Source organism: Phoca vitulina, unplaced genomic scaffold (assembly GCF_004348235.1).
Source record: "Phoca vitulina isolate PV1807 unplaced genomic scaffold, GSC_HSeal_1.0 scaffold69, whole genome shotgun sequence".
NCBI classification, from domain to species: Eukaryota; Metazoa; Chordata; class Mammalia; order Carnivora; family Phocidae; genus Phoca; species Phoca vitulina.
In genome coordinates this window covers 5,128,478-5,250,852 of record NW_022589772.1, presented here as the reverse complement: position 1 = coordinate 5,250,852, position 122,375 = coordinate 5,128,478, and the positions used below count along the sequence as shown (strand labels likewise).

The following is a 122,375-nucleotide window of genomic DNA, read 5'->3' as shown; positions in this document are numbered from 1 at the left end:
GGGGGGGGTGGTGTGTGCCAGGGATTTCAGGGAGGGCCTCGGAGCTGGAAGATGATCTGGGAACATTTAGTTTAGGAATCACTGGAATCGAGACCCAGACCAAATGAGAAATTGGTTCCCACAGTGAGTAGGCATAGCTTGACATAAAATTAGATGCTAATAGAAAAATCAAGACCAGTTGTGTCAACTACCATGTGTTTGTTTTAAATTTTGGCTTTGTTTTGGGGCAATAATGCTCCAGTGGCTCTTTATTCATCCAGCATTATGCTGAATAGCCGTGATGGGCTTGCTAATTTCCCACTGCTTCCTAACACCAACAGTCGCGACCCCTCAGCTGATTTTTCCAAATTGTGCCTGGCACACACCGTGACCGTATATGACTCTATTTGCGTTATTCTTCCCTGCAAACTTTTAACCCTTCCGTGTTATCCAAATGTTACTCATCCTCCAAGGTCTAGACTCTCTTGTTCATTTATCTATTCATGAAATCTTTTTTTTTTAATTGAGACATAATTGACATATTAGTTTCAGGTATACAACGTAATGATTCAGTATTTGTATATATTGTGAAATGATCACACTAGGTCTAGTGAACATACATCACCATACGCAGTTACAGATTTTTTTTTTCTCGGGACGAGAACTTTTGAGATCTACACCCTTAGCAACTTTCGAATATGCATTGCAGTACTATTAACTATAGCCACCATGCTGGACGTGACATCCCCATGACTTATTTAGTTTATAGCTGGAAGTTTGTATGCTTCGACCCCCTTTACCCATTTCAACCACCACCCAGCCCTCTCCAGCAACCGCCAATCTGTTCTTTGAATCTATGAGCTTTTTTTTTTTTTTTTTAGCTTCTACATATAGGTGAGATCATATGATATTTGTCTTTCTCTCTCTGGACATTTCCCTTAACACAATGCCCTCAAGATTCATCCATATTTTCACAGATGGCAACATTTCCTTCTTTTTATAGCTGAATAATATTCCTCTGTGTGTGTGTGTGTGTGTGTGTGTGTGTGTGTACTTCCTGTATTTTCTTTATTCATTCGTCCATTGATGGATGCTTAGGTTGTTTCTATATCTTGGCTATCGTAAATAATGCCGCAATGAACACGGGGGTGCAGATCTCTTTTTGAGTTAGTGTCTTATTTCCTTCAGATAAATACCCAGAAGGGGAATTGCTGGATCGTATGGTAGCTCTATTTTTTACCTTTTTGAGGAAACTCCATACTGTTTGCCACGGTGGCTGTACCCATTTATAGCGGTGTACAAGAGTCCCCTTTTCTCCACATCCTCGCCAACACTTTTTGATACTAGCCATTCAGACAGGTTCGTGATGGCGATATCTCTTCGTGGATCTGACTTGCTTGAAATATTTTTTTCTGAGAACACACTGCATGCCAGGACAGAGACAGGCCCTGGGGATAGAGCAGTGAATGAGACAGACACTGTCTACCTTCCCAGACCCGACAGTCTGCCTGGGACTACAAGCTCAGTGAAGACAAAGCATCGTGGCCACGTGTTACCAATGCTTTCCAAGACGGGGGATATGTCTAGAAGCGTATTTCCAATAGTTTTCACCACATCACACACACAGATAACATCTGTGATGCCCTGGGATGAATGAGTAAGAAAGCAACCTGCCAGGGAGCCCTGGCCTCCCCAAGGGCAGAGGGTATTAATATCTCAGCACACGTGGAATCTTGGGGTGATCTCTGGTCTAGGATCTCAAGGTATGAGATCGCTGTCGCTCTCACCCCACTTTGTCCTCGCAGGCCGATGGGCACAGAAGGGATTCTGCTACAGATGAATGCACACTCTTTGTTATTAACTAGAAGCTGGTAGGAGTCACTCGTGCCTCTTCAGCATTAGGCTCAGACTGGGGGCTCCGAGGAAGACTTCCCAGACGACTGAAGCCTAAAGGGATCTCTGCCTTCTCCAAATTCCTACGTACTTAGAGTCTTCAGCTCACAGTTCAGCTTCTAATGCAGCCCTATAGTCTGATACTGAGTGCTGACAACGTAAGACCTTTTGTTTCCCCTAGAGCACCTAGCCATACAAACAGGAGAGAGCTCAGGAGTACTTCCCAGATTTTTTTTTAAGATTTTATTTATTTATTTGAGAGAGAACGAGAGAGTGAGAGAGAGAAAACACGAACGCGGTGAGGGGCAGAGGGAGAAGCAGACTCCCTGCTGAGCAGGGAGCCCGATGCGGGGCTCGATCCCAGGACCCCGGGATCATGACCTGAGCCGAAGGCAGATGCTTAATGCCTGAGCCACCCAGGCGCCCCTCTGGAGTCCTTCTTAAGTGTCATGTTTTAAGACAAATTTCACTGGCACTGAAGAGGGCCTGAAAACAGAAATGGCTTTACTCTCTAAGAAGAGTCCAGCGCCCAACCCACCTTTAAAAACTTTACAGAGACAAAGTTACAAAGTTGTAAGAGGATAAAGTCCTATAGCCTTCCTCCTGGAGACAGGATGCTGAATCCCCACAGCTCCGGGCCAGTTTGGAGTTTTTCTTCTCTGAGCAAAACCAAAGGCCAACCAAGATATCCCACAACCCTGGGAGATAGGGTCGAGAGAGCTCTTGTTTATATCATAAGCACAGGGGAAGAATTCACAAGCAAAGAGAGCCCAAGGGACCTCTTGCAGAGAAAGCAAAGGCTCTTGCTGAAATGAAACAGGAGACCCCATGTCCTTTCTCCTTCACTCGGACCCCCTGAGGGAGGTTAATGCTCTCGCCATCAGGATTCCTGATGGCTAATGAAATGCAGATCTGGATTAGAAACAATGTGACCCGAGGAAGGCTGAGGATCAAACTGAACAGAGCTTTGACTCATCTCAAGTCGTTCACGCTTCCAACAGTCACTGGGCAGAAAGACTTCCCTGGACCTCCTTCTCTGGCCCTGTCCCTCACCCACTCTTGGGGAGCTAAGTTACTACTCGTTACTACTCGTTACTACTCTCCTGTGAGGATATGTGCAGTTCACCATCCCAAATTGAATGTGGGCGTTGGAGTGCCCTAAGGAATGTGGAAGTTACAGCTAAGGTAGGGCTGTTGGCCATGAAGAAGAAAATATATTTGGACATGTCCATAATAGGAATGTGTGTATATGTACATGTATATGTATATGTGTGTATATCCGATCCTGAGCTTCCTATAACTCCTGGGCTGGCCAAGAGCCAGGCACAAGAACAAATACCTGACTTCGAAAGACTTGTTTTCAGATTTCTGCTGCAAAAGTCACTCTGGGGAGATACAAGATACGGGAGTCTCTTGACCTTTTTTGTTTGACTGATTTCTTACAACCCCAAGGCAAAAATATAAATTAGGTAAAGTTGATGTTTAGCACTTCCAAGTGGCCCCACCACTAGAGCCTATTTCTGATTCTTGATACCCTTAGGAATGCCTCCCGAGAAACATCCTGGTTTTAGATATCATTCTCTCAGAACCTCTCAGGCTTTCAAGCGTCAAAGGAAATAGTCGGCCAAAGCAAAAGAAAAATCAACCTCGTACAAATAAGAGAGGGTTATGGGAGCCAATAGGTAACCAGGAGTCTCCTTCCTTGGTAACCTAGGAAGACCATCCTCTCCTCTGTGAATTACTTTGAGGTTTAGTCCTAAAAAGAGGTGCTTTTGTAGGGCCTGGGTGGCTCGGTCAGTTAAGCATCTGCCTTCCGCTCAGGTCATGATCCCGTAGTCCCAGGATCGAACCTCACATCGGGCTCCCTGCTGGACAGGGAGCCTGCTTCTCCCTCTGCCCCTCACCCTGCTCATGCTCACTTTCAATCTCTCTCTCCCTCAAATAAATAAATAAAATCTTTTTAAAAATTAAAAATAAAAATAAATAAAAAGAGGTGCTTTTTGTTTGTTTGGGTTTTTGTTGTCATTAGTGTTCATCTTCCCACGTGATTCTTGAAGTGCAGCCAGGGTGAAGAGCCACTTGAAGGGATGAGCTTGCCATACTAGGGAACACGGAAGTGAAAGAGAAGGGGAGAGTCCTGCTGGAGAAATAAGGTAAGACAGGTAAAGAGAGATCTTTTGGATCCAGGGACTTGAATACCAAGCTGACATTTGTGATTTGAGTAAGAATAGCATCAGCAAGGTGGTATTTTAGCAAGGTAAGTTTGGCGGGTTTTTTTTTTTTTTTAGATTTTTATTTATTTATCAGGGAGAGAGCACAAGCAGGGAGAACAGCAGAGGAATAGGGAGAAGCAGAGACCCCACTGAGCAGGGAGCCCGATGCGGAGCTCGATCCCAGGACCCTGAGATCATGACCTGAGCCAAAGGTAGACGCTTAACCGACTGAGCCACCCAGGCATCCCAGTTTGGCAGGTTTATATATGAGAAGGAGTAGACCGGCAGTGATGGAAGGAGTAGACTTGCCAAGAAACTGGTTAGGAGGTTGCGGTGTGTAGTTCTAGGGGAAAAGGACTGAGGGTCTGATCTAGGGTGGTAATAGCGGGAAGCGAATAAGAGATGAACTGTAGGTATGTGAAGATGCCATGTCTCTCACAAACTAAGCCCAGCTGAAACAAGGGGGGGCCAACATTGAAATATACTCATCTGCGTTTGAGTGTTTTAAGTTCACTGGAGTGGTCTTGTCCCCTTGCTTCACAGCCACCCAGGCCTGCTCGTTTCCAGTCGGGCCCACAAAGATGCTCCCCATTACCTGAGTCTCGGGCTCTCCTGCACCCTTACCTAAACATACTTGTTCCAAAGACTGATCCTTCTGAGGATTATAGCACATTCTGGACAGAATATGATGAACCTAATTGGTTCATCTTTTTCACCCACAACATACCCAAATATATCCATCCTTCAACCTCTTCACTATACTACCCATCTTACCTGCCCATGCCAGGCATGCTTGACCCTACTCAGGATGCTCCTAAGAAAAAGATATAGGACAGGGGCACCTGGGTGGCTCGGTCGGTTCAGCGTCTGACTCTTGGTTTCGGCTCAGGTTGTGATCTCAGGGTCCTGAGATCAAGCCCTGCATCTAGTCCCCCATTGGGCTCTGCACTCAGTGTGGAGTCTGCTTAAGACTCTCTCTCCCTTGGGGCGCCTGAGTGGCTCAGTTGGTTAAGCGTCTGCCTTCGGCTCAGGTCATGATCCCAGAGTCCTGGGATCAAGTCCTGCATTGGGCTCTCTTAGTGGAGAGTCTGCTTCTCCCTCTGCCTCTGCCTCTTCCCCCACTTGTTCTCTCTCTCTCTCTCTCTGTCAAATAAATAAAATCTTTAAAAAAAAAAAAAAACAAACTTCTCTCTCCCCCTGCCCCTCCCCCACCTAAAATAAATAAATCTTTTAATAAAAAGGGGAGGTAAAGAGGCTGGAGCCCAAATCAGGACTGGTTGAAAGCTGTTGTTACGGACTAACCGTCTGTGTCCTCCTTGTGAATTTTTTTTTAAAGATTGTATTCATTTATTTATATGAGAGAGAGAGTGAGAGAGAACATGAGCCGGGGTGGGGGGGAGGGGCAGAAGGAGAGGGAGAAGCCGACTCTCCCCCCTGAGCAGGGAGCCTGATGCGGGGCTCGATCCCAGGACCCTGGGATCATGACCTGAGCCGAAGGCAGACGCTTCACTGACTGAGCCTCCCAGGTGCCCCTGAAGCAGCTGTTTTTAGGAACCCCCCCCACCACCACCACTATGGATCCATTAACCACTTGGCTCACCCATACCTGCTGGAGTGATGACTGCCCCTCATGTCACCACAGCAGAACACTGAAGCAGAAAGAACAGGGGACACTGGGCACAGCACAGGGGTACTGTGTAGAAAACAGGGTAATGAAGCAACTGTATGCGTGATGAATGTAGAAACGACCACCCCCACCCCCACCTTCTTGTTCGTGTTCCCCCAGAACACTCCATACAAGAAATTGGCAGAGACTTCTCGGAGTAAGACTGGCCCTAGAAGGAAACTCCACAGACACGGCTGTGGGGTTTGCCAAATGGCCCAGCCAAAATCACCTTATTGCAAAACTCTTTAAGTAAGCTCCGACCACACTCTTGGACCTTCCAGTCAGCTTTCTAGTACTTTCTTCTTAAATGAGCAGGCAAGGATTACCAAACCTTTAAAGAATGGAGACAAAAGCAAGCAGAAAAAAAAAAAAAAAGCAAATTGAGGAAATTGGCTTTGCAGAGGAAAGAAAGCTTAAAAAGAAAAACTTACAAACTACCGCTCAACAACAGAAAGCTTAAAAAAGGAACATACAGAAAACAAACAAACAAACAAACAAAAAAACCCAGCTCTTCGAAATTGTAAACATGATGGCAGAAATAAAAAATTCAGGAGTTGAAATAGCCAGTAGAGGAAATCTCCCAGAAGATAGAATTTTTTAAAAGATGAAAAATGGGAACAAAAAGAATATTAAAGGATCGGCCCAAGTGATTCATCATTTGGATAATGGAAGTGAGAGAGAGAGAGAACAAAGAAGACAGAAAGAAATCAAATAATTCAAGAAAATTTCCCAGAACAGATGAACATGGGTTTCTGGGTTGAAATGGCCTAGCACAATGGATGAAAACATACCCACCCCAAAGCACATCGTCGTGAGATTTCAGAGAACAGAGAGATCTTTATGAGCTTCGGAGAGGAAAATCAAGTCTTATAGAAGGGATGGGAGAAATCAGAATGGCTTTGAACTGCCCAAACTAACACTGGAAGCTTAATCATGTCAGTGGAATAATGCTTTCAGCATGGAGGGGAAATTTTCCATCTAGAATTCTACACCCGAGCAAATGATCAATTAAAGGTCTCACACGTGCCTCCCATATATCCCTTCTCAGTAAGCTGTGGTAGGATGCGTTCCATCAGTGAGGGAATGATCCAAGTAGGAAAGAGACATGGGATACAGGAAACAGGAAGTGCAACACAGGATAAAGGGGAAAGGGATTCTCAGGATGAGAGTGAAGTTAGAGTCTAACATAATGGAGGGATAATCCTACGGTTAAGGAAGGTGAATGATCTAGCTTGAGATTGATCAGAAGGCTCTAGGAGATATTTCTTGCAGAGATGAAGAATTGTTTGAATTCTTACTATCTGCAAATCTTGAAAGGAGGTATGGACTACTGGTGGAGGGTCTGGGGTTAAATACATACATAGAAAACTAAGCGGGGCACCTGGGTGGCTCAGTTGGTTAAGCATCTGCCTTCGGCTCAGGTCATGATCTCAGGGTCCTGGGATCGAGCCCCTCGTCGGGCTCTCTACTTAGTGGGCAGTCTGCTTCTCCTTCTCCCTCTGCCCCTCTCCCACTCGTGCTCTCTCTCAGATAAATGAATAAACTCTTTAAAAGAACAACCTGTTTTTTTCCAAACTGTGGCTTGCAAATTCCCTGGAGGTGTGCTAACAGGAGGATGAAATTAAAGATTCAGTTCTTCAGTCACACTAACCATCCTTCAAATTCTCAACAGCCACATGTTGGCTAGTGACTACTGGGAGGGTAAGGAGACATCCAGGACATTTCCAAATTCACAGAAAGCTCTACTGGATGGCACTCATTTGCGGGGCCGTGAAATCAATTGGGAGGGTCACAACCAGCATTTCAATAAATGAACTAGATATAGAAAGCCGGTGAGCATCTCATAGTGGGTTTTTTTTCACATAAACAGGGTCACAGAATACTGTGTTCCATCCACGTCAGCGTGTGGGCACAGCATCGTGAGTCACAGTAAAAAAAAAAAAAATTTGAAAGCACTTCTTTAAATTATGTGGGCAAAACCCTGATTTTTTTTTTAAAGAGAGAGAACAAGAGAGTGGCAGACTCCTTATAGCCAGGAGAATCGTCACTTCTTGTGATGGCATCATCCACAGCCTCATATCCTTCTAGGAAACTTCGGGACCTAGGGTGGCATTAACAAACCACCTTGGGACGGTGCAGTCACGATGGAAAGCTAGACGTGCTCAACCCTGTAAGCAACATTACAGTGCACTCCCTATTCTGTCGTTCGCCTTTCCCTTTTTGCAAAGGGTATCTTCTTTGAAGTTCGGTCTTTTTATTTCTTTCTTTAATATAGGAAGAAGAAACTGAGGCTAGGAGGGTATCATGAGATTTGTCCAGGGTTACAAAGCTAGTGATAGAATGAGCCAGGCCTCCTCACCTCTATACCCAGAACCCTCCACAGTCTTCAGGGATCAGCAAGCCTTAAAGCCTCAAAGCCCTCAGTATGCTAAGCAGTACTTGAAACCACTTCGCTGATGACGATCATCTGGCTCCACTAATGACGTCGTCGGCTAACATAGGCTTACCCTGACCCAAACACTTTACATGGACTAATGCGTTTTAATCCTCGTGACCACCCGGTGGGGTCGATCCTAAGATCAATCAACCCCATTCGTTCAGATGGAAAAATGCAGTGGACGGGTGTTCATGAACTTGCTCACAGTCATACAGCGAGTGAGGGGCAGAGCCAGGAAATAGACTGAGGCAGTCCGGTTCCTGGGCTCTAACACTATTTAATATACACCCATATAGAACTCAGATAAATGGACTTCTCCCTAAATTTTCGGTAGCCTAAAGGTGACAGTTTCCATTTAGTAGCACCTCCTAATGATCCACACAACAGGACTGTGTTTTATTCCACAGTATCAGTGTCGCAAAGGAGTTCTATCAACGTAACAGCTTCGGGCTCAAATGCTCCAAACTAATGGATGGGATGTATACAGGCCAGGTTAACTGCTTAGTGCAATTCCATTAAACCTACAGATGAGTACTTTTAAAATATGTGTTTAAAAGTCTGGCTAAGGGGCGCCTGGGTGGCTCAGTCAAACATCTGCCTTTGGACTCAGGTCATGAGCTCAGGGTCCTGGGATTGAGCCCAGCATCCCTGCTCAGCGGGGAGTCTGCTTCTCCCTCTTCCTCTCCTGCTCCCCCTGGCTCGTGCTCTCACACGCGCTCTCTCAAATAAATAAAATCTTCAAAAATAAATAAATAAAATTCTGGCTAAGTAGGGGTGACTGGCTGGCTCCATTGGAGGAGCGTGCGACTCTTGATCAGAGGTTGTGAGTTTGAGCCCCATTTGTTGGGTGTAGCGCTTACTTAAATAACTAAACTTTAAAAATCACCTAATTTAAAATGAATAAAGAAATAAAGTCTGGCTAGTAGTCTTCAAACCTGCAGGTTTTATGTTGGTGCATCAATTAGGCAAAAATTCAGCTTGATAACATGGGTGGATTTATTTCTTAAGATTCGAGTGCAAACTTAAAAACAAGAACAAACCAAGCTTTTCATTAGGAATAAACACAAAAATTGAAGTAACAATCCCACGATCATGCATTTTAACAGATAGTACAAAATATGAATACATTCTAATTTGTAACTACATTTGAAAATTAAAAGATTCCTCTGGAGTTCCAAATACCACACAATCATTAACCTGTTCTTGTCTTGTCACTTCAGAGACATTTGTCATGTGCTATCAGGAAAACATAGGCAAGGATCATTATTAATCAGTCTTTATGCCCGAAAGAAACATTACGCTGCGTAACTTCTGACTCTTTGAATCATTCCCCTGTATCTCAGTTCTGGAAAGCTATACAATTACACCTCTGCTCTGGGGGAAAAAAAAAAGAAGAAGCAATGCAAGTATCAAGGAGGCAAGATACTTTCATGTCAGTAAAGCAAAAGTCACAAGTGTTTGACTTAGAAATGTATAGAATTGTAGTAAATTTTTTAAGTACAACTTCATTTGATGGCTGACATGTCATAACAACAGTGAACAATTTAAACAGGTATAAAAATGTAGGATTAAAATCTTTAGGCTCAAACACTTAAAAAGTCACTATGAATATGGAAAGATCGGTTTACATAACCATGTACTTTTTTTTTTCCAATGAAAAATCAGGGGGTAGTGGCATCTCCCTGGTCCCTTAACAATATTTGGATTTTCGCAAAGAATTAGCAGCACCCAACTTTGTTAATTCCATGTTTCTAAAGGACTTATACAACAGATTAGTTGGCAGTGTTCTAGCTTTCAGGAGATGGGAACGGGCGGGCATGCAAACATTGGAGTATGCATGCATTCACATATTTAAAATCACCATTCCAAATGGGAAAACAATTCACATATTGAAAGAAATCTAAGGAAATCGTCCTTGAAGGATCAAGTGGGCCAGAACAGTAGAAGCTGAATAGTAGTCTACTTGATGACAGTGGTTTTTCACTCTTCAAAGGCAAGCTGGGAAGAATGAGAATACTCACATACACATAACTTCAGAGAGAACCTGCCTCGAATTTGACATTGCAGAACACTGAACAGAAATCTTTACAAAAACCTTCATTCTTGCTTATAACAACACCGGATTATTTTTTTCCTTTTCATCACCATATACATAACATTTAAATATTTTCATTATAAATATCTTAGAGCAAAAAGAATGTATTTTGTTGCAGTGGTGGCCCACATCTGTACAAAGCAATGTAAGCAACATATATATATATGTGTATATATATATATATATAAAATGATTAAGAAAAAAGTGCAAAGAATAACAGTATTAAGAATTTTTGCTTTTTACAGTAACTATGGTTCAAGTGTGAAAACCTGTCAGATATAGAATCCCAGATTTTAATGAAAGATTCAAAAAGAAGCCCACATGCCAAATTACTGCACAAGTATTATCAGTCCCTTACTGTCTTCCCTTCGCCCAAATCGAGCATTTCCAGTTTCTAAACTCTTCCCACAATTAGGAAAATAGTGTTAACAGTGTGTTCTTTCCCCTTCAATTCCCCAAACTCATCCAAGTTTGGTCATTACTCAGAGATTCAAACAAGATATTGGGGAAGTCAGTCATAACCCGCTTTGCTCAAATTAAAGCTAAATGAAAGGCTTTCCGAAATAAACTACAGATCAAGAATCAAATCAGCAACAGCAAACAGACCTTCAGTTCCAAGTGTAATTTAATACGAGGACATTTTTAAAATCAATCCCTGTTATCAAAGGTAAATTCAGAATTGAAATCCTTTCCCAGGCTCGGTGCTATGCAAGGGTCAGAATTCTAAACACTTAGGATGTGGTCACCTTTCCGAACAGAGAAAATGCTTCCTGTTAAAATTGGATTCACTTTCTATCGTCTTACTCTTGGTCTCAGCCTTTTCTTTTGAACAGACAGACAATTTTTGGCAGTCTTTAAAATGTACTTTACCCTTAATCATTCAAATAATTAGTTACTGATTTTAAGACCTCCAAGTTTCGGTGCTTGCAGTTCAATTTCCCTTTAAAAATATATTACTATATATTTTTGGTGTGTTTAATGTTGTTGTATTCAGACTTCGGGCACTGTAATTATTCACAGTATTACAGTGATTCTATGTCTATCCTATGCCGACAATTATGAATCCTAAAATGGTTTCCAAGGTACTACTATTTGGCTCTATTACATTACGATTGAATTTTGCCTTCCAGATAAATGGTTGGAAGAGAATTTTAAAGCCCTGCAGAACTTCTGCTTTGAGTAGTGTTAATACATATCTTTTTTGTCATGCTTGATATTTTAAGCTTCTTCTGAACTAGGAAGACAATAGACATTAGAAGATGCAAACTGTCGCAAACTACATTCTACTCCAACTCCAATTTATTTTCTTCCACATTAAATATTTTCCTTTAAGAAAACAAGCGTATCCTAGGCTACTTTTTAAAAATGGAATTTTTGCTCTAAAATGAATAACACAGCTAAAGGGAAACAACTTTTCAATTTCAGCGGCACGAGAACTAGGCAAAACTAAGTTAAAGTAGACTCGACGACGATTTTAATCACTTTTGGTTTTTTGTTTTTTTTTTAATTACCGTGTCTTTAGAATGATAGACCCCTTACATTCTAACAGCTCAACAAGGCTTAAAACTCTAGAACTGAAAACCCCCCAGGCCACCTCCTACATCCTATTTGCCCCCGTACATTCGCTCAATGTCTTTGAGGTAATGGTTCTTCAGCTCCTTCCTCTTCAGTTTGAAAGCATCAGTGACCAAACCGGTTTCAGGCGTCCATGGCTCTGGACTTAGGCGAACCTTGATTGGAATTTCAAATCGCTCCAATTTCACTGAAATGAGAAGGGGGGCAGGGAGGAGAGAGGGAGGGACAGGGGAGAGGGGAGGGGCTGGTTAATTAAGGGTACCAGAACCTTACAATTTCAATTTCGTTGTAGAGTTCTTGAAGTGTACATAAATCGTTTCAGCTGCATGTAACTTTAGCCCACACAGTTTTTTGTTTTTGTTTTTGTTTTTGTTTTATCCTACCGTATGTGCAGACACCCTCCTCTTTCGAGTCCTCCTATTGGTCGTTTCTTCTGTCTGGGCTGGTCTTCCCTGTGGTAGCCTCATGGCTCATGTCCTTAGTCCATCCAGGTGTCTGCTCAAATGCCTCTCCTCGGAGAAGGCCTTCCAGACCCTTCGGAACAGGAGTCCCTGTGTCCTCTTTGCCTCTCTATCCTCTGGCATCACACTTTCTTCAAAATGCTTCTCACCACCCAGCAGGTCACATATCCCTCCATGCAAGCAGGGGTCTTTTGTTCTCTGCCATCAAGAGCCCTCAATAAATGTGTACATATATATTCATTCATTCCGCAGAAAACTACATCTCTAGACAACTATTCTTCAGGAGCTTTATTCGACACTCAAAGAAGAATCAAAAGGGGGATGGTGAATTTCACACCTCAACGGGATAAGGATCAGAGACAGTACGTACTGCATCTGAGTTTAACAACTCAGCATGTGCAGAGAGGTAAGAAAATAAGGCCACGGAATCAATCAATAGAGCACTCCGTAATTTTAAATTCAATTATATTCCCTCAAGCTACTTACTATTAATACAAGCTCATCCTTAAAATCCTGAAGGACCCTTAACAGCAATGTCAGTCTACAGATGAGCTTTATTTTACATGCAATGAGGTGAAGGAGCACGCACCTGCGTGTGTGCAATCTACCGCTGAGCAGCCCAGGTGACTTTACAAACAACTGGGTTTCCGGGACAGGCACCAAAACCTCAAATTCATGGAAGTTTCTGACCTAATACTGGTCTAGAGGTTTAGGAAAGCTTGCTTCGATTACTGAATTTCTCATTAAAATGAGAGAAAAGTAGAAAGCTAAGTGTGGAAAAATAATCTCTCAAATTATGTAGAATCAAATTCCTAAAAGTAGTCCCTGACCAGGCAGTAAAAAAACATGAAACTTGCTCAAATTCACCACGTCTACTCTGTTGACACATCACAGCTCAGTTATGGGGTCCGAGGGGTCCGAAATAAGGCCATCTGCTCCCCAAGGTCACATTTGGTTCTCAAGGAAACACTTACATTCTCAAGTATAGATTTGGCTCCAGAACCTTTTATTTCATATTACTTTCCTTATTTACATAGGCCCTATTCATAAAAGTCACTATATTTCATTTTTATTAACTAAATTCCTATTCAAAGGGGGGGAAAAGGCTACATGAGAGATTTCATTTTGGGAACTCCTAAATATTATCGAGTACCAGAAGCTTGAGAGAACAATGGGCGATCGCCCAGTTTCTTATTAACAGCATACACTGCCAGCAAGTGAGAAGGAGTGGGGGCGGGGGGGGAGGGAGAAATAACAGTGTTTCACACACAGCATTTTATTGGAATTACGTACATTATGAAATATAGCCTGCAGGTGGCAGCAAATGTCGACATTTCAAGCCATTGGTACTTAACAAATCACCACAAAACTACTAATTTGTATTCTTCTCTTTTAAATGAGACTTTATTATTGTTTGAGAGAGAAAGAGAGAGACAGCGTGCAACGAGTGGGCAGGGGGAAGGGAGGGCCAGAGAGAGAGATTGAAAGAGGGAGGGAGAGGGAGAGAGAGAATCTCAAGCAGGCTCCAGGCCTAGCATAGAGCCCAACCTGGGGCTGGATCCCACGACCCTGAGATCATGACCTGAGCCAAATTAAGAGTGCGACGCTTACCTGACTGAGCTACCCAGGCGCCCCTATTACTTTGTATTCTTATGATAGACACTACCTATACCTGAAACCATGCCCATAAGGGTTAATGAGGTTGAAACTAACAGGAAATTTCAAGCTTGTTTTTCAGAGACATGTTTCTCCCTAATCAGCTACTATTTCTTTCCAGACCCCACTAACGAATGCACTAGCCAACTCTGCAGAGGCATAAACTGAAGGTCACGGGTATGGTTCCAGCCTATGAGCAAGCAAGGCTCTGCATTCCTTCCCTGAGATGAGCCCAAGACCCCATCCAGTTTATACTGGTTCACGGAGCTTGCACCCAGCCCCTCACCTTGTCCTAAGATGACCTCCTGAAGGCAGGAGCCAAATTTGTCTCATTTTAATGTTAAGTCTCTACCCCAACAACACAGGATGCAGGTTACAAATGTTTGCTCAAAGTGTATGTTCGATTTAACAATCGTTAAGTTTCCAGTGCCTGGGTAGCATAGTCCGTTAAGCTTCGGGCTCTTGGTTTCTTTTCAGGTCATGATCTCAGGGTTGTGAGATCCAGCCCCACCTCCGGCTCCCTGCTCAGCATGGAGTCTGCTTAAGACTCCTCTCCCTCTATCCCTCCCGCCCACACACTTGCTCTCAAATAAATAATTTTAAAAAAAGAGAGAGAGAGTCATAAGTTTCCCTGCCCTTTTCATCAATATGTATGTAATCCCAACCCCTATAAATGTAAAAAACAAAACAAAACAAAACAAAAAAACCTTGTCCTCTCCTGAACGAGTAGTAAAGGAACATGAAACTTGCTCAAATTAACCACTTCTACCTGCTGAAACATTACAGCTCTGTTACGGGGAGGCTTCTGGAACTATGAAATCACTATATTGTACCCTAGAAACTAACATAACGCTGTATGTTAACTACACTGGCATTAAAATAAAATTGAAAAAATAAAAATAAAAAAAACCGTTGTGAATGTTAGATGCTACTTCTAATTAACTGGTTTGTTTGTTTGTTTGTTTTTGAGTGTTTGTTGTTTGCCTATAAAACTCGGCTGGGTACTGAATTCTCCTGCTCTCCCTGGGTATCTGGCTATGAATCTTCGAACCAAGGCTTCCAACTTTCTCCCAGTCCCTGGACTTGAAATCATTTAAAATGAAAACCGCCCTTTTCCTAAAGCCCTACAAACTGACGCCAGGCTACTTGAAGTGAACTTCAGCAAAACTGCCACAGCAGCTCACCTTTAGACACTCTTCTTGCCTGTTGCTGTGTGGGCCGCTCAGATAGATCCCCAGAGAGATCGGAACCACAAGCCAGGAAAATCTGTCTGGGGACCACCACCTGCCCTCCCTCCAGCTAGAGGTGCTTCACGCCTGACATCTAGAATCTCACTGGCAGCACTCAAGACTTTGGGTTTATAATTTGCCCCAATGGAGGTTTTTCTTTTGTTTCCATAGAAATGTCACTCGTTAATTCCTTGATTGCTTGCACAATATAGGCCTAAGCCTGACAGCCCCCTGCGCCACCGCCTCCGGAAACGGGACAGCGGTTTAACTGAACTGACTTTCTCTCAAGACTAAGACTGGCGCCTGAGACACACAGCACACTTCTTCCCTAAGGTCCAGAACAGAACAGCTGAACTCCAGCTACAAGGGAACAGTGCTGACCTGGGGGATGTTTTTCTAAGAAAAATCTTGGTCAAAAGAGAGATCTTCCCACTACTTCTAACCAGCCCTGGGGGAGCCATGTCTTGGCAGTTGGAAGATAAATCTACTGATTTAAAAATTTGGTCCCCCTTTCTCTAGTCACAATCCCAAGGAATCCAGTCATTGCACTAACCCCCTTAAACCTTTTTATCAAACAAAAAGGGAATCAACACCAGATGGGAGTTAACGTGCCTGGTTAGCAGGAGGATAGAATTTGATGTTTGTTGAGAACATTTTTACCCTGGTGGGGAATCGGGGCTCATGAACACACGATGAAGAATCTATCACCTTACGGGTGTTCGCCAACAAAGTTGCCCAACAAAAAGAAAATAGATTCATTAGCCACAGTAGCATTTGATCATCACATTGCTCTGGACTATAATATCCTTGTAAAACAGGCTAGGATAGGTGCCATTTCTAACCAACTTGCAGTGTTGATATAATCCTTCTAAGTAAAACTCATTTAGATAAAATCAGAGAGCATGCCACCTGGCTGCAGTGAATTTCCCCAGAGGTGTGTGGACAAATTGACTGGTTTATTGGACACTTCCTGGATCCCTGAAGGTATGAGGTCAATGTTACAGGGACTACTAAGATTTGGGTTATCTCTACATTATTTAGATATGTAATAATCAAATAGGCTTTCCAATACTGTTCTGAAACAATCAAAAAAGGAGCTAATATTTTGGTCATGCCAAATGCCCATTAAGCCAAGTAGCAGGGAATTTTCTAACAAAATATGAATTTGCTTCATTCCTCAAATCCAGACAGGGTGCCCTTTTCCAGCAGGAAGTAGCCAGAGTGGTCACTGTCCCAATTCCTTCAAGATCGAGGAATGACTATAAAGCAAGGGAAAGCGAAACCATGCCCATAAGGTCAATGAGGTTGAAACTAACAGGAAATTTCAAGCTTGTTTTTCAGAGACCTATTTCTCCTGAATCAGCTACTGTTTCTTTCCAGACCCCACTAACGAATCCACTAAGCCCCCTCTGCAGAGGCATAAACTGAAGGTCACAGGTATGGTTCCAGCCTATGAACAAGCAAGGCTCTACACTCCTTCCCTGAGATAAGGAGCCCAAGACCCCATCCAGTTTATACTGGTTCACGGAGCTGGCTCCTAGCCCTTCACCTTGTCCTAAGATGACCTCCTGAAGGCAGGAGCCAAATTAGTCTCATTTTAATGTTAAGTCTCTACCCCCAAGTGAAATGGGATTTGCTCAATGTGCAAGCTCCATCTGTCCTCATTAAGAGTCATAAATTTCCCCGCCCTTTTCCTCAATATGTATGTATTCCTAACCACTATGATTATTTGAGAAAACAAAAAACAAAGAAAAAACCCCATCCTCTTCCCCCTTTGGGGAGGTGGATTTGAGGCTTGCCCTCCTGTCTCCTTGTTTGGCTGCCTCCAAAATAAACCCTCTCTTTGTTGCATACTCCAGGTCTCAGGGATTGACTTTGTTGTGTGATAGCACCCAAAGTTGGGTCTGGTTACGTACCTCACACTTCTGTTTAAAATATGAAGAGGCCATCTATAAAAGATGCATGATTTCAGGAAGATTTAGCTGAACACAATCAAGACTATTTTATACTTTTTGCATTCAGTCTCTGAAATTGTCATTAGAAGCAAAAGTTTGGCCAGATAAATATTTTGTGGCACAGGAAAACTAGGATTTATACACTGAAGCTCATGATTATTGTATATTATCGAAATCATTAATTGTTTGATTTCATGCCTCAGTCTCAGAAAGTTATGAGGACCCAGCAGGTCCTAGAATTTTATTCCATTTTTCACCTGATTGTGATCTAGGTTGACTTTCCACATTATTGCTTTTACATAGTGAAATGTACGATGACAAATTATTTAAGTTGCATTTTCCCCATTAGTACATTCAGAGAGTGATGAAGAATAACAGCCTATTAGCTAAAATACTTTTTGAAATACTACATTAAAAAATTAGGATCTGTATCAAAGAAAATTCTGGTAGCCCGATGACAGTAATATAGAAAGTATGGTATATCAATAATACTATAACTGACAAAGCCATCTTAAAGAAAAAAACATTAAGCCCCTATTTTTATGGTAACAAAGTAACTTAATTTTGAATCTGATTATGTTAATAGGCCATCTGTTATTTAAAACTTTATAGTGTCCAGAGTTAACTCTAAGAATGTTCTTCTTGGGGGCACCTGGGTGGCTCGGTTGGTTAAGCATCTGCCTTCAGCTCAGGTCATGATCTCAGGTTCCTGGTATGGAGCCCGGCATCAGGCTCCCTGCTCAGCAGGGAATCTGCTTCTCCTTCTCCCTCTGCCCCTCCCCCTGCTTGTGCGTGCTCTCTCTCTCTCTTCCTCTCTCTCTCTTCCTCTCTCTCTCTTTCTCTCAAATAAATAACTAAAATCTTAAAAAAAGAACGTTCTTCTTGGGGAAAAATAGTTTTGTAACTTCAACCTGGTAGCTAATATTACAAACTAATAAGTGGAACCTAAATAGTTAATTTAAAAGAATAAATTATAGTAGCCTAGTTAGGGAAACAGGGGTGCTTGTATATCTCTGATAAAAGCATAAACTAGTCTACAGTTTTTCTGGGGGACAAGGAAGTTATATGGCAACAGAGCGGAAAAAAGCCTTTAGAATATACATTTTCTTTGACTCGGAAATTCAATTTCCAGGGATTCATACTCAAAAAATAATTAAGTAAATAACTGAGTATACATGATATGTGTTATATTTGTTTACAGTGTGTGTGGGGGGGAGAGGAACTCACCTTAAAAGTCCAACAAAGACTTAAGTGGATACTCATATACTAGAATACTATTTACTGATTAAAAATGACAATGCAATTCTGTATCTACTGATTTAGATACATGTCACGGACGCTGACAGGTTAGGTATGTATACCAGAAACAATGTAACATCACCACCCAAAGATAACTACGAGAAAGCAATTTTTTTTACTCCCTCCTTTATCATTTTCTGCACTAATATTTTACAATAAATATACATAACCTGATCAGGAAAATGATGCTTTCATTTTTTAGGAGGGGAAGCAACAAGGTTAAAACTGGGTAAATAGCTTCCTATTAAACAGGAAGAGTTCACAGTTTCTCTCTGTTCCCTTGGAAAATAATTTAAACAGTTTTAAATAATTTTTAAAATTAAAAACCACAAGGAAACAGCTGAAATGAGAGAAAGAGGACACTGGGTGAGAGTTCAACAAAATTTTGGAAGACCCAAAGCAAACAGACTAGTGGTAACTGATGGAGAGTTGAGGGAGCTAAAAGCTAACTGCCAAAAAAATATAAAAATAAAAAAATAATCAAAAAAATAAAGACATAAAAGCTAACTGCCAACAGAGGACACCAGTGAGAGACAAATGGACCTCCTGAGCCAATGCCTCTGAAGACAGAGATGAGGGATACACTGAAAAAAGAGTGCTGGCCCTCAGTCTGTTTTCAGAGGACAGTTCTTCTCCCTCATCTTGCCTTCCCCAAGCAGGCCCGCAACAGGTTTGCTTTTTGGAAAGGCTGAACTAGAGAGACTCTGGACTCCAAGGACACTAGATACGACAGAAGGAGGGAGTAGAGCTGAAAACAAAAGGATGCTGTGAGGGTAAGAGCCACCCACCTCACCCCCAACCCCTTTCCAATTTCCTCTTTTTGGGTCCCCGAATAGGCAGTCAGGCTACTATCCTCCAGGCAAGAGACTCAAGAAGTCTTTTTCGCAGAAATGGGTTGATTTAAGATACTAACTTTGAATAACCAGTCAGTGAAGCCCAGTAAGCTTTCCAAACAGTATTTTAGTGCCTCGTTCTCAAATATGAATGGACAGACAGGGATCCACAGGTACAGGAGAGGATATGACCAAAGCAAGCAGAAAGGGGAACTTGGAGGAAATGAACAATAACACGAGAAGAATACGTCAGAAAAGGAATCCCTTGAACATCCTCGGGGAGTAAGTGACAACACACTGAGTGCATTCATGAAAGAGCAACAGGATGTTATTAAAAGAGCATGGAGAAAAGAGGAAAGAGCTCTTGAAAATTAAAATTCTGATATTGGAAGTTGGAAATTCAATAGACAGAGAGATGATAAAGTGGAGGGACCCCACCAGAATGTAAAACAAAAAGGATGAGATAGAAAACAGAAGGGAAAAAAAAGATACTAAAACTAGAGGATGAAAGCAGGAGGTCCAACAGCCATATAAAAGTCGTCCCAGATAAAGACACAAACACAGAACTTGGGGGAGAAAAACTATAAAAAGAGCGAGCAAGCAAACAAAAAAAGATAAATGGATATTTCCCATAAGTAAAGGGCAGAGATCTATAGATTGAAAGGGCCCACACCAAGTTACTATATGCAATGAAAAACGATAAGAGATGCACACCAGGGCACCTCATCATGAACTATCAGAACAAAGATGGACCATTCCAAACAGAGGCTGACCAGTTAGCTGGGATGTTGTAACATGCAATAAAGAACTAGGTAAGTTATTCTACTATATGACATTTAAGGATCTTTCCAACATACAAATACGTATGTATATATTAAAATATATAATGTGTATATATAACATGCATAACTTATATATATATATATAATTTTTTTCAAGATATAGGTTTTAAAAACCCTGTATTTTATTATGAAAACAAAATAATTAGATAGACATCTCAAAGAGCCTAATGCACAAGACATCATTAAATGACTTCTAGGGACTTCAACAGACAAGCAATTTCTTACTTACTGGCATTGGCAGCTTCTCTAATTTCTTTCAGTATTTCAGCTTCCATGGCAGGGTTATTGCAGATATCAACCCAAGATCCTTCCACTCCTTTCTGTTGTGCCAAAAGTGTCAACCTTTTCTGATTAGGAACCACAAAACTAATCACATAGGACTGATCACTAGAAAATTAGAAAATAACACAAAATGGAAATTAAAACATTGAGAACAATTGTAAGTTATTGACTGGAACAGTACACATAATTCCAAATACATATTTCTTTTAAGTGTTACAGTTTCATTAAGACGTAATAAAACCCAGGGCTCCTAGGTCAGTTAAGCAGTTAAGCATCTGCCTTCAGCTCAGGTCATGATCCCAGGGTCCTAGGATCTGAGCCCCACGTTGGGCTCTCTGCTCAGCAAGAGCCTGCTTCTCCCTCTCCCTGCCGCTCCCCCTGCTTATACTCTCTCTCTGTCAAATAAATAAAATCTTTTATAAAAAGAAGTAATAAAACCCATAGTACTGGCATAAAGACAGACATTTAACCAATGGACTAGAACAGAAAGCCCAGAAATAAACCCCTGCACATATGGTCAATTGATCTTCAATAAGGGTGCCATCATCCCTCAATGGGGAAAGGACAGTCTCTTCAACAAATGGGTGTTCAGAGAATTGGATATCCATTTGCAAAGGAATGAAGTTGGACCCTTAGCCCATACTACACACAAAAAGTAACTCAAAATAGATCAAGGACCTAAACATGTAAGAGGTAAAATATGTCTACAAGAAAATACAGGGGAAAGGATTCATGACACTGGATTTGACAATGCTTTCTCAGATATGACACCAAAAGCAGAGGCAACAAAAGAAAAAACTGATAAATGGGAGTACAACAAAAATTTTAAATTTCAGCATACCAAAGGACATAGTCAACAGTGTGAAAAGTCAATCTATGGAGCTGTAGAAAATATTGGTTAGATATCTGATAAGAAGTTAATATCCAGAATATATAAAGAACTCCTATAACTCAATAGCAAAAAATAAAACCCAATTAAAAAATGGCCAAAGACCTAAAACTTGTAAAACTCCTAAAAGAGTATGGGGTAAGCTCCTTGACATCAGTCTTGAAAATGTGTATTGTTGGATTTTGTACCAAAAACAAAGGCAACGAAAGCAAAAATAAATAAGTGGCACTATATCAAACTAAAAAGCTCTGCACAACAAAGGAAACCATTAACAAAATGAAAAGGCAACCTACAGGGGTGACTGGGTGGCTCAGTCAGTTGAGCATCTGACTCCTGATTTTGGCTCAGGTCATGATCTCAGGGTCACGGGATCGAGCCCCACATCGAGCCCCACATTGGGTTCCATGCTCAGTGGGGAGTCTGCTTGAGATTCTCTCTTTCCCTCCCCCCTCCCAAATAAATCAATCAATCTTAGAAAAAAAAAAAAGGAAATGCAACCTACAGAATAGGAGAAAATATGTGAAAATCATTTATCTGGTAAGGGATTAATATTAAAAACTCATAAAGAAGTCCTACAACTCAAGAGACAAAAAATCCAATTAAAAAATGGGCAGAGAAAGAGAAAAAACATTTTTCCAAAGAAGACATACAAATGGCCAGCAGGCACATGAAAAGGTGCTCAACATCACTCATCATCAGAGAAATAAATGCAAATCAAAACCACAATAAGATATCATCTCACACCTGTTAGAATGGCTATCATCAAACAGACAAGAGATGACAAGTGCTGGCGAGGATGTGGAGAGAAGGAACATGGCACACTGTTGGCAGGAATGTAAATTGGTGCAGCTGCTATAGAAAACAGTGTGGCTGTTCCTCAAAAAATTAAAAACAGAATTACTGTATGATCTAGCAATTCAATTGCTTGGACAAAGAAATATAAATCCAAAGGATATGAAAAGATATTGAAGGGATATCTGCCTTCCCATGTTCATTGCAGCATTAGTCACAAAAGCCAAGATAAAGAAACAACCTGTGCTCATCAATGGATGAATAAAGAACACGTGGTATGGAAATATCATTCAGCTATGAGAAAGAAACTTCTGCCATTTGTGACAACATGGATGAACCCTGAGGGCATTATACTAAGTGAAATAAACCAGACAGAGGAAGACAAATACTGCATGGTATCACTTACATGTGGAATCTTAAAAAAAAAAGAAAAGTCAAACTCATAGAAACAGAATAGAAAAGTGGTTGCCAGGGGCTGGGGGAAACAGGAACAGGTTGGTAAAAGGGTACAAACTTTCAGCTAGAAGATAAATAGGGTTTGAGGGTCTAATGTAAAACATGGTGACTACAGTGGATAACACTATATTGTATAACTGAAAAGAGGAGAGAACAAATTTTTAATGAGCAAAGGACTTGACATTTCTCTAGCAGTCATACACAAATAGCCAACAAGCATATGAAAAAATGCTCCATATCACTAATCATTAGCGGGGAGATATCCCTTCATACCCATTATAATGACTCCTATCAAAAAAATAGAAACAAATGTTGGTGAGGATGTGGAGAAATGTGAACGCTTGTGCAGCGTTGGTAGGAATGTAAAAATGGTGGTGTTGCTGCCGTGGTAAACAGTACGGCAGTTCCTCAAAATATAAATATAGAACTACCATAAGACCTGGCAATCCCACGTCTGGATATATATCCAAAAGAACTGAGAGTAGGATCTTGAAGAGATATTTGTATAACCATGTTCATAGCAGTAGTATTCACAGTAGTCAAGACGTAGAAGCCACCAAAGTTGTCCATTGATGGATGAATAGATACACAAAATATGGTCTATATACCCAATGGAACATTTTTTTAAAGACTTTATTCATTTGAGAAAGATGAAAGGGAGAGGGAGAGAGAGAGAGAGAGAGAGAGAGAGAGAGAGAGAGACCGAGACCATGAGCCGAGGGAGGGGCAGAGGAAGAGGGAGAAGCAGACTCCCTCCTGAGCAGGGAGCCCAACATGGGGCTCAATCCCAGGACCCTGAGATCATGACCTGAGCCAAAGGCAGACTCGTAACCGACTGAGCCACCCAGATGCCCCCATCCAGTGGAACATTACTACGCCTGAAAAAGGAAGGGAAATTCTGACACCTGCTACAATATAGATGAACCCTGAGGACATTATGCTGAGTGAAGGAAGACAGTCACAAAAAGACAAATACTGTATGATTCTACTTATATGAGGTATCTAGACTAGTCAAATTCACAGAAGCAGGAAGGAGAATGGTGGGGGCCAGGGACTGGGGCCAGGGAAAATGGGGAGTTGTTTAATAGCTAGAGAGTTTCGATTTTGCAAGAGAAAAAGTTCCGGAGACTGACTGCACAATGATGTGAATATACATAACACTAGTCAACTATACACTTAGAAATGGTTAAGATGGTAACTTTTATGTTCTGTGGGGTTTTTTTTTTATAATTACATTTTTAAAGGGTGTGATAAAGCCCCTAAAAATAAACCCTATTAACACATAAAGGAAATGGTCCAATCTCTAAGGTTTTTGATTTAGAAAACTTGTACTAGCTGTGTGAACTTCTTAGGAAAATTAACAACTTAGTGGTTAAGGATGTTAAATGAAGTAAGTTTTGTGGCACAGCTAAGTATTAAGCAAGGCGTAGTAGGTGTCGAAGAATTACTTAAAATGTCTCAATCATCTCGAATGATCTTCAAGCTGGTTAACTTTCAGAAACGTGTAACACTCCCCAGTGCTGATGAAATGTTGGTGTTTCCCTTATGATTATAGATGATCAAAATGATTTCCAGTTGTCCTTTTACTGTAAGTACAAGGAAGCACAAATGCAACTTTTAAAATTACCTTTTGGCAAACGCACAGATGTTGTCTATAAGTGGACAGTTCTTGAGTGCTGCTTCTACTTTCCCCAGAGATACATATTCTCCTGCTTGTAATTTCACCAGATCTTTCTTACGATCTGTAAGATGAAGAATGAGGAATGTTAAGTCACCCACAGTCCACTTTCTTAGGGTATGCACAATTCTGATTTTCTTTCACTCTCACTGCCTTCATCTTGATTGACCAAGAGACTTCTTTGAAAATCTTCTTATATATAATGCTTGCCCATACACGTCAGTTAAAAAGAAGACACCATGGGGCGCCTGGGTGGCTCAGTTGGTTAAGCGACTGCCTTCGGCTCAGGTCATGATCCTGGAGTCCCTGGATCGAGTCCCGCATCAGGCTCCCTGCTCGGCAGGGAGCCTGCTTCTCCCTCGGACCCTCCCCCCTCTCATGTGCTCTCTCTCTCTCTCTCATTCTGTCTCAAATAAATAAATAAAATCTTTAAAAAAAAAAAAAAAAAAAGAAGACACCATGCTGAAGAGGTACTGGCTAAAATGCTAGACCCCATACAGAATGCTTCGGTATCTTATTATAATCTTAACCACCATAATAAAGTGAATAGAAGGAACAGGATCTCAGAGCATTCGATTTGAATGGCAGCTCTGCCCATTACAAGCCACGTGAGCCTGGGCATGTCGGCTGACCTCTCCAACCCTCAGTTTTATCAGAGATACTGATACAAGCATGTAGCACAACGTCTGGCATAGGGAACGTGGTTAATAAATGTGAATTCCCCATTTTCCATATTTGACTTCATCTTGTTAAAATGACAGTGCTCCTGGCACTGGACGGCCTGGCTTGAGTAATCACCGGTTGCCTTACAACATTCGTACGCGTGCCGGCTTGCCTGCCTCTAGCCTGGGAACCCACTCTACATGCCCACAGAAACCACCTTTGATTCCAGTGCAAATAAGGATCAAGAAAAAAAGGCAGGGGAGGGAGGGAGTTGGTTCTAGATTGAGCCATGCTCACTGGGGCTTTCCCCAGCAGAGCTAACTTCTAGATGAAGAACCACTTTTCCCAGGAAATCTCTAACTATATGCAGGGACAGATTTAATGGACCACAAGAGATATGACTGAGGAAATTTTACGGCTTGAAAAGAACCTGACTAGGACCCTACAGACTGGTCCTTCCCAACTAGTTAGGCAAATTTTCATTTTAGGTTCTGCCTGCCTCAAGTGAATAGCATAAGGGCTCTCTTGGAGCTAAAAGTCTCTTGCAGGAGGCTCACTGAGGGCAGTGTCAAACCAACTGACATTCGCAGAAGAATGCATTGCTGTTGAGGATTTATAATTTTCTACGGTTCGAGGATAGCTGGAGCTATAGAAATAGCCACTAGGGAAAGTAAGGTGTCCACACTGCTTCCTGAGTGGGGAGGTCAATGGTGAGGGATTCTATCCTGTGGTGTCCTATGATACTCTAGGTAGGGTATGTTACAGTAGATGGCCATACAGTACCATGTGTAGTTGACCAAAAAAATACCTCTTTGAGCAAGCTTTGTTTTCTCCCAAAAAGAGAATACACTGACCTATAATCTGTAAACATCCATCAGGATGAAATTCTCCAATGTCACCAGTGCAAAACCACCTTTGGCCATTTTCATCCACAGAATAATCCTCTGCCGTTTTCTCTTCATTTTTAAAATACCCCATGGAGATATTCTGTCCACCAATTACAATTTCGCCTCTGGGGTTTGGCTTGTCATGAATTGTATAACCACCTGGAAGTCATTAAATGAAATTAGTTACTGTTCTAACACAGAATGTACTTGTATTCATTCTTAAAACTCCTATACTAATATGTTTCTGTGGATCAAATGTTATGTCACTTTATGGGAGAATATTAGTTTATATTTATTCACATTGATGTGAGGATCATGAGTCACTGTAATTTCAGAAGTACCAAGGAAGGCTCAATGATAATCACCAACCACCAACTATGCCAAACTTTCCCAATGACCAAAAAATTTCACACTTAGAAATGGGCTTCATAGAGCTCTGTTAAGACTAAAGTACCCGCAAGAAGGGTAACATTTGAAGGTGTTATAAGTAAATTACCAATATGATGATATCCATGCATTTCAGATTTTTTTCTAAAGAGGTTTTATTTTTTATTTATTTTAAAATTTTATTTAAATTTTTTATTATTATGTTAATCACCATACATTACATCATTAGTATTTGAAGTAGTGTTCCATGATTCATTGTTTGCGTACAACACCCAGTGCTCCATGCAGAATGTGCCCTCTTTAATACCCATCACCAGGCTAACCCAACCTCCTACCCCCCTCCCCTCTAGAACCTTCAGTTTGTTTTTCAGAATCCATCGTCTCTCAATTTTTGTTAGTAACATACAGTGCAGTATTGGTTTCAGGAGAATTTTGTGATTCATCACTTACATACAACACCCAGTGCTCATCACAACAAGTGCCCTCTTTAATACCCATCACCCAACTAGCCCATCCCCCACCCACTTCCCTCTATCAACCCTGTTTGTTCTCTATCGTTAAGAGTCTCTTTTGGTTTGTTTCTCTCTCTCCTTTTTTTTAAAGATTTTATTTCTTTATTTTAGACGAAGAGAGAGCGAGAGAGAGCGAGAGAGAGAGAGAGAGAAAGAGAGCACGAGTGTGGTGGGGGAGGAGGGAGAAGCAGGCTCCCCACTGAGCAGGGAGCCCTGCATGGGGCTTGATCCCAGGACCCTGGGGTCATGACCTGAGCTGGAGGCAGACGCTTAACTGACTGAGCCACCCAGGCACCTCTCTCTCTCTCTTAAGGTTTTAATACAAGAGAGCAGGTAGGAAGTGCCTACCAAAGGCAACACCACTAAGTGAGAGGGAAAGGGAGGTTAGGAGAAACAGGAAGGAAACTTTATTTTCTTAACTTGGCCTATGACCAGTCATGACTTCAAAAGTTAGAACACGAAATAACTGACAATAACTCTGAAATATCTTACCACTACTCATTATCTATTCATTGTTAAAAAAATCTTACTTTAAGGGAAATAGACAAAAATCTGAATTCATAACCTGAGATGTTGATTGGATTTTATGTCCTAAAAGAATTAAAGCTGCTCTTAAAATTCTTAACCTAGTCAGTATTTGAATTGGACGAAACCCACTGTACGTAAAACATTAAGATCATTCCTATTTCAGAAAGCAAAGGTTCCTTCATAGCAAGGAAAGCTCCAAATACATTTGCAAAAATGGACCTACTCCCCCAAATGGACATTAAGGCACAAGACCAGAAAATCAGAGAAAAAAAATTAGAGGCAAAATTCGCCTTACCAAGTTGTAGTGATACACCTTGTTTCTCTGATTTCATTGCCTCATAAATAACCCATCTAATAAAAAAATAGTGATGCTGAGACTCAATACAGCCAGACCCATATTCCCTATATTCTCTTCAGATTTCCATCCTAGAATTGGAACGGCATGACCATGGGAGGACTTATTCCCAAGATGCAAAACTCTTGGGAATGCAACTGGATTTTAAATGTGGTTTTTAAAAAGAAGTGGCCATTTGCTCACGGAGCACCGACAATAATGCACATCATAAGAAAGTCACAGGAGAGAAACAATTTTAGGGACTTCAAGTTTATGTGAGATAAAGCCCATTCATTTTCTTGGGTTTGAACAACCTAGGGGAATTGTCCTAGAAGGTAACTAACTGGTCCTTTAAATTTCCAGTCTATGGCTCCATCCCAAGGTGAATACTCCCTTTTAAAATTGTAAGCCTTTTAATTACTTTTGCTCTATCTGGCAAGGCCAAGCTGTTAATTATTTTGCAGTTAATGCACATATTTAGTATTTTTCACAATTTCATCAGGAAGACTGGTTTACTTTTGCCTTCAGCTGATTTATAAAAAGGATTATCGCCAATATCTGTAAGGTGCAAGCTTCCTTTTGTAGTCACATATAAAAATAAAATTACACAAATAGCTGGAGAATTGAGTCTCAACTGTGAAAACGTTTGCTGGGGTCAAGAGCTAAGGGATTGGTGTGTGTGTGTGTGTGTGTGTGTGTGTGTGTGTGTGTGATGAATCACTCTATCCCCTAAAAATCTGGGGTTTCATTTTCCAGCCCCAACCCTCCTCACTAGCAAAGTGGAGCTTCAAAAGATAGGATATGGCTCCTTCTCCAAACCCAGGGAATGGCCCACTAAGAATGTTTTTCCTCTTCACCATCAAGTATTCTCAAGCTCAGAATCACCATGCCTTGATTCTAGAGATTTTCTTTTCCTCTTCGGAACCTAAAGATGTTACTGAGGAGAAAGCAAGCACAGGGAACGAGCAACAGCAAAGATTCACTCGCTACCACAGACAACCTAACCCTTCAAAGACTGGGTATCTTGAGGCTCAAGGTGGTTTTCAGCACATCTAGAACCAGTAGAGCTTGTCATCAAATTCTTACCTTCCTGCCAGTCTTTTAGCTTAATTTCACAGCAAATGAGAGGGGCACCCACTCTGCCAGTAGTATAGTCAGTAACTACGAGGGAAAAAGCAACAAAGATATTAGCATACCACATTTCAGACCCGCGTGAGACCAGGAATACTGGAGTCCGAGCCGGAGTCTCACAGATGACAAGAGAGAGGCCATGATGAGTGCAGTGCAAAGCGTGGTCAGGGTTTCAATATTTCAACTTCATTTCGACAGTGCAATCAATTCCAGTGTTGTCACATCATTTTTGCTTCTCACAGGCTATGTTTCAGATAATTAAGTACAAACACCTCTGGTAAAAGAGGAGAGCTGGCTCCGCCATTATCTACCTCAGATTCCAGTAAGACAGATTTGGAGCGGAATTCCTTCTCTACCACTCACTGTGGCTGTGTGACTCGGACAAATTACTTAGCCCCGTGAAGCCTCCATTTCCTCACCTATTACATGGGGATAGTAAGAAAACCTCCTTCTTAACCGGAATATGTTGTCAGGATTAAATGAGATGATGCGTGGAAGGGGCTTAACACTTCCGGGCACAAACTAAGCTTTTGATAAACATTAGCTGCCGTTACCAACCATGATGAGGATGATGACGATGATGATATTCTCCTTTTGTAATAGGGAAGTACTGCTCTCCATAGCAGTACTTCCCGTGATCAAGTATTTATAGATAGCCAATAATGTACCTAGCATTATATTAAACACTGAAAAGAGAAAACACATAAAGGATAAGGAGACTGTGCCCTCAGTGAGCTTACTAACAAACTACCTGGGCCAAACTGCATATGAAACAATTTAGAGCACATTTAAATACTCAACTGCACGGTACCAGAAGTGAGCACAACGGTACCTCAGAGACTAGAAAGATCAATGTAAAATTGGGAAAGCCTTAATTGAAGAGTTGGGCATGAAAAGGCAGCTGTGACCAGTTAGCCGAAAGGGCATTCCAAGAGAAGGGAACAGAAAATACAGAGAGGTGAGAGCAAGAAAGGCCATATGAGAAAGAGTGAGAAGACGGGCTTGTCTGGAGAGCAGAGCCAGGTACGTGGAGATGTGGGAAATCATGGAAAACAACGATGGGTACAATGGCACGAGATCGAAGATGTCTGGGGAGTTTGGTTCGCTGAGAATGAGGCGGTGTTTGAGGCAGAGGTGTCTACCACAGGTGCACAGGATCAACCCGAAGTGCTATCCTAGAGGCAGGCACAGCGGTGGAAAGGCTGTTCGCCTCGGAGCAGTGCGAAGGAATAAAAGGCTGGATGTCAAAGGTGGCATGCAGGGGAGGGAGCAATCCAACGAGGAAGTGGGAAGACCCGATCAAAGTTCAAGATATTTACTTAGATGACTTCAAAGCAAATGCCCCGAATGACTTTAAGGATGGTAACACCACTGTCGCAAACAATTTGTGAGGTGCAGAGATGGTCTGGGATGCTGGCACCGATTTTGGACACAGTAAGTTGAAGTGAAAGTGGGATGATCCAAAAAAATCTTACTATACCCAGCGTTTCCCACCCCAGGATGATTCTGCCCCTCGGGGGATATCTGGTAATGTTTCCAGTCGTTCCACTGCCACAACTGGGAGGAGTGAATTCCTCCTGGCATCCATCCATCCGGCTGCTAAACACCTTATAATGCACAGGAGAGCCCGAGCAATAAAGAACTATCTGGTTCAAACTTTCAGTGGTGCCAAAGTTGATAAACACTGCCCTAGGATGATGAAAATTAACAGAAGGAGAACAAACAAGAAGTCAGAGCAGGAAGATACATTCAAGAGGGAGCATAAAAATGATACTTTATTCCAAGAGGGCAGTTCTCCGAGGAAGTAATCATTTAGGGAGAGGAGATTAAAGGCCCACGGTGACAGAATCCTGAGGACTGACAAAATGGCATAAATATTTACAAGGCTTAAAAATAAAGAGCACACAAGATAGTTCAATTAGAAGTTACTAAAACTATTCAGGTTTGCCCTGAATCTGATATTACTCACGAGGTATAAAAATACCGTGGTTCCTAAAGCTAATGCAAATGCAAACTAACGTTGAATTATTTGCCACGTTACCAACACTTACCTTCCGTAACTGTCCCAGCACCGCACGATTCTGTGAGTCCATAACCCTGACCCACTGGGCAGCAGAAGCAGACATTCATGAATCGGTGTGTCTGCGGGGACAGTGGTGCTCCACCAGACAGCATCATGCGGACACTGCCTCCCAGCAAAGCCTTCACCTTCTTAAACAATAACCTTGAAAAAATGGAAAAGGGGGGGATCATTTTAATACATGCATACATTATTCTTGGTGACATCCTAATTTATAAGCTCTGAGCAAGACTGCTCAACTTTGGCTGGACACCTAAGTTTGAGAACCATGGTGGTAATTAATGAGAGGTTAACAAAGTGACGACTAATAGTGCTTTGACAAAAACGCCAGATGGTAGCTACACTTGTGGTGAGCGCAGCATAACGTACAGAGGGGTCGAATCACTATGTGATACGCCTGAAACTAAGGGAACGTTATGTGTCCACTGTACTTTAATTTTCAAAAATGCCAGAAAAACTCTTAAAAATGCAAAAAGAAGAGTGCAGTGTCCGGAAATTGCTTTGACATACAGTAAATGAAAGAAAATGATGTCGTCAAAGGAAAATAAATTACAGCTCTCTTTAGAACATTTAGTTATTGACTTATCTCTCTCTTAATGAAAAATGCTTTCCCATCTCCACCTCCCCCAGCACCACATTTTAAATAGCTGTTATATTCATATGCTTATTATACTGTTTTATGAAGACAATAAATTAGAAACCTTCATGCAGAATAAAATCTTGAGTATCACTTTCAGTTGGACATGGCCCTTTTTAGACTCAAATGTCTTGATTTGAAAGTCTAGTTTTTCTTCACAAGACCAAATTTTATAATTGAATCTTAAATATTTACTCGACTATTAAAATTTGTTAAATTGCCACGATCGGAGCTCGGGGTCCTCTGTGTTGGCTGTGTAAGCAATGAGGGTTAGAAGTGAGTAAAAGAGAAACGCAACCTTATGATGATGGCAGCGATGCTCACACTAAATTAACTTGCCAGTTACTTATTCAGCTTCAGATGTAAACACACAAGATCTAAAGGCTCACACTATAGAGTCTATGACATGTACTTACAGATTGCAAAGTGGTGCATCATATCCCTTTTTGATCTGTTCCAATTTGTAATCATACCCTATCTTGAACAGCGTTTTCTGAATATAATTCATCTCTTGGACTTTGCTCATAACATTCTTATAAATTCTATCCATGATTTCCTAAAAGGTAAGCAAAATAGTCAATAATCTGAAAAGAATTACACCAACACTGAGACAGTCTTTAGTTGAAGATACCTTGTTTACAACATCTTAGGTAAAAGTCTTCAGTATAATGGATATTTTTATTATATAATTAATTTCACTGAATTTACCTGTTCGCGATTTCAAAAAGACTAGGGACAAGTATAGGGGTTTTTCAGTTCTATACACTAAGTTTACTTAAAATTTCTTTAAAAATGCTAACTAGAGTGTAAATAATTCATTCACCTCCCACATAAAAACCTTTTTTAATTCTTTTCTTTCAAATATATTCACTTATTTTCAAATAGCACCAGAACACCCAACTATGTTGAATCTAATCCTGGTGTTTTTGTCACTACTACCTTGTGACTCTTAGAGCATGGCAGAGAGATTTACAGAGCTTATTAAAAGAGTTTACTTACACAGTTTTCTAGAGTTTTATGTCCCTATAATTTAGGTATTTTGATTCCCTGTCAATAGAACCTAAGATAACAAAAAAGAATAGGATTCTTGCTCACAGCTCCTTGGAAAATTAAAAGTAGGACTAGGTTTGGGATACAGTGACTCCCAAGATAACATATAAAAAACAAAACAGGGGCGCCTGGGTGGCTCAGTCGTTAAGCGTCTGCCTTCGGCTCAGGTCACGATCCCAGGGTCCTGGGATCGAGCCCCGCATCGGGCTCCCTGCTCGGCGGGAAGCCTGCTTCTCCCTCTCCCACTCCCCCTGCTTGTGTTCCCTCTCTCGCTGTGTCTCTCTCTCTCAAATAAATAAAATCTTAAAAAAAAAAAAAAAACAGACAAGCAAAAAAGCCCAGACTATCACTAAATGTTTTCTTGAAATGACTTAGCACAAATTAATAAGAATTGTTGCACAAAGCACACCTATTTATAAATACCTGGTTTTAAATATTTAAAGTAGCAATTAGTATAAATTCAGTTGTGCTACAATGAATGACTTTAGGAATGGCTCTTTTGATATCAGAATAGAGCCATTCACAAATGAAGACAACAAAACCATCTCTTGCATTATGCTACATGAAATAAGGCAGACGGAAAAAGACAAATACCATATGATCTCACTTATATGTGGAATCTAAAAGAGCCAAACTCAGCAACAGAGAGTAGACTGGTGGTTGCCAGAAGCTAGGGGTGGGGGAAATAGAGAGATGTTGGTCCAAGGGTACAACGTTATAGGTAGAAGATGAGTTAAGTCTTGGGGATGTAATGTACGGCACAGCATGGTGACTATAGCTAACAAGACTGTACTGTATATTCGAAAGTTGTTAAAAGAGTAGGTCTTCAATGTTCTCATCACACACACACACATATACACACACGGTAACTATGTGAGGTGATGGGTGTGTTAAGTAACATTATTACAGTAATCATTTCACAATATATACGTATATCAAATCATCACATTATACACCCTGAACTGACACAATGTTCCGTCAATTGTATCTCAACAAAGCTGGGGGGGGGGGTGCAGAGCACAGCACAGTATTCAAGCATGGTATAGCATTGTTCTGTCCATTTCCCCAGATGGAATCATTATTATAGAACTGAAATATTTGTCTAGATCTGTGACTGAGAAATTCCAAAAGTTCCCTTAAAGGACTTTAACATCCTGTAACCATCCCTCTTAAAAAAAGTGAATGGGATGTTGGGTGGGAAAAAAAACATATGGGAGTGAGACAGATGTGTGAGAACTGCCTCCACTGCTCCTTCCAGGAGATACGAGTCATAGGCACAGAAAGACCTCAATGAGGAAGGAACACAAACAATACAGTTGCAACAAGTTGGCAGGATTTACTATTAGCACATTAAGCCACCCTTTAGTTCAACCTAATAATTACATGATGTTCAACTGAGTCACTGCTTACAAGAAGAATTTATTCTAAATTCTCTCTGTGAATATATGATTTTTTTTTTTAAGATTTTATTTATTTATTTGACAGAGAGAGACACAGCGAGAGAGAGAACACAAGCAGGGGAAGAGGGAGAGGGAGAAGCAGGCTTCCCGTGGAGCAGGGAGCCCGATGCGGGGCTCGATCCCAGGACCCCAGGATCATGACTTGAGCCGAAGGCAGACGCCCAACGACTGAGCCACCCAGGCGCCCCTGAATATACGACTCTAAATGGATCTTTTATTCTGACCCAGGAAAGAAACTAACTCAGATAACAGAATCTACCAATTCTCAGTAAAAAAGATTTTTCTTTTGCTATTTTTTCTCATTTAATAAGCACTTAAGTAAAAATCTAAAAATGTATTTAAAACACATAAAACAAAATCATATCCAATTATTAAGGACAGCTGCTATTTTCATCTGCTTGTAGTTTTCAACCCTGATAAAAATAATCTGTTTTAGCCATTATATCTGATGTACTAAAGTCTGATTAATACGGGATAATTGAGTAGGTTGTTAATTATAGAATCTAACTGAATCAGAATCCATTATAAACTATAATATCTATTATTAAATGATAATTAGTGCTACAAATATTAACATTGGCATAATAAATATAATTTGAGAAAATGTTAAGGAATTTTTAATTTTGAAATGTATTACTCTGCATCTTCTCTTATTGGATCTTCTAATAATAGATGAAATGAATTTTTAAAAGGAACTGATAGGGTTAAACAGAGAAAAACTGTAACTACATAGGGAAAATATATGTCATATCATGAAACTAACATTTATTTTACATCAATAATTTTTACTGAGTACCTACTATATATAAGTAATGTATTATCTGAACAAGAAATTTAACATCTATTGTATATATGTATTATATAATTTAATAACTAATAGTAATGTTTAAAAATACACATGTACTATAATAATAGCATGTAATAATATACAAATGCCAAATATAAATATATAATATATGTATGTTTTCATAGGTGCATATATTTTTTTTAACTTTAAGGCCTATTTATAGAGGAGTAGGAAGAGCTAAGGGAACCAACAAAGTTGGGTGAAGCATCAAGGGACCAGCAACATGGGAGATTGTTTATTATCCCTAGACCTGAAGAAGTCACTGGAGAGAAGTAGGACTGGAACCCGGTAAGGACTATAGCCATGGGCAAGACCTGGTTACAGCCAGTGGGAAAGAAGAGACTGTCCAATGGGCGCCTGACAACTTCCCCAAACCACAGCCCAGCAGGGAAGGAGCAAAGTACGCAGACACCCTTCCCCATCCCCCCCATCCCCCCCACCCCTGCCTCCCTGCCCCGTGATCTCTCCTGAGTGCCAATAATTGGCTGAACCCAACCACAAATCGGAAGGCGAGCAAGCCCTGGTAATTCATCCACAGAAGCTAGCCTTCCAAGACACAAAGTAAAGAAGAATGGACAATGGCCTTTAGGCCTAAATTCAGACATTACTTCCTAGAGTCCTTGGCCCTTTTCCTTCCCTATGTTCTCTGATATGGTTTACTGGGGATTCCTGTACTTTGGGTAATAAAGCCAAAATACTGTTTCCCAAAACGAAACAATCTTAATTAAGATAAGCATAGGAGTTAAGACTGACTCAGTTCACACTTAAACTTTAGCAAGTATGGGCTCTGTGACCTCAGGCAAGTTTTTTCCTTTATAAAACCAGAAAAACAGGACCCACCTAGCAGAGTCTTAGGGAGGATTAAGTGAGATAATCCATTTAAAGCACTTAGCACAGTGCCTGGAACCTATCATTAGCATCGCTTTCTTACGTTTTAATGAGAAGCTTCTTTCTGTTTGTAAACGTGCTGAATTCTACAGCACCTCTAAATAAAAAGGCAAAGTCCACTCTGACCTACCCTAATTCTTTAGTTATTTGGTAATTTTGTAATTAGAAGCTTAAAAAACAAAGTAACTTCCATCTGTAATTCTTAGAAAACTTGGGCTGAACACTTCACGATCTAATCTCTGACTTTCCATGTGCGAAAATAGTTCTGAGAAAGATATTGGGATAAGACTTAAAATCTGATCATAATACAAGCAAGTCATGATACACAGTCCCACTGGAGTTTCCGACCCTAAAAGTGCTAGAATATATTTGATTATGCAAGTTTGAAACATTGTGTTAAATATTTCAGGATTTATTATTAAAAGGCCAAAAAATGGGGCACTTGGGTGGCTCAGTCGGTTAAGCATTTGCCTTCGGCTCAGGTCATGATCCCAGGGTCCCGCATCAGGCTCCCTGCTCAGCAGGGGGTCTGCTTCTCCCTCTCCCTCTGCTCTCCCCCCCTCCCCCCCCCCCCGTGCTTGTGCTCTCTCTGTCCTAATAAATAAAATCTTTAAAAACAAAAAAAAGGCCAAAAAACTGTAACGTCTTCCTTTTCGTAAAAGGCACTATTTTACATAAGGATTTTAAATACCTAAAAGTCATCTTTTCTCTTTGGAAGCTCTCTCCAGTGCCAGTTTTCCTGGTCACCCACCATAAGGGTCGGGAGGCTCGGATTCGAGACTCAGTTCCATACCTTGGATATGCTGCTTCAGCTCTCTGGGATGGCCTACGTTCACTCAGTTTTTGTTTTTGTTTTTTTTTTAATTTGTGATGAAACAAAAACGATCTGTAGGATAACCTTCTACCTTTGAAACATTATGACCGATTCTCACACAAGGTGATCTGAACTCAGGTCATTTTCAGCCCCTCATTTTCAAGTATCGGCAACACTAGCAGGCATACATTGCAGAAGCTTGCCATCCCATCCTTCCCAATACTTATCGAAACTTCTAATGAACACATCTGCCATAATTTCAACACAGTAAAATTAAAATTTAAAACAGTACACAAATCCCTAAGGGTATTACCGTTTAAAAAGTCCAAGTGTGAGGGCGCCTGGGTGGCTCAGTTGGTTAGGCGTCTGCCTTCGGCTCAGGTCATGATCCTGGAGTCCCAGGATCGAGTCCCGCATCGGGCTCCCTACTCAGCGGGGAGCCTGCTTCTCCCTCTGACCCTCCCCCGCTCATGCTCTATCTCATTCTCTCTCTCAAATAAATAAATAAAATCTTTAAAAAATAAAAATAAAAATAAAAAGTCCAAGTGCGAGCAGCAAAGGACATTTACATTCTGTACTCACCGGAACAGCCGCCATGAGTGTAGGCTTCAGTACAGTGCAGTCTCCTTTGCTTCCTTTTTTAATTTTGCTGGACTACAGCAAAGACAAAGTGAATAGGATCAGGAAAACCAACCTTTGCAAAAAATGCTGTAATTCGAATATCAAGGATGACAGTGACAGAAATTTACACATGGAATCTGATCTTCTACTGCTCTGGGAGTTATCGGTTAGAACCATCATAACCTACAAAAGTCTAAGGCGTAAATGTTTTAGTGCTTTAGTCCACAGATTAGTTCTTCAAGCACATTTCAGCCTTCTTTAGAGGAGAAATGCTGATTCAGAATGAAGGATAATGGGATATTTTGGTAAATGGAGCACTTACTTATGACATAATCGACCACAGCACGAACCATCCATTAGGGAAAAAAAAGGAAAAACAGAAGCCCTCAACTAAAGTAGATGGAGCACTAAAACAAAGTTGAAGATACTTTTAACTTTCTTTGATGAGCCAAATGGTAAAGCCACCTCTCAAAGTCACTGCTGTCAATTAACATCATACAAAAATATTCATTTGATAACATTTTCGTTGACAGGATACTGAAGACACTACCACTGACTATGTGGGGATATGCACATACATATGTCAATGTGTACGTACTACTTTCTTTCGTTTTCTTTTCTTTTACTTCTCACACACATAAATAACTGTTTGGGATTTCAAATGTCAAATCAGCATGCAGAAACAATGATAAAGGAGCCCACTGAAAAAGGGAAATGAAAATAAGAATCTGCTGGGGTGCCTGAGTGGCTCCGTTGGTTAAGCGTCCGACTCTTGATTTCAGCTCAGGTCATGATCTTAGGGTTGTGAGATCGAGCCCCACGTCAGGCTCATGTGCTGGGTGTGGAGACTGCTTAAGATTCTGTCTTCTTCCCCCTCTGCTCCCCCCCTCTAAAAAAAATAAAACAAATTTAAAAATAAAAAGTGAAAATAAGAATCTGCTATAATGCAGTTCATTAGTCTGTAAGTTTAGACGTAGGCTGTGTTAGTTGTGCTGACACAGGTGGGAAGAAAACCAGCTCTTAAGAAAGAGTGTGATCTGCCAGGTAGCACAGCCTCGTCATACAGAAGGTTCTGCTGGTATAACTCAATTGCTTTTATCCTCCTTTTCTTTAAGATGGATAAAGGAAATACAATAACTACTTGTTTTATGTACGTGCAAGTGTGTGCACATTTGCAAGTGGAAACCTACCCCCGCACATGCACACCACACACGGGAGGGCTGCTCTGTAGAGAGAAAGATGGGCTCTTACGTCCTTCGAGAAAGAGCTGCCCTCCATGTGGTACTGACCACTTGTTCTAGAGAGCTGTTCCAGGGTAGCAGTAGCCACAAGGAGCCCTTCCTCACTTTCTTTATTACTCTCAGTAATGGTATCATTTCTCTTGTCTTATTACAATTACAAGAACCCTTGTTAGGACAACATCACAATTATCTGCTGGCTTCACATGCGGTGCCTCTAATCGTCCCCCTTCTTCGGATTTCCAATGTGAGGGAGATTCCTGGGTTTTAGATTCCTGGTAAGATTTAGGCTCTTTCTTATAAAGTTCATTAAAAAGGTAGGTGGGGCATTCACTCCATCTGCCCCCTTCCCTACACAGAGGCGACTGTTTTCAGAAAGGCAGTGAAAACAAGGGTTCCTAGTCCTTGACTTCTGAACTTCTCAGGGGGGAATTACACTCAAAGCCTATTGAAATGTTTTTCACATTTTGAAAATATTTCTGAACATAAGAAAAACCCACTACAGTGCACTGAAATGTAATCATCACAGATTTTCCTTTTTTTCTTTTCTTTTTTTTTTTTTTTAACCATTACAAAGTTTTCTAAAAATTTTGTTTTACAATCCAAGCCCCAGTCTTATTCACAGGTCTGTTTTAACTTGACTAGATCAAGTCTCATTTATTAGTAGGTATTGGATGTGTAATTTCAAATGGGCTTTAAGTACATGAGTTAGCTCTAACCACTGTTGGCCTTCCTACAGCAGGGAGAAGGGAGAACCCGGACTCAGGGCACAAAGCTGAGGCCTGCCTTTGGATAGGCAATAGAACTTGCCATGATGATGGAAATGTTTGGTACCTGTGCTGTCCAACGAGGTAGCCACCAGTGACATGCAGCTACTGAGACCTTGAAATGTGGCTACATCAACTGAGAAATGAAATTTTTCTCATCTAATTTTAATTATCTCTACTTCAGTATGTGGCTAGGGACTACTGCAGTCGACAGCACAGTGCTAGAGAAAACTCAGTGTAAAACCGGGCTCCAATCCTACCACCACATCTCCTCCCCCAAACCTACCGCTGTTGATGGATAATGTGTCCAAAAGGCTCAGAGCCTTTATATTCTCTATCCTAGCTATCCAGAATCAAAATCGAATAAAGACAAGATGAACTGTTAGTTTTGAAATTGTTTTAAAAGATGTAGATAAAGCAATGCTAAAAAATCCACAAGATTCTTTTCCACAACTACATATTTGCTCATGGAAACTCTTTTTGAAGTCAAGGAGAAAGCTTTCACAGAATTAAAATATCTCAAGTTTCAGCAAAATGTTGTCAGCCAAACAATGCAACTTAATATGATCACGCCAATATAGTGAAAAGCTTGTCACCTGGTCAGAGAGTGTCAGTGGAGAAGAATATCCAATCCTACAGCCATAGGTAAAGCAAGATATCTCTGCTGTCAATTCTAGTACGTGAGCCAAAGGCAAGTAGCCAATGTATGTGTCCTTTGGTCTAAAACAAAATGAGAGAAACACTTTAGCCATTCTTAAAAAGGTGCGGTAATTAGGAACATCAATAGCCTTGTCATTTTAATATAGATTGAGTTTAGAGAAGGCCAAACATGGGCTCTGATTTCTAAGGAGAAAGTGGAATAACTCTCTCTTACCCCAGTCCAGGAATTCTCTCACACTGGCCTGCCATCCCGGCTATCAAATTGCTATGGTGCATCATCACTCCCTTGGGTCGGCCAGTAGAACCACTGGTATACATGACAATAGCCATGTCCGAAGGGGTCGGTCTATTTGGAGGGATGCTCACTAAATGAACGAAAAAAGCACGGCGTTTTCTTCAGTTTAAAAGTTAAATTGCTAAACAAAGATGAAGATTTTTAGATTTTTGCATCGTGATAAACTGCGTAAAACAAATACTCTCTACTGATAATCAACACAAAAATGGCGATCAAATTCTGGTTACCTGCAGTGAGAATTTCAAACTCGATTTGGCCCATTTTCTGGATGCTCACCCTAATCCCTGTCTACGCCTGCCTTTCCAGTGTTGCAGAAAGCTATCCAGGACTGTGGAGAATCGAAAGGATAGAGTATTGGATGCAAACTCCTCAGGCCTCAGTCTTCTCATCTTTTTAAAATGAGACGGTTGGACCTGATTGTGGTTCTTAACAGCTGGTGGGCATGAGAATCACCTGTGGAACTTAAACAAAATACCATCTCTATCTCTGGTCCCTAGCTCGGAACATTCTGTGCCTGGGATGGAGCAAAGGCTCCACAGGTGTGTATGAACGTGATTGGAAACCGCTGGACTTGATCTCTTTTTTTTAACTTTTTATAAAAATAATTTTATTTTACCATAACTGAACCATGGAAACTGAATTAGATAACCATTATACATTTAACAGGCTATTTTAAGATTAGATTCCAAGCAGCAAGTAAAATCCAAAGAACACCACCAAAATTACCCTTTCCACTGTTTTTATCGTTGCTTCTTGAAATCTGTACAGGAAATCATTTTTTTCAAAGTACTGAATGTGCAGTTAGATAAAAATAATGGCGTAAGAGGTCCCTTCTCTCTGACTCACTTGCTCACTCACTCCTGTAGTCAGAACACTTGTCATGTGTCTGGCTTCGGGACCCTTTTGGGTCTTCCAGATTTAGTGCTTATTGCCCTATCTGGATTGGATCATACTTTGATTCTGTGGAATCAAAATTAGACAGGAATTTCCAGATACTGAGAGAGAGACACCATGTGGAGGGGTTTATAAGCTCTCCATTCCCTATCAAAGGTAATATCTAGATAGTATCTAAACTTCACTTCTTCTAACCCTCTGTCTGAAGGGGGTTAGGGTGTTTAATCATCTTAAAGTTCCTGAGCTCCAGAGCTATCTTTGCTTACTGAATGACTGGGAGCGGAAAATAGAGAGGTCTTCCCGACAGATTAGATTCAGCCATCTTGAGCAGGGGTCAGCAGACTCTTTTTGCAAAGGATCAGACAGTAAACATTTTAGGCTTTGAGGGCCATACAGTCACTGCCAAAACTACACAGCCAAAGGCGTTTGTTAAACAACTGTGATGGTGTTCCAGTCCAACTGTATTTACAGAAACAGACAGCAGGCTGTAATTTACCAACCTCTGCGCTAGAGTCGTGCTTTTCAAACTATGTGTGGTGAGGACATTTTTTCCCCACCTAATAATTTATGGATGGACACTTTTGGAAAATACAATAAAAATGCATTCATGGAAAAATGAAATAAAAAAGACATAACACACGAGGTTAAAAAGTTTAGATTAAATAGACAACACATTACATTTCAATAAATACAATTAGAACAGTGGCACTCAAACTCATGACCCTGAGATCAAGAGTCACATGCTCTTCCAACTGAGCCAGCCAGGCACCCCGACAGTAGATATCTTTAAGGAGCATTAGCATGACCCAATTTAAGTATAACTTTATCTTTGGTTATTTCAGTGGCAAATCACACTGCTTAAATTTTTTATTTTAACTGGTATGTTACAGGTTAAAGGAAGCAAATTAGAAAAACTGTAAATATTGTTACTTGGAAAGTATCTTCTAGCCTACCAATAAAGAGAATTGCTACTAACAACATTACTTTTTTGTCACTCCACAATACTAACAAACAGTTGAGTGAAATTGAAACTCCCCATTTATTAAGTGCCTAGATGCACACTCTAAGCAAACGCTGTGTATATCAGTATTTTAAAACTTTAATGTGACATAAATTTGTTTCTTTCTGTTAATTTATCTACTCTGGACTAACAAGTGTTACATAGAAGAGATAATGTTTATCTAAACTGTTCCTATTTTTTTTTAAAAAATAAAAAGAAATAAAATAAAATAGCTTTACCGAGGTATAATTGATACACAAAGAACTACACATATTTAATATATACAATTTGGTGATTTGAACATATGCATACACCTGTGATGCCATCGCCACGATCAGGATAACAGACCTCTCTCCATCATCTCCCTCAGTTTCCTTGTGTTCCGTTGCTGTTGTTGTTGTTGTTGACCTGATCTGTCAGTGACTTCTTCAACTCTACAATTCTAACATGCTAATTTTAAACAGCATACTGAGGCTTCTACTTTCAAGGTGGGGTACTGTGGTGACCTAGTAACCTCCTTTCTGTTCCAGAATACACAGATATATTAACAGAATTAAATAAATGTTTCATAAGATGGGTGGATTATTAAAAATCAGTTTATATCCTTTATGGTACTATAATGGTGCCACTATGATGGGGAGACTATAGTGGAGGTACTATAATAGTGATATGACGATTATACATGTGTCCAAACCCACAGAATGTACACCACCAAGAGTCAACTCTAATGGAAACTATGGGCTTTGGGTGATAATGAGATGTCAGAGTAGATCCATCAATTGAAACAAATGTACCACTCTGGTGGGGGATGTTGGTAAATGCAGAAGCCTATGCATTGTAGAGGCAGGGAGTGTATGGGAAACCTCTGTACCTTCCCCCCAATTTTGCTATGAACCTAAAACTGCTCTACAAAATAAACTTTATTTTTTAAAAATCAGTTTACAAAAATGAATTGTATTTTTACATACCAGTTAAAATAAAAAATTTAAGCAGTGTGATTTGCCACTGAAATAACCAAAGATAAAGTTATACTCAAATTGGGTCATGCTAATGCTCCTTAAAGATATCTACTGTCGGGGTGCCTGGCTGGCTCAGTTGGAAGAGCATGTGACTCTTGATCTCAGGGTCATGAGTTCGAGTCCCACACTGGGGGTAGAAGTGACCTAAATAAATACAACTTAAAAAAAGATATCTACTGCCAGTTTATAGAATGAAGCAAGTAAGAACTGCATTCTTTCTCTGATGATTAATGGAAGCAGCCAGCAGTAGATACGTTAAGCTCTTCTCAGTCCAAGGACAAAATGGGACGCTTCACTTCTTGTTATCATAACTATCAACTAAGGTAAAGTATCACCAAAAAATACATGTATCTCATTACTGTAAAGATAAATGGAACTAGGCGGGCTATGTGGTCTATCCGGTTATTGCTTACACAACATTATGAGGACTAATACCCCCATAGTTTTATACCAAAATCCTTTGGTGAATCAACAGAATTGGCAACAGATCACTACTGATAAGGACCTCCCAGGTGACCTCAATCTTGCAGTGTCTGTCTGGTGTTGAGAGACAATTCTCCATGGGTCTCTTGAGTTTCTTTCTGCACATCTTGTGAACAGAGGCAGTGACCGGGTTCTAAACCATTTTTTCAAGGGTGTCTGCACAATAAACAACCTTGGAAGGTGGAGATAGCATCTACCTCCAGAGCAAAAGAGTAGATGTGCTTCCTGTCCAGTACAATAAAAATAATCTCTCTCTCTCTCTCCAGGGCAAAGGGCAGTCATACTACCCTCTCTACGAGCTTTGGGCTCCCTCATCTCACAGCCGCTCTCCTGTAACACGACTCGCTGCAGGTACAGGTTATCATCCCAACCCTCTTCCCACTGCCCTGTGGAAACCGGAGTGTGGGGAAGCAACACAGATGCGGACAGCCTGGCTACTGCTTTCGCCATGAATAAAAAAAAAAAAAAACTGTCCTTCACCTCTGACCCAGGAGTCTCAGACCTCCAAGAAGTTGCGGCTGGCTCACTTGTTACATAGAAGCGATAATGTTTATCTAAACTGTTCCTATGTTTTTCTGCAAGTGGCATGAAAGCTCAGCCTCTGTGCCATTCTCCACACTGGGTAAAGCGCTGTACAGTCAATCTCGCTCATTGCAAATGTGTTCAGTCCCTAATGTGCAAATACTCAGAAGCTGAACAGGGGTTCAAGCAACGTTTTCTCCTACCAAAATGAATCCTTTCCTCATCTAGTAGACTATCGTGATCTTCACATTAGACAGGAAGAAAGAAACTATTGAAACGGAGTCTTTAATTTCCTCAACCCTCTGTCCTGATGACCAACTGACATTTTGCCACAAGGCGCATCTACTGGTTTCAAATGAAATACCAAATACCACCTCAGTGGTAGAATAAATCCGAGCATGAGCTTGGCCAACAGCTTTTTGCATCCTCTGAGACATCATTAAAATCACTAGCATTAAGCTTTAAAAAAAAAAAAAAAAAAAAGGTTACTGAATGGAAGGCCTGGAGATCTTCTCTTCACCTGAGGTCCAGGGAGGAAAGTTAGAACGGGTTACTTGAAAAAAAGTTCAGACTGCCGTAAGTCTGAACCATTGAATACATTAACTATTTAGTAAATTTTAAAACACTGGTTACCTTTGAGGAGAAAAGGAGAGAAAACTTCAATCATATATGGTCTTGATAGTTTAAACATTAAAAAATTTTTTTTTACATCAAAGAATTTTACGGTTTTCATTTGCATTACTTCTTTTCCTAACCTACTGAAATAAACCTTAAATAGATGAATAAATTTTGTTTCCACTGCTTTACTTACTGTTTTCTGGCTTGGATCCCAATTCTTCTACTGATTGCATGCTGTGAATCTCAAATCCTTCAGGGTATTCTGCTTTATTGACAGTCTTATTGTCCACATAAATGATATGTTTAACACAATTGATATCTGACAATGCAGTCTGTTGAGCAGAAAAAAGATCCAGCTCTTACATGTGGGCCTGTAATGAACTCTATTATTGGACATTTTCCTGTCAGAGAACACTACCATGAATTCAAAGAAAAATTCTTATTTACCTTAAGTTTACTTTCCAGAAGTTCAACACTAGTAATCAGGTAGGTAGCCTCAGATTCATTTAACCCATGAACTACAGCTTCTTTGCCAAGTGTGGCATATAAAGTCACAACTACATAATAAAAAATAAACACATATGTTAAATGATAAACATTTATGAGATATATTATTTAAGTCAGCCTTTTGTGATGGGTACACTCATGGATGCAAAGGCATTTTATAATGTCGTTTGATTTCATAGTCTCTGCTATTACCTTTAAATGTTGCCTGAAACTTCCCAGTAGCCCCAGATGTTCCTTACAAAGTCTCAGGATTCTAACATCCTATATCTGAAGAAACCCAGGAATACTGGAAGTGCACAACTGTTCAAAAATTGGTCAATCGAGATTCTCAAGGCCAATAAGCTTCTGGCTGAACTCCTAATTTAAGTCAGAGCTAGCCCACCTAGAACTACCCTGTGATACGCTCTTTCATTGGTCATAGCACCAAGAATGAATAAGTCCTTGAGAATCTTCAGATTGAGGATCTCAAGATGGAATCATGTCCTCACTCCTTCTAGGGAGTTTTTGAGTGGGTCCAATGTCCAAGCTGATTGGTGACCTCCAAGCCTTAAATGGGTGGGCCAAGGAGATCTACTCTTTAGGAGCTACCAGACAAAGGAAACATAAGCTGAAACCAAGATCAGTTAGAATCAAGGGGCATTTGCTAAACTTCAATCAGATTGGAAATTCAGCTCTAGGTTGGTAACCAAAGCAGCAACATGGTTAAGAAGAGCGACTTTTCACAAGCTGTTGATTGTTGAAGCTGGGTGATGGGTACACAGGGGATCATTTCATATTCATTTTGTTTGTTTGAGATACAAATTCTTGATTACTATACTACACTTGTAGTGTTCTTAATTCAGTAAATAATTGAGTGCCTAGTATGTGGTAGGCATTGTTCTGGACTTTAAATTTTTAAAAACAATTTCATGCACAACGGCAAAAACAAATGCTTATGAATCAGGAATATACCCTATACCTTACTTTCTGGCCAACATATCTAATGTCAGTTCAAGTTGTTATGTGCTCATTTCACATGTAAAATGGAAGAGGTCAAAGAAAAGGCCTCGAAGTGAGGCAATGAACTAGAATGATCCTAAGCAATGATCGTTTTGTTTGTTTGTTTGTTTTAATCATTATTTTGTATGTCATGCCCTAAAAAACACCCCCAAGCCCCAAACCTTTCATGTAGAATTCACTTCCAACTGAAAAGTAAAACTCTAAATTCTATCCATTAAGCTGCCAATTCCCATACTGGCGCTTAGAAATTACTTTCTTTAACAGGAATAATCAGAGATCTTTTAACTACAGTATGTACTGTTTTACGGATAGAACTCATGCAGAAAAATGGCTAAGGAACACCTACCATGAAAGCAACAGCATCACAGGACAATTTCACATGTTACTAAAATCCCTTCTCTCCCCCTCCAAAAACGTAAGGCACTTACGAGGGAAATTGTACTTAAAGCAGGTCTGGGCCGCAATCATCCATTCGGCCCTGGTCTCGCAGAAAATGGCAACAGTGCTCTTTGGTTTCAGTCCCAGTGCGGTGAGTCCACTACCAAAATTATTCACTCTGTGGTTCACTTCGAGATAGCTCATCCATTTATAATTCCCAAGAATTAACTGTTAAAGGGAGACATTCTCTAATATTAGTATCTTTATTCAAATAAGCAGTTAAAATACTATTCCAAGTATAGAACTCTAAAACTGCCTTTAAGTGAATATACAGAAGCTGTGAGCACCTTCTGAGAATTGGTTACACAGAATATTTAAGTGGAATGGCAGCATATTTAAAACGCATTTGATCTATGATCAAGTGATGCGTACCTTCCCCTTAAAAGAAAAATTAAAAGGTGCGAGAATGCTGTACCTTCTTAAAAACCTTTCCATTTGGCTGCATTTCATTTTCTTCACTTAGGATTTCTCTGGTCCCAAGGCTGTCTTTCTTCCCAAACTTGGACACGGCATGATCAAATAACTTATCCAGAGTGTTGGCTCCGGGGATGTCTATGACAGCTAGCGAGTCGAAGTGCGTGACAGAGCGATATGGACTTCCAGGTTTGTCTGAAGTGGGCTTAGCTTTTATTCTCTTTGCCATGGCGTTTTTCTTCTTGGCGTTGGTAAGAAAATACCATGGAATAAATATAAGGGCACTGTATACTGTTATTAACAAGTGGACAGGCAGCAAAATAATGGTGAGCACGTTTAGCCTAAGTTTCATAGTGGCAAGGCTCCTACAGTGGTGTGTATTTCTTGTTATTCTTTGGCTGCAGAAAGCCTTGTTTTGCTGAAGAAGGCAACAATGGAAGCAGCGGTTAAGAGTAGCAGTATAGCCAAGGCAGTTCAATTTTAATGATACAGATAGAAGTTAGTAATCTTTGGAAGCCGACAATAAAGTACACCTGGAGGTGAAGACAATGAGCCAGGCAGAGAGCAGGAAAAAAAAACAAAAAACAAAAACAAAAACAAGAGTATTAACAAGTTGATAGCAACACTGATTTAAATACTCAGGTCTTCAGTAGTTTATATAATTGATCTGATACAGAAAGTTGAAATAACTGGTCTGAAAGACTGGCATTTTCCATTTTTAAGCATTGCCATAAACTTCTGAATTTAATTTTGTCTAGGTGTTTAGGTATACTCTCCTCTGAACATCACTCCGCAAGTCAGTTGAATGACACTACTTTAATGCTTACACGAATGTACGGATGTGACATTGAAGTTCAGTTGAACTTTGGGAATGCCAATAGTGAGGTTTCTCCTAAATATGTACATGTAAAACAGGTAGTTTTAAATAGGATTAGGTTTTACATCCAAAATGGAAGAAATCCACAAATGTAGGTTTATTTCTCAATGATCAACCCAGAAATACTATTTCTGAGGTAACACTGTTCACGATCTCCCATCCCGAAAACTGTTGAGCAATACAATTGTAAAGTCATTTCCTAAGTGTTCATTTTGTGCTCAAAATTGCACCCGGTGCCTGGGAATAGTAGTAGCAGGTCTCAACTAGTGTCAGTCCAGTCCTGGCCCTTGCCCATTACCAGTTAACACTTATGAGGCAGTCAGCACATGAGTCAGATCCACTGTCTTTCAAACTTTTTTGGGGGGGGGGCAGAGGGGCAGCTAAACCGCTTCTTCAAATAAAAACTCATGCAGACTTCCCACATATGCAACTGAAGTGGAACTGCTCTGGCTGAATCAGGGAGACTGGGGGTATCCAGAGCACCCCCCAGACTTCCCGGAACCCCATTCCCAAAGTGCCCACCACCGAAGCGTTTCCAGGGAAAAGCCTCGTGGAAAGAGCCAAGAGCTGTGGCGTGCAGTACAAGAAATAAATGCAACAGGCGTCCAGAGGGAATGTGAAATGGCCACCAGTAGGTAAGGGAGGCTCTGTGGACATGAGACTTAAACTGGACCCCGCAAAGGAGGAAAAGAATGGAGAGCATTCCGGGCAGAGAAGCCCCATGGAGAGACACAGAGATAGGGGTGAAAGGGCTTTGGGGGAGTAGGGAGTGCCCATAATAAGGACACTAGCCTGACTGGGGCACAGTGATTGCATGCTGGCTAAAGAGGCTACGGGAGTACAGGGTCTGACAGATCAAAGTGATTTTAAATTGATTAGGCACAAAACTGGGGGCCGTGGCAGGTCAGGAAAATAGTGCTAATTGGAGAGGAACTGCAGCTACAGCCTCAGGGATAACACTAACTCAGGGAGCTGGCCTTCCCTCAGCTGATAAAGCTATTTTGGAGAGTGGCCACGTATTTCAACTATAAAAATTAAAATAATAGTGCACTTTGAGGAGACAGATTGAAGCCCATCCCTCTGCAACTTTTGTAGAAATAGACTATCGAACAGAGGACCATTGTCTGTTTTTACACCAATTACCATAAGGTGGTACCTTAATCTAGCCTTGGTTTTTGTTCATGTCCTTCAACTGAGTGGCGTAAAGTGAGCAAGAAACTACAAGTGGAAAGACCTGGGTTTCAGTCCCCATCTCCGTCACTAACTGGCTGGGTAAGCTTGAGCCAGACAACCGATGTGAGCTTAAGATCAGACTAGATCAGTAGCCCTTAACTTCTTAGAGGTGGTGAACCCCATTTAGAGGTTCCAAGGAGAACTATAAATCCAAGCTACACAAAATGGTATCTACAATTTTAGGGGGTTTGTGGGTTCCTGGAAATCCATCCACGAACCTCTAAGGGTGACACCAACCCTGAAGTAAGAACTGCTGGCCTAGATGATTTCCTGACATCCTTCCAACTTTAAATTTTGTGATTTACCCTACCGAGAAATTGCTTCCTCGGTCTCTCTGACAAGTCTGGACATTCATTTCTTCAAGATAAGGTATGTCAAGTGTCTATCATGGTGTCTGGTCCTCAGTATGCAAGAACCCCTCTAACAATCCTCTCTCCCATCATCCATTTCATGACAACCCAAATCCACAATAATCCTTCCTTTTTCTAACCTCCTACATCACTTGAAATGTCTACCACTCATTTTATCCTTGATTAAATTAACCAATATTAGCAAACATCTAAGCACCTAAGTATATAGCAGAGACCAGTAGTTCTCAACCCTATCAAACCCAACACCTCTTTCTTAGAACAAATATCCTGTAATATTCTTTTATCAATCTCAAAGGGTAGTCACAGATGATAACCTACTTATGTGTATAATTAAAAAAAAATAGTAATTCCCTACTGGTAATAGAAAGGAATACCAAAAGGAAATTAACTCAAGACAAAATTATATTTATTTCAATATATAAATTCTCAGAGACAATACCAGAAGGTCAAAAAAAAGTCTTGGCTTCAATTGAGAAATTGTCAGACTTGGGGCTGAAGATATATAAAGAAGACAGCTTTGGAAGGGTTTATAATCTAATTGGATTAACTGTACTATACATTTTTAGTCATTCATGTTATATACACTTAATCTTTTACACATATTTGCCTTAAGCCTTGGAGGTAGGGAAATGTCTTCTACTTAATCCTCAAAATATAGACACACACACACACACACACACACACACACACACACACACACACACCCCACACACACAGTAGGCAAGCCTAGAAGAACATTCAGGTGAGGAGAGATCAGAGACATCATTTACTCCAGGCATTTTGAAATTCTTTCTGGTGGTGGCGAGGGGGGCATGGGACAACCATTTGAATAAAATCTTACACGAACATGGAAAACACAAATATATATATAGATAAAAGCCAAAAGCAGAGCTGCTTTGGTGGGAGAGGCTTGACAGCCCCTGACCAGACTTCTTGGAACCCCCAGTTCAGCTGAATGTTTGATCCACTGATGTCGGTGAATGAGTAGCCAAGTGCACCTTATAACCGACACCCATCCCCAAGTCCGGTGCTCTTTCAAGCCCACTGGCCAGCTTCTGCCCAGGTTTGCCTGACATCTTAAAATCTTTCCTTGCCAAAGGTTTTCCAGGGTTACACTCACACCTATTGATAAATTTATTTCAAAAAAAGATGAGAACACCTACCACGTGTAAGTTTTGAGCACTTGATACAAAGAGGAGTCAAGCATGCCCTCAGTCTTTTAAATGCATGTACATATGTGTTCATATGTAAGGTAGAGGGCAGGGAGATCAGTTCACAAATATGTAGAATAGATCCCATAAGAGGGGTGCCTGCTTGGCTCAGTTGGAAGAGCATGTGACTCTTGGTCTCGGGGTCCTGAGTTCGAGCCCCATGTTGGGTGTAGAGATTACTAAAAAATAAATATATCCCATAAGAACAAAATGCTAAACATATTCAAAGGAGGGGGAAATTTGCATCCAGTTTGGGGGGAAAAAAAGAGATAGAGGAAGGAGGATGTAGAACCATCCAGAAAGGTTTCACAAAAAACACAGCAGTTGAGGTAGGCATGAAGGATGGTATGTTTTCAAAAGACAAATAAAACAACTGGAAAATGAGGACAGTGCTAACAGAGAGAACAAATGGATGAGCGAACAGATGGAGGCAGAACAGGGCAGGATGGATGTGAGAAACAGCAAGTAGTGTAGCAGATGCTTTAATGTTTTCCATGTGAAGTGTTGCTCCACTTTGGGGATCTAAGTCAATGGGAAAATTCAATTTTTTCAGAGCCAAATTTCCGAGCATGCAGCTCTAATCTACTCTAAGAGACACATGTGTACAATGATTAAGCAACTCAAGATTCAACACCTGCCTGTTGTGTTAAGGGGGAAATGAACTGTTCTCTACGGAGGAGAAAGTCTGATTTCCTGGGTGGTAAATGGGTTAAACTACGGTAGGAGATCCGGGTCTAACCTCACATGTGCTGTTAAGCAGGACTCTGACCAAGTCCAGTGACCTCCCACTTAAGAGCTCTGGGTCAGTGGCATCGTGTACAGAACAGGAATGCTGCTTGCATTATCTACTTCGTGGCACTGTTGGCAGAATCCTTCCTCACAGCCAGCTTGCAATCCACGGACAATAATCATCAGTCCCTGGAATAAACTGTCTCGCCCCGTTTCACTTTGTTGTACTTATTCGGCGAAACTACAACCTGGTTAAATCCAATTCTCCATTGAAGTGGGCACCTGTACCCACGCAGCTGAACTTGGCTGGAGAAAAGCTGGACTGTGCTGAACCCCCCCTCCCCCCGATACCCACGCCGGCTCGCTCCAGCAGGCCCTCAATGCTGTGCAGAAACCACACTGCGCCGGACGGCTCCGCTCACTGGCTTGCCCTCCTGGGTTTCCTGCCTGCTCCTCGCTCTTCCGGCCAGCCCCCCGACGCCTGCCCCTCCTCCGTCCTCATTCTCGGCTGCTGGGCTGGCTTACCGTTCCGCTGAGACAACTGTGACAGTCTGGAGAGAACTGGCGCACACTCCCACCACTGCACCTACCCACCTTCGTGCGTCTGCGGCCACGTGCTCTTTTCTCTCCCGTGACTCTGCCCTCGGACCAGTGCCGCGCGCGGCCAGGGCTGAGCCCTGCACCAGGGCTCCAAGGCCCTGTCTCCGCCTGGGCCCGGTCTCTCCCTGGCGGGGCCGCTCTACTGACTCTTCCCCCTCACGCCCCATTAACGTGCCCTGCTCCACTGAATCGTGCCCATTAGCATCATAACAGGCTAGTCTTTCTCTCACCTTAAAAACCATTGCCTCTCGAATGTTCTCTGGCCACAGCCCCATTTCTTGGCATCGGGACTTGAGAGTCGCCTATGCACTTCCTCTCCCAGTTCTCTCCCCCTATTTTCCTCTTGAACCTACTACTCAGGCTTTTACCCCCTACAACTCCACAAATTGCTCTGGTCGAGGGCCCCAACGACCTCCATGACTTCACATCCCCAGGTCAGTTAATGCTCCCTCATCTCCCTTGACTCATCAGCAGCCTTTGACCTGGATGACCCCTCTGTTCCTGATTGAAACTTCTTCACTTGGCTTCCAGGAGACCACATTTCTTCTGGTTTTCTTTGGACTTCCCTAGCTGTTCCTTCTCAGTCTTCTTTGCTGCTTCTTCTTTATCTCCCTGACCTCTAACTGCGACAGTCCTCAGTCACCGAACCTCCTCTGGGCTTTCTCTACACTCACTCCCATGGTGACCTCATTTAGTCCCACAGCTTTAGATGGCATATATACGCTGATGACTCCCAGATTTCTACCTCCTGCCTGGAGGTCCTCCTTAAACACCGGATTTGTAGACCCAACTTTTTCCTCAACAGGTCCATTTCGGTCAAGTACCTCAGACTTAATATGGTCAAAGCTGAGCCACTGATCATCCTCCCACAGACCTATCCCACCCAGTCTTGCCTGGCTCGGTAATTCCAGCTGCTCTGACCAAAAACCTTAGAGATTCCCTCTTTCACTCCTCTCTCTCTCTCTCTCTCTCTCCCACACACACACACACACACACACACACACACACACACTCCACACCCAACTCAGCAGCAGCAAATCCTACCGGCTCTACTTAAAAAACACATACCAAATTCAACTACTGCCTACCACCTCCACTGCTACCATCCTGGTTTCAGCCACTATCATCTCTCACCGAAATAAATGCAATTGCCAGTCTGATCTCCCTGCTCCCACTTTTATAACAAAGTCTAAACTCGGCAGCCGGAGCGCTCCAGCTAAAATGTAAGGTAGATTAGGTCAGTCGTCTGCCCAAAACCATTCAAAGAATCCCCATACGGCCCACTCAGAAGTTAGCCCTCACTCTGCCCTATGAGACTACGAGGATCTCTCCCCTCTCTCTTGAATTTCTGACTTCATCTCCCATGCTTTCCTCTGGCTCATTCTGCTTTACTTCAACCTGTTCCTTGTGGTCTCTGGAACACACCAGGCATGATCCTACTTCAGGCCCTTTGTACATGTTTTCCTCTCTGCCTGGAATATTCTTCTAAGACCCCTGCAGAGCTTATTCTCCCAGATCCTTTTTGTCTTTACTCAAGTATCACTTTCTCCAGCCATCCTAAAAAGGCCCCCCCACACCACCAGTCCCTTTTCTCGCTGTTTTTCTCCTTAGCACCTATCACCAATACGACACATGCTTTCCTTTTCATATTTGTTATCAATGTCCCCATTAGAATATAAGCTCCATGAGGCAGTTTACAGTCTGCTGCTGAACACTCAGTGACCACAACAGTCCCTCTGTGCATTAGCAGTGCCGTAAATCTGGTGACTGAAATAAGAACGGATGTAGCACTGCTCTGGAATAAAGTAAAAATATACGCCAAGTACAACAGCCTGAAACCCACCAACCTTAGTCATCTTAAAAAAAAAAAAAAAATCACTCATCGTGTTGACATTCTAGGACAGGGTATCCTCTTAAAATCCCTACAATAAACTTGAACCTCTTTTTAGCTGCTTAATAGAAAATATGAAACTGGAAAAACTGCCCGTGCACAGAAGTAAAAGACTGCTTTTGTGAAAGCGTGAAGGCTACACAGTTGGGACTATGTGCTTATTCACCCGTGCCGCTCACAAAGGTATGCTGTCTGTCCGTGTATGAAGAGTGAGACCTGCTGCCCTACCCATTAGGAGGACATGAACTCGAAGCTGTGCTTCCTTGAAATCAAGAAATTCATTTGTATGGCCTCCAGGAAAGGGCAGGCCATCACCTTCGGTCATGAAACAGTTCACTGTTCCTGTTGATGGTTACTGTTTCATATAGAGATCAGATGAATAACCACTCATTGAGCATTGACTCTGGGCTAGGCACTGTGCCCAGTCCTCTAGATACATTATCTCATTGAATCCTTCAGGAAACCCTTTGAGGTGGTACCCTCATTTTACTGATGACAGAACCAGTCTCTGAGAGATCATTTGCCCAAGGTGACACAGCGAAGTAGGGATTTTGATCCAGGTCTAATAGATTTCAAATAGATTTTAGATTTAAATAGATTTTAAAGCTATGCTTTCAGCTCTATTGTCTGTGATCCTGATCATACTGGTATAATCTAAGTAGGTGACAGTGATAAACTTTGTGTATGTAGAAAGCCTGGCAGCAATTTTGAGCACTGATCCATCCTATATCCCGAGACATTTTTATAGGTGGAAAAATGTCCTTTAGGTATCGAGTGAGTCCTAGAAGTCTTAGGGGAAAATGAGATAAAATTTTACTTTTTGTCTTGAGGTCAAGTTTAATGTTAAATATTTCATTCCAGTTACTTCAAACGTTCTGAGATAGTTAGCTTAAACACAAAAAAGCATTAGTGATACATTTAAGCTCTAGTACACAAAGTAAACAAACACTACATATTGATTAAAGTCTGAATTTAAAAGAAATCATCTCCCCCAGAAGCCCATGACACAACATCAATTTAAAAATGAAAAAGAAAAACTAATAAGCTGAAGTCCATTAATACTGAGACTTTTTTTTTCCCAAAAGTTTGAGAAAACGGACTAAAGCAAGGATCCATGCATTTGCCAAGTTGAAACACACAATAAAGACAGATTAATGTCATCTGTCCTTCACAAACAACCTTATGAAAATATAAAAGGCATCAATTTGAAAATCAATGATTAACTATGTAAGTGCTACTTTAAGAAATTGCATCTTCAAGTCACACAGCATTAAAAGGGGTAATTTAAATACCAAATAAAGAGGCAATTTGCCTTCTGTATCCACTCAACATTAAATCAGAAAACAATTATAAAAGTTCCAAGTGGGGCCCTGGGTGGCTCACTCGGTTGAGTGGCTGCCTTCCACTCAGGTCATGATCTCAGGGTCCTGGGTTCCAGCCCCATGTGGAGCTCTCTGCTCAGCAGGGAGTCTGCTTCTCCCTCTCCCTCTCACTCTGTGCTCTCTGTCTCTCTCAAATAAATAAATACAATCTTTAAAAAATAATAAAATAAAAATAAATAAAATAAATAAAAGTTCCAAGAGATTAAACAGATAACATATCTGTGGCACTTTAAAAGATCATATTTCTACGTAGATATTGCGTCAAGACTTTTATAAAGGGGTGGAATGCTTTTTTTAAAAATATCTTTTCTCTCACATACTATTAAAAAGTTCCAAATGATTTTCAAACATAGAGGAGAAAGCTCAAATATGATGTTAAAAGAATGGCTGCATTAGGTTAATGAAATCAAACTTCACAGGAGCTATATTACAATATAATAAACTTCACATTTTAATATGAAAACTTTAAAAATGTTACTATTTTAAGAATATAAAAGGCATTAAGGTTAGCTAGTAGGATCTTTTGCTGTTAGTTTGCAAGACTGAATAACTATGTGAAATATATATTCATCCGCCCTTTGTCTCATCAGATTCAAATTGATAGACCAACCTAATCAATATGGTAGAGTCTGTACAATCAAACTTTAGATCTGATACACAGTAATTATAATAAATACATCTGAAAACTGAAAAAGCAAAACAAAAGCAAAAACCTAGGGCGAACATATACACACCCTGTCCCGACACACTGCACTTGTGCCTAGCTAGCTATTTGGACTACAAACCTCTCACCACTACGGCTGATCTTTGGGTGCGTCTCTAACAAGATTAACAGAGCCCGTCTACTTCATCACCTGGAAAGTTCTTAACCCCTGAAGTCGCCATCCTGCCAGTCTCTTCCCAGCTTTTCCCAGCAAAGGAAACACCTCAGCTACCATGTTGAAGATGCTCTTTCACACTGTAGCAAAAGTCCCCTCCCATAATGTTTTAATAACATCCCCGGCATGCATCAGATTATGTTTTTTCTAGGTCATAGGTTCTTATAATTGGGATCCTATCTATATGTGTTGAAATGAGGAGATCTAGGAGCCAATGTTGCTGCCTACACACTCCACATACACTGTGTATGATTATGCACCTATTCCTAATTTTAAGTGATCACAACATGCTTCATTTTTAAATATGAAGCTTTCAAAAGTCAGGAGCTGGCTGTACAGATTGAACCCAAAGTTTACATTTAAGGACTTCTGAGGACAGACCAAGCTAGAAGTGGCAGCTACTGACAAAGCATGATGTTAGGATCCAACTTGATTAGACATCAGGAGAAAGGGAGGAAAACTAAGTTCTGGGAGGTATGTATTTGGAGAGAAATAAAGAGGGTTCAGTGCCAATTGCAATGTCCTAGGCTACTGCTTAAGATGAACTGTTACAGACCCCTGTGGACAGAACCTTGCTGCTAAATTAGAGGGCACATCGCGCCATGGGGTAGACTTGAATTTTGTCTGCAAAGACTATTTCCCAGGTATTTTTTCTCTAGGGGAACACAGTCATGGTTTTAATATAAGCTAATCAAAAATAATTCAAAATAACTTTAAAATTAACTCACAGTTATAATAAATGTATTGTGTCCAAGTGAGAGATGGTCTCTCTCCTGTCATGTTATATATTTATTAATAATAAAGTAATACAAACTGCAGGCTGCCAACCATGATTATAAAAAAAAAAAAAAAAAATCTGTGACCAGCATAATACTTCACTTAGTAACAACTTTGTGTAACAGGGAGAATTTTGCAACCATACCTTTTTTTTTTTTTGCCACATGACCCACCCTCCACATTTGCTAGAGGAGGAGCCAGTCCAACAGGTTAGTTCTTTGCTAATGTGGTTTCCCAGTATTTTATACTGTTAAAAATTATGCAACAATGTAGTCTTAAACCATTTCTTACAAAATGGCCAAATAAGTCACTACAATTCAGCCACATGGCCACCATGTGAAACTGCATTATTTTTTTTTTAAAAGCTCACTCTGCTCTTCAGTATTAAATATACCTTTATAAGTGAGACTAATAAAAGAACTCGAAGACTGATAAATCTGTTGGAAGATTGAAATCCTATAGCCATTCAGTCAACTCTCAAATATTAGCACTAGTAAAAAGAAGAGCACAGATATTCCAAAGACTGGAGAGAATTCAAAATGTTTTGTTTTTTTTTTATTCTTAGCATTTCATTATGGCTGTACCTGACATTTTAGAAACTAAAGAATTCATCACTAAAGGAGGAAGCCATGTGACACTCAATACAAGAAGCCATGGAAAAGTTAATGTCTCCATACTAGGAATGAGGAATACATTCCATTCTGTTCTCTTCACATTCATTTGTTTCCCTGGCCCATGCATGCTTCACTAAGGTGAGTAAGGGAGGGGGATCAGGGAATTAGGTATTTCTGCTTTGAAGTGTATTTTGGGACAGCCAAGGCCCAGCTAGGCCAATCGAAGAGGAGTCTCTGAAGTGTCAAAGACACTCCAGAGAATCTTGTAAACTCGTGAACAAAACTGGACATATGTTTCCGCCAATGTGTTTGGCAACTCCTACTCTTTGCCTTGGTACTTTTCTCTTACATATCTAGAAGGGCTGTAAACCGAGTGCCATAAATGTTTATCTATATTTATAGGGTGTGTGTGTGTGTGTGTGTGTGTATGTGTGTGTGTATGCACGCGCAAGTGTATGCATGCGTGTGGGAGGAGGAGGGGGAAGAGAGAGAGGAAACGGACTCTCTGTGGACAAATAAATCAACTATAGAAGCGTGACTACTATGCCCTCACGATGGCAGCACAGTCTATTTCCCCAAGGAAACACTAACCTCACTGATACCTTACCTCTTTGATCAACCATGGGGGAGCGTGCTAAGTAGCTGAATTCAGAGACGGCTAATTCAGGCTTGCTGATGAAAATCTCTGGCCATGTTTAAGATTTTTCTAATGCAGGTTAATAAGTAGACTTTAGCACCAAGCTACACAAGAACATTAAGTCTTGAATTTCTTTACACTTGGAATTCAAAAATAGTTATTAGCACATAAAAACTACTAGATCTTCTGTTTCAAGTTTCTAACCTATTATAATTAAAGCGATTCTCAGAAGACCAGAAATACAAGAGAGGCAGCATTGTATCCAGGGTTTTGGTCTTGGTTCAGCAGCTTGCTGAACTGTAAGATCTGGAACAAATTAAATAACCTCTTGTCTGTTTCCTCATCTGTAAAATGAGAAAACTGGATTCTTATTTTAAGATAGCACAGGCCTGTAAAAGTTTTAAAAGCAAAAGATGGTGAGGGGAATGACACAGCTGCCTTGGGGGGTGGGGGGCAGGTATGGACATTTAAAACAAAAAACAAAAAAACAAAAAACCCTATCATTTGCTATCACCATCATTTCCTAAAATACAGAATGTAGTTAATGCCCCCAAATTAGATGGACAGATCTCATAATAACAAGCAATCATTTAAGTGGGAAGAGTTTAATCTTAAAAAATGCATGGTCTGTTGTCCTTACTTTCCTCACCTCATCCTGGACGGACCACTAAAAACTCCTCACTGACCAGCATTGGTCTAAAAATCAATGTTGGGGAAACACTGGACTGGGTAATTTTCAAGGTCCAAGACTCAAACTCTAGGACTCTAATTTTAAGTGTGCTGCTGTGTTTCTTTTATTCCATGCTATGGTCTAGAGTAGATGCTTCGGTGAGAGACGGGACTAATACCTAAAATTCTGCAAATCAGAAATATATTTAAATCAGTTTTGCGAACCAGTAACTAGAACAAGCTTCAATTTATTAGGGAGAGTATCCACTACTACAGACTTCATGCCATCAAGAATAACAAACCTCCTTACAGATTAGAAATTGAGGCAAAAGGAAGCAAAATAGCTTGCCAAAGACTCGAAGCCTGTAAGCCTCAACAGTCAGAACTGGAACTCCAATCTGTGACTCCATTTTTTGGTAATTGCTTAAGGAAAAATATTTTACTTAGATTTCAACTATCACTTCCCCTTTTAGAAATGAGTGGTGATGGTTTAAATTTTAGAAGCTGTACAGGGTAAAAAGTTTTCCCATTTTACTTTTCCAAATAATGCCCTTTAACACAAACATGGAGATTGGCAGGTTTTTTCCACTACAAAAAGAGTCAAGATGCCTGTATGTTTAAAACTTAATTTCCTCCAAAAGCTGATAAAATTACAAATTTAGAATTTTCAAAGAATACTTACAGATTTCCTTTTTCTCTAAGAAGAACACGTATATCTTTTGTGATTTCAATCTGTAATAAAAGACAACATTCATGGGTACAGTAACATAAGAAAAGAACCCCTTTTAAAAACACTCAAGTGTTGTTTCACATCACCTGTGCACCTTAGTTCATGATGAGCCAGGTATCAAAGGGAAAACAAGAAATGATTAGAGATGATCATCTGGCTAGAAGTAATGTAGGACTGCAGAAAAGTAACTGAGCCTGACTAAGAAACAGTAGTCAAAACTGTGGGAAAATGGCAAGATGAAAAAATGGGCAGAGGAACTAAATAGTCATTTCTCCAAAGAGGACATCCAGATGGCCAATAGGCACATGAAAAGGTACTGAACATCACTCATCATCAGGAAAATGCAAATCAAAACCACAATGAGATATCACCTCACACTTGTTAGGATGGCTCTCATCAAAAAGACCAGGGATAACAAGCGTAGGCGAGTTTGTGGAGAAAAAGGAAGGTCTGTGCAATGTTGGTGGGAATGTAAATTGGTGCAGCCACTCTGGAAAACAGTATGGAGGTTGGGTAAAAAATTAAAAATATAATGATCACATGATCCAGCAATCTCACTTCTGGATATACAGCCAAAGGAAATGAAAACAGGATATCAAAAAGAGATCTGCACTCCCATGTTTACTGCAGCATTATTCACAATAGCCAAGATAAGGAAACAACTTAAGTGTCCACCAATGGATGAATGGATGAAGCAAATATGGTATGTACATACAATGGAATATACTCATAGTCGTGAGAAAGAAGGAAAGCCTGCCATTTGCAACAACATGGATGGACCTTGAGGATATGCTTTGTGAGATGAGCCAGGCAGAGAAAGACAAATGTTGCATGATGTCACTCATTTGTACAATCTAAAAAAGCCACACTCACAGGAACAGAGTAGAATGGTGGTTATCAGGGCCTGGAGGGGAGACCAGGGGAGACACTGTTAAAGGGTACAAACTTACAACTAGAAGATGAGTAAGTTCTGGAGATCTGATGCACAGCACAGTGATCACAGTCAACAATGGTGTGTCATATACTTCAGAACTGCTAAGAAACTAGATCTTAAATGTTCTCACCACAAAAAAAGAAATGATAATTATGTGATGCCAACAGAGGTGTTAGCTAAAGCTAAGGTGGTAATTGTAACAATATATAAATGTATCAAATCAACATGTTGTGCACCTTGCACAATATTATACATCAATTATATCTCAATAAAAAATTTTAAAGTAAAATGAAAAGAAAATGGCAAGAAGCAAGAGTCATGCTGTTAAAAGTTTTATTTGTACCTCTTATCCTCCCCCCACCCCCAATCAGGACAGGAGTCAAGTTCAGGGATAAAGTCTGACCACAGAAAACTAGTCAATCTACCCAGATATCCCCACCACAAGTGCCTGCAGGCACCTACCGATTTTCTCATCAAAACCCAAAATGAATAATTTCCTTTAAACAGTGCAAGATTCTTTCCAAATCAAAATACTGCACTGCTCTAGTAAAAAACCTAGAGATATTTTCATCTTCCTTCAATGAATATACAGATCAGTTTTATGATGCTCTTGAAGATATATATATGCTATGAAGGTTTACGGTCAGTTTACAGCTGAGGATTAACCTATTTTGTACAGTGCAGGAGAAAATGACTTATCATCTGAATACTCAGAATAGTAAAATAAGGCCCTTCCGTAATTTGACATCACTTACTTACATTCCAGCACTGCAGGGGTGTCCTGGGCACGATTAAGATTTTGAAGAAGAAATGAAGTCTTAGCTCCATGCAGTAGTACTCAGTACTACTTGCATGGGACTATGAGAAAAACCCTTCGAACACTTTTTAAAAAAAAATCTAGACACTCCAATGGAAGCCGCAAACATCCATATGACTAATGACCACACTAACTACTTGGTAAATGAAACAGTTCATTTTCTCTTTTGCTACCAACAGAACAATGAAGGAAAGAATGATTTATACCCAGGCCTATCACTAACAGAGCATGCCTTTTGTTTTGTTTCATGGAACTACTTCTCCACTTCAAGTGAATATCCACAATCTACTTTTGGGGAGGGTGCGCTGGGGACAGTATCAGTACATGGTGAACACATGGTTAAGACTACTTATAAACAGAAGGCATGCTACTTAACATTTTCTTATTTTTCTCCCACAGGGCTAACATTTGATATTAACATAAGGAAAGTAAATCTCTGCATATACATACTCAAATAAAGTCCAAAGAGCTCAAAAAGAGAATGTTGGGGAAGAAAAACTTCATATTTCTAAGTACAAATGGATAGATGTCCCCCAACAGATTAACTCAGGTAACTGATAAACAACAAAGACCAACTTTCTACAAAATCATTTAAAGACCTATGGGTGGCAGGGGGGGGAAATACAAAACTATCCACTAGCTTGCTTAATTTGGAAAATAATTTTATCCGTAAATATTTGTAAAGGACAGTTTACACTTGGTCGTTGGTACTATAGAGAGAGAAGATGGAGAGGAGAATCAAGTGTCAGAGAATTCTCTCAGCTGAATGAGAGCCCCAGCTTCAACCTTCTACTCATTTCCAGTCTCACAGTCCACCATCAATCAGGCAAGACAAAGCAACTCTAAGAGGTTCTTAAATACAAGAGACAGACATGATTTTTTTTCAGCACCTGTACCTTTAATGGACATTTATTTCATCGTTTAAAAAACAAAACAAAACAAAAAAAGCAACTGATGCCCAGCAGATAGAAGAGAACTAAATCACATTTCCTAATCTATTTTTTTTCTACACAATGGAAAAACCGACCTTGAACTTAACTTCTCCCCTACCCTCCCCCCTAAAAAAATAGCACCCTGCTCTTAAAGTTATTCTATTAAAATAAATTGAAGAAATAATTTCATATAAAAGAACTAAGCAGATGATCACCGCACAGCTTCCATTTACAAATGACTGGGACTAGGGATGATCTGGCTGAAATCAGAATGCAAATTTGGGACACACTTTTCACTTTCACATGTATATGCAATTTTTTGTTAGCACAAGGAAGTTGGAAATCCTTCGCAAGGCAAATTTTTAACAGACTGAAGCATATAATATAGTTTGTTTCTACTTAATGATCACCTGGTGGCATGAAAAAAAGAGAATACAGCATCCAGAGTTTATCATCTTTCAATTAGGAAATGAGGCAGTCCTGAGAAAGCCTTACTCATCGAATACCATGAAGCAAAACAGTGTCCAGGCAGCTAACAGGACGGTGATTAAGGAAAAAGCAACCACAAATACGAGGCAGGGCTGTTCAACTTCAGACAACCCTCATATTTTCAGACAGACTTCAAAACAAACCACTAATGTGTTTAGTTTTTGCCCTCTTGCAAATAAGTTAGTCTGCTAACCAATATTTTGAAAACATTCTTCCAAAGTAAAGTCAATACTCAACTTGTGATAACATCTGTTGGAAATGTTTAAAGCACAATCAATCTTCCTCCTGTAATTAATGTCTCAAGGACCAAGTTTAGTACGTTTAAAAGAGAATGTTTCAAAAAGAGTGGGAAATATTCACAAAGTCCTGAGCATTTAATGTGCAAATCTAAAAGTAAATTCTGGCAAGTCCCTCATAGAACAATCTCCTCAGCAATGGGTCTTTTATAGGTCTTGCTTCAGATAGATGCATGTAGGTCACATATTCGCTAATGGATAAAAACTGCCATAACTATAACACAGTTCAAAGGTTAGAAATGTTGAAATCAAGAAACAACACAGGTGGGCGCCTGGGTGGCTCAGTCGTTAAGCGTCTGCCTTCAGCTCAGGTCATGATCCCAGGATCCTGGGATCGAGTCCCACATCAGGCTCCCTGCTCAGCGGGAAGCCTGCTTCTCCCTCCCCCACTCCCCCTGCTTGCGTTCCCTCTCTCGCTGTGTCTCTCTCTGTCAAATAAATAAATAAAATCTTAAAAAAAAAAAAAAAGAAACAACACAGGTACAAAACAGTATGTATGACTCCATTATATACACATATATTTGAGTGGGTACATTCATAGAAAAATTAGCAAGATATGCACCAAATATTAATGCTAGCTATTGCTGTGTGGTAGGATTACAGGTGAATTTTACGTTTTAATATTTTTGTTTTGTTTTAATGTTTTATATACTTTTGTATTCTTTCTGCTGATTTCAATAGCTTCCAAAATTTCCATAAATATTATTTAAAAATGATTTTTAAAAAGTCATAAAGAAGAAGAAAATTACATTTAAAACAGGCCTACGTGACTATCATAAGCCAATCAAACTACTAGAAGGTACTGCTCAGAATCTAAGCTTTAGTAGAATCTTTTCCCCTTAAGAATATATAAAGTAGGAGTGGTTCAAGAGTCTTAAATGTTTCATAGGCTTGTAGGTCACTTGATTCAGAAACATTAAAATGTATTAAACAAATATTATAACCTAAATAATAAAACTAACCAAAATCTATCATGTAATAGTGTGAAAAGTATGGAGATGATTTTAGGCCGTCATAGACTAGAATGTTGATTCATGGAAAAGTTAGGTAACCTAAAACAAAATGTGTTTTAAAAATATTCATGATATCTCAATAAAGTGTTTAAAAAAACACAAACATTACAAAATATAAAATACAAAGTGAAAGTATCTTTTTTATTCAATCCTCCAGAAATAACAGCTTTTAATAGTATGGTAGGTGCCCTTGGAGATGTTTTTGTAAGCAGAGTCTAATACACATGTGCACACGTGCGCACACACACACACACACAATTTTTAATAAAAACTGAATCATACTATCTATACAGGTTTGCAACTTTTTAAAAAAAATATGACTCTCTTACATGTCTTTCCATGCCAGAATACATAGATCTACCTAATACTCTTAAACAGTTAGGGGCGCCTGGGTGGCTCAGTGGATTAAGCGGTTAAGCACCTGCCTTCAGCTCAGGTCATGATCCAGGGGTCCTGGGACTGAGCCTGGCATTGGGATCTCTGCTCAGTGGGGAGTCAGTTTCTCCCTCTGCCCTTCCCCTCTGCCCCTTCTCTCTGGGGGTGCTCTCTCTCTGGCTCTCTCTCTCAAATAAATAAATAAAATCTTTAAAAAAATACTCTTAAACAGTTATATGGTATTCCAGCAATGAATATCCTTAACAATATATTTATGCCAGTGTGTCTATAGGATATATTTCTAGTAGAAGTGTTGGGTCAAAAGGGTGTGTGACCATTTTAGGTTTTAGTTTATTAAAATTGCCCTCCAGGTCTAGAAGCAGAGATACTCAGTAGCAGTCAGTGATCATATCCAGCACCCAGGTCTTGGGTTTCCAATTACCATTCTCCAGTAAAAGGAGCCAGGACCCTTTAGAGAAGTAGTTGATTCCAGAGCCAGCACAGGAAAAATGCCAGCTGAGCCTGGTATCTTCTGGTGCCAGAAAGTAAGGAAGTGTTTAAAAAAAAAAAAAAGAAAAGATGGGGATATGCCAAAGGGACACAGGGGCCAACCCAAAAGAGCTCCCAATGGTTAAAGCTGGAACAATTTGAACAACAATGTAAGTGATAGTATTAGATTATATCCAAAAGAATAAAAGAAATATCCATGAGTCCATACTAATACAAATAAATGATTGACCAAATAAATAAGTACAGGAGGGAGAAGAGACAAAAATTCCTTATACAAAACTTCTAATTAATAAATGTGGAAGGAATAAAGAAAATAGAAAATCTCCATTAGAACACTACAGTAAGGGCACCTGGGTGGCTCAGTTGGTTAAGCGTCTGCCTTCAGCTCAGGTCATGATCCCAGGGTCCTGGGACAGAGCCCCACATCAGGCTCCCTGCTCAGCAGGGAGTCTGCTTCTCCTTCTCCCTCTGCCCCTCCCCCCTGCTCATTCTGTCTCTTTCTCAAATAAATAAATAAAATCTTAAGAATAAAAAAAGAACACTACAGTAATAATTGGCTACAGGCAAAATCCACTGGTGGATGCTAACACTGGTGAGTGAAAGTTTAAAGTTGAAATTGGATATATGCATGGTCTCAAAGTATCACCTCCAAAAATGTATTAATACAATATAATAAAGTATTTTTAATACCTATTAACTCCAAGAGAAAAATGATTACTGTCGAGAAACACAGTTGAGATGACCTTCACCAATGACAGGGCACATCAACATCACATACCCCCGACAGGACACACTGAGAAGGGCACAACATAGCTTCTGTGGTGTTCTTGCCCAAATTACATCATCTCGAGCTACGAAGAAAGAACATTAGGCAAACCCAAATTAGGGGCATTCTATAAAGTACCGAGTATTCTTCAAAGTTGTTAAGGTCATGAAAGACAAAGACTGAGGAATTGTCATGGAAGAGACTAAGGAGAGGTAGAGAGTCTTGTGCTACACGAAATCAGTCAGTCAGACAAAGACGAATAGTGTATGATTTCACTTATATGTGGAACTTCAGAAACAAAACAAACAAGCAAAGGGAGAGAAACAGAGAGACCAACCAAGAAACAGACTTTTAACTCTAGAGAACAAACTGATGGTTACCAGAGGGGAAGTGGGTGGGGCGTTGGGTGAAATAGGTGATGGGGATGAAGGAGGGCACTTGTGATGAGCACCAGGTGATGAATGGAAGTGTTATATTACTATATTGTACACCTGAAACTAATATAACACTGTATGTTAACTGGAATTAAAATAAAAAATTAAAGTGTAAAAAAAAAAGAGACTAAAGAGACATGATAACTAAATGTAATGTGAGAGCCTCGATTAGATCCTGGAACAGAAAAAAGATGTTAGTAGAAACACTGATTAAATTTGAATAAAGTCTGTAGTTTAGTTAATAGTATTACGCCAATATTAATTTCTTAGTTTTAATTAATTGTACTATAATTATGTAAAATGTTAACACTAGGGGGCGGTAGGTGAAGGGTCCATGGATATGATGTACTATTCTTGCAACTCTTTTGTAAAAGTCTAAAATTTATTCCCATCCTCCCCAAATTTTAATGCCCTCTAAAAGAGAATATACCATTTCACATTCCCACCAAAATTAATATGCCCATTTCAGGGTGCCTGGGTGGCTCAGTCGGTTGAGTGAGTGATTTCAGCTCAGGGCATGATCTCAGGGTCCTGGGGAGTCAGCTTGAAGATTATCTCACTTCCTCTCCCTCCTCCCTCCCCATGCACTTGTGTGTGCTCTCTCTCAAATAAACAAATCTTTAAAAAAAATATGCCCATATCTCCACATCCCCTCCAACACTGACTTGAATTCTGTTCAACAGGAACCAAAAACACTTTTTTGATAATTTTCAATGAATATATTAAAATGTTTCACTATATCTAAATTTCTTATATGAATGAAGATGAATCCAGTCCTTTGCCCATTTTTTCACTTCATTAATCATATTTTCTTGGTGATTCATAAAAGCCCTTTTTATATTAAGGAAATAAACCCTTTGTCTGACATACTACAAATATTGTTCCCAGTATAGCTCTTCTCTTGTTTTGGGTGCTTTGGACCAAATATTGGTTTTTATGTTTTAAGTAATACATTGTATCAGTAGTCTCCTTTGTGGCTTCTGGGTCATTTTCCCTCCTCAAGATTATAAAAACCTCTCCCTCATATTTCCTGGAAGTGTGATTACCAAGTCAAAGATAGACTGGGGCATGGTGGGAAGGGTGGGAAAGGAAACTCTTGATACATACCTATAAAATAACTTTCCAGAAAGGCTGGACCTATTTATACTCCCATCAGCAGCATTAAATATTTTACTATAAAATAAATTTTTAATTTAATGAGAAAAACATCTACCATACCCATATTCTACCCAAAAGAAACCATTTAACACCTTGAAAAAAAAACTATGTCACACTGACATCCTCTGAAATTATCCTGTGTCAAAGACTTCATTCATGCCCTTCTTTCTACCCAGAATTCTGCTCAAAAGCCATCTTTTCTGGGATATCTTCACTGATACCTTGAGCTAACATTTCTTGTCTTCTTTTGAACTTTTATAGCTCTTCACTAACAGCTTGAAACCTGTATTACATTACCCAAATGGGTATCATCTCTTCGCCTTCCACTCAGGTGACAAGAAGGATTTGGAAGGGAGGGCATTTCAGAAGTTAACTGTATTATTTATGAATTTATCTTAATCACTTATCTAAACAGTAAGTTCATTCAGGAAAAGGACTGCATCCTATTATCTCTGTATCCCACTTCGGCTTAGAAATAGCATCAAATATTTGTTGGAATGGATAAAAGAAATAATCTAACACTTGTCAGAGAATACAGCTGGTTGAAGTCATTATTTTTTCCTTCACAATATCAGCTTTCACTTTATCTGTGACTATTTATTTATTGATAAATAAACTGAACTATAGTTGACGAAGTGTTATATGAGTTTCAGGTGTGCAACATAGTAGTTCGACAATTCTATACTATTTTTAAGCTAGAATTTGTTTACATAATCGTCTTCAGCAGATATTTGAGGGAAATACTTATAACAAAAAATTACCATTATATTTTAGAAGGATGATAATCAATGTTAGCCAAACAGAAAGTCCTTTGTTCTACTCATAACTCAAAAATTATTCTTTTTTTTAAGATTTTATTTACTTATTTGACAGAGAGAGACACAGCGAGAGAGGGAACACAAGCAGGGGAAGTGGGAGAGGGAGAAGCAGGCCTCCCACCGAGCAGGGAGTCTGACGCGGGGCTCGATCCCAGGACCCGGGGATCATGACCTGAGCCGAAGGCAGACACTTAACAACTGAGCCACCCAGGCGCCCCTCAAAAATTATTCTTGTCAGTAGTGGAAGAACATATCACTTGCATATCCATGACAACAATGGATATTTCTTCGCATAGTTAAATCTGCAGTATTCTGGAGTAGTTTCTTTGTTTTGCTTTCTCAGTTTTGAAGCAATGCTTATGTATTATATGCTACACCCATTGTCTTTACCCAAGCTCGAAGACAGAGTCTAGTTTCAATGCCAAGAGAAATACTCCCAACTCTAGAATTACGTTACCACCCATTTTGTTATATAAACTCTCCCCCTATAATTAGTATCTTTACACACACACACACACACACACATTTAGTTTTACCATTAGTATGGTAAATTACATATGTATACATATTATACACACACATATATGTAAATTGTGTATATAAAAATAACAAGTACCTAACCTACAATGTAAGTACTAGGCTTCACTTGGGACAGGAAAATAAACTAGATGTATATAAATTCCACTCCCTACTTATAAAGTTGTACACTTTCATTTTTTTTTTAAAGATTTTGTTTATTTGACAGAGAGAGACACAGCGAGAGAGGGAACACAAGCGGGGGAGTGGGAGCGGGAGAAGCAGGCTTCACGCTGAGCGAGGAGCCTGATGTGGGGCTCGATCCCAGGACCCTGAGCCGAAGGCAGACGCTTAACGACTGAGCCACCCAGGCGCCCCTGAAGTTGTACACTTACACTTTCAGAGCCAAAATAGGCTTTAGGATGGGAGTAGTGAACTAGTCTCTAAAAAGAAATTCTTCTTTCTCTCTCCCCTCCCAATGACCATAGGAGCTAAAATAGGGTCTACTTTCTAGAACACCAGGAAAACACCTGCTTCCCTATCCAGAATTAAAAAGTCTTTGTAATCAGTATTGATTAGTTTTACTCTTAAGATGAATATGAGAATATCAGAAAACAGGGGCGCCTGGCTGGCTCAGTCAGAAGAGCCTGCAACTCTTGATCTCAGGGTCGTGAGTTCAAGCTCCACACTTGGTGTAGAGATTACTAAAAAAAAATAATCTTTAAAACAAAGAATATTGGAAAACAGCAAAAAAAGTGCACTGTTCTATCCTTTCTCATACCTAGGATTAAATTAACAACAGCATCAAGAGGGAAAATTCTCTTTAAAAGTTCTTGATATGTCAATCACACTTAAATAAGAATTTTTTTAAGTCACAAACATCAATAAATCCCACTTGTAAGTCCTGCCTAAGGTATAGCTTTGCCATTATGAAACACCCACTGGGAGGAAGAAAGTTTTAATAGATGAAAATTGCTGTCACACTGGTAATTCTTGACTTGGGACCAACAATCTTACAACACCGATTCTTAAACATTTTGGCCAAATAGGTTGCATCATATCAAACACTGGACTTACCAAATGTCTTCCTTCCAAGTTTACTCAAGAAATGTATTGATACATGGATGATTCTGAATTTATAAGGCTTTCATTCAAATACCAAGGACCTGAAGAATACTTGAACAGAGTGCTTGTTACCTTAAGAAAGTACGGGGGTGCCTGGGTGGCTCAGTCGTTGAGTGTCTTCCTTTGGCTCGAGTCATGATCCTGGTGTCCTGGGATCGAGCCCCGCCATCGGGCTCCCTACTTGGCAGGAGGCCTGCTTCTCCCTCTCCCACACCCCCCGCTTGTGTTCTTGTTATCACTATCTCTCTGTGTCAAATAAATAAATAAAATCTTAAAAAAAAAAAAAAAGTACACCTGTGTGACAACCAAAACTTTCCAAAATCCGCATGTTTTTTGCCAGAGGTCACATTTTGTTTTTAAAGACAACAAAAGCATAAGTCCTAATAAATGCACAGAAAAGCCTAAGTTAGAGACAATAAGCACTCATGGAGCAATAATTTTAGGAGGAAAAAACTAGCACTTACCCCTCAAGTTGAGATTGATAAACTGCTTGAGAAAGAAAAAATATATTTTTAGAAACACAGACTCTTGGAGCTAAAACATGGCCTGTTTCGATGGTTCTCGGAGTATCCAGGGCCACCAGTTCCTTGCAGTACTGCGGTTAATATTACATTCCCACCTTCATTTACCAGGAATAATTTTTATTTTACTAGAACAGCAATGCGTGGAAGTTCCATCAAAAGGAGTGCCAATTAAGAATCAAGAAATTACTCAGTGCTGCCAAATATACACAAAAAGGCACTTTATAAACTGTTGACAGAAGTGTAAATTGGTACAAGCCTCATAGGAAGCAATTTGGCGATATGCATCAAGAGTTCTTATGTCATACCTCCCCACCTAATAATTTCATTTTCTACTTCTAGGAATATCCTAAGGAACTAATCAGAGATGAACACACACACAAAAATATAGATAAGAGTCATCACTGTTATAAAGAGAACAGAAAACCTAGAACAAATTTCAAATGCCCAAATGGAGACTGATGAAATAATGATACATCCATATGATCAAATGCTACACAGTCATCAAATGCAGCACTGCCAAAGAATATTCAAGGATATGAGAAAATGTTCAAGATATGCAGAGCTTAATTGGCTTGAGAGGCAACTTAAAGAACAATAGCAACTTCCTCAGATATATGCAGGCTATGGGCTGAAATGTTAACCCCTAGGCTGGAGAATTATCAGTGATTTTTAGTTTTATCCCTATATTTTTCCTACACTTCCTGAAACTGCTGCAGTGACCATATTAGTTTCATCGTTTAATAAATGAGTAGGAAAAATAGCATCAGTTTTTCAGTTGATACTAGTGTGTCTGTGTTTGTGGGTGTGGATAAGTGACAATGAATATGGCCCCTAAGGTATCTGACGCTACTCAAGTGACAAAGGGACACTGTAAAAGGAGCCAAAAGTTGACTTCAACTGTACTACACAAAGATTAGACACCTCTGTTTCTAAACTAGTCTCAAAGTAAAAGAAACTTCTTTTGCTCATGCAATATAATCTAGCGGGGCGCCTGGGTGGCTTAGTCAGTGAAGCATCTGCCTTCGGCTCAGGTCATGATCCCGGGGTCCTGGGATCGAGCCCCACATCGGGCTCCCTGCTCAGCTGGGAGCCGCTTCTCCCTCTCCCTCTGCCTCTGCTGCTTCCCCTGCTTGTGCTCTCTCTTTGACAAATAAATAAAATCTTTAAAAATAATCCATGAAGCAAAATAAAACAAAGTTTCTTTTTTCTTGCTATAAATACAATGTTAAAAGTTTCCTAAAGCTAACTGTCCTTGTGGTCCCCTATGCCAAAATGTGACTAAGAAAAATTGACTACTTTTGGCAAGTGAATAGAGGATATCAAAAATCCAGACAATCGTGAGGGGTTCCACACGGACTGAAATACAAATAATTTCTTTAAAGCCCAGAATTCCGCTCACTTACCCTATTACAACAAACAGGAACTCAAGTGTCAGACGATAATCTGCATAAGATTTAATAGGCACCTCAGACTCACCAACTCTTTTGCCCCACAAGGAAAAAGTTTTTCATCTGACCAGAATCAGCACCCTAGGGGGAATCAAGGCCTTCCCTCAGAGAAAGTATCACAAGCAAAAGGCACCTAATGGGTATCATTTCTTTGCCTTCCACTCAGGTGATAAGAAGGATTTTGAAGGGAGGGCATTTCAGAGGTTAATTCTCCATCAATATCCACTTGTTTACAACCTCAACTCTGGGACCAACTACTCTGAACTTCAGAGTATATCACCTTACCTAAGACTATCTTGCTTCAGACATTCCAATCAACGGTGATATCACATTACAAATGTGTACTAGCTTCAAAAAGGAGTAGGCAGGAAAGGTTAAATCATTTCTTTCCCTCAAAGTCTTCATTTCAAAATGTTTTGGATAACAGTAAAGTATCATTAAGTAATCTTACTTCCTGTAAGGCCCCAGACAGCTATGAGCGTGTCCTGTAATAACCTCGAAAGGGCCTAGCAGCACAGAGTTCACAATACTAAAAATTATCCAAAGAATACAGCTGATTGATATACAGACAATTCTTGAAAATTAATGTTTTTACTCCAAAGTCAAGGGAAATTGATCTGTGGCTGCTGGTTAATTCAACTGGGTTGAGCCAGTGCCTCTGAAGCTAAGCTCACAAATTTGTATGAACTGGTTAAAATGATGATGATCACACTTGCCAGTTTGCCAAAGTCTGTCCCCTGGTTTACCTGTTGGCCCAGTGTAATTATTGTCAGAGTCCCCACCCCCCGCTTTTTTTTTGGCAAAATATCCCTATTGATGACTCTAGTGATAACCCTAACTCTGTCCCACAAAAGAAAAAGGCAAGAATGTATGTCTACATCAGCAAAGCTAACCCTCACTCCTGGAGAAAAATACTAACTCTCGACTGAATCCACTGTCATATGCAAATGGGTAAGTAAATGAAAGTACCAGCTTTGTGCTATTAAACATACAAACACACACACACAATTCTTTATTCCAAGTGTTTCAACAATGCAAAATTATGACAACCTTAGTTTACGTACAACTGAATCTTTACAATCCAACTTCCAAAATCTAGACTAAAACCTTAATTGAGGGGCGTCTGGATGGCTCAGTAGTTTAAGCGTCAGACTCTTGGTTTCAGCTCAGGTCATGATCCTATGGGTCCTGACATGGAGCCCAGCAGGGAATCTGCTTAAAGATTCTTTCCTTCTACCCCTTCCCCTACTCGAACAACTCTCTCTCTAAAATAAATAAATAAAACCTTTAAAAAAAACCTTAATTGATAAATTCAAACTGAAGTCAATTCCTCAACTTACAAAACACATACATGTATTTTAAGTACACAAAAGGATAAATCAGATCCACTGTAAGAAAATATCTCCATTTATAGGTCCTTAATTTATACAACTTTTAAAGACTGTCATCCTATTTAAGAAGTTGTGTTTACCCGGGGCGCCTAGGTGGCTCAGCTGGTTAAGTGACTGACTCTTGATTTCATCTCAGGTCATGATCTCAGGGTCATGAGATTGAGCCCAGCATCAGGCTCCATGCTCAGTGTGGAGTCGGCCTGAGATTCTCTTCTCCCTCTTCCTCTGCCCCTCCCCCCACTTGCATGCACATGCACTCTCTAAATAAATAAATAAAAATTTTTAAAGAAGTTGTATTTACCCTTTAACTAACTTAAAGTTCAGAGAGAAAGATATTGCCAAATTAACTTTAGCAATCAGGCAAAAATTCTAGCCTTGCAGGGAATACATATTACTCATTTTTTTACAAAAAAAAAAAAAAATTCCAACTAACTGTAACTTCCCATCTATGATTTTCTGGAAAATACGGGTTAGCAACCTTAGAGTTGCATATCAAATGAAGTATTTGATTTCCAGTCAATGATAAAAGACCAAAGCAAACTGGAGAGTTTCTGGGCTACCCCAGATGCTGTAAACTTAAGGAATTTTTCACATATTTATAAGCTCTAGCTCTTGGAATAGTCTGTGTCTAGTACAGCCGAACATTCAGTTTACTAAGAAAAACTGTATTTAACTTGGCCAATTCGAAGAAAAGACCACAGATTAACAGAATAAGGTCCTATGCTTCATCGAAGGCTAAAGAAATAGACAATGAAGCTCCAATATAATACAGTGCCCTGCTGAGAGGCAGTCTACCATGGTAGTTAGGAGCCAAAATGCTGGAGCCAGATGGCCTGGGTCCAGCTCTTGGCTGTGCCCCTTACTAGCGTTGGGTGACCTCAGGCAAGTTATTTAACCTCTTTACCTCATTTGCCACAACTCTAAAATGGAGGGAATACTGTATTACTCCCTATTGAGAGGACTTTTGTGAGGCTTAAATCAAGCTGATCTCAGGGCTCTAGTCATTATAAACCTCTTTTAGTTTCTCAAAAGCACCAAGCTTAATCTCTCACCTCTGAGTCTAGCCCATGCTTTTCCTTCTGCCAAGAACATTCTCTTCTCCCTTTCCCTGGCTTCCTTTACGTCTTAGTTAAAATGGCACTTCTAAAGAGTCTTCCTTGACCTCCCCACGTTATGTCAGGTGCCTCTGCTTTTTGCTCTGTGGGCACCCATAGAGCACGGCACTTAAACTCGTTCAAGTTGCTGTTCCCTTGCTGGGCTGGTAAGCTCCTTACAGGCAGAGGCCATGTCTGTCTTGATTCCCAGTATAATCCCCAGAACAGAGCACAGTACAGGGACATTGTAGGTGCTTACCAAACAGTTTCTGAACAAACATGGAATGAATTAACCAGTCATACTAAGCATAAAGGAAACCAAAAAGTGGTTTCCAAGTTAAATCTTTCCCTCTGAGTTAGACGTGTATGCCTCTTCCGATCTGAGCTATATAAAAGTGCTTCCCTCTCCTATAACTGAGAAGCTTGAAATTAAACGTGACAAATGCCATGTTCTGACAGAATACAAACTCGATGCCCTTTTGGGGTAGGAATCATGACTTCATAAGCAGAGCAAATAACAGTCTGTTCAGTGTGTTACTTATCATTTCATGTCTCATGTTCTAAAGCCTTTATTTAAATAAGGATTATCACAGCAAAATTACATGGCTAGTGTATCTCCCTGAATATTATCAGCTGGGCTAAATGAAAGCCATAAGTGCCCTGGCATAGGTGGAGGGAAGAAAAGGAAGGGGAGATAATGAACACGGAAGTGCATGAAAGAAAGGGGGGAAAAATGAACGTCATCAGCCGCTCCTCTATAAGGTACCACTGGGTGGCACCAGTATCCCTGGCTATCCGATACAGGTATCCATACAGGTATGGAACCAGGAGAGCAAGCCATCGGGCTATCTTGCATACAGCCTGGGTTGAATGTTCAGAAGTCTATTTTCCTCATACAGATGGGCAGATACAATTCACTGGAGTGCAAGTTCTCTGCATATGTCACCAACACAGGCATACGTCCTAAGGATCCTGTTTATCAGCGACACCTGGAAGGGGAGTTTGTCAACATTTTTGCCTGACAAAATGTTGGTGTCAGCTCACCATTCCAAATGGAGAGATACTCAGTAGAGAGAGAGGCCAGGGATTCTCAGTGGAATAAGAATGGCGGGGTAAGAGATCAGAATAATCGAGAAAGCTTTTTCAAACTAGTAGGATGACCCATACAAAATTGCCAATATAGTCAAAAACCTGCTACATGCCAGCAAACAGCAATTGCAAATGGTTCAACCTAATACACAGGTATTTGGAATCACTGGCTTAATGATCCATCGTTACTGAGAAGAGTGTGTCATACTTCTCAGGTTTATGGCGGGGGCAGGGTGAGAACACATGCATAGTTTGGCCTTAGGTCATGAAGAATTAACTAAGCTCAGGAATGGAAACAATAAAATGTCTTAAGGGAAGGGAACAGATTAAACTATGTTAAAAACATCAGCCGAGGGAAGATGTACACACAAAAAAATGCTATATTAAGTGTAAAAAAAACAAATTACAAAACAGTATATAAAACACATTTTTGTGACCTGTCTTTTAGGAAAATCCAAATAGTTTTTTTTTTTTTTTTGAGGTGGGGAACAGATTTCTATTCCCTATAGAAAAAAATATGGAAGGATATGTACTAAAAATATCAGTAGCTGGCTCTGAGTAGGGGGGATTACCCATACTTTGTCTTTTCATCTACATGTTTTCTAAAATAAACATGTATAAAAATTTTGGATCCTGGAACAGAAAAAAAAAAAACAGTAGAAAAACTCAAGAAATCCAAATAAATTTTATTTTTAGTTAACAGTACTATGCTAATGTTACATAAATGTTAACATTAAGGGGGAGCTGGGTAAAGATGTACAGGACCTCTGAACTATCTTTACAAATTTGCTGTAAATCTAAAATTATTCCAAAATGAAGCATTTGTTTTTCAAAATAAGCCATTTACTAAGATCACATTTGAAAAATCTAGAAGAAGGAATCCATTTGGTTAAGAGATCCCTACATATAATTGAGAATACATTGAAATAAAACTTCTTTGACAGGAAGTTCCTTATGCCCTGTAGCATGACAATAGAAAGGTGTAAAGACTGTCATACAATATGGCCTCTCCTAAATATGAAAGTGGTGTCACCCTATTGGGCACTGTCTCACTGAAGCAGGAAACAAATGCTTAAGTCTCTCTTTTCTTTGGTTTTATAATCATCATTACTGAAGACTCACCACCATACTAACATTTCTATTTGAGGAAAGGAATTAAAAGTAAGTACAGCCAATAATGACCCATTTCCTTTGTAATATTGTTCAAAACCTAGTTTCCCAAATCCTGGGCAGTTACAGGTGCGTGCCCATGTGTCCATTCAAAAAAATATTCAGTGAGCACACACTATGCCCTGTCCTTGTGGAGCTTACTATTCAGTAGGTAATACTGTAAGTGGACTAACAGAGAGAGCAGACATATAGGTAGAATAGGAAAGGAGGGTCACCCATGAGGCAACCCTTGACCCTATAATAATAGCCCAACCAGGCAAGTATATACTTTTTAAAAAGCTAATAATAATAATAGCTACTCTCTGGGATTATCCGGTTATACCTGTTACTGCTCAAGTCATAGTTGGCTTGCCCAAAATGTTCTTTTTAAAAACTTCAAATACTGGGGCAAGGAAAAGTTTGCAAAGCCAAAGAACGAAAGTGAGTTTTTCAGAAACTCAGAAAAACATAAAGGAAAGAAAGACCCAGAGCTGGAAAACACAAACCCAGAACTAAAATGTCGTGATCAATTTCACCCGCAAACCACTAGCCAGCTATTACAAACAGCACTGCCCTCGGGTTACACCACTACTCCGGCAAGCAGCATAAAATTTAGAATAGGCTAGTTCCACTGTGGAACATATACAACAGAGGTTTTATTACTTGGAGGTTTCATTACTTAAGTATTTAAAATGCCTTAATATAAGGCAATTTTGCACAGGATGAGACCCACAAAAAGAATTTCAAAAACAGATTTAAAGAGAAGCACCAAGGCACTAGAAACTCCCAAGAAGAGCAGGAATCTTTGTCCCATCTCCATGAAACACTGCTGTTTAAGGGAGGGGGAGTATGTACCATACAAACGGCAGCCAAGAAACCTGCTACAAAGTCAACAGTGTTGCTATTTCCTACTAGCAGATCTCACCCATGTATTCCTGAAGCACTGAATTTCTGCAGAGTCTGCAATGTCATTTGCCTAGAAGACACCCCTTTGCAATTATTTCTGTGAACATTTAATCTAAAATATATCGTCTTTAAACTAGGTTACAATTCAGCCCTCTTTGAAGCATCTGCAACCAATGTGAGCAGCAGTAAAAGGTAAGAAGGTGCTTTGCTTTTATAGGAATATGGGCCAATCTGCTGCTTACTCTTCCTCAAAAGCAAAACCGAGGTCAATCCAGAGGAAGGTTTGAAAGCCAAAGTTCTCTGTTACTATGTATCTTCAGGTCTGATGATTATGTGACAGTGGCTTGCCAGCCAGATTTTTAAAGAATAAGAAAAGGTATTATCAAAACAGTTCCAACATCTCCATCTTAGGGTTCCCAGGGCTGCTGTGCCAGTGAGTAGAAGAGGAAGGCCCCGAGGTTCCACGCCTGGTGCGAAGCCCAGGCAACATCCTGATCTTTCAGCAGCAATGGGGCAGTGCCGGGAAAAGCCAGAGGAAAAAAAAAATTTTTTAAGGTCTAGCAATAGCAGGATGTGGCCAAAGACCTGGCCAAGTACCAAACTCAACACAAATTCCCAATGTTTAGAAGATCATCCCACAGAACAATTTTATGCAACCCAAATAACTATGCCACTTTGAAACATCACTGATTTTCTTACACAGGGGAGGTAGAGGTCAGCAGCAGAGGTAACAAATCTAAGAAGTGATTTTGCATCCTAAACAAATTCTGAGTCACTCTACCCAATGCAAAAAGCAACTTTTTCTCATGATCTCATGACAAATGCTGTAACATCTAGAGAAGGGACGAAGGAAGTTACCACAGTGCTACCTTAGCTAGGAAGGGTGCAAAATTAGAGAGATCAACTCTAGGTTGAAAAACAGTTCTTGCAACCCAAATTAGCTGCTTCAGAAAGAACTGCCTGCATATGGTGACAGATGGTAACTAGACACTGTGGTGATCATTTTTGCAATGTATCCCAATGTCGAATCACTATGTTGTACACCTGAAACTAATAGAATACTGTGTGTCAACTATACTTCAGTAGAAAAATAAAAATAACAAAATAAAGGATAGATCTTTGATTACCTATTTAATAAAAATGAGTTGCTTGCATCTCACTGAGGTCATTAAAGTAACATGTGTTATCTAGCAATGATCCCACCTTTGAAAAAGATAAAGAGTTTTGATTCAATTTTGCAGATTTCCACTGGAGACTGTGGTATCATCAAATTAAACATGGCAGGGCTTCTCAATATATATACTCTTAGCTTAAGGAACCCCATAGGCTACAACTGGTTTTTGAAATATGTCTTCATAGCACAAACTGGAGTTGCGATTCCTGGTTTTTCAAACCTTAAGATACACTCTGGGTATAGATCATATATTCACTGCCACTTCCTACTCCTTTGGTAATGCCCTGGCATAGCACCCACTTCCTGTTTCCTGCCTGCTATGCCTTAAAGCAACACATCCCTTCAATCAAAGACGGGCAGGGAGATGGTCCAGCTTCCTCAGTTGAGGACGAGAAACAAGATTGTACGCAAGCCCTTTCTCCCTATGAGGTTTTAAAACAAAACAAAACAAAACAAAACCTGCCATCTTTAGGGCCAGGGGCTTTTTGAGAACAAGATCAGCTGTCTGAAAGTTGTGTTAGGGACAGCTCTCCCATTTCACCAAATGTTATCACTGCAACCATAGGCCAATCACTCCACACAATCATTTCACGTAAGCAAAGAACAAGAACATAGATGCAGGCTACCGCGGAGATGAGACAGGAATTGGGGAGCCATCTGGGCACTGACATGTCTGACACTTCTTCCTCCCAAGGGCCAGGGTGCCACCCCGTACAACACCTATGCTTACAGCAGCTCCAGGGGGGCCCCACTGAGCTAGGTGTCATTTTAAACCCACTGAATATTTTGTATGCCTGGGGTCAAGAATCATCCCTCATTCACTTCTACCCACGTAATCCCCAAAGAAATGCTGTGAAAGTTAGGTGGGGGGATTCCAATTCAAAACAAGAATAAAAAGGCAGCAGGGGGTTCATGAAGGTTTCCATTTTGCAGCTATCTCCTCTAAAACTACTTTAAGGGATACCACCTGTAAAGAATAAATTCTCTGGGGGACAGTTCCTAAAGAAAACTACCAACCTGCAAACATTTTAATACTCAACAATGTCTTGGTGGTCAAGACAATATTAAAATTAATGTAAATATGTAATAAATTAAAAATCTGCTTCCACATGAAAATCCTGGCCTTTATACTTGACACTAAAAACAAAATCTAGAAATCCAAAAATTTCTGGGGGAAAATTTGAGTTGTACAACATCCCAATGAGTTCAATCATTTTGCTTAAAAATGTGTAATGTAACTGTATTTGAATGAATATGCTAATGCTTACATTTCTTTCTATTTGGGGAAATAAACATCACATAGCTTCCCATCTGTGGGTTGCTGTAATTCACCAAAAATGAGCCTGAGCCCTGCATCTTTTCTAGTGTCCTGGTTATGGAAACTACTTACTTCACAGAAATTCTAACCTACTCCTGTAAGGAACTGCCTGGGCACCGAGGGAATCCCAAATATTTTACCAAACACTTCAAACCATCCTAGACCAACCTTGCAATTGACCAAATCCTGAAGGTTTCTGTGGTTCCAGGTAGAAGAATGCCATTTTCCCCAGCCTGCTTTTCTCTTTTCTGCTCTGTTTGCCTAAAACACATTCATCTGACAATTGTTTATAGCTAGTTCTGTCCAGTTCGACCCCTCGGTCAAGTTAGGATTTTTCAACTATTCTTTTTAAGCAACTTCTCCGTATCTGCAGTGGTCATGTGGAACATAGCATCTTTTATTTGGATTCATCCCATGAGATATTAGTGCTAACTCTCTCTTCTCTTCAGTTTTCAAAGCCACAGCTGAATTTTAAGCTCATTCACCAAGTTCCTGTTTCCTGTCGGAGGGAAATGTTGAGCTTTCAGTTCATCTGAGAAGCAGAAACGACTAACATATTCTGAGCATAGTGAATGATCCCCATCTCAACGGTAGCAGCTCTGCTCATTTCTCCAGATTTTCTTTGATGACTCCTCCCTTGGGTACCTCCAGGGGAGTGGTCCTTTGAAACCCTATCACTGCTTTTTTTTATCGTATTTAAATCCTTTAACTATATATTCAAGGCAGTACACAGAATACCTAAGAGAAACCAGGTATTTCACCAGGCCTTCCACTGCATTCACCTCACAACCACTAGAATCTACCAGTAATGTTTTCAACACCTCATGCCCCTCTCATTAATCAAGTGGGAAATACAGAACCTCTATCCTGACTCCTCCATAAAATCCGCTCCCTTGACAGCACCTATGAGAGAAAAACCCTCGTATTGCGAAATCAGTTCCCAAAAAAACCGAGATGCACAGCTTTGGAGAACAGGGACACTGTTTCAATTGCCATAGCAAAAACACAAGCAGCTACCATGTGCCTTCACATTCATACCATTGTCTGCAAGGTAGACTCTTTTGGTACTCTATTGAATTCATTAAAAATAGTTAAAGTATCGGGGCGCCTGGGTGGCTCAGTCGTTAAGCGTCTGCCTTCGGCTCAGGTCATGGTCCCGGGGGTCCTGGGATTGAGCCACGCATCGGGCTCTCTGCTCAGCAGGAAGCCTGCTTCTCCCTCTCCCGCTCCCCCTGCTTGTGTTCCCTCTCTCGCTGTGTCTCTCTCTGTCAAACAAATAAAATCTTTAAAAAAAAAAAAAATAGTTCAAGTGTCAAAAAGTATTCAGTGTAACGTAAAGTAAGGTAAAATTTTCACCTCTAAGTTCACAGCATAAACCCGGAAGAGGTTATAATGAACCTTCAGTGGATGTACTTAATAAATTCTTCTAGACAGACTTGTGGCTGGTTCAGTTGGAAGAGCCTGCGACTCTTGATCTTGGGGTTGTGGGTTCAAGCCCCATGCTGGATGCAGAGATTATTTAAATAAACTTTTTAAAAAAATGCCTCTAGATGACATGAGAGCAGAATGCATATGTACTCGCCCAAATCAAACTTGACCCTCCAACACAGTTCTAATATTCAGTTTTATATACTACAGATGCAGATATCATAGACAAAGATTCATGTTGCTACAGAAAACCTAGATTTTCTTCACTTTTATAACTTGTAAAAGAATACAAATATGCCCACACCTTTACCAAAAATTAGAACTGTTGTTTTTTCTCTAAATCAAAGTAACTGTTCAAGTTCAGTTTTAAAGTCCTTGTCAAAATCAAACTCCTTGGGGTGCCTGGGTAGCCCAGTTGGTTAAGCATCTGACTCTTGATTTCGGCTCAGGTCATGATCTCAGGGTTGGGAGACGGAGCCCCGAGTTGGGCTCCATGCTGGGTGTGGAGCGTGCTTAAGAGTCTCTCTCTCCATCTCCCTCTGTGCCTCACCCCTCTTTCCCCCTCTAAACAAAACAAAACAAAACCTCAATCCAAAACAGATTGCTAATGACATTGTGATATATTGCACTTACCCATCATTACTAGTAACTACAATTTAAAGAACATGCTCATAGTTAAATTCAAAACAGAACTGAACTGATTCAGCATTGAGAATTTTTAAATTCCTCGGTTATTCACTTTTGGTGACCATGACTTTTTTTTTTTGCAAGATTATAGTTTGTCCTAGAAACCAGTTATTTTAACTAGAACACTGTATTTACATAGCAGTGTTTTTCCTTTCCCACCAAGAGGTTTTTTTCACTTATTCATAGTTACCAATCCTGAAAGATGCTCACAATATAATGCCAAGTTGAAGGAAGCCAAGTTACAAATCGGTATATAGAGTAAGAACCCATTTTTGTAGAAAGATACATGTTTGCACATGTGCACATGTGTGCGTATGTGTGCATGCAAGTGCCCCTACATGTGTGTACGCAGATATGTGTGCACAAACATATATACCCAAAAGTTGGCAATAGATCTCTCTGGGTATGGAATTACAGTGCCTTTATACTTCTTTATACTTACATTTTTAGTGTAGAAAATCTAAAAGATACAACTAGTACTTTAACTAAGGGAGAAATTACCAAAAAAGTACCGGAGTGCTCACTAAACACAAGGCACTACATTTCTAGCATAGTGTCATCGTATAATGCACAATATCGGGATCGGAGTGAAGTATCCTCCAGGGTGTAAATATGTCAGACTATTCATCTGTATAATCACTGTCAAAATAGTAATCACAAATTTAGAAACTCACCATGGAATTGTACAGGGTAAAAAATTAAAGTATGCCTTATACTGCCTTCCTTTAACAACACTCCCTTTTCCCCCAGAGATGGTATGTATCAATCAGACCTTTTTGTATTATCCACGCACATAGTAAGGGTCCGCTGTTGTTTTTAGGTAAGTGGAATCGTGGTATGTGGACAGGGCTGACTCCCTCCTTCCGAACCTCCCTCCTTTAACAGTGAACTTTGGAACACCTTTGTCAGTTTATATAGGTCTATCTGAGGGTTTCTTTTAATAGCCCTATGGTATTCCATAGAACAGCATATTATTATTTAAATAATTCCCCTATTGATGGACATTCAGGTTGCTCTGAAGGTTTCACTGTTATGACCAGTTTCACTATAGTGAAACCTTATATGTATCTTCATACACATGTGCAGGTATTTCCCTAGTTTCCCAACAGTATTGCTGGGTCAAAACATACATACATTTTAAAATGAGAGGGTGTGGGTATTTTTTATCAAGAAGCTGTACAATCTGCACTCTCAGTAACAATGTATGATAGTACCCATTTCTTTGCTAAAAGTGGATGTTATATTTAGTTTTGCCAATGTATTTGGTGAAAAATAGTTTTCATTTCCCTAATTACTAGACGGGACTTAAGCATCTTTCTTCTTACTCATCATTTTTCTTTCTTTTTCTGGGAAATGCCAATTCATAACCCTCTGCTACTTTCTCTAATGTGTGCTTTTTCTTATTGATTTGTAGGAGCTCTTTATATATCATGGATATTATATAGTAGAAGTCTTTTTTAGTAAAAGGTGAAAGATTTATGCGATCTGAAGAGAAACCAGAGTATATAGTAGAAGCCTTTTTACCTAATGTTATTTGGAACAGTTGATAAGTTCATTGAAAAGGTCAATTAAGGTAAACAATCATAAGAAATATGCACATGACAAACATTTCATTTTAACTTCATTTCATCAGTAGTAAATGTACACACATTCCTCAAACTTTTGATAGAGGGCCAAGAGGACAAGAAGACCTTTTTCTTTAACTCCAGGCCCACTGACTATGAAGAAATTTAAACTGAATTCTTAGAAAATGTATAACTTCAAATAACTTAAAAGACACTTACAAAGCACTGTGAGTGAAGAAAACTTCAGATTTTTCCCTTATTTTATACAAATCTAGGGGCGCCTGGGTGGCTCAGTCGTTAAGCATCTGCCTTCGGCTCAGGTCATGATCCCAGGGTCCTGGGATCAAGCCCCGCATCGGGCTCCCTGCTCTGCGGGAAGCCTGTTTCTCCCTCTCCCTCTCCCTCTCCCCCTGCTTGTGATCCTGCTCTCACTGTGTCTCTCTCTGTCAAATAAATAAATAAAATCTTTAAAAAAAACAAATCTTTTGTCGTCTTACCCACACCTAACTGGACAGTAGTCACTTGTTTTCATCAACTCTCCAAAACACTCGATTTGTTTTGTTATAATGACTTGACTATAACTATCACCCAGCTTCAACAATTATTCACACGTGAATTTCTTTTTTTACATCTCTATGCACTCCTCACCTCCACCCCATCCCCCATAAAATTTGAAGCAAATCCCAGACATCTTATCATTTCATCTATAAATTTTTATAGGTTAAGTAACAAAAGCATCTGTTCCAATGGTGTGTCCTCAAGCATTCTGGAGACCAGCCTACTAATAGCAAGTGTTCAGTGCGGTGCATTTTACAAAGGAAACGAAGGGCATCATGTCATGTGGTGAGTCAGTTAGGTAGAAGTCAATTAAAGCTTCTATTGCATATGTAAATGGCATTTTCCCCTAGTCCCGTCACTTGCATTTTAACTCTGTTCTGGTTGTCTTATGCTTTCCAGAAGTTTTTTTACAATATATACCTAAATTTTTTTAAATACATCCTTAATTTCCTTTTGTATATGATGGGAGGCCGGGATCCATTTCTTTCCCAATGTAGAGCCAACTGTCCTCACTCAATTTCCAATTTCAACATCACCCATAGAGCATTTAAGAAAACTAAAGTGTCAACTTCGAACTGACAAAAGAAAGCTACGCAAACAAAACAGTAAACCAACAGTCTGAGTTCGGCTTGCTAGGCCTAGACTACTATGTATTTAAAGGTTTGGGAGCAGTGCTGGGAGCAGGGGACAACAGCACTGCTGTAGCTGGCTCTGTCACTCGCGCCCTGGCTTACAATTAGGATCTCCGAAGGACATCACAAATGCATAGACCTCTTGCTGAATCTCACCAGTTGCCGTATCTGAAAATCTGCATCACGCTGAAATAGCCCACACTTCACAAGAAAAACAACAACAAAATCCACTTTCCCAACCCTCCGTCCATTCCTTACTGCTACTTCTAGACCACAGCGCCTTATAGACTTAGTAAAGAAAATGAATACACTCTTCTGAACCACAGCTTCCCATGGAAATGTAACTAAAAGGTACAATAAAATAAAATAAAATAAAATAAAATAAAAGGTACTAAAAGTCAAAGTAAAGTTTGCTAAATTTCCTTTAGAACACAGGGACTCAATAATTTATAAGGTTGCTTTATCTCTGGGTAAACTTTGTCTGGAAAGGTCCAGAGAGTAAATAGGCTTTGGGGGCCATACATTCTCTGTTTTGACTCTGATACTGTATTTTGAATGCAGCCAGACAATGTATAAATGAATGGATGTGACTGCGTTCCAAGAGAAGTTTATTTACAAAAACAGGCAGTGGGCAGGATTTGAACACCAGCAGTATTTTGCCAGCCCTTGCCTTACACCAGTGATTGATCTTTATCCAATAGGAACCCGCTACCCTAGCCGTACACTTATTTGAGCAAATATGGTGACACTGAAGGGACAAGTAATAATTTCAGTACCATCTTATAGAAATGAATACTCTCAAAATTATTCACTAATCTCTTCCTGTAAGTTCTTCTCATAAAAGAAACACATCCATTGTTCAAAATATAATTTTTAAAGAAAATGAACACTAAGTAACTCCTCTAAAAGAAAAATATACAGCCTAGACGTACAAATTCAACAGTCTTTTATTCCTTATTCTGGTAATCAACACTGAGTATAAAAAGCCTACTAAATACACCGTCAAGAGTCATGACCTCACTACTCGAAACACAGAAGGAAACTTTAAATGAGAAGACAGATTTGTTCTCTGGATCACTTACCAAAAAGCTTGATTAAAAAACAAAAAAACTATACAGTTTTGCCAAAATAGTTTTGATTTAGAAAGTGAAACCAAAAATCTCCTTGGCACATCGTATCTACTTAATTTTAAAATATTAATTTTAACACTTCACAGCCTGGTAAGGCAGAAATTATATTTGCAAGGCACAAAAGATGGCAGCCATTTTAATATAGCAAGAGCATGTGTGAGTATGTATTCACACTCTAAGCCATCAAGACCACTTGTTCACGGAACACATTTGAGCTCTAGGATCATTGAAATGAAAAAATGTTCCACTGCTTACAGAAATATTGAATGTTATACAGAACAGCAAGGAATAAAATTAAATAACAAAGGCACAGAAGACCCCTTGACACCAAAGGCACCATCCATAAAAGGAAAAATTGATAAACTGGACCTCATCAAAATTAAAGACTTTTGTTCTTTGAAACTCCCTCTGAAGAGGATGAAAAGACAAGCTACAGACTGGGAGAATATATTTGCAAACCACGTACCTAACAAAGGACTAGTATTTAGAATATATAAGGAACTCTCAGAACTCGACAGTACAAAAAAAAAAAATCTAACAAGAAAATGGACAAAATACATGAACATACATTTCACCAAAGAGGATACAGAGATGGCAAATCAGCACATGAAAAGATGTTCAACATCATTAGCCACTGAGGAAATGCAAATTAAAACTGTGACAAGATATCACTAGACACCAATCAGAATGGCTAAAACAGAAGATAATAAGAACGGCAAATGTTGCAAAGATGAAGAGCCCTCATACACTGCTGGCGAGAACGCAAAATGATACAGCCACTCTGGAAAACAGTTTGGCAGTTGCTTTTAAAATGAAACATGTAACTACCTTACCACCAGCAACGGCACTCTTGGGCCTCTACCCCAGAGAAATGGAAATTTGTGTTCACACAAAAAACAGTACACAATCGTTCATAGAAGCTTTATTTATAATTGGTTCAGAACAAAGACCAGGAAACAACCAGATGTCCTTCAATTGGTGAACGGTGACACAAACTGGGGCATAGCCACACCATGGAATACGACACAGCAAAGGGGCATGTCTACACCACCAAATATGACTCAGCAATGAAAAGGAACTAACTGGATACAAGATAGACTCCCTACAAGAATCTCCAGGGAACCACCCTAAATGGAGGAAAAAAAAAAAAAAAAAGCCCATCTCCAAAAGTTACATACTGTATGATTCCATTTATATAGCATTCTTGAAATGATGAAATTATAGGCATGGAAAACAGATTAGTGGTTGCCAGGGATCAGCGAGGGAGGGAGATAGCTGTGGCTATAAAAGGGCAACACCAGGGATCCTCGTGGTGATGCAACTGTATCTTTACCCTGGAGGTGGTTACATGCATTTACCCATGTGATAACACTGCACAGAACTAAATACACACAGGCAAATGAATGCATGGATAACTTGTGATCTCTGAATCAGGTGGATGAATTATATCTATTTCAATTTCTTTGTTGTGGTATTATACTACAGCTAGGCAGATATTACCACTGGGGAAAATTAGATAAAGGGTATTGTTTCTTAGAACTGTATGAGAATCTACAGCTACCTCAAAATGAACGGTTAATAGACAAAGAATGAAAAAGAGTATAGAACACCAGCCAGTGATAGGAGTGGAAAAATAAAGCTTTTATTTTTGCTACCGTCTCAGGAATTGAAAGTCAAGGAAGGGAGAGAAAAGGAATGCCAGGAAGAGAAGCTACAGGCTACAATCAATACAATCATCTCCTCCTCCCCTATGGAGCTGTGAGGTCCGCAGGATTTTGTTTATGTCCCTGATTTGAATGCTGCTGTTGCTGTTAATAAAAATAAACTGTATATACATCTATCTCTTCACAACCCTCCCATAACCATCCCAAACTATAAAGTCATAAAGATGGTCTTCTTAACCATCATATCCTGGTGGCCTGGCACAAAATAAGTGACAGCTGAAGGAACGAGATAAGCTCAATGAGTGATAAATGAATGAATGAGATGCCAGCATAGTCTTTAAGGTTCCTAGTCAATTACAGTTACAAGGCAGTAGGAAGTATGTACACATTCACTTTCAAACTTCTAAAAGCCACGAACATTTTTTAAAGAGTGTGGTATGCACACATTTCACTTGCAAGCAGAAGTTAACAATACCCAACTTTTGTAAAATGCTTCCCAATTTATAGACTTCCACATATAGTCTCCACTCATTTGATAAGGATGAATTAAGAATTGTGCACACATACATTGGAACAAGCATATGCAGATCTTTGAAAAAACATTCTAGACAACTGGTATAACTAAGAACCTACAGCACAGCGTTAATGCAACTTACGTCATATAATCACATATACAGATTCATTATATATATATATATTTTTTTTTTTTTTTCAGTAGAAGAACAAAGAATTCAAATTAGGGGGCTTATGGCTCACTCTGCCAATCATCGCAGCACTTTTACAGATGCAAAAATGAAGAGAGGCGAAGTGAGTTGTTCAGGGTTATACAATTAGCTAGAGCTGGATCCAGAGCCTCTCCAGAGCCCCAATTCATTTCTCCTCTTATTGAATTGAGCAAGACTCTCCTTTCTCCTCCACCCATCCCACCCCTACCTGAAACACAAACAAAAATGTTCATCTGAATCACTTATTTTTTTAATAGGGTTTTCAGGGGAAAAGCTTTTAATTGTTGCATTACACCTTCCCACAGATTTTTTTAAGTGTCAAATTACTTCCCATATCAGAACAAAATGGTACTTTATCCTATGGTGCAAGTATACTAACGGTCTACTGTTTCATCTTCCACCTAAATGGTGGCGAGGGTGTTAATTCTAACAGGAGTCTTACATGTCTTACACTTTAGTGGCTCCAAGTGAAAAAGAGAGCTACTTTACAATTCAAAGAAGAGGCCTTATGCCATAAAAAGCTTGACTGATATGCTCGTTGACGGTACTGTAATTGAATCGCCACTTGCACACAGCCTTATGTATCAAGAACAGTTACAACTATTACAGGCAAAATCCAAGAAAAACTGAAGTGACAAGCAACTACCGGGAAATGGGGCTTTAATTAGGTTAAATCTCCATCACGCAGCAATATGGAACTAAGCATGATTTTAGAAGTCCTAGAATCAAAACACTAGAGGAACCTTATTTGTGCTCTAGTCCAACATCCTCATTTTTGTACATGAACTGAGGCGTCAATTTAGCCATTAACCAATAAAGCAGACTGCTTATTACTCTGTCAAAGGGATTCATTTTTCAAATGCCATTTTGCCCTTATTCTGCATCTCACCGTCATTTCTTGGAGCAATGACTGATTATTTTGAAGGTGAGACACTAGAGCAAAATTCATTTCAAGAGGGTGGAAAAATGCCTTTGAAGGAGGAGATGCTGGAGTGCAGAGGAGAAATGACGTCCTATTTAAAATATGTAACCCCTTGATGGGGGTTAGGCAATGAATCATATTCTCCTCGATTTTTCTATGTGCTATAGACATCGGCACCAATTATTTCTGTAGGGTACTCAACTGAGAGGAAGAGGAAGTGAATAAAGCTAATGATAAATATACAGCATTCGTGAGGACAGGGATGTAGATAGAAAGAAGAGGAAAAAATACGAGCATGCTTCTGCTAGAATTCAGTCGTTTTCTAACATACCTAAAGATACGGAAGCTAAAAGGATAGCGGAAGCCAGGGCATCCCTCAAATCCAAAGGACGGTTGCTGCCAGGGCCAGAGAGATCCCCTAGCCCTCGGAGCCAGACCGACCCGGAGGGGACAAGATGGTGTTGAGGTCTAGGGGCGCCCTAAAGGTCGTTTGGAGGTCTGGCGAGCACTTGAGGTGCTTCTTCGGAAAGGGTCACGGCAAAGCACAGGAGCCCGGTCGGGAGGATGCTTCTGGCCCTCGCGGGGTGGGGGGCGGTGGGCCGCAGGAAGAGAGGCAAGCCCGGCTTCAGCGGAGAAGATGCAGAGACCCCGGGAACCTTCCCGGCCCCGGGGGGGGGGGGGGTGCAGGCGGGCGGATAGCTGGGCCGGGCTCCAGGAGAAAGGGAGCCCATTCCGGGAACTGGGACGTCCCCTCCACCTCCGCGGGGCTCAGGTGTAGGACGGCGGGGCCACCGGAACTCGGGCGCCGACTCCGGCAGGGGTCAGCAGCTGGGGCTACTCACCGGAGACGCGGCCCACGGTGTCTTCGCAGCCTGCCGGCGCCTGGCAGTCGGGAAGCCCGCGGAAGAGCCGCGCGCCCGCTAGCACTGGGGCGAGGAGGGGCGCGCCGCGGAGGCCGGAGAAAAAGCCGCAGCGACGCGCGCGCACCCGGACGGCCGGCGGAGGCGGGACGAGGCGCGGCGCGGCGCGGCGCGGCGCGAGCCCGGAATAGACGCACCCGGAGGGGCGGGCGGAGCGGGGGCGCGCGGTGGTGTGGCTGAGCCGGCCGAATCGCGGGCGGCCGACGTCTCGGCCCACCCACGCTCACGCCTCCGCTCGCCCCGGACGTCAGCCGCGGAGGCGGGGCCCAGCGGGCTTCGCCGGGCGAAGGAGGGGCGCGGCGGGCGAGCCAAGTCGCCTAACGGCTCTTCGCGGCGTCGCCGCAACCTCTCACTCTGGCTTCTGAGCCGCTGGGCGGGCGGGCCGGCCGGTCACCTTATCGAGTGTGTTTTCGGAAGGGCCTAGCGCCTATCTGATTTCAGAAAGGTTTGGAGCGCTCCCACGCCCGCACCTGTGCTCGCTTCCTAGGACTCAGCCCCGAGAGGAAAGTTCCCCTCGGGTCATCTTCCAGCTGCCCTTTAGAGATATTCATCTTTGGACTTCTACTCTTTCTTCAGACGGAGATCCTATTCTTTGATTAAAGGCATCCTGCTCCTCCAAGCCTGAGCTACTGCCCCCGCTTCCTCTTACCTCGCCTCTCGCTCCGTTAAGACCCCAGCTCCCTCCCGCTCGTGAAATATCACGAGGATGCAGGTGGGGGGGGCGGGGTTCACTTGATGCCTTTCCTTTCCACCGCGCGGTCGTGGCCAGAGAGCCCACAACTGATAAGGAGAAGTCCTTGCAGCATTGTGACGTTTCACTGGCAACAATCGTAGCTTAGGAGCCAGCCCTACAAAGACCATTCCCAAGAGATTCAAGAAATTGGTGTTAAAAGTAAGATTCTGGTGAACTGTCTCAGGACTGCAAAAGGGACAGACCATAATTGTAAATGAGCCACGACAAGCTGCCAAGAATGTATCACCAGAAGAAGTAAAGCACCAATATTCTTCCAAGTTCCCTGATGAGTAATGGAGGACTAGCTTCCTCTTCCTGCTAGCAGTGGACATTTCATTTCTCTTGCTGTTTTCCATCTTCCCATAGAATTACACGTGTGTGTGTCACCCCTTCAGATTACAGAGTAGAGTCGTTCTTAAGCTTTAGTATGCATCCAAATCTTCTCGGGTGCTTGTTAAAATATGACTACATCCAAAACTAATGATGTAATGAATGGTGACTAACATAATAAAATAAAATTTAAAAAAAAATATGGGTGCCTGGAGCTACAACCTCCAGATACTGTGGTTAGGATCTGAGTGGGTCTTAGAAATTTGATTTTTTAATAAGTATCCCAGGTGACACTATGCGTGGTCGGAGGCCCACAGTTGGGAGAGCATAGAGCTACAGCTCTTGCGTGTTACTTACTCGCGAGGTGGGATTACTCAGCCAATTTCCAAAAGGCCCACCCCCCTACCTATAATATGCCTACAAATATTACTATGGCAGTCAAGAACTTCCTTTTTTGAGATTGACCTAGAAAGTTCAGGACTTCAAACAATGAGTTTTTCGTGTTTATTTTATGAGATCTTGTTGTAATACCAGAAATAAGTAATCATGTGTCAGCTATATAATTCACTGGGTACCTGCAGTGTACAGAGCACTGTCATCCATAACAGGGTTAACACAAATGAAATAGAAGGAATGATCATCCCTGCCCTCAACAAATTTAGTGTCTAGTCATGGAATTAAAACACAGACACAGGACAGACCCAGTGTACCACGTAAGTCAATCCATTGGACCGGGAAGAAAAAGAACTTGTAATTAAAGAGTACTTTTGTTGGGGTGCCTGTGTGGCTCAGTCGGTTAAGCCTCTGACTCTTGATTTCCAATCAGGTCATGATCTCAGGGTCCTGATATCGAGCCCCGCGACGCCCCTGCACTGGGCATGGAATCTGCTTGAGGATTCTCTCTCGGCCCCCTCTGTCCCTCTCTTAAAAAATAAATAAAATAAAGAGTACTTTTGTCCATTCCCTTCACTATCTGTCATTTAGCCCAGACCTCTTCAACTAGGTAATCTCCTCTGAACACTGAGCCCTTAACTTACTGAAGTTGCTCCAACTTTAAAAGGTACCAAGGAAAGAGCCCGAAGCTATCAGTTTTTGTTGGTATGTATGACTTAGCACACATACACACCTATGCATGTACCTATGTGTATAATGTAGATATAGATCTATTTATCAGATCCAGAAACTTTCAGTTTTTCAGGATCTTTATCGCTTAAGTTATTAACGCAGACAGTTCTGGCTACCTTTTATCACAGACCATATCTCCCCTTTGCTCTACAGTGAACTATACCCAGGACGAAGACGGAAGAAATGCTACATCTTCAAAAAGGAAACCAAGTGGCTCCATACAATTTCTAGCTTTCCTTTCTCACTTTTTCAAGGTCAAAACAAACCTTGTTTAACTTCTTGTCATCAGAAACCCTCCAGCACTCCTCCTACCCAGGAACAAAACATTTCCCCAGCCAGCTGCCTGACATTTTAGAGAACATTTGCACAATTGTTTACCAGTTAGGAAGACAGGGGATTATTATCACTATTTTACAGGTGGAGAAATAGATCCAGGTTAAAGGACTTGTCCAGTCCCCCAACTAACTAGTAACAGAGCCTGGATTTCCTACCACGGTTCTCGTGACTCCTGGATGACGGCGTTGGCCAGGACATCAGGCTTCCTCCGAATGAAGTCCTACCCAGGGCTGCCAACCCAGTTAGAAACCGAAGAGATAAACATGGAAATGGAAATCAGGAAAACACACGGTGCGGTCGACAGATTCAAACTACAACATAAAAAGCAAGAAAAGCCTGAAAAATGAAGGTGTTTGAAACCGAGTGGAATTAAACGCGACAACTCCGTTAGCCGGTACTGATACTCAGGCCTTGCTCACTTTACTCTCCTGCCCCAAGAAGCTGAAACTGATAGCCAGGCTGTTCCTGGGCATTAGTAATTCATGGGAGGGCAGAAAACTACTGTTCTTCACTGACCATGTAACAAGCCTTTGCGTGTTAAACATACTTCACAGGTTTGTAAAATAATAACTTTCTCCTGTGGTCCAACTACAAGCAGCAGGACTTTACAATAATGTTTGCATAGACAAGTTATGTTATGTTTTGTCATTAGCAAGGTCTTCTTTATTTCAGGCCCAATCACCGGGCCAAAGACTGTCTTCGATGGCATGTGTGAAACAACTAGTGAAATCAGAAACCTAGACAGGAGATGATCTTACTGTGAACATAAATAATAACCCAAGCTCCTCTATTCAAAACTGGTCAGAGGTGTAGTAGTTAGATCTAGATGTTGTTGTTTGAGAAATGATCCTTTTATCTTTCCAAAGAACTATTTCTTTTCATTCCTGTACATTTGGCAGGTTTTTATATTCATGGAAAGACCAAAGCAAAGGGAAAGACACCCCATGCATCTGAATGGAAAGGGATAGGATTATACTCAATTCTTCCCAAATTAATCGATAAAGTCAGTGCAGTCCAAATCAAAATCCCAGCAGGGTTTTAATGGAACTTGACTTCAGTGTCTCTTACTAATTTCTTCTTCGTCCTTTTAAAAGTGAACTCCTATCCCCTCTAAATAAAATCCTCCACAGTGTCCTTGTAAACTGCTTTAGTAACCTTCCCAAAAGAGACAGAAAGAACAAAATATTCAGATTATCCCTAAGGCAGAAGGCAAATGAAATGGGCGGTGGGTGTCATCGGAACGGCATGGAAATTACCTCCAGTATATTTTTGTCCACTTTCTGTAGTCATTCTAGCCCAATAATGTTAGGGGAAAAGAAATGTCATTGGTATCATAACTCATATTCAATCTCTCTTCCTTTTCCTTTCCCTTTCACATACAAGAACGTTCGATTTCATCTTCCATTCTTTAAAAGACCAGGCAAATAATGACCATTTTCAAATGTCCCTTACTCGGAATCATTGACTACTAGAGCTGGGAGGCCACTCAGAGGCAGACTAGCAGCATGGAAACCATGTGGGCTTTGGATGTGGACCACCCTGGACCCAGTTACATAATGTCTTCAGAGCCTCAGCCTCCTCGTCTCTAAACTGGGGCTAATAATGGTCCCTCCTTCATAGGGCTCTTCTGAGGGAGGATTAAATGAAACCATGCTCATAAAAAGCCTGGTTTATGACAAGTGTGGAGAAAACAGTGGCTATTAATTACCAAGTTTGACCTCCTCATTCTACAGATGAGAAAAAAAGGAAGCTGGTACCAAAAATCCCATCCTTCCGTTTACACCACACCAGCCTTTCTCCAGATTCTCCTGTTTATTAAATGACTTTCTTTAAAGACAAGGGCTAAATTCCTTAAGTGGTTTACAACCACCACCTTCACTTTCATTTACTAAATCACTCTGTAACCTGCACGCTAACCTCCATTCCCTTCAATCCTCTAAATATGCCCTTTGCTAATGCCTTCTGTGAAATGGACAAACCCCTTCATTATACCTACATATTCATTCTGCTTAAGCCTTGAACATTTATTCAAAGCAATCCTTCTCCAAACTAAAATGCTATAATAAAACTGTCTCCTTCACTTGGATCCTATGTGGCACCCGGTCCAGGCTAAGTTATTGTTATTCAAATGGAACATCTTTAGCAACATGTTTAAATAACAATGGCCACCAGGTATTAAATACTTGCCAGACACTGCCCCAAAGATTTTACATGCATTATTTCATTTACCCGCACAGTAAGCTTACAAGATAGATACTATTATTATTTCAGAGGAAAATGTGCATATGGCTGGATAAGTAATATTTCACATACCCATCTCATTATCACATAAACCCATCTAAAAGAGAAGGAAATTCTCATTTTGAAACATCCTACTTCTATATCAGACAAAGGGGGAAGCCCTCCTACAAAAGGACATTGAAAGCAAATATCCAGAATGTAAACTCATAGATTTGGGGTCACTTTTAGCTAGGTTATGTATCTAATCCACACCATCTAAACAGGAAGCTTTAAGATTCAGGGTCTAACCTCAACTTTCGACGAGCTCATTTCAACAGTATTTAGGAAAGAGTTCAACAAATCTGATTTTGTTGCCACTGGGCAATCCAAATCAGCTTATGAATCAGATTTCTCTCTTAATTGAGCCATGATGCAAATGAGTCCTTATGTAAAATTGTCCAAACTCTTTGTAGCTACGCATCACTGTCCACGGACGAATACGTTCCTGGAAGACTACTTTTAAGCAAATTTTCATACTGTAAGCCCCACTTTTCTACTGCTTGTCTCTATTATTCTTTTTCTTATAAAAGGAGTGCATGTTCACTTCTTTCGTTCAAATAGAAGTATATAAAGTAAAAGGGGTCTGTAGTCCTGCTCTATAGAGATGATGACAGCTGTGAACAAGCTGATACACATCTTCCCAAATGTTTGCCGTGCACATACACGGTAACACATACTTATTTTTCAAAATGAGAACATATTATACATATTGCTCTACAAATTAATCTTATCCATTTAATAATGTATCACAAACATCATTCCATGGTATTATGTTTGTATGTAGATATCTAAGTAAGCCTTTTTTTTTTTTTTTTTTACTGCTACCCAGTATTCCGTAGTATGGATGTACCATGATGTATTCATCATATCCCTATTAACGAACATTCAGGATTTTCCCCTAATTCTTCACAATACTCCAATTAATATCCCTGTGCAAGTATCTCTGCATATCTGTTCAAGCATCTCTATATAGGTTAGCCATGTAAGTGGAAATGGTGTTGGGTCAAAGGCTATGTACATTTGAAATTTTAAAGGAAGCTGTCAAGTTGTCTTTTAAAAGGACCAAACCAACTTACACTCCTACTTAGAGTATGCAAGAGTGCCATTTTCCTCATATCCTTGAAAACATCAAATATTATCAATCTTTAAAAATCTTGCCGTTCGGGGGCGCCTGGGTGGCTCAGTTGGTTAAGCGACTGCCTTCGGCTCAGGTCATGATCCTGGAGTCCCGGGATCGAGTCCCACATCAGGCTCCCTGCTCAGCAGGGAGTCTGCTTCTCCCTCTGACCCTCCTCCCTCTCATGCTCTCTGTCTCTCATTGTCTCTCTCGCAAATAAATAAAATCTTAAAAAAAAATTTTTTTTTTAAAATCTTGCTGTTCGGGACTCCTGGGTGGCTCAGGCAGTTAAGCGTCTGCCTTCGGCTCAAGTCATGATCCCGGGGTCCTGGGATCAAGTCCTGCATTGGGCTCCTTGATTGGCGGGGAGCCTGCTTCTCCCTATGCCTGGTGCTCTCTCTCCCTCTCTTTCTCTCTCTCTGACAAATAAATAAATAAATAAATAAAATCTTTAAAATAAAATCTTGCCAATCCAATAGGGAAACAATGCTATCTCATTATTGTTTAATTTCCTTTCATTAAAATGTTTGAAAATTTTATATATTTTTCTAAAAGTAATAACTATTCATTATAGAAAACAGAAAGCACCAAAAATACATAACGAATGCTCTCTACTTTTTTTTTTAATTTTAAGTAGGCTCCATACCCCATATGAGGCTTGAACTCATGACTCAGAGATTAAGAGTCACATGTTCCACCAACTGATCCAGCCAGACACCCCTAAAGATTTGCTCTTTAAATCCACAATTTTCCTGCCTTGAGTGAGCCACTATGAATATTCTGGTGTATTTTTTAACCAGTTTCTTCTTATGTACATTTTTTTCCAAAATTGGAACCATTTCATATGTCTAGTTGACCCTTGAACAGCGTGGGGGCTAGGAGTGCTGATCCCCCATGCAGTTGAAAATCCACATATAACTTTTGACTCCCCAGAAACTTAACTACTAATAGCCTGCTGCTGACCAGAAGCCTGACAGATAACACAAACAGTCGATTAGCACATATTTTTTATGTTACATATATTATATACTGTATTCTTACAATAAAGTAAGCCAAAGAAAAGAAAGTGCTATTAAGAAAATCATAAGGAAAAGAAAATACATTTATAGTACTCTACTGTATTTATCGAAAAAATTCCACATATAAGTGGATCCATAGAGTTCAAGCCCATGTTGTTCAAGTGTCAACAGTATAGTATTGTGTGCTTTTCTTCACTTGACACTTAAAGTGAGCTCTCCCCTATGTTATTAAAAATTATTTTAAAACCAGGTTTAGGGCTGCATAATATTCCAGCATATGGCTGTTACATAATTTATTTAACCAGTCCCCTATTGTGTGGGGGGCATGTAGGTTTCTAAATTTTTCTAGTACTATAAGTGATGCTGTTATGAACATCCTTGGATATCAGTTTGCATGTCTCTCTAATTAGTGTCTTTAAATAACTCTTAGATGTCGACTTGCTGAATCAAATGATACATTTCAAGGTAATTGACTCATATCACCAAAACATCTTTCCTCTGATTTTCAATAGAAATTGAAAATAGTAATTTGTAATGATAGTCCCATTGATGAATAGACCCCAGTAAGAAAGCAAATGCATGCACTGATCTGCTGTAAAATCATAAAGGTAATTTTAAATCAAATTAAATATAATGATTCTTGAAATAGGTCACCAACACAAAATAGCACTTGATTCAGGGTGGAGAGGTTATTTCTTTTGTTTAGGATTTGAGTTTGGGGAATTTTTTTGGCAGAAGTACAATATTTTACCATTCTCCCAGAGAAAAAAGTCAGGGAGAGATAGTTTCATTGAACAGATCCCACTAACCTTAAGAGTCCCTTCAGCTTCAATTACACCTCCCTCCCCCAGACCTTATACTCTATCCTGTTGCTAACTTTTTGCAGAAGCAGCTGTCTTTTTGGGAAATAAACAAGCTGATCTCGGGCTGAAAGAAAGACACTAAATACAGAAGAAACCCAGGGAAAGAACAAAAGCAAAGTATGCCTGCAAATTAACAGAAAAGAAATAACCAAGAGGTAATACAAATACCAAAAGCAGGGCTCCAGATAATGCAGATCAGATCAGTTCCCTGATCAAGTTCTGTGATCATAAGTTTTGATAGAACGTTTATCTTACCTACTGCTGTTTTTAACCTGAGAAAACCTCTACAGTTGGAAAGAAATACTAATGCAAAGATCATACCTTCATCGCTTCCACTGGCTCTGTATTTTATTTATTCTTTTATTTTTTTATTTTATTTTTTTTACTAAAAAAAAAGGTTTTTTATTTAAATTCCAGTTAACAGACGGTGTAATCTTAGTTTCAGGTGTACAATATGGCGATTCAACACTTCCATACATCCCCCAGCGCTCATCACAGCAAGCGCCCTGCCACAGCCCAGGCTGCTATGTCGGACCCACATGTAACCTAACCCTTCCCAGATAGATCTTAAATCCTTGACCCCTCATCAGGGACTGAAGCCGCTAATTGTTCTTTCCTGACAGCAAGATGACCCAGAGCTCCCTGGAACCTGTGTCAGACGGTCTGGAGAGAGGCCCCTATGGTGGCAGGGCAGAATCACCTTACCATTTATTACAACTTTTCCTACACGTGAAGAGGGGCAAAAGTTTCAAAACCCAGTATCCTCCTGCAGAAAATAAAATGCATCATCGGATTAAGTGAAAGTCAAGGTACCCTCATTTGAAGTCACAGAAGTTAGAGAACAAAAGACTAGAAAAGTTCAGATGAGAAATTCTTGAGTCACTGACTAGGAAATAGTGCAATGTCCTGTCTGAGTCAGTTACACTGATAAACAAACATCTATGAAACACATTGCAAAACAGAGAGAGATTAAGAAACCTCAGGGCAGAGGGCAGATTATCACACATATATGTGTACTGAGGCACTCAGCCAATACACAAAGAGGAGCCTGGTTTCAGAACTTAGAAGTCTGGGTCCCTGAGCCCCTTTTTTTTTTCTTTGTTCCTTTTTAAACTTATTCTGTTGATACAGGTTTGAACTGAGGTAACAGTTTTAATTTCTCTATGCGCAAACAAAGGAAGAGTATGCATCTACCTTTGAAATTTAAAGCACATAACACATGAACTTCTCAAATAGAAGTTCAGAGCTGTAAAGGACTTTAAAGATAATCAAGAGTCCAATCATTCATTTATTTACAAATGAGGACATGGGGGTTCCAAAAGGTTAAGTAATTTGTTCAAGGTTACAAAACTAGTCATTTCAGAACTGAGGGTTGGGACACAGACCTCCTGACTATCAGCTCAGAGCTCATCCTACTTTGCCACATTGTCTACCTCATATTGATTTCCCAGAGGTTTGACAATCTAACCTTAAGCACAGTTACCAAAACCATACCTATTAAAGTGCTCCGAATTGCTTGGATTAAAAAAAAATCAGGAATATCTAAGGAAAACAGAAAAATATGATCTGTTTAATTTATGTGGAACATATCTGAGAAAGCAAACAGAAGTTTTGATGGGAAAGATTTTTTTTTTCTCCTTTACCTATTTTGTTAAGGAAAAAAAAAAAGCCCCACAAACTTTTCCAATGCACTTGTTAATTATCTGCGTGTGTGCAGTCTACTCTACAAAGGTCCCTTCTGGGTTGCAATGTCCTCCTTACCCATTGGACATAAGAACTTGATAGTCAACTTGTCCTGTCTACCATTGCTTTCCTTATTTCCTGTCAGCCACTTTTATGACATTCCTGCTATTTCATTTAACTGTATCAGCAAATATTCAAGGTCTGTAAGACTTGCTATCAGAAAGGAACTTTCCATTGTTGTGGAAAATGTGACATTCTCAGGGGTGGGGGCCAGGAAGGCATTTGGGGCATCTGCCAAATAGACTCTTGTGACGCTAGCCCTCTCATTCCTGTCTGCTTCTGATCTTTCTATCTTCCGCACTATCTAAATGAAACTATAAAAGTTCAGAAATTGTCCAACGTCAGAAATAGTCTACACTGAACATGACCAATAAATACATGAAAAGACGTTCAGCGTCATTAGTCTTTACGGTAACATAAATCCAAACCACAATGGAGTACAACTTCCCATCCACTAGAAAGGCTATTTAAAAAAAAAAGGAAAATCTCAAGTATTGCACGAGGATATGGGAGAAAATGAAAACGTCCCATCTTGCTAGGAGGGATGCAAAATGGTACAGGTACTGTGGAAAAGAGATCAGCCGTTCCTCAAAAAGTGAACCATGGAGTTACCGTATAATCCAGCAATTCCACTCCTAAGGTGTATATCTAAAGTAACTGACGGTAGGTACTCAAACAAACATATGTACACCCACGTTGATAGGAACACTATTTATAATAGCTAAAAAAATGACTATGAACTTTCTGTTTTCAAAAGTTCACGAAATGAAGCATCAGAGAAGACACTGCTGATGGTAATATCTCAGAAAATAAAACTGAGTAGACAAAGTTCCCTGGAGGTAAAATGTATGTTTGGTGAGTGGCGGGGTGTTATTCTTGCTCACTTCTCTTGGCTCCTTTCCTAAGACAATGTTTTCTATATCTGCGTGAAACCCTAAGTCCTAAAACCTAATGGCTTCAGCAGTGGTGTTTTCCTCTGTCCTCATTGGTTTTTCTGCTTCTCTTATATGGGAAAAAAATCTAGGAAGAAAATTTTAATTAGGTTTTAATGCAATACCAAATTCAGAATTACTTGAATAAAGTCTTCATTGACATACGGTATAACAAGTTGTAACCATTTTGTGATTTAATGAAATTAATAAACTATGTAGTGTGTTCCTAATTGAGGAGGCATTCAAACTACAAATGGTTCTTTTATTTTTTTCATTTTTTTAAATTTAAATTCAATTAATTAATATATAATGTGTTATTGGTTTCAGGGGTAGAGTTCAGCGACTCATCATTTTACATAATACCCAGTGCTCATTACATCACATGCCTTCTTTAATGCCCATCACCCAGTTACCCCATTCCCCCACCCACTTCCCCTCGAGCTACCCTTAGTTTGTTTCCTATGATTAAGAGTCTCTTATGGTTTGTCTCCCTCTCTGATTTTGTTTTGTTTTATTATTCCTCTCTTCCCCTATGATCAAATAGTTCTTTTAAAACATTCTGTATTTTGAGATTTTACTCCCCAATCTCCATTTTTTTCTTAAGAGATTAATGAAGCACAAAACATTCCCTATGAATTCAGAATTTCAAGAAATTTTAAGTATTTACTCCCAACCCCTGCCTTTGTCCATTCAGTCATTCAACAAATATTTATTTAACTTGGACTCTGTGCCAGACTGGGTGTGAGCACACAGATCGAAGCTGAGCTAAAAAGACAAAGTCCCTGCCCCTAGGAAGCTTATATGGTAATGTAGCAGACAAACAAGACAATTTCAGAAAGTGGTAAGTGCTATGGGCAAAATAAAATGAAATCAAAAATAGGTGTGTGTAGGGGAAGGGACTGTAGATTTAGGTGATTAGCTTTGCTGAGAAAACGATGTTTGAGCTGAGATAAGAATGATGAAAAAGAGCCAGCCTTGCCCACCCAGGTCTAGAGAAAGAGCAGTCCAGATAGAGGGGTCACCAAGTGCAAAGGTCATAAAGCCAGTCTGGCCTTGGGCCTTGGGCAGCTGGATGGGTCAAGAGAACCAAGGGCAGAGGGCCATGGAAACAAGACATAAAGGTGGGGAAGGCCTGGTTTTTCAGAGCTTTATAAGCTAGGGTAAAAAGTTTGATTTTACTTGGGTATACCTATGCTCTGAAATGTCCTTCAACACCAATAGTAACCTGGCCAAAGCTGGAGCTAAAAGAGGTTGTTGAAACACACACACACACATGCACACACAACTTAAAAGGGGATATATCAAGACAACTATGCCTCTCTCTGATTGTGAGAAATTAATGTGATCAACCTGGAAGACTGTTTTCTTCCTGTCTAGTCCAGGGTTTCTCAACCTTGGCACTATTGGCATTTGGGGCTGGAGAATTCTTTATTTGGGGAGCTGTCCTGTGTATTGTGGCATGTTTAACAGCATCCCTGGTCTTTACCCATTAGGTGCTAGTAGGACCCCTCCCCCAAGGTTGTGACCCCTCCTAAACATCTTCAGATGTTGACAAGTGTCTTGGGGGGGGGAGGGGTGAAATATTGACGTGGGTTGAAAAGGTGCCATGTAGAGAGAAGGCAGACTTTGAAGAAAATGGCATTTTCTTTTTGATTTCACCTTCCCTATCTCCAGACTCATTCCAAAGCCTCTCTTTGATTCCCCAAACTAATACACTGGTGCTAAGTAAATATTCAGTGACTTCATTCAATGCAGACTACCAATATGTACACATCGAGCCAAAATTTTTCTTCGATGGCAGGGTGGCGGGGGCAGGATACCACTGCATTTGAATAGTCTTGGTTGCTGCCTCAACTTTTCAGCTCATTTTGGTTATACAGAGCCTTAGAGGGACTAAATCTCTTGCTTTATGTTCTTATGACACCAAAAGAATTACTCATTTTATGCATTGCAACAAAGTTCTCTGAAAACACAACTTTTATTCACTGACTTCAATTATAAAATTGGAGTTGTATTTCCATATGCAACATCTAACAGAGAAGAACATCAGAAGCTCTAGAGCAGGGTTTCTCAACCTTGGTGCCATTGACATTTGGTGTCAGACAACTCTTTGTTGTGGGGATCTATCCTGCACATTATACGTATCCCTGGTCTCTGCCCACTAGGTGCCATAATCACCCTCCCCAGACCCCATTATAAAGATTAAAATGCCTGGGGTGGGGGCTGCCCGGCTGGCTCAGTCAGTGGAGCATGCGACTCTTGATCTCAGGGTTGTGAGTTCGAGCTCCACGCTGGGTGTAGAGATCACTTAAAAAACATAACCTTACAAAAAATTAAAAGGTCTGCAATAAATATCCAGGCATCCATACTAGTGTGAATGAATGATGAATAAATCAATATAGGAGAAGAGACAAATCTCCCACATAGAATTCTAGATAATTTATGTAGATATTTCCCCCTCAATGAGATGGAGCATAATTGCTCATCCTGCAAGTAAAGGCTGCACATAGTGACTTGCTTCCAAAGAAGAGAGTATGGGATGGGGGAAAAGTAACTTTAGAGCAGAGAAAGCTCATAAACACTATCTTGGACAGGTGGTCGAGATTAACACCATCAGTGATAAGTCACGTTGATAGCCCTAGATATGATGAGATGAGAACCACTCTTGACCTCTATTGTCCTTCTCCTTAAGAAACCCATAACCACATTCTAATCACAAGAATAACATCAGGCAAATCCCAATTCAGGGACATTCTACAAAGGTTCTGACCTATATTCCTGCAAAGTGTCAAGGTCATCAAAAGGAAGGAAAAGTCTGAGAAAACTGTCAAGGCCAAGAGAAGCCTAAGGAGTCATGACAGCTAAATACAATGTGGTTTCTTTAATGGGACCCTGAAACAGAAAAAGATAATAGGTAACAACTAAGGAAATTTGAATAAGGCATAAACTTCAGTTAGTAATAAAGTGTCAATGTTGTTTCTTTCATTGTTAACAATATATCATACTGATGTGAGATGTTAACGGTAGGGGGAACTGAGTTCAGGTATTAGGAAGTCTCTGTACTGAGTTTGCAACTTTTTATAGTTCTAAAACTACTAAAATCAAAAAGTTTATTGTTTAAGAATGCTTTCAGACATTGCCTTGTGTCCCCTAGGGGGCAAAATCTCCCTCAGTTGAGAGCCACCTGCTCTAGGTCCATGAAACTATTTGCGTTTTCGTTATAGCACTTTTCAGCCTCTATATTTTACCAACTCCAGGTTCTTCTCCGTGCTTTCAGCAACTCTTGAGGGTCAAGGATTTTTCTTATGACTTCTAGATCTCCTGAGTCATCACCCACAGTTTCCAAAAATTTCCTCCTCTCTAATTTTGTCCAGCAATTCACGACACGCCAATTGAAGTGGGGTGCATTGTCATTTCCCTCATGGGTAACAGTATCTAATAAATCAGGTCTGTAAATGCTTCTACTTCAATAGTTGTCCTATTCTTTTCTTTTTTTATGGTTTTCATGGTTTGAAAATCTTCATAGTGAAATGACTAATTAAAAAGGGCTACTTGCACTTCTTCACCATTGCCATAACTGTAGTTTGAAAGTGACATTGTGTTCCTATTAAGGCTGCTTCGCCTGAAGAAATTCCACTGATTTATGGAACAGAAGGCTTCAGCTTTGGATATGAAATAGAATTAATTTAAGGAAAAGGGGCCTGCCAAATTCAAGGTCATCAATCACTTTCCATAGCATTTTGCGATGAAAAAACCCACCTTAGTTAGTGGTTATTCAGCCATGAATAGTAATTAATTGCTGTCCTCTTCTGGATCTAAAGATGAAGGGACAAAAGACTTGGACTCAATATTGAAATTAAGCCTGAGAAAATGAAAAAGAGCAGTAAGAAAGAATGACAAAGGGAGTCAGTGACTCTCTCAAGGTTTAATTCTCTTTCTGAGATGGTGGTTCCTTTTTTATCACTGTTTCCTTCTTCAGATATGCTCTCCCCCTTCCTACTCAGGCCCTGATAGAAACACAGTCTATGTTTTTATTATATGCATAACAGAATCTTGACTGGGCTCAAGTTGGTGCTAGAACTTCATCTGAAAGAGACCAGGTGATTGTTTTCCCTCTCCCTTTACCTATTGGCATAAGTCTATATGCATGGAGACTTTGGAATTTGGGCTGAAGGAAGAGTAATAAGTTGGCTTTTTTTTCCGTTCCTTTTTCTTTTTTTTTTTTTTTTTTTGCTGGGGCACACAGAAAAGAGAAAGATATGGAAAGAATAGAGGGAAAGTAGAGTGTTGATGCTTTGGCTAGCCCTTTGGGTTTGAGGCCCAGTGGGGAAGGGAGAGGCAAAACCTGAAGGCACTGTTTTCACGAAGACCCTTCTGTGATTCTGGGCTCAAATTATGCTGTTTCGAGCCAAAGTCACAAAATTTATATAAAGTTGGGTGAGGGACCCAGATCTCAATACCTCGAAGACTGGAAGCTCTGGGCTGTTTACACAAAGGGCATCAGCAATGGAAGCAATGAGGAGGTGCCTTGATTAGTAGTCCCGACTATAAGAATGTGAGTGAGATTTTTACATGCACATGTGGTAACCCCCCCCCACACTCCCCCCACCCCCCTGAGAATGATCAGAAATAACTGGAGTGTATTTGGAATGGGGTTAAATTCCTCTGTGAGCAGGTGGGGCCTTGCAGCTGATGAAATTTGGATAGCAGAGTTCATGTGATCTCATTTCACCAGCTGGAAAAGTCTGGAATATTAGTGTTACATAATTCTTGTTTTCTAGGGCTTGCTTCTAATAAGAACTAGGACTTCTTAAACCTACCTCCGTTATAGAAGAATACTGCTCCAAGCCTAAGCCATCAGTCCTCTCCCAGACCTAAAGGAATCCTACTGCAGTTTCTACTGAGCCCTTTGAGTTATCTTATCTAACATCATAGTAACTGGCTATAGCTCTCATCCTCTGTAAATTCCCTAGAGTTAGTCTTCCTGAGATAGTCTCTTAAGTCAGCATGGACACTCCTCCTTCAGAAGAATCAGTTAGCTTTATCCATCTTGGTAAGCTCTAAATATCCTTTTAGAAACACTTCCCACAGGGAGCCCCTTGCTTCTTTCAATGACCAGTGATTCTTCCTATGAAAGTATGTCTCATCAAAGCATTACTTTACTGATAATCTAGACTCTTGTAACTCTTGGATGAGTATAACATTATTTTGCTCTTTGTCTCATTTTTTAACTGTTTAGTCAACATGGAAAAGAAGCATTCATGCTCTTCACATTGTGGCAGATACAGAAAAAATTTAAGTGAACATCAAGATTTCTAGACTGTGTTATCAACGACAAAAGACTTAGCACAAATTTTCTGGACCTTAGCCACATATCTTGTTGCTGATTCATATAAGATCCACTTAAGGTTTCATAATAATATGATCTTATATTGTAGATGTTGGAATCCTGACCATTCCCCTCTATCACTAAGGATATGAAAGAAGGTTGTGTAGCAGGTTCATTTTTATTTTTTGCAACCAGGACTAACAACTCAATAAGGAATTTGGAAACTGGTCTTTGGAGTAAGTTTCTAGTCTACTTCTCAATTAACATGTAATTCATCCAAGATCCAAGTGTTCCTGTCGTCTGTGGGTGTCAAATGGCAAATATTCACAAGATGACAAGCAAAGGATCAAGAAAATAGATAGGAACAGTACTGAGGTCATATACTGGACTTTATCACAGACAAGATACAAAACATCCTGAGCTATTCGTGGCGATAGACAAGCAAAAACTAATGACAAATCTTGCTATCTAGAGAAAGCAGAAAACCAAAATTATAAAATTGATGTCTCGGAAGATTAAGTAAGCAGAAATAGTGGTAAAGCAACATCAGTCTTTAGATCAATCCAGAGGTCTTCAGAGTTGGGTCTAGCGTTTCTTTAATAATTATAGCATCATCATCTTTAAGTCAGATGAAACACCAGGATCACCAAAAAAAGGAGGTCTTAGAATGAAGCTGAGTGGAATTATACTAAACCCAATGCACATTTCAACAGTTTCCATATAGCAAGCACAATTTGGGTAACTATAAACAGGCAGGCCCCTCTCCCCAAGAAAATGCCTTAAAGTAAAGCAAAGCTCTGAGGATCTTCCCATTACTATAGAATTTCAGACATCCATAGCAGTAGGCACGGCAATGTGGAAAACAACAATCAAGCAAGTCATCAATGAGCAGAAGCCGCTATGTGCCTTCCACAGTACCAGGTGCTGAGGAGGGTGTGAAAGAGACATAATAACTGATCTATTACTGTGGAGACAAGACTTGAATACATAAATCAGAGGAAGCTATAAAACAAAACAGGGCTAAATGCAGTGGTGCTGACTAGAAGGGTCAGAACAAGTCCAAAAAGGCCAGAGTAGTGGAGAGTTTCGAGGAGGTCTGGATTTGAGCTGGGCAGACACTGAAGGAGGACAGAGAGGATAGCAGAATGCCCCCTTGGAAGAGTCAATATGAGTGAGGGTAGAAACTAAAAATGAACATGGCACGTCAAGGAGTCTGGAGACTGGCCTGATGGGAACAGAAGACTCACGTTGGAGAAGAGTTGGAAAGAAGTTTGGGAGAGACAGACTGCAAAGTGGGATAGAACTTTAGACCTATAAACTGAATGGCCACAGAAATGGCACCTAGATTTCCTAACACACAGGAGTTTAGAGAGGACTGCCTCACTTACAAGACTCTTTGGTCACCCTTCCACACATGGAGGACTCTGCCAACTGTGTTATCTTTTAAAAGTATGTGACAAGGTGATGATGATGCAGATATGGAGCAAAGTAAACATAAAAAAGAATGGCTTGGGTGTCATCCCTGTCTTCTGAAAGTGAACCCTTATTGCTCCACCCATTACAGTTAAAGTCATTTTCGTACAGAAAACTTAACCTTTGCCTGGGGAGAATTTTAGCTATTTGTACAATTATATCAATTGTACAGTTAATACCAATGAAGTGCCTATCTCTCTAGCCTGCCAATATTTCAGTAAGCAATTCACTCTAATGCAAATCATATTACTTCCATTTGTTTTTAAAACTTTTATCTCAACATGGCAGAGATAATATCTACATTGAAAGGTGGCATTAAAAACACAACAGGCAATTCTGGTTTCCGGTCCAGCATGTAAAGAACTTAAAAGTCACCGCTCTATCCTAACAAAAAGTAAAAAGCCAAACAAACTGAAAAACCTACAAGTCTTCTTAGATCCATAAAAAGGCAAGATCTCGAGGCAAAACGTTGCCCTCAAAATTGGAGAGACAGGCAGATCCAGAGAATCACAACTTACCTAAGAAGATCTGCAAAGCAGAAATCTCCACAGTAACGAGTACTGGGGTAGAAAGACCTGAATTGTAATTAATGAATTACTGGAGGCTTAGTGTGTGGACAAGTTTGAGAGTTAAAAAATCCAGGGGGGGGGGCACCTGGGTTGCTCAGTCATTGGGGATCTGCCTTTGGCTCAGGTCATGATCCCGGAGTCCTGGGATGGAGCCCCGCATCGAGCTCCCTGATCAGCGGGAAGCCTGCTTCTCCCTCTCCCCCTGCTTGTGTTCCCTCTCTCACTCTCTCTCTCTCTGTCAAATAAATAAAATCTTAAAAAAAAATTTTTTTAAATAAAAAACAAAAAAATCCAGAGGGGACCCTACACTTTTGTGAGTTTTACCTCCTGGAGCTCTGCCAGGTCCTTAAAGTGAAGAAAAGAGGAAAAGCCCCTTAGGTTTCCAGAAGGGGAAGGGAAAAGTAACTATTTCTAAATAGGCCAGAGCATTCTGTTCTTCTTAACAAGGCCTGCCCTCTAGAGAATCTGTTTTACCAGAGCCTAACCTATTGGGGTTTCATCAGAGCTTGAGTGACTTGGGAGAAAGGAAATACTCCATTTCAGTTTGCTCTAGCCTTCCATGTAGGGAAAAGGGGAGTACCCAGCTCCAGCACCCCACCCCAGCCCAGCCATCCTGTCATAACTAAGATGAGGGAGGAGGACTGGGAAACACTGGTAAAGTTTATGGTCCATGAGCACAGGCTCATCAAAATACTGAAACTTAATCATCAGACTGTAAAATACTTCACCTGCCCCACACCTTACCAGCACATCACTGAAGTCCTATTTACTGGAAATCTTTTCATTCAGTATATCACGTTTGGCTAACAACAAAAAATTATGAGACATGCTATATGGCAAAAATACAGTTTGAAGAGACAACGTAAGCATCAGAATCAGACTCAGATATGACAGGGATGTTGCAATTATCAGATTATTAATTTAAAGCAACTATAATTAATATGCAAGAGGCTCTAATGAAAAAGTCACCAACATGCAAGAACAGACAGATAATGTTGAGCAGAGAGATGGAAATTCTAAAAAAAGAATAAAAAAGAAATTCTAGATATCAAAAACACTGTAACAGAAATGAAGAATGCCTTTGATAGGCTCATTAGTAGACTGGACATGGCTGAGGAAGGAATCTTTGAGCTTGACAACATGGCAATAGAAACCTACAAAACTAAAATGCAAAATAAACCCAAAGCAAGCATAAGGAAGAAAACAATAAATATTAGAGCAGATAGCAGTGAAATTAAAAACAGGAAATCAATGAAGAAAATCAACAAAATGAAAAGTTAGTTCTTTGAAAAGATCCATAAAATCAATAAGCCTCTTGCGAGGCTAACTGGGAAAAAAAGAGAGATGACACACATCATTAATATTAAAAATAAAATAAGGGAATCATCACAGATCCTATGGACATTAAAAGGATAATAAAAGAATAGTATGAACAACACTATACCCATAAATTTCATAACCTAGATGAAATGGACCAATTCCTTGAAAGATAAAATCTACTAGAACTGACACAAGAAAAATTGACAATCTGAATAGGCCCATATCTATTTAAAAAATTAAACCAATAATTAATAACCTTCTAAAACAGAAAGCATCAGGGCCAGATAGATTCACTGATGAATTCTACCAAACATTTAAGGAAAAAATTACATTAATTCTCTACAATCTCAGAAGATAGGAACAGAGAGAATATTCCCTAACTCATTCTATGAGGCCAGCATTACTGTAATACCATAGCCATGCAGAGATATTATTAGAAAAGAGAACTACAGATCAATATCTCTCAGGAACACATAAGCAAAAATCCTTAACAAAACATTGGCATATTGAATCCAACAATGTATAAAAAGAATTCTACACAATGACCAAATTGTGTTTATCCCAGGTATGCAAGGCTGGTTCAACACTTGAAAATAAATTAACATAATCTATCACATCGAAAGACTAAAGAAGAAAAATAACATGCTCATATCAACAGATACCCAAAAAAGCATATGATAAAATCCAATATTGATTCATGGTAAAAACAAAAAACAAAAAACAAAACAAAACAAAACAAAACCTCTCAGCAAACTAGGAATAGAGAGGAACTTCCTCAACTTGATAAAGAACATCTGCAAAAACTCTACATGTAATCATACTTAATGGTGAGAAACTAGAAGCTTTCCCACTAGGATCAGGAGTAAGACAAGGATGTCCACTCTCACCACTCCTTTTCAGCATCATATTGGAAGTCCTAACTAATGCGATAAGACAAGAAAGTAAGTAAAATGTATACAGATTGGGAAAAAAGAAATAAAATTTTGTTTGAAGATGACATGATTGTCTATGTAGAAAATGTGAGTTGACAAAAAGAAAACCCTCCTGGAACTCATAAACAATTATCCTGCAACTAGTAAGATTGCAGGATACTAGGTTAATATACAAAAGTCAATCACTTTCCTATATACCAACAATGAACAAGTGGAAAGTAAAATTAAAAAACATAATACCCTTTACATTAGCACCTAAAAAAATGAAATACTTGTTTAAATCTAATCAAATATGTACAAAATCTCTTTGAGGAAAATTGTACAACTGATAAAAGAAATCAAGGAAGAATAAATAAATGGAGCTATTCCATATTCATGGATAGGAAGACTCAGTATTGTCAAAATGTCAGTTCTTCCCAAATTGATCTGTAGATTCAACACAATACCAATCAAAATCCCAGCGAGCTGTTTTGTGGCTATCAACAAACTGATTCTAAAGCTTCTAAGGAAAGGCAAAAGACCCGGAATAGCCAATACAATATTAAGGAAGAACAAAACTGCAGAACTGACAGTATCAAACTTCAAGACTTACTTTAAAGCTACAGGCATCTAGACAGTGTAGTATTGGTGAAAGAAGAGACAAATCGATCAATGAAACAGAATAGAGAACCCAGCAATAGACCCACAGAAATATGGTCAATTGATCTTGGACAAAGAAGGTAGGGCAATAAAATAGAGCAAAGATAATCTTTTCAACAAATGGTGCTGGGTCTACTGGACATCCATATACAAAAAAAAAAAAACCCCAAAAAACAAAACAAAACAAAAAGTCAACTTACATTCTCCACAAAAATTAACTGAAAATGGATCACAGACCTAAATGTAAAATGCAAAATTGTAAAACTCCTAGAAGGTAACATAGGAGAAAACCTAGAGGACATTGTGTATAGTGATGATTTTTTAAGCTATAACACCAAAGTCAAGACCCAGAAAAGAAATAATTGATAAGCTGGACTTCATTAAAATGAAAAGCTTCAGTCTGTGAATGACAATGTCAAGAGAATGAGAAGACAAGCTACAGGTCGGGAGAAAATATTTGCAAAAAAAAAAGAGGACCCTATCTGATAAAGAACTGTTCAAAACATACAAAGAACTCTTACAATTCAACAATATGAAAATGAACAACTCAATTGGAAGAGAATGCAACTCTTGATCTCCAGGTCATGAGTTTGAGCCCCACATTGGGTGTAGAGATTACTAAAAAAATAAAGAAAGAAAGAAAATTTTTTAAAAAGAAAATGTGCTCCACATCATGTATTATTAAGGAAATGAAAGTTAAAACAACGGGATACCACACACACCTATTAGAATGACTAAAATTCAGAACCCTGATAACACCAAATGCTGGTAAGTATGTGGAGCAATAGGAATTCTCATTTATTGCTGGTGGAAATGCAAAATGATACAGCCACTTTGCAAGACAGTTTGGCAGTTTCTTGCAAAACTAAACTTATTCTTAACATATGATGGAGCATTTGCACTCCTTGGTATATATCCAGATGAGTTGAAAACTTGCGTCCACACAAAAACTACACATGGATGTTTATAGCAGCTGTATTCACGATTGCCAAAACCTGGAAATAATCGAGATGTCCTTCAGTAGGTGAATGGTTACATAAACTGTGGTACATCCAGGTCATGGAATAGTAATCAATGCTAAAAACAAAGGAGCTATCAAGCCATAAAAAGATATGGAGGAGGGGCTCCTGGGTGGCTCAGTTGTTAAGCGTCTGCCTTCGGCTCAGGTCGTGATCCCAGGGTCCTGGGATCGAGCCCCGCATCAGGCTCCCTGCTCTGCAGGAAGCCTGCTTCTCCCTCTCCCACTCTTCCTGCTTGTGTTCCCTCTCTCGCTGTCTCTCTCTCTGTCAAATAAATAAATAAATAAATAAAATCTTAAAAAAAAAAAGATATGGAGGAAACTTGTGCATATTACTAAGTGCGGGAAGCCCATCTGAAAAGACTACATATTGTATGATTTCAACTCTATGATATTCTGGAAAAGACAAAACTGTAGACAGTAAAAATGCCAGTGATTGCCAGGGGTAGCAGAGGAGGGAGGGATGGATAGGCAGAACACAGAGGCTTTTCAGAGCAGTGAAAATACTCTGCATGGTACCACAATGGCAGACGCTTGTCACTACACATTTGTCAAAACCCAAAGAATGTACAACGCCAAGAGTGAACCCTAACGTAAACTATGAGCTTTGGATGATGATAGTGTGACGGTGTAGGTTCATCAATTGTAACCAAGGTATCACTCTGGTTCAGGATGATGATTGTGGGGGAGGCAGTGCATGTGTGGGGGCGGGGAGTATATGGGAGCTCAGTTTTTTTTTTTTTTTTAAAGATTTTATTTATTTATTTGACAGAGAGAGAGATAGCGAGAGCAGGAACACAAGCAGGGGGAGTGGGAGAGGGAGAAGCAGGCTTCCCGCCGAGCAGGGAGCCCGATGTGGGACTCGATCCCAGGACTCTGGGATCATGACCTGAGCCGAAGGCAGACGCTTAACGACTGAGCCACCCAGGCGCCCCTGGGAGCTCAGTTTTGCTATGAACCTAAAATTGCTCTAAAAAATAGTCTATTTAGGGATGGCTGGGTGGCTCAGTCAGTTAAGCGGCTGCCTTTGGCTCAGGTCATGATCCCAGGGTCCTGGGATCGAGTCCCGCATCAGACTCCCTGCTCCGCGGGGAGCCTGCTTCTTCCTCTGCCTGGTGCTCCCCCTGCTTGTGCTCTCTCTCTCTCTCTGACAAATAAATAAAAAAAATCTTTAAAAAAAATAAAAAGCCAAAATAAAAAATAGTCTATTTAAAAGGGGAGAAAACCACAATGGACAAAATGTTAAAATTAAATTATTCTCGTAGCACTAATACGGTGGCATTCTTTTCAATGTTAACATCAGAAAATCCAGTAGCAAAACTCCATCCCTTTCATCTCATTGGCATGTGTATTCGTGAGGGCCATAACCAGGTTTATTCTTCGCCACCCTTGAATGTACTGTTAACAAAACATAAGTGACTATTTGAACCTGGGCATGGCTATGGAATCTAGTCAGTAGCTCAAAGAATGTAAAAAACTAAAATGGTCCAGTATGTTTTCTCCAGGGAAAAGAAGTACTGACACAATGTACTTAAACATACTTAGTCATTCATTCAACATGTATTTATTAAGTGTCTGCTATGTGTGTGCTAGGTACTAAGAATACCATGGTAAGCTCTTGCTCTCAAGGAACTAACAATCTAGTGAGGAGACAGACAATCATCAAGTAACCACGCTTAACAAATGTCAAAAGGAACCATGAGAACTGTGACAAAGGCTAGTACAGAGTGCCGTGCCACCTTGTAACAGCTGGAGTTGACCTAGTCAGGGCAACTGAAGAAGGCTACCCCCAGGGACTTACTTCAAATGAAATCTGAAAGATGAATAAGAGGTGAGAAAGGAAGGAACAGCAAAGAAATCAAATGAACAAATCTAAATACGCAGAGGCCCCACCACAGGAAGGAGCAGGGTGACATGGAGAATGTAGACAAATGTGGCTGTAGTGTAGAGAGTGAGGGGATTCAAGATGAGCCTGGAGAAATAAGTTATGTGCCAGATCATGCAGGGCCTTGTAGACTACATTAAGAAGTTTTGTGTTTATCCTAAGAGCGATAGGAACCCATAAAAACTTTTAAGCGTGAGGATGATATGGCATTCCTTATGCCAAGACCATTCTCTGCAATCAAAAGAACAAATTAGGGGGCACCTGGGTGGTGCAGTCAGTTAAGTGTCCAACTCTTGGTTTCAGCTCAGGTCGTGATCTCAGGGTCATGAGATCGAACCCCACGTCAGGCTCCGCAGTCGGCACGGAGTCTGCTTGTGACTTTTTCTCCTTCTCTCTCTGCCCCTCCCCCTCTCTAAAATAAATAAATAAATCTTAAAAAAAGAACACATTAGAAGGGACCCAGAGTAAATATGGGTAGATTAGGAGCTATTGCTGTAGTCTAGGAAAGAGGAGATAGAAGGAAGGATGGTGCTAATGGAGATGGAAAGAAGTGGATGGATTCTAGAGATTTTTAGGGGGTAAAATGAGCAAAATCTGACATAAACAAACCAGGTTTCAGAGTTGAGAAGGAACAGGGATGTATCAAAATATCCCTAAATACAACTGGACAGAATGATAGGGCAATCCACAGAGATAGGGAAGGTTAGAAGAAGACCAGGTTTGGGGAGCAAGTTGCATTTGAGGGGCCTTTGGGACTCCCTAGAGGAGAGGTCTGGTAAACATTTGGGTACATTGGCCTGAAGGTCAGATGAAAGGTCTGAGCTGGACATTGACATTGGGGAGCTCGTGGAAGCTGTGGATGTGGGTGAGCTTGTCTAGGGAGAGAATAGAGTGAGATGGGAGGGAGCTGAGGACTGAGCCTCAGGAAAAGTCAACATTTGTAATGAAAAAGCAGCTGTGACAATATATGAATTATCTCTCTACTTCCGAAATTCAGAAATCCCAATTTCTTTCTTCTGCTTTGCCACTTCATTACTTGATAACATCCAAAAAATAACTCCCCCCTCTTTAAATCAACATTCCATTTGTTGGAGGGGATTAGGCCATTTTCTGTGAGGGGACACTTTTACTTTTTGACACATATCATTAGGAAGATGCCAGTAAATATATTGTTCAATTGAGAATATGATGGCAGAAGTTTAACTTGTTAGAGTATTGAGCCTTATTTGTAGACACGTGGGACTCAAAGAGGGCTGCTGTACTCTTCCAGAGTGGCTTCTGTGAGACAGGGAAAGGGACAGCCACTGTACTATTGTGATCTTCGAGGTGGTCAGATCCTACATGCCCAGCCATTTTCTGAGAGTAGAGCTAGGCTTTCAAAGTACCTTCTTGTCAATGACTCTGCTCTGAGAGAGAGAGAGAGAAAGAGAAAGAGAGAGAGAGAGATTGAAAGAGAGGGAAAGCAAGGCCTACCTCTCAGACCTTACTCAGTTCTGTAGGACATGTTTTATGCCCCTGGGAGCTGGAAGGGAGGAATAAGCTAATAACTCGGTTGATTTAACATTCTGACCTCTGAGTCAAGAGTTACTCAATGATACTTAACCCCCCCCCAAATAAATAAAAAATCCTTACAGTGAGCGATGAGGGGGTGGTGTATTCAGGGTCAGGAGTCCGTGGATCTGATACTGACTCATATGCTGGATGATCGTGGGGTAAACCATGTCAATTCCTTCCGTTTCCGGATCAGTAATAACACCTGTTTCTCCTATCTCTTGGGGTTGTTATTAGAGGCTGATGAAATCACACATCTGAAAGCATTTTGAAAATGTCAGACATTATCATGCCAAAAAGTAAGCCATCAACCCCGAGAGCTAGTCCTTGAGTAAGATACAACTTTGTTATACCATCCATTGTATCAGTATCAGGTCTGTCTTATGCCCAAATCCTGTTTCCCTTGAAAAGGAGGCCTCTGAGGTATGAGCTGTTGAGATATATGCTAGCTGCTTCTACCACCACAACTAAATATCAAAATATCTAAATGAGACATTGTTATATTAAGCAAAATTCCAGTTTACACATGGAAACTCTAGAACAAAAAAAATGGAAAACGAAGGTTAGTTTTTATCATCATGTGAGTTCAAAGGCCTTGCCTTAGCCTACTAGACCTTACCTTATCTCCTTCCTGCCTATCTCTGTGACTTCATCTTGTACCACTTCCCCCTTCCCTCACTCTGTTTTAGCCCTTTAGCAAAGGCCTCCTTGCCATTCCTTAAATAACCCAAGCACTATCTTGCCCCAAGGCATTTGCATTGCTGTTACTCAGAATGCCATTCCCTTTGACACCCCGCATTTCATTCAGGTCTCAGTGGATGGGGAGGCCTTCCCAGCAACCCTATTTAATTGGCCAAAGCACCCCACCTACAGTAGTACATAACCCTATCACATATCAGCCATGTCTTTCTTTCTCCTTATTCTCAACTTGCTTTATTATGCTTCATGGCACTTGTAACCACCAGATGGCCTCTATTTGCTTTTCTGTTTTCCTCCCAACAAAAATGGAAGCTCAATGAGACTAGGGGATTCTTGTCTGGTTTGTTCCACTGCTATATCCTTAGTGCTTAGAACATAGCCTGAAACTTAGTAGGCACACAATAGATAGTTGTTGAATGAAAGAATGAGAAAACCATATTCCTACTGCTCCCCTGGCTGGCAAAATCCTTTGTAATGCAGCACCTCACGGTCATGAACTCAAGGAATTAGAATGAGATGTTAAGCAGCAAGATATTTCTGTGAACACGATCATTTAGCTGATTTTGCAAAAATATAGGGAGGAACATCAATATCGCACATGTTATGTTATTTGGACCTAACAGAAGCCCTTAAGGCCACCAACAGAACAATCAGACTACTGGCATTGAAACAGTCTTAATTCACTGTGACACAAACCAGAGAAGAAATGTACCGCTGCCAATGCTGACCCCAAATGGTGCAGTTATCTCAGAAGGCAAAAGCAAACTTTGTGCACAAACTAAAGCATGATATGGCCTATCTGCTGGTGGGGTGAATCTCAATGTTGTTGGAACTTGGGCATCTGTTCTTTAAAGGATGCCATGTCTGGGATCATAGGACCACTTTACAAGAGGAGGGGATGGTCCGTCAGCTAATAACTCGGTTGATTTAACATTCTGACCTCTGAGTCAAGAGTAACTCAATAATACCTACCCCTCCCAAATAAATAAAAAAATCCTTACAGTGAGCGATGAGGGGGTGGTGTATTCAGGGTCAGGAGTCCGTGCACAAGACTCTACATTACAGAACTAACCAGCACTCATAAGAACAATGAACAAGATATAGAAAGAAAAAAAAAAAAAATGAGAGCTATGCATTGTGGAGGTAGTCATGGCAGAACTGTTTGGAGGAAATCTGTTAAATCATATAGGAAACCGAACGAAATAGGTTAGAATTTGCAGTCATATTTCATCTAGTGAAATGTGTTCTGTTTTTTTAAATTGAGGTGTAATTGACCTATAACATTATATTAGTTTCAGGTCCACAACAGAATGATTCAATGTTTGTATATATTGCAAAATGTTCACCATAATAAGCCTAGTTAACATCTGTTATCATACATAGCTGCAAAAATTTTTCCTTCTGATGAGAACTTGTAAGGTTCACTCTCTCAGCAACTTTCAAATATGCAATAGAGTGTTATTTACTATGGTCATCATGCTATATATTACATCTCCATGACTTATTTATGGCTGAACATTTGTAACTTTTGACCCTGTTCACCCATTTCTCTTACCACCCCCCAATCCCTCTGGGAACCACCAATTTATTCTTTGTATCTATGTTCTCTTTATTTTTAAATTTTATAGAGTTGACATTGATTCAGTACTGTGATTACTGCTTGCTTCTATTTTCTATTTTGTTTAAAATAAAGAGCTAATATTTCTATTTCCTCTCACATGCTCAGAGGTAGCCAGATCCCTTAGCAGTGACTCCAGTACCTGAAACTATATCCTCACTCACTGACAATGACCTAGGATGGGGTGAAACTCCTGGTAGAAAATTCTTTGTCTTCATCCTCTTCCTCGTCAATGTCATCTCATGCCCAACACAAATAAGACATTTATTGATTGAATTGTATGTGTCTGGTACTCTGCCAAGCACTGGTATTTTATTTTATATTTTTAAAGATTTTTTATTTATTCATTTGAGACACAGAGAGAGAGCATGAGCAGGGGGAGAGGCAGAGGGAGAGGGAGAAGCAGGAGCCTGATGTGGGGCTCGATCCCAGGACCCTGGGTTAAGCAGACGCTTAACCATCTGAGCCACCCAGGCGCCCCAGCACTGGGATTTTAAAAGCCTTTCCATGTCTTGCCTTCAAAACTCAAAATTATAAGTGGTCCCACTTGGAAACAGCAGCACATAAACTGTCTTCAAATTTACAAATCAGAAACAGTGTGGCTTTTTGGGAGTGAAGGACCCAGACAGGCAGGATGGCAGAGTAGTTAAAAGCACAGGTCCTGTCCGGAGTCAGCGTCCTCCAAATCCAAATCTAGCTCAGGCATTTCCATAAGCTGTGTGACATAGACATGCTGTGTAACCTCTCTGGGCCTTACTATCCTCATCTGTAAAGCAGGAAGAATAATAATAATCTGTGCAGCACAGAGTTGCTGAGAGGAATAAACAAGATAATCCCATGTAAGGTGCTTAGAACTGAGTCTGGTTCATTGAAGGCACTCAATAAATGTTATTTTGCAAGCTGTTATTATGCAAAAAACTCAAAATTTGGAGACTCTCTAAGGGGCACCTCTGGCTACAAATCAAAGAATATCTTCTTTTGTGAAGACTGGTAAAACTATCGGTTGCCTGATATCCTTTTGTGTCAAGCCCTCATACACAGTGGTCATTATAAATGTGTAACTAGGAAATCCAGCAATATATGAGAAGTTAAATTCAGATATGGGGCTTTAAAAAAAAAAAAAAAGCCCATACATTGCTGTAAAAATGGGGTTGGCAAAATTTCTCTGTAAAGGGGCAGATGGGAGATATTTTCGGCTTCACAGGACAGACAGTTTCTGTTGCAACTACTCAACTCTGCTGCTGTGAGACATTTACATATTTACAGGCAATATGTAAATGAATGGGCATAGCTGTGTCCCAATAAAACCTTATTTACAAAAACAACCCGTGAGGGGCGCCTGGGTGGCGCAGCAGTTTGTTGGGCATCTGACTCTTGGTTTCGCCTCAGGTTGTGATCTCAGGGTCAAATGTGGGATCAAACCCCAATTGGGTTCCATGCTGGGTGTGGAACCTGCTTAAGATGCTCTCTCTCCATCTACCTCCCCTGCCCCCGCCCCCAGCTCAGCACTGAGTCTGCTTGGGACTCTCTCTCCCTCTCCTACTGCCCCTCTGCTCTCTCTCTCATATAAATAAATAGATCTTAAAAAAAAAAAACAAAAACAACCTGTGGGCCAGATATGGCTCATGGGTCATAGATAAGCCCACCCCTGCTCTGAAAAATTGTCCTAGCTTATCAGTGTTCTAATGGCCACTTCAGCTGAGTAACCACAGAAATCAAATAAACTGGGAGGAGAAAAAAGGGAGTGAGAAGAATTGAAGAAATAGGAGGATAAACAATGGCTTCCCCAAAGTCCTTCCCGCATCCTAAATGGTAGTAGACACCTTACATGACCAGGGAACAGTATGCCCCGTTTATTCTTTCCTTCATTTAACACCTAACGGTGAAGCACTGTGTTGTGATGTATAATGCTGAGTGAAAACAGACCTAATCTCTGCCTTCATATAACTTCAAATCTAGCCAGGTAGGGATAGGGAGCAACAGCAAATGAACACACAGAAAAATGGAAACCCACATCTCAGCTAGGTCGTGCCAAAGCTTATAAGAGAAGGATTGCTCTAGTTGTGGAGCTCAAGGTAGGCTTTCCTGAGGAGCCTAAACCTAAAACTCAGGCTGATATCTGACAAATGGGTAGTAATTGGGGAATAGGGTGGAAGACCATTCCAAGCAAAGGGACCAACATGGGCTCTATGACGGTAGAAAGTATGGGGCATTCAAGGGATGAAAAGAAGGCCACTATGATTTGAGTCCAGAGAGCCAGATGGAGCATGGTGGGACACGGGGCTGGGAAGGCAAGTAGAGGTGAGACTACACAGGCTCATGTAGTAACAATCAATTATTAATTTATTCAGCAAATATTTACTTAATACAACTCTGTGTCAGACTCTGTGGATACTGTGACAAATGAGAAAGGCAGATGTTAAACAAACATTCAGATACATCTATAATTACAGAGCTCTGCCTCTGGAAGCTCTATGCTCTGAAACCCTGTTTAGTGACCTGATATATTTTTAAAAATTACCTGGTCTGTTTCCCAGGATGCAGTCCCAATTTAACCAAGTGTCCTGCTTAGAGTTACATGCAAATATATTACTCTACCTATTTCTTTTTTGGAATCACAGGTGAGTTTGATATATCATCCCCAGGGCTCAGGCCATGAAACCCCATGCTTCACATGACTTTCAGGTTAATGAGGAGCCATGAATGACCTCTTTTTTTGGGTGGTGAGTTTCCAGACAGATGTGGCCCCCTTTTGATGTTCATATGGACAAGTCTTTGTGACTTGCCATTGAGGATGGTATCATGGGCAAGACTGTGACAATAGACCCTACCTGAGTATTTGACCTATGAATTCGATTGTTTCAATCTGAGATTTTTTTTTTTTTAATTTGTTGCCTGCTTCTCTTACATATTTATTCCTGTGGACAACCCTGTCAATGTATTCTAGGTTACATTTTAAACCCTTAGAAGAAACAGGGATCTGTTCTAGGGAACTACAAGCTTAACAAATGCTTTTTGATGTTGATGACTCCGAAAAACTAACAAGACTTTTAAACAGTTTCAAAGATATTTCATTACAACGATACTATTTCTCTCTTAACTCCTTGGCCTATTTTTCTATCCAAAGGAGGAAATTAAAATGTCACGGAATGACTTGCTTTGTATAAAGCTGGGCTGATTGCTATCCAGTACTTGATGCTAGCCCAGATGGGTAAAAGGATTATTTCATTAACTCCTATACTGCAGCAGTTTGGTTCTCAAAGTACAGACCGCAGATGCTTAGGGTTCCCATGACCCTTTGGGGCGGGGATCGGAGAGGTCAATATTACTTTCATAATAATACTAAAATATTTGCTTTTGCCAAAGTGTTGCCATTTGTGCTGATATTCAAAAAACAGTGGACCAAGGCAGAGGCATGAAACTCTACTATTCATCATTGTATTCTTTACTTCTGTGCACTCACAAAGAAAGAAATGCCATTTGTTTAACAATGTCCTTAATAGGGGGCCTGGGTGGCTCAGTTGGTTAAGCGACTGCCTTCGGCTCAGGTCATGATCCTGGAGTCCCGGGATCCAGTCCCACATCAGGCTCCCTGCGCGGCGGGGAGTCTGCTTCTCTGAGCTCTGACCCTCCCCCCTCTCATGCTCTCTCTCTCATTCTCTCTCTCAAATAAATAAACAAAATCTTAAAAAAAAAAAAAGAATGTCCTTAATAAAGCAGAAGATCTAATTATTTTTCATTAAAATGCTATTTTTGTTAACATGCAATGCATTATTATTTTTATTTTTACACGAAGTAATAAAAAATAAAATAAACCGATAAATTATTTTAAGTTTCTTGGTTTTAATATCTAATTTAACAAATACAGGTAGCTGTGCCTCACATCAACAAAAGATATTTGGGGCCCTCCATGATTCTTAAGAGTGTAAGGGGCTCTTTAGACCAAAATATTTGAGAACTGCTGCTCTCTTAACCTTCTAAACATCACTCTTATCAGGACAAGTCTCCTCTTTTTAATTATAGGTCACACGCAGACTTGTCATATCTCCAGATCTATCTCTTCTTCATGACTTCTCAAAAAGAAAGACTAAGGGCTCTAAAATAACCTTCTAGAATTCCTTAAGCAGTCTCCTGTGCGTTCAACCAGTCTGTTTCCTCTCACTCTCTTCTAATGTGGTGTTTTTGAGAGAGTGACCTGAGTTTTCCAGAATTTTGGTGTACTGGGCAGCAGCGGTTGTGATTTTAGTTTACCTCACACACTTTCCCCTTCTTCGTCTATGAATAACATCATCCCCTTCCTGTTAGAGAACTGCCTCCCTATCCTGTGTCTTCCTGACAAAGCTGTCAATCACAGTGCTCCACCCTCACCCCAAACCTGCAGACTACAAGAGTGAGCACATGATCCAGGTTTGGCCCAACCAGAGCACGGCTACTTCCGGCAAACCATGATTGGTTTGAGGGAGAGGGCACATGGCCTAAGTTAAGTGAATTGGAAGCCTTACCCAAAATTGTCTGAAGTAAAGGTAATCTTCACTTTTTTTTAAAGATTTTATTTATTTATTTGAGACACACACACACATACATGAGCAGGGGGAGGGGCAGAGGGACAAGCAGACTCCCTGCCGAGTGGGGTGCCCGACCCAAGGCTCCATCCCAGGACTCTGAGATCATGACTGGAGCCAAAATCAGATGCTGAACCGACTGAACCACCCAGGTGTCCCGTAATCCTCACTTTGATCTTGAGTTGTAAGGGTATATGATTGAGGCTACTACCCACCATCTTTCCCACTATATAAAAAGAGCCTGTCTACAGAGTAAATCCAAGCAGAGACAAG

At 40.3% G+C, this 122,375-nt stretch overlaps 1 protein-coding gene across 1 annotated transcript; it reads right to left on the bottom strand.

The window, feature by feature from the left end:
* Positions 1–9,160: 9,160 nt before the first annotated feature.
* Positions 9,161–90,115, bottom strand: ACSL4 (acyl-CoA synthetase long chain family member 4). The gene is made up of 16 exons (XM_032392700.1): positions 89,952–90,115; positions 59,475–59,524; positions 46,925–47,456; positions 46,500–46,677; positions 45,013–45,122; positions 44,759–44,897; positions 39,949–40,099; positions 39,671–39,794; positions 37,031–37,102; positions 31,806–31,945; positions 30,724–30,896; positions 28,628–28,702; positions 25,748–25,939; positions 24,180–24,294; positions 20,363–20,520; positions 9,161–12,045 (listed from the first exon to the last, which is right to left on the bottom strand). The coding sequence occupies exons 3-16, from the start codon at positions 47,273–47,275 to the stop codon at positions 11,888–11,890; spliced, it is 2,136 nt and encodes a 711-aa protein (XP_032248591.1). The 5' UTR covers positions 47,276–47,456; positions 59,475–59,524; positions 89,952–90,115; the 3' UTR covers positions 9,161–11,887.
* Between the last annotated feature and the right edge of the window lie 32,260 nt (positions 90,116–122,375).

What these genes read in the sequence shown, in the direction of transcription:
- ACSL4 (XM_032392700.1), bottom strand. Translation starts at nt 47,275, where the DNA reads ATGAAACTTAGGCTAAACGTGCTCACCATTATTTTGCTGCCTGTCCAC. An exon ending in ATGGAAAGGTTTTTAAGAAG is followed by an intron (nt 46,678 to 46,924) that starts GTACAGCATTCT and finishes TCCCTTTAACAG; the next exon opens with TTAATTCTTGGGAATTATAA. An exon ending in TGCTGGGACAGTTACGGAAG is followed by an intron (nt 28,703 to 30,723) that starts GTAAGTGTTGGT and finishes TTTCCCTCGTAG; the next exon opens with TTACTGACTATACTACTGGC.